The sequence below is a fragment of the Panthera onca genome, chromosome A1, assembly GCF_046562875.1.
Source record: "Panthera onca isolate mPanOnc1 chromosome A1, mPanOnc1 haplotype 2, whole genome shotgun sequence".
In the NCBI taxonomy this organism is placed as follows: Eukaryota; Metazoa; Chordata; class Mammalia; order Carnivora; family Felidae; genus Panthera; species Panthera onca.
The window spans coordinates 117591592-117723451 of NC_138339.1; the positions used below are offsets into that span (position 1 = coordinate 117591592).

At 39.1% G+C, this 131860-nt stretch overlaps 1 protein-coding gene across 4 annotated transcripts; it reads right to left on the bottom strand.

Moving 5' to 3' along the window:
- Nucleotides 1–43394: 43394 nt before the first annotated feature.
- On the bottom strand, nt 43395–118116 carry RBM27 (RNA binding motif protein 27). Of its 4 annotated transcripts, none has more exons than XM_060635827.3 (21): nt 117887–118116; nt 103623–103741; nt 99183–99307; nt 94246–94337; nt 93384–93577; nt 92385–92645; nt 89934–90221; nt 87228–87362; nt 78645–78809; nt 76657–76806; nt 73076–73220; nt 72339–72492; nt 68744–69040; nt 67270–67410; nt 62207–62326; nt 61204–61278; nt 60899–61063; nt 59009–59113; nt 58734–58925; nt 48111–48221; nt 43395–46689 (listed from the first exon to the last, which is right to left on the bottom strand). In XM_060635827.3, the coding sequence occupies exons 1-21, from the start codon at nt 117943–117945 to the stop codon at nt 46606–46608; spliced, it is 3177 nt and encodes a 1058-aa protein (XP_060491810.1). In that variant the 5' UTR covers nt 117946–118116; the 3' UTR covers nt 43395–46605. The 4 variants fall into 4 exon arrangements, with proteins under 4 accessions (XP_060491810.1, XP_060491809.1, XP_060491812.1 ...); XM_060635826.3 differs by having other exon boundaries at nt 92385–92648; nt 117887–118115; XM_060635829.3 differs by lacking the exon at nt 78645–78809.
- Between the last annotated feature and the right edge of the window lie 13744 nt (nt 118117–131860).

Sequence of the window (131860 nt, forward strand, 5' to 3'; positions counted from 1 at the left end):
CCACATGGGCATTTATGTGAGTGACACTAATGGGGACACTTTCTTCATTCCACGGTCATTTCAGGATACCTACTGATGGCTGGATCTTGTGATACGTTCTGTAGGCATAGAGCACACTGCTTGGTGAGCTCAGACTCTAGTGGGGACATAAAATTGCCACATGTAACTCTAAATCAGAACACAAAGCACTCTGTCCCTCCGGAAGGACTAGCCCTGTAGGGAAGCTAGGGCAGAGGGGCAGGGGCATTTTCCTATGGGCCAGTGGTTTTCAACTTTAGCATCAGCAGGAATCATGCAGGAATCTGCAGCCTCTTAAAACAAAACATCCTAGGGGCGCCTGGGTGGCGCAGTCGGTTAAGCGTCCGACTTCATCCAGGTCACGATCTCTCGGTCCGTGAGTTCGAGCCCCGCGTCAGGCTCTGGGCTGATGGCTCGGAGCCTGGAGCCTGTTTCCGATTCTGTGTCTCCCTCTCTCTCTGCCCCTCTCCCGTTCATGCTCTGTCTCTCTCTGTCCCAAAAATAAAAAAAAACAAAACATCCTAAGATGACGACATGCAGAGATGCTACCCATGGGAGTGAAGTGCCTCTTTTTTTTGGGGGGGGGAGGGGCAGAGGAAGAAAGAGAGAAGGAAAATCCCAAGCAGGTTCCCTGTACTATCAGTGCAGAGTCCCTCGGTGGGGGGGGGGGGGGGGAGGGGGGGCGAGGGAGGGGGGCAGGAGACTGCAGGGGAGCGGGGAGAGCAGGGCGCGGTTTTGAACCCACAAAACATAATATCATGAAAAAATCAAGTCAGACACTTAGCTGACTGAGCCACCCAGGCACCCCTGAGGTGCTTCTTAATAGACATTTATGATTTGCCAGCGGGTGACCTGGGACTCTCAACTTGAAAACCTTGATGTGAAAACTTGTTACTTGACATTATTTTTTTCAGACCCTAAAATAATTATTTAAGTTTAAGTTTCACTAAGACTCCAAGAGATAAATTTTTCTTCTTTGAGTCTTTTGTGTCCTCCTCTATTATGTCTTGGTAAGAACACAATGTTTCATTGCCTCAGCTCCTTGAAGGACCCTGGGACTTCTTTGAGGATGGGTCTTATTGTCCCTGTGTCTCCACTGCCTATGTCTACAGGGCAGGTACCATATAGGAGCTTAATATAACAATGTGCATTGAATGAATGAATGCCTGAATAATATCTCCCCTACGATTTTGGCAGTAGGATGATGGTAATAACAAGAAAAACCAGTTATGGACTGCCAGGCTCTGGGTTATGTGCTTTAGAAAAGAATTATAACTGAATCTCCACATCAAGACTTTGACATTATATTATTATCTCCATTTCCCAGATGAGAAAACTGAGGCACAGCGAGACTGATTTTTTTCCCCCAAGCCACACATTGAAGCATGGTAAGGTGGGCATTAGAGCCCAGGTTTTTCTAACTTCTGAACCTGCTTTTAATGAAGGTCTTGGGCTGGCACCAGAATCTCCACCCCACCCCATCCCCCAAGCCCAGAGGCTGAGACTGGGAGGAAGAGCAGGCTTTACTTCTCTCCCAGAAGGCGAGGTGGCCTCTATTCCAGAGGCTCAGAGGCTGGCCCCGCTCCAGGCTTGCTTCCGGCAGAGGCCGCTTCCAGAAGCCAGTGGCTACCAGTTCCCACCTCCATCCCTGGCCAAGCTCCACTTCGGAGAGAAGGGGAGGACAGGGAGGAGGGGTGGAATGGGAGATAGCCCGATAGGACTGCCCGAACTCGAGATGCCATCGCGGGCAGGCAGCTGGCGGGGCTGCCCGGCCAGGTGTTCGCAGCCGCCCGCCTTCCTCTCCCTTTCTCTCAGCTCTTCTCACAAACTTCTCACATGTACCTGCCGCCTGCACAGCTGCTGCGGCCACTCGCCTCACATTGTCTGAGTGGGGCTCTGAAGATCTGAGATGCCCAGAGGGACTCAGGAGCCCCAGGCCCACAACCCCTGAGGAGTTGTCGCCACGCGCCAGCCCTCCCCTGCCCTGGCGTCCCCTGCCGACTGAGTTCTGACTCTCCGGCAGGCAGTACGGCTGGCAGGTCTCTGACTCCTTATGGCCTCAGTTTCCTCATCTGAAAAATGAGGGGACCAAGCGAGGGATGTCCTAGAGCCCTTGTCCATCATGCATTCTTTCACCGAATACATTTATTGAGCATCTACTCTGTGGCCCTCATGATGTTAGCAGATAGGAATTCAGCTACAAACAAGGCAGACCCCACCCTCCCCAGGGCCCCTCCCCCCATGGAGCTGATACTTCAGCAGCAAGTGAGCATCAAACAAGACAGCCTGGAGTCCGGATAACTGCTGCAGAGAAGATAAACCAGAGAAAATACAGGAATAGAGACTGCCTGGACAGAAAGCAAAAGAGTCACCTTTGAGTGAAGGCTTGAAGCATAAAACGGAAGACAAGAGAAACAGCAAGTGTGAACACCTGATGTGGGAGTAAGAATGGCGTTTTCAGGAACAAGCAGACCTCGAGGGTAGTTGGAGTGTAGTAAGGAGATCGCAAAAGTGGGAAAGGACAGAGTCAAAGGCAGGCACCAGATGGTGCAGGGGAATTGGGTTTTGAACCATGGGGGGGGCACTGGAGCTTTTAAGCAGGGTGGTGATAGGATTGGAGGTCTACTTCCTGCAGCCGTATAGGAATGGGGTTGCAGTGGTCCAGAATGGATGAGAGAGACCCCACATTTTCTGGGTTTAGTCTACTGCTTCAAGGAAAATCAGTCAGTAGTTTGGATTTGACACGCCATTCCCCAGGAGACTCTTCCTAACAACTTCCTACGTCAGTGCCAGTGCGTGACTTTTTCATACTCTACCCCCCCTCCAACCACTGCCACCAAATAGGTCCTGCTGTGTCATCATCTTTGAGCTCAAGACTTTAGAATATCTATGCCATCAGTAGCATGGCCATCTCTCTGCTTGTTCTCAAGAATCTGGACTCAATCATCACGTGGTCCTATTCCTGGCCCACAAAGACTGGTTTTGACTTTCTCTTCCCCAGTTCATAGGCATCCTAGAGTTCAAAGTCATAAAGTCAATCCCCATGTCACTCAGTTCGTTGTTAGCTCTTCTGTGGCCAAAGGATTAGGCCATTTCTCTTACCCAGTCAGCTTGATTGTGAAGAAGCAGCAAGGGGAAAGGTCTGGATTCAAACATGGATACATAGCTAACTTGCTGTGTCACCCCGGACAAGTTACTCATGGGCTCTGGGCCTCTGGTTACTCAAGACTAGATCCACAGGCCCTTTCAATGTGGATAAGTCAAGGTTCTAAGCAGGAATCTTGGAAAGAGGGTAGAGGTCAAATCCATCACCATAAATGGAAACCAAGTTCAAAGCAGAAAACACTGTTGTTTTGTGTAGCCATCACATGCTTGCCAAGCGCTTCTTCTGAGCTGGACACTTGCTAGGTCTAGGGATGCAATGATAAACAAGGTTTATGTGGTCACTGGCTCAAGAAACTTAGAATCTGGCTGTTGTCTTTTTCATTCCTTATAATAACTCCCTCAAAGTGAATTATCTTTCCACCTTTTCTTTATAGATGAGGAAACTGAGGTTCAGAAAGGTGAAGTAACTTGTCTGCCAATGTACAGCTCATTGTCTTCCTGAGCTCCTACTCTGTCCGCCTGGCTGTGTGCATCATGTCAGTTCATCTTAACATCTACCCTGTCTATGATGTAGGTGCTATTGTTACCTATGTTTTGCCTACAGGACTGCTGAGGCTCAGAGAAGTTGTGTTCCTGGTAGCACCACCGGGAGCAAGTGGCAGGGATAGGATCTGAACTCAGGTCTGCTGAGCTTTCCCACAGACACCAGGCAGCCTCCATCCAGGAAAGGGGGTGAAACTTCCCGCAACTTGTTCCCTCCCCCCACCCCCCACCCCACACAGCAAAGAGAAGCAGAGCCACTAACCAACCTCTGTAAATTAAAAGGAAGAAGAAGGGGAAGGAGGAGGAGGAGAAGGAGAAGAAAAGTAGCAAAGAAAAAGAAAAAGGGAAAACAAGCAAAGGCTCTGCTCCCATCAGGGGGGAAATCGGCGTCTTGTCGCCTAGCTCCATGCCCTGATTTATGATAAAAAATTTAGAGGAAATCATTTATATTTTAAAGGATCTAAATAGCTGCATGAAAGTTTTATCTAAAGTGCCACTGTATTTATAGGCAGTTCTTCCAGGCTGGAGGTAATTAATAGATGTATAAATCGCAGGGCTCCGGGCTCCCCTGCCCGCCAGGCTGGATGGCGGCGCGGGCCTGGGCACGTGGGGCAGGCACGGGGAAGTGGGCCGCAGAGAGACTGCTCCAGACCCTCCCCACCCTCGCCCCCCACTGTCTGTGAAGCTTCTGCTGGGTCCCGAGCTCATTCATTTTGGACTAGGGTACGCAGCCCTGAAGTCTGCAGACTGCACTTCCCTACTGCCCCACTTCCAGTCCCCTACAAGAGTTGTCAAAGGGAGCTCAAGAGGCGACCCTCTTTCCCTTTTCCGGTCCCAGGTCCCAAGGCCAGCACCAGGGAATTTACTCCAGTGTCCTGGCGGGTTTATAACTCCGGGAAGTCTTGGTCTGTGAAATCCCGGGCTCCCTCCCTCCCTCACCCAGCTCTAGCCAAAGTCCCCTTTCTGTCTGCGGCCCCTGTTCAAGATGCCAGGCGGTTGTTTTGTTTTGGAAAAGGAAGCCAGTTGCAAGAGGCTGACAGCTCTCGGCTTACTTTAATTAAGGCTGTGAAATATTGATGGTTTTGGCACTCTCTGTGGCCGCCACACCTTACAAGCTGGGAGAGAAGCCCAGGGATGAACAAGCTAAGGTAGGCCAGATGGTTTCCCTTCAGAAACGCCATTCAGACCTACAGAGGTGTCACTGCCTGAGATCATCACGGAGCCCTACATAATTGATGGGTCTCCTGAATTCGAAAAAGAAAAAATCCACCAAACTGGAAATAACAGTGATGACTCGTTCAGAGCTGAGGAGAGGGTGTGTCTACCTCCTGGGCTGAGGGTGGACAGGCTGAAGGACAAAGGGCAACCACCTTGGCCCTTTTCTTTCATTGGGTTCCTTCCTGCAGGGCCATATTTCTGTCGGGATGTGGGACAGACAGAACCTTCCCTACCTGAACACCCTCCTTTTTCTTCCTTGGAGGACTGAGAGCAGGCACTCCTCGGTGAGGAGAAACTATCCATCTCCCTTTTTAAAATCCTGTAGTTCCCTGTGCTGTGATAAAGTACCACCAAAAGTGGGTTTAAAAGAAAAGTACACAAGTCACCTATTTACTCTACCATTAAGTTTGAGCTGGATGATAAATGTGTGTCTCTGGTTTTTTGCTGGCCAGTGATTCCAAACGGCTCTACAAGAGAGCTGCCATCTTGAGACATCAAGATGTTTTGACCCAGTAGATTCTTTCATTTATGGGTTTTGAAAGGGGAGTGTATTGGTGTTGTTTGTGGTGTGGAGATACCATCTTCCAAGACCCACGTCATCTGTGTGAACAGGGGTAAAACATTATTTTTGACATGAGATGACCTTGTCACTGACATATTTCTTTTTAATGTTTATTTATTTATTTTTGAGAGAAAGAGAACAGGAGAGGGGCAGAGACAGACAGAGAGAGAGAGACAGAGGATCTGAAGCAGGCTGTGAAATGCCAGCACAGAGCCCAATGCGGGGCTCGAACTCACCAACCGTGAGATCATGATCTGAGCCAAAGTCGGACGCTTAACCGACTGATCCACCCAGGCGCCCCAGCCATTGACATATTTTAATACGTCAGTCCAGAAAGGTTTTATAGACAGTTGCCTTCTCTTTACTAAAATTCATCACTTTGTAAACAAAACACTATAAATATATGCTATCCCATTCCATTTCTTCCCATGAATATCCATAATTTATTATCTTTCTCAAACAATTTTTTTAGTATAACAAAAAAGACAATGAAAGCCTGGCTCCATCACTGGGTTCAGCATCCAAGTTCTAGTGGGTTAGAAATATAGAGAAGCTGGAAGCTCTTGTCTCCTGTATCCCCAGACATTTTACTTTCTGTGAAAATGGCAGTTCATCCATTTCTTTTGCTCTTGCATTCTCTTTCCTGAACAGGGGAGAAATTTTTGCATGCATTTGTAACTGAACCTTTCAGAATTCGAAGGAAATCCGGTCTGGCGGTAAATAGAAGGTTGTGGAAGTGAATGTCATATTCCCAAGGGCTGTAAGCATCACAGTATGGTCGCTGGTACTCTGTTACATTTCACTTCACATTTATAACCTCCTTTTTCTCCAAAGAGCATATTACACATGAAGGGCCAGTTTTGGGGCAGTAGGAAATGACCACATCCTTTGTGAATAAGTGGTAAGCCTTTGATAAATTCTATCATTGTGAGGAGTGGCTGGTCAGAGGATTAGGACAGTCAGGGAAGCTTTCTCTAAGTTGCTAAGACCTGAATGAGGAGAAGGAACCAGTCATATGACAATCTCTGAGAAGAGGTTGTAGGCAAAGGACAAGGACGTCCCGAATTCCAAACTGGGAAAGTGTTTGCATGTTTATAGACCAGGAAGAAGGATGCTCTGCTGGGGCCAATGAACAAGGGAGAAGAAAGAGAGATGAGTTTGGAGGGGTGAAGGATTAAATAGGACCTTATAAGCCATGGTAAGAAACTCGTGCTTTGTTCCAAGGGCAGTGGAAAGTTTTAAGCAGGAGAGTGATAAGCATTTTGATAGAAGTCTCCTAAGAGGGAACACAGCCCAGGCCAGAGGCAGGCATGTGGAAGGGAGGTCTTCTGGAAAAAAGTGGTAGTCTTGCTGTTCCCTCTGTCTGGAAGGCTCTTCCTGCAGACAGTCACACGGCGCACTTTCACACCACCTTCAAGCATCAGCTCAAATGTCATCTTCTCAGTGAAGCCTTCCCAGATGACTCCATTTCCAATTTCAACTATCTCATCCCTCCTACTTTTATGCCCTTCTCTGCTTTGTCTCCATAGCACTCAGCATCTTATACACTTTATAGCTGTATTTGACTTTTTTTTATTAGTTTATTGCCTATTTTGCTAATACAGTGTAAGTTTGACAAAGGCAGGGACTTGGCTTTAGTCACTTCTATATTCCTAGTGTCACAAACACTGCCTAGAGCTCAATACATTTGTGTGGAATCAATAAATTAACCTGAGCTGAGTTTTGACAACATCTGGTTTTTTTTTATTTTTATACAAAGAATGACACTACCTGTGCCATTGGTGAGGCCTATATTTGGGCCCCTTCCTTCAGGCCCCCATGGCTAAGGGGAGGCTACACAGTTTTTTTGTCATCTTGGATGGTATGCAAGGTGAGCTGCCTATGTGGGCATCCACCTTCCCTCATACTGTGCTGCCCGTCAATCTGCTCATCATGCTAAGCCCATTCCCATCTCAGAACTTTTGTCTTCATGTGCCTCTATCTTATCCCCACATTTCTTCACCTGGCCAGCTCCTCCACGTCTGTCATTCAGTTCACATGTCACCTCATCAAAGACAACTTCCCTGGCCTTCCCAGACCACCCAATCAAAATTATCTCCATATACCTCCTCCCCCCTTGGTCACTCTCTGCCCCATTATTCTGTTTTTGTTTTTCAACCTGGCACTTAGCACGATCTGAAAATTACTTGTCCTTTTCCTTGTTTATGTGCTTATCACCCGTGTGTTTTCACTAGAACATAAGCTCCATGAAAGCAGACAAGGCCAACCTTGTTTTTCACAGAATCTCCATTGCCTGGCATGCAGGAGGGGCTCCCAACGTGTGTTGAAGGAATGCATAAATGAATACATAAGTCAGACGAGCTAAGGTTGGCCTGGAGCTGCAGAGTGACTGATTGGCATTGCCCAGGAAACCCAATTCTCAGTTCCCTCCTCCCCTTCAGACCACATTGCCTTCCCGATGTATGTGGGAAAAGATAGCTGCAAAGATACACAAGCAGAGCTGAAAACTTTTCTAAGCCCAGACTGAAGGGGAAATGCTGAGCTCTTGTGGAGGAAAGAGGAAGCATGTCCCAGCTTTGGGAGGATCATTGCTTCCATTGTTCATTTGAGCCTTTGGGTCAATAAAGCAGATTTCTGACATCATAAAACCAATTAAGACGAAAAAAAAAAACAAAAACAAAAACGCACACACAAAACTCGACACTGGCTATGACATGACTGTTCCATTGTACAATCTGATCGAGGAAATGTATCTAGGATTACCCAGACAGTCAATTATTCATGAGCTAAACGTCCAGGCATCAATTACCTGGCTTGATGCTCTTATTCATTAAGGAGATTGAACAGCCCAACTTAACAAAGCAGGAGAAGGTTGCTAAGTAACAGAAGTTACCTGACCAGCCCGCAACATGGCAACTTCCACAATATGAGGCTTTTCATGGCAAGAGAGGCCCAAGGATCACCAGCACCAAAGATCAAGTTGTAAACCCCCATGGGGCTACTTTCAGCCTCGACAAAGGGATGGGGGCTAAGAGGAGATGGGTTTGATTTAGACCTCGGAAGGAATGTACAAGATACAAGCTAAGTTCCCTTTATCAAACGAAGTGGATATTTACCAGGAGAATAAGAATATTTCACAACACATTACTTAACATTTTAGAGGAAAGCCAAAGATGCCTATCTCGCATATAATCGAACAAAAGTAGAGTACAAGTATAACAAAAATTCCCCCGGGTGCTACAGATTCTTAGAATATCTCTCCAGGCATCCATCTGAGAGTCTAAAAAAATCATCCTAAGGATAAAAATATTTATATATAAGATACAAAAGTTTATATAGAGGACACAGAGCTTTATATACTCAACATAATTAACCTTCTTCTTATAAAAAGTTATTCCACTACAGATAAAACTGTAGTTCCCTTGACTACTACTTCTAGTATTTGTCTGTATTACTTTTATAACCAGAAAGAAACACTCACGTATTTTCAGATTTGAACATACAGATCTTGAGGGAAGAAGCCTCCGTTTGGGGCTTCAGTGCATATAGAAGTCTCTGTTTAGGGCTTCAGGGACAAAGAGGTTTCCAAAAACTGGGGTGCATATCACATCTAATGTATTGTTATGAGAGATAGTGTGGTGTCAGCAAGACAAATTACATAGTTTGCAGGGCCCAGTGCAAAAGGAAAATGTGGATCCCCTTGTTCAAAAACGTATTAAGAATTTCAAGGTGGCAACAACACACCATTAAACCAAGCACGGGGCCCTTCTAAGCGTGGATCCCTGTGCCACTGAACCGGTTCCACACCCATGAAACTGGCCCTGGGTTGCAGAGTTAAGAGCCCAGGTTTCCAAGTGAGACAGACTCCAGCATGAACCCTGACTTCACCTTTACTAGCTGTAAGGTCTTTTATTTTTTTTTTAAGTTTATTTATTTTGAGAGAGAAACCACAAGTGGGGAAGGGGCAGAGAGAGAGAGGGAGAGGGAGAGAGAGAGAGAGAGAGAGAGAGAGAGAGAGAGAATCCCAAGCAGGCTCCACACCACCAGTACAGAGCCTGAGGCGGAGCGGGGCTCGAACTCACAAACTGTGAGATCACAACCTGAGCCAAAGTCAGACGCTTAACCAACTGAGCCACCCAGGTGCGCCTACCAGCTACAAGGTCTTGATGAGTCTCCATCCTCTGAGAGATAATAATAGGAGCAAAATGAAGACGACGTGAGACCATGCCTGGTGCATGCTGACCTCCCCGTAGGGAATAATTATCTTTAATGCCGTAGAAATATTAATGACAAGTTAGTGACAATGAGTAGGGCTGCTCCTGGCCCTGGTGGTATGTGTCTGCATGGGCTGACTTTACTCAAGCATGCAAACTCTAAAACAGGGCAAACCCTGACTGACTGACATTCTGTCTGCACTTGGGTATCACCAGCTCGGGTTCGGTGGAATTCTTTTCTTCCCACAGCTATTAGCACCTGAGGAGGGCCTGATTTGGGTTGACGTGAATATTTCATGTGAGGTGAGGCTGTTGCAAGTTTGATAACTGAGGTTCATTCTGAGCCAACATAATCTAGCTCATTCATTCATTCATGAAATACTTTGATGGTTATTTGTTGGCACTGGGGAATCAGTTCCTATTCTGGAAAATACTGCCACAGCCTTTTGTGTGACTGACTTGCTTTCCTCTTTTTAAGCCTCAGCTCAAACATCAGCTCCTCAGACAGGCCTTCCTCCCTACCCTCCCTAAAGAAGACTGCCAGTGACTGTCTTGTCACTCCATTTAGTGCCTTCATAGATCCTGTTGACCTAGTTGTAAACAACAGAGACCCTATCTTGTCTATTCTGTATTTCTAGAACACAGAGAAATCCTGGTTTGTAGTAGGAACACAGTAAATATTTTTCTTTTTTTAAGCTTTGTTTATTTATTCTGAGACAGAGAGAGGCAAAGAAAGAGAGGGAGAGAGAGAGGGATCTTGACAGTGCAGAGCCCGATGTGGGGCTCGATCCCATGAACCGTGAGATCATGACCCGAGCTGAAATCAAGAGTCAGACGCCTAACTGACTGAGCCCCCAGGTGCCCCAGTAAATATTTTTCAATAAATTAACGAATAAAGGAGTAGAGAAATTTGATGGTGCTGTGGAAACACAGAGGAGAAGCCCTGCATTCTGCCTGAAATTGTTGCTGACAGCTTCCCAGAGGAGGTGCCGTTTCAGATGAGTCTTAAGGGATGAAAAGGAGTTTGACAGGCAAACAAAGGTGGGTAGATGTTCTAGACTGACAGGACAGCAAGTGCAAAAGCAAGCAGCCCAAGAGAACTCAGGACTGCAAAGGTTTTAGGGGAGAAAAAGTAGGGTGTAGGTCATACAAGGGCAGTAATGAGGCTCAGAAGTTGAGGTGGAAACCAGATCACTAAAAATATCACACAGAATTCTAAGGAAGTTGGGTTTTATACTGGAGGCAGTCAAGCAAACTCCATTTATCTGCCTGCTCAGTGGCTGGCCCCAAGCTGAGTGTAACGGGCACAGCAGTGAATAAGATATACATAGTCCCTGACCTTAGGGAGCTTACCTTCTGGCAGGGAAGACAGACATGACATAAATATGTAGTATTTATCATTTCATCATTAAACAAAACTACGAGAAGCACTATGATTAAATATTACAGAGAAGAGCAGGGTGTGATGAGAGTCCATAACAAGGATATCTAACCTCGGTTAGGGATTGGAGAAGCCTCTCCTTTTTGGCTCTCAAACCAGTCCCGGAAAAATCCATTGCTTGATGTTAAAAGTTAACTTAAACTACATGTACTAATAGAAAAAAAAAAAAAAAAACTTCACATACATACTGAGGAATTCAGTAAGTACATTCCCAGAAATAGACATTTGGTTTGATGCCATTTCCATAATATTTCTTAAAAGTTTATTTATTTTGGGGAGGGAGAGAAAAGGGGGAGGGGGAGGGGAAGGCGGGGGGCAGGGTGGGGACAGAGGATCCAAAGCACGCCCTGTGCTGACAGCAGCAACCCCAGTGCTCGAACTCATGAACCACAAGATCATGACCTGAGCCAAAGTCAGACACTCAACTGACTGAGCCACCCAGGTGACCCTATATAATATTCTGAAGCATGTGAAATATTATTATCTATCACTACAAACAAACAGCATGAAGACAGGCCTAGGAATGAGAGACACCAGAAGCAGTGTAATGGCTCCCTTGGGAGTAGGGGTAAAGGTTGGAGTAAAATATGTCGCTGGAGAGGTTGAAATGCATTTTTAATGGTGTATATCTCAGCTGGGTTTATTTTATTCTCTTTTCATATTTTTGAATTATTCCACTTAGAAAAAATAAAGTCAGGGGTGCTTAGTTGGCTCAGTCACTTTTGTCCGATTCTTGATTTTGGCTTAGGTCATGATCTCACAGTCTGGTTCGTGAGATCGAGCTCCAGGTCAGGCTCGGTGCTGACTGTGGAGAGACTGCTTGGGATTCTCTGTCTCTCTCCTTCTCTCTCTGCCCCTTCACCCTCAAAACAAATAAATCAACTTAAAAAAATAAGGTCAACTGAAATCTATACTATTTTTTATTAGTCATCATTGCCATAAAAAGGATTGTAACATCCATTCTCTAAGACAGTACAGGAAATGGAAGTGCATAAGGCAGTACCAATTCTACCCCATATTGCAAAGTAAATAAACAAAGACCACAAAAGTTTTTATTAGGTCAAAAACCTTCCTCAGTCCTGTAATTTCTTCCCAGATATTCTGTACATAAAACAAGAAGTAAGTAAAGGAAAGAACTGCCTTTTTTCTTTTTACACCTGTCCTTGTAAAAGCAGCTTTTCTTACAAGCTAAGACTCTTTAGTGACTGGCTGGACTTCTTGCAAATTCAGTTGATCTTTATTTGGGAAAGAGGCAACTAAAATGAAAAGCAATCCAGAGAAGGCAGAAGGATCTGGAACCTCAAATTCTCACCAACGGTGCCAAAGTCCAGGCGCCAGTGGAACAGCATCCTGATCGATGGCTAAGTGCACGGGAATGGCTGGTCACCTGTCCCACCGCAGATGGTTTTCTGTGATACCCTCTGAAAGGTCTCCTGGACTTGCATGCATCTCTGGGCTCTGTGACCAAGGTCAAAGTTGGTATAGGGAGGAAGAGTGGGCTTCCTTGTTTCAGAATATTTTTTCATGAGTCCATGGTGGGTCTCTGCTGGCAGTTCTTAAAATAGCCAGTGAGGAGTAACGGGACTGGCAGCCAGTTATTGATCATTCAGCAGAGTGCTAGCAGCTGTCATCAGGCCAGAGTAATAGAGAGACCATGTACCTTCCCTCCCCTGGCAGAACACATTTCCCCAAATCCTTATCACCGACGCAGAACAAAAAGCTCTACCTAATGTGCTACCTCAGCAGCACAGTGTCTGATAATATCCTCTGATAAATGGAGATAGATAGTGTTTGGAAGCTGGACAGTGCTTTCTAGATTGATGGCCCACTGCTAGGAGACACGAAGGCGTGAAGTCATCATCCAAAGTGAAAAGTCTATAAAACCATCGGTAGCGGAGGCTCTTTTCTACCCTAGACATGTTTCTATGGGCCTATTCAATCGCTAAGTCCATTCATCCATCCATCAAAACGTGGTTCAATGTCTCTCTCTGTCAGGCTCCATTTCAGGTTATGGGATATGAAAATGACCAAGGATCTAGACTGGAGGAGCACGCAATCAATGTTGACCACATACCTGCTCAAAATAGGGCCTGGAAACAGATTTCTAAGGAAAAAATTCTCCCTCCAGCTTTGATATGCCAAGTGAATTAGTTGATGAGATCAGTGGTGAAGGCCACTGTCCAGGAATGGCCAATATGTTTGTTATATTCTCGTGTCATTTATACTCAACTGGTGATGGCTATCTGGAACACCGTGGTAAGAATGGCTCTGAGTCTAAGTTCAGGTGGTGGGAAAGAATACTGTGGTTGATTAGCAATGTCTGTTGCAAGTGATGAATGGGGGAGTGGCTGCACATATTTGCTTTCTCTGGAGCAGTGGAAAGATAATGGGCTAGAAGCCTATACACAGACACCCGGATTTTATTTCTACCAACAGCTGTGTAGCTCAGGCAAGTTCGCTGCTTTCTCTCTGTTCCCTTATCTATAGAGCAAGGATGATAATGTATTCTTTGCTCTATTTTCCTCCCAAGTTGTCAAGTAATAAGTGAATGCAATAAAATATGAGAAGGTCTCATCACCATGTAATTATATTATAAGTTAATATTGTACTGAAAGAATTGGGCTTTAATCTGGGTGGGGTGGGTATAGGGTAGAATCAACAGTTTGTTTCCCTTCTTTGTGAATTTGATTTTGTTTTTCTATGTGCTCCATACTTGGGTAAGGTTGGTCTTTTTGATGTTAAAGAACATTCAAGATAGGAGAAAGGTAACATAAGAATTCCATTAAAATGAGGAAAAGAGTTTTCACAAGAACTCAGGATAGTGGGAGCTCACTGGTTCCCAGTTCAAGATAAGGAGGATGGCTTATGGCCAAAAGTAGCCCTATGGACTTATCACTGTCCCAGCACCTGCAGTCTGATGCCTCACATCATGCTTACTCCTCTATGTGATGTTGGTGATGATAATCATAATGAAAAAGATAGTCATTAAGGATGCTGTGTCAGGCATTCAACCCAAGGCTTTGCTAAGGTATCCTCATTTAATCCTTCCAACAATCTCATGAGGTATTCTTATTTTAGAGATGAGATGGATGACCTCTTAAGAGGTTAAGCAACATCAAGGTCACAGAGCTCACGAAGACCATCTGAAAGCAAAATCTGGGAAGAGTTAAGATGGCAGAGTAGTAGGGGGACCCTAATCTTGCCTTGTCTCCCAGACACAGCTTGATAAATATGAAAGCAAAAACTGTTGATGTCTTACCCACTGCACTCCACTACCACCCATCCCACAAGTCTCTGACTGAGATGATTTGACCAGCCAACAAAGAGTAATTCATGCCCCACGCTGGGAGTTGGATTAGAATCCTGAGTTCCTCAACAGCTTGGAGTTCTGGGATTCTAGCCCCATGAACAGCGGTGGAAAGGACTATTGTTTTAAGTACAAGGGTTATTTTTCAGCAACAGGCAGCCTGATAGAGTCAAAGTGAGCATAATTAACCCAGGGATGTTGTAGTTCTACTATTCATTTTTTTTCAGTACTTTAGATTAAGTTCTAGCAAAGCAGCAAAAATTAGAATTTTCTCCCATTTCACTCCCATCAACTGTCTCTGTTCCCAGAACTCGTAAAATTTCCATTTTCTAATATCACATTTTACAAAGCCCTTGTCCATAATGTAGACCACATCCTTTTAGCATTTACATCCTAGCAGGTAAATAACATTAATTTTAAGAAGTTCCCATCACATGCTTCTTAAGAACTAGCTAAAGTCTATATATAGTGCAAGTACTTGGGCCTGTCTAGACCACCAAAAGGAACTATTCCTCCATAGAACATCGGCTAACGTTTGTTCAGTCAACAGCCTCCTTATACTCACTGGTTTCACAATATCTTGCTGAAACCTCACATCTTACATTGGGTCCATTTTGCCCACGAAATGATTCCAGGAACTTATGGATGGACAGTGTAGCCAGACGGAGCTTGGCTGTTTAGTCCCAAATTCAGTTCAAGCTTATGGGCCAGAAAGTCCCACGCTTAGGCAGAAAATGTACAAAGAGCAATTTATCTGCATTCAGAGTGTAATATTTGGTATCTAATCATAAGGTTGTTTTAAGAGGAAAAAATAAATTAATGTGTCCAAAGCGTTGAGTGCCTGAAACATTTACACTCTCATTCATGGTAGCTCTAGCCATTGTTGTGGTGATGGCTGTGGTTATGACACTCATCTTGCCACATCCAAGCATAAAGCTCTAGCCTTTTCATGATCACACAGCATTCCATTACGAGGACATTTCATTATTTACTAATTCGTCTGTATTTTCTGAATTTCTTAGAATGATTAAAATGTATCACATAATTAATACAAAATTTTAAAGACTGGTACTTGTAGTCACTTGTTCTTGCCACTAGGTAGATGATCATCAGGTATTGAAAGAGCTCATTAAAGACACACATTTGTGGGTGCCTGAGTGGCTCAGTAAGTTAAGTGTCTGACTCTTGGTTTCAGTTCAAGTCATGATCTCACAGTTCATGATTTTTAGCCCCACATCGGGTTCTGCACTGACAGTGTGGAGCCTGCTTGGGATTCTCTTTCTTTCTGCCCCTCCTGTGTACATTCTCTCCCTCTTTCTCTTTCTCTCTCTGTCTCTCTCAAAATAAATAAATAAACTTTAAAAAAAGACACACATTTGGGTGCCTGGGTGGCTCAGTCAGTTGAGTGTCTGACTCTTGATTTTGGCTCAGGTCATGATTCCAGGGTCATGGGATCCAGCCCCATGTCAGGCTCTGCACTAAGTGTGCAGCCTCCTTAAGTTTCTTTTTCTCTCACTCTCCCTTTGCCTCTCTCCCCCACTCATGCTCTCTGGCTCTCTTTAAAATAAAATTTAAACATTTAAAGACACACTTGTGGGACGGTTAGAAAGTCTCCCCTGGCTGATCTTTAAATAACAGAGAGTTTCCCTGTATTATTACTAATGAAGCATCCCGCAGAGACCTAGCACAAGTAACAAATCTCTAAACTGAGAAAATTACATCTCTTCCGCTTATTCTTTTCAATGTTAAGTCGTATTCAGACTGCAGACTGTTATGTTTGGCTATTAACCAATGTCATTAAGAGCTTGAGTATGAATATTAGTTCCAACCCTTGTATAAGAGTGATGTCGTCAACAGTCCTTTTACAGTGGAGTGTGCATGTGGGCTGTGTTAAAATCCACACATAGGAAGGATAACTGTGTGCCATCTTGATTTTGGGAGTTGTGGGGCACTGAAGGGAAGTTCCTTATGAAAAGGCAAACTTTTTAAAAATTTTTTTCAAGTTTATTTATTTTTGAGAGACAGAGTGTGAGTGGGGGAGGGGCAGAGAGAGAGAGGGAGACACAGAATCCAAAGTAGGCTCCAGGCTCTGAGCTGTCAGCACAGAGCCCAACGCAGGGCTCGAACTCACAACCTGTGAGACCATGACCTGAACCAAAGTCAGATGTTTAACTGACTGAGCCACCCAGGCGCCCCTGAAAATACAAACATTTAAAATACCACATAAACTTTTTTAAGGTGTATAAGAATTTCAAACCTATTATAATAGGTCTCTTCTCTCTCTCAATCATTTATACGTAATAGATAGATTGTCTTGCATAGCTGGTTCTGAAATGAAGCAGAAACCTTTATTTTTCCCTGGAGCATTTAAGGCTTTCTCCAAAATCACTGCAATGGGAGCAAGGATGCCTGTGTTTCCCTTCCAACCATGTGAATAAGTTACAGCTTTGCCCTACATTTTCTCCTGTCTTCCCCATACTTACGGTGTGATGTTTGTGTTGTTCTAATGACGTGGTTACCTCGTGGTTACCCCAAGGCTTCTGGAAGGCAGGAGTGTGGGAGAAAGGAGATTTTTCAGGAAGCCTAAGCAACTCTTTGAAAAACAGCGTTTCAGTCCGCTGAAGAGACCACGGGGCCAGGGGAAGTGCTTGTGCACGCCATTCCCCAGGGATCCCTCCCACTCTTGCGGATGAAAACCTAAGTGTTGTCCACTTCACCTGTGGCATTCTGACTTGCGAACGTGTGAGCGTGTCACGAAGCAGCAGTTACGGGTACGCGCAGTACAACGATGGCCTCCAGTGTGTTCCTTGAAGCAGAGCGGCATGAGAGAGGACTGATGTCTCCAACTTCCGGAAAAGGACTTGTAATATGATAACAACCTCCAAAAAGGCTTTAAATTCTCAGGTTTGGAACACAGAATGTTTGGATGAAACCCTCTCAGCAGTTACAGAGCTGGTCCCCCAGGGCCCCACCCCTGCTTAGCCCACAGTAGTGGCTGGTGCTGAAAACTGGAGGCACATAGGAGACGGTGAACCTTCCGTCACACTGGCTAACAGTCTCGCGGCTGGGTGTGTTTGCAACGATCCGAGTGGCAGGTGGGTAACAGGGAACATGCTGTCCTAAACAGGGGCCCGTGGGTATACAGAACCGCACAGAGTGAAGACGAGGCACTGCACCAGCTCCCTGGAGAGAATAACTGAAGAGTGTCCGTTGTAGTATTGGACACATAAGAGTTGGAATCCAAGCTTCGCCTCTTCCCAGCTGTGTGACTTGGGGCAAATTAATTAACCACTCTGAGCTTCAGTTTCCATGTTAAAAAGTTTTATTCGCACCTACCTCCCAGGGTTAGGTGTGGGCATTCATTACGATTGGTGCAGGCAAAAAAGTGAGTCCTTACACGTGGAGGATCTTCTCTCACTAGTCGTGCTCCCCCAAATCACAGATGATAAAGCCAACAATCGCACTACTAGTAACCAGCATCTACGAAGCATGCACTCTGGACAGGTATCGAACTGAGCGTTTATGGGCACTGCCGACTTTGGTCCCCACGACGGCGGATCCCTCTGTACCAGCATGACAACAAAGTCGTAGATTGTCAAGTAATTATGGTAACGGAGACCAGGAGTGTCACAATGTGGACTTCCACCCGTGTCTGAGTGAGTGACTTCAGAGACATAACGTTGTTGTAACAGGAAGAAAAAAAATATGCATAGTTGGTAGGCTCAAATATGCGCTATGCTTAAGCAATGTGTACTTAAAAGTTCACCTTTGCCCTCCCCCTCAAAAACTATTCCTGTACCTAACATTTTCTCCCTTCCATTTCTTCTTTATTAAGCCATAGTGATCACTCCCTAGGGCTACCTCAGAGAGAATGTGTGCATTTTCAAAGGTTGCCGCACTGGTGAGGGCTGCCGGAGAACTTTGCTGGGCTTCCACAATCCCCAAGTTATAAATGGAAAACACAACTCATCTCTGTAAAAAAAAAAAATATTATTGTGTGCTTAGTATAAAAACATTAGATAGTATAAAGAAGCACAAAGAAGGCAATAAAATCTCCAACATTTTAGTATATTATCCTCCTACTCTTTCTTTCCCCCAGAGCGCTCAGAGGCATTCATACAACTGTTGATTTCTCCCACATTCACCCCAGGTCTCAGTCATCTCATATCACAAAGAATAGCTCCTCTTTCACAATACTTTCCATCTTACATCAGTGGGGACGGGAGGTGGTCCCTGCCCCGGTCGCCCTCACTCGGCAAAGACGACGGACTGAATCTCTACCCCCCGGACAGTTGCAAGACCAATGCAGGGAGGAAAGATTAGAGCATATTGGACTGTTCCATGCAGGCTTCTACAGGGAATTGATACATGTCGTTTCTGTGTCCTTTTCATGAACCAAAGCTAGTCAGGTGGCTACACTTAACTCCATGGAGACAAGGGAAGCATGACCAATGATGTGCCCAGACAGACGGGGACCACAGTACAGGGCGTCCACAAAGTCTGAAAACATAAGAGAATACATAGTGAATAGTTTGTTGGTATGATAATTCATGAAGGAATTATATTTTGTCTCCAGACTTTTGGATACTCTGTATTTGGTCAACAGCACTGATGACTCCCACAGTGCTATGCAGAAAATGTCTTTCTCATTTCTGGGGATCCTGAGAACTTATACTGGGGATCTGACCCCTATTTGTGGAAACCAATGTTTGCTGAAGGATGAGTTGCTCCCAGGGAGAAGGAAGATCTTGCAGGGAAAGCGAACTTCTTGGGCGATGTGTGTGGTAGGGGGGTAGTCACTGAAAGACTCAAGGGGGAGAATAGCTCGCGATGGACAAAGAGAGGCTGGCAGGACCAGGACTCTGTGTGCGTTTGTATGAGGGTAAGGGTATGTATGTATGTAGTGTTTTTACAAAATGGGCATCAAACTCATTGTTTCATCGCCTGTTGTTTGTAACTTAACATTATATCATAAACAACTTCCCTTGTCATTTATAAGCATTAATACAGCTTATTTTTAATGACAGCACAGAGCCATTATATAACCAAATCATCATTCATCTAACCAATCTCCTATTCAGTTTTAAAATGGCTTCAATTTTTTCACCACTGTAAACGATGCTACAGAGAAGATCCTTGTAATTTAGACTTTGTCTCTTCCACTATTATTCACTTTGGATGAATTACGCAAAGCACAATTGCTGGGTAAATGAGCACACGCATTTTTTAAGTTTTTCTTAAAAAAATTGTTTAAATGTTTTTATTTTAGTTTTTGAGAGACAAAGGGAGACAAAGCATGAGCAGGAGAGGGGCAGAGAGAGAGGGAGACACAGAACCTGAAGCCGGCTCCAGGCTCCAAGCCATCAGCACAGAGCCCAACATGGGGCTCGAGCCCACAGACGCAGGATCATGACCTGATTCAAGTTGGATGCTCAACCGACTGAGCCACCCAGGCACCGCTAAGCTTTTCTTAATAAACTGAAAAATTCATCCTCTGGACAGCTTCTGCCCCTCTCTACTCACACAAGTGCGACTTTCCTTTAAATGTTAAGACATTTGTAAATTATCTTATTTCACTTTTTTCTAGCCCCACAGGTTACACCAGAGCTGAAGGAAGGAGTAGTGAGGAGGGAGATCTCCAAGTGTGCAGGGATACTTCATTGAGACAAAACAGCAAAACTCATACATCAGGCAATAGTTTCCAGTAAGTACCATCATCTCATCCACGGTATAGATCTCTCCGGCAGCAAACATTTAGGGGCCCTATTATTCAGGAGTCGTTGTTGAAACAGATCAATGGGTCCTGCACACGATAACAAGCTTTCACCCGCAATTGAGAGCTGGGGAGTTTGCATCTCTCCTGACAGAGCAACCTGGCCTGTGAATGGCAAATCACCATTCAGCCCTCCCAGGGAGACAGCCCTTTCCTTTCCAAGCCCAGCCCTGAAGCAGCGGAAAGGGAAGCAGTGTGGCTTTGTGGTTTGATTACAGGGCTGGGCCATTAGAACTTCTCTTTTGGGCTCTGCCACTGACTTCTCCCGTGGCCTCAAAACTGTCTCCTTTTTCCTAGTGGTAAAATAGACAGCAGTGCTCGCCAGCTTCTTCCACATGAAGACTATATCCAAGCGCTTAAGGACTTTTAACACCTCTGCACGTCCATAAGGAAACTTGGTCGCCCAGGGCAATTAATTTTTTTTTTTAACCACCATGGTGTCAACAGATTGTGTTGTAGCACTTCAGAAAAATCTAGGTTTCAGGGCACCTGGGTGGCTCAGTGGGTTGAGCGTCCAACTTCAGCTCAGGTCATGATTTCACACTCTGTGAGTTCGAACCCCATGCTGGGCCCTGTGCTGGCAGCTCAGAGCCTGGAGCCTGCTTTGGATTCCCTCTCTCTGCCCACCCCCACACCCCGCTTGCACTCTGTTTCTCTCTCTCTCTCTCAAAAATAAATAAACATAAAAAAAAAGAAAAATCTAGGTTTCATAGTCTCATAAAGAGGGCAAATCAAAATGAAGGCACCAATGAGAAGTAAGAAACGTGGCAAATTGTCTTGTCCTTGTCTCTGCAATGAACCAGTAAAATAACATGATACTAATATATGAAGCTTGTTGGAAATATGAAAACAATGTAGAGGAAATACTTTTATAATTATGAAAAGGTAGTAACTTATTATTGAATGAAAAAGATCATGAAAGCAATGTAATCAACATGATTCCATGTTTTGAAAATTGTGAGCCTTGAGTGAAAGAAGTCAGTGAGAGGAAGACAGGTATCATGTGTTTTCACTCATATGTGGATCTTGAGAAACTTAACAGAAGACCATGGGGGAAGGGAAGGGGAAAAAAATAGTTACAAACACAGAGGGAGGGAGGCAAACCATAAGAGACTTTAAACACAGAGAAAAAACTGAGAGTTGACGTGGGGTTGGGGAGAGGGGAAAATGGGTGATGGGCATTGAGGAGGGCACTTGTTTGGATGAGCACTGGGTGTTGTATGGAAGCAATGAATCATGGGAAGCTACTCCCCAAACCAAGAGCACACTGTATACACTGTATGTTAGCCAATTTGACAATAAATTATATTAAAAAATAATAATAAAATAAAAGCTTTATAAATTTTTTGTGAGCATAAATATATGTAAATACATCATCACAGACAAAAAAGTCTAGGGGTATACACACAAAAATGTATCTAGTGGTTGTCTGTGGGTTTTCATTTTTCTTCCTTTGGCCAGTCTCTATTTTCTGATTTTTCTACAATGAACATAAATTACTTGAGCTCTAAAAATTACTTTAAAGTAAGTAATGAATATTTTAGAGGACAATGATCTTTGTGAATCTAAATAGAGAATAAACCGGGAAGCTTTCATATCATATATATGGACATGATCCAAAACTGAGTAATATGAAATATTTGTTTTCAGTGGAAAGAAGTAAGTAAATCAAGGGGAGAGAGCATTTTCTGAATTGAAGTAAACATATTTGGGGACCTGATTAGGAATACTTATTGACTTTTGTGTCACCATTTAGAAAATTCTGTCTCTGAATGTTGTTACAGATCAGATTCTTCTTCTCTGCACATGATGTAGATTTTAGTTCCATAGAACCTATTATCTCTTCAAATTACACTAACAGTCACCAGCCTAACACCCAGCACCGTGCAGTCTCATGTAAGTCTGGAGGGATCTCATGGCACATCACCCGTGTCCAGATGTACCAAGTAACAGAGCTAAGTGGGGTCTATCCATGACTATGATGATAACAAGCCTATCTATATATGGCAGCTCTTCTTAGAGACTCCTTGCTCATATCACCCCACCCTTGGGGAGGGATCAGATGAAATGTTGAAAGTATATAGTGTTACTCTGACCATCATCCCTTCCCCCTTCTACTAGTATACACTCCAATTTTGCCTTGGGGAACGAGCCCTTCTTGAATGGATACCATCTTGGTGGGACTGGCAATCAACAGTCCTACCCTCCTGTGGCTGATGGTTTGGTATATGACTCAGGGTTGGCCAGGCAAGTGTTCTCATCAGGGACACTGAATGCTGAGTGGGCTGACAAGGGTTGTGGGAGCTCATGCAACACCTGAAAGTTGGGTCCTTTCAGTTCTACTGCCTCAGAACTGCCTGGCTCCAGCCATTCCCTGAGCTCTTCAGTCTTTTCTTCAATTCTGTGTGTTACTCTATATTTTCAGTAAATTTCTTTTTTACATGAGCTAGATTATTTTTTGTTGCTCACAACCAAGGAACTCAAAAAGAGACAAAGACCCTTTATCATGGAAGAGCCCTCCGCAAAGTCACAGGATGATGCTGGATAATTATACATGTGTGCCTGGAGTCTGGTGACAAGAGGTCAGAAAATTTCTATTATTCCCTGGAAATGAAATGAAATGAAATTAGACACACACACACACACACACACACACACACATATACATATATACATATATGTGTATGTATATGACATAAATATATCATAGAATGTATAATATTCATATATATAAATATATAAAAATATATATATTTAGTAATACGAGACTCTGAAAATAGCACACTTTTGAGATTAAATGAATCCCCACCACCACTGCCATAAGAAGAAAAATATTCTGAAGTATAACTAGTGCAAAATAAACTAAACTTCTGGAAAACATAACCCAAAGTGGTGATGATGTAGCGGCAGAAGTTTTAACAGTCTCTGTGTACAGAGTTCTGAGAAGGGAGAGCAGAATAAAAGAAGCAATGTTGGGACAACATAACACAGACTGCTCTAGGCTGGGACTCAAAAAGGCTGGTCTTTAGGATGTAATTAGGAAGCTGATGACTCCAGGCATTTCTTTCTTTTTTTTTTTTTTTAATGTGTATTCATTTTTGAGAAAGAAATACAGAGACAGAGCGTGAGAGGAGGAGGGGCAGAGAGAGGGAGACACAGAATCCGAAGCAGGCTCCAGGCTCTGAGCTGTCAGCACAGAACCGAATGTGGGGCTCGACCTCAGGAACCACGAGATCATGACCGGAGCCGAAGTCAGATGCTTAACCCACTGAGCCACCCAGGCACCCCGACTCCAGGCATTTCTAAACAACATCACTCAGATCTAGGAAGGAGACAGCATTATTTCTCAACCCTCTCTTTCTTTGCCCAAATTCCCAGGGGACAGTCTGGCTGATTCTGTCCACCAATGACTGCATTCCCCTAGGTCAGGTGTCCATCTAAACTCAGGAGAGTTTAATCTCCTGAGGTCACAGAAGGGCAAGGTCATGTCATAGAAAAAAAGAATGCGGGAGCCCAGCCCTGGGGGAGTTCAGGACAGTTATAAAAGTCAGGGGCAAGAGCTGGCAAAGGCGTGTCTGCTAGAGCAGGACAATTTTAGAATAAGATGGGGGATTAGAAAACAGGTCCCCAGTGCCCAGACTGATGTTCCAGCTACCAGACCACATTATTACCTGGAATACAAGCTTTCTGAGAGAGAGGGTCACATTAGATAATTTCCAAAGCCCTGCCAGCAACAGAGCCCTGTGGTAAAGTTTCAGTAGTTTGAGGATGGCTCTGTGAGTAAATAAAGAACATTTCTTTGCATATTTGTGTCAGTAGGGGTAGGTATACTGCATGGCGATCCAGTGGAAGTTTTGGAGTCAGACTCCCTGGGCTCAGTCCTGGCTCTCCAGTGTACCTCCCACTTCACACAAGCTCTCCAAGCCACCTCGTGTGTTTTTTTATGACAGACACACACAACAGCTGACGCAGACAACTCATTGCGATTCCTGGCCTTTTCCTTTTATGAGATATACAAATACCACTGTTGTTATAGCAGAAAAGGATGGATGAAGAAAAGCTTTTCTCTTTCCAAGCCTGATGCCAGTTTTTTGTCCATAACACATTTATAATCTGGTATCAACGTTTTGTGATATCCACCTGATCTCAGAAATAATTCTTTATCAGGATGACCTTTTAGGATACAGTCAGACGAATAAAACACAAATCACTATTTCATCATATGAGCATTGATAATTGATTTTTTTAAGTGGTGAGGGAAAAGGCACTTCTCAGTAAACCCCAGTTCACGCAGCGAATATTAACATAGCCTCCCCCCTCCCCCCTCCCCCCAGCCTTCCCCCACCCCAACTTTCTCCCTTCATCCTTCCTGTGAGCATCTCCCTCACATTGTCCTAGCTCCTGTGATGTACCCTCCCAGGACTATCTTCAATAGCAGGAAAAAATACACTTTTTATTGATTTCATTTCATATACATTTATGCTGTTGGTTGCCTGCTTTTATGTTACATCCAACCTTCAGAATTCAGGTTGAATATGTCATGCCATGATGTGCAGGAAACCTGCAGAGAGAGCGCCCCTGGACTTTAATGGGAGCCGAGTACATTCAAAGGAAGAATTTTGCTTTCAGTGTATTTAACACTGTTTGCCTAGAGTTCTATCTCCACAGGGGCTAACATCTGTGTAAAACAGCAGGGAGGAGAGCTCCTGGCCTAGGCCCTGCTGAGAACAAAGCCAGGACACCTGAGAATTAAAAGGCTCCCATCCTTCAAAGCTTTCCAGAGACTTCTCATCCCCCTGCACATCTTGACACTTTCACTACCTACGTGTGCACCGCGAAACAATGAGTACACAGCATCTCTGTGCAAGTTAATAAACTTGAGGTAAATGGCATCCCATCGTATTCATCCTATTGCCACTCGCTCTTGTGGACCAGAATTATGTTTCTGAGATTTAACCACCTCGCTCTAGTTCATTCATTTTAATAGCTGTATTGCATTTTATTGTTCAGAATGTTTTATCTCTTAAGCTGAGCGGTGGGTACTCTTGGTGTTTGTCATATTCTTTTCTAAACTTTGCAGGAAGGCTGAAATATTTCATGATTTAAAAAATGAAGTGAGCGCTGCCTTTCAGGTCTCCCCTGACACAGAATGCTTCTTGTGGCAACGTGTGGCTGTCCTGCTAGGTTGCAGACTGCAGCTCCCCATTCATCTGCGTGCCTGGTTCTGTAGACTTGAGCCCAGCATCTAATAGTCTTACAGTGATGCTAGTTGTGTTTCCTGAACATCGATGCTGTGCCCGGCACTGTGCCACGTGCTTTGAGAGGGTGATCCCATCGAGTCCTCGTAACAATACTACAGGGTGGGGGTGTCATGATTATCCTGCATTTATAGCTGAGAGAGATGACGCTCAGAAGTTTGGTGTCATGGCCAAGGCCGGATGGCTAGGAAGGTGAGAGCCAGTGTTTGCAAGCAGGCCTCTCTGACTGCCAGATTCATGTTGATCCATAGTCTCGCCACCCTACCATATTTCTCCATAGTTGGGGAGGGAGGGATGCTTTTGGCTCCATCTGGATGCTATCAGTTTGCCTGTCCCCTCCTCAGAACACGTTCATCCAGATATCCATGGTAGGATGGAAAGACGAAAGCAGCATTAGGATTGGGACCTCCACTCAACTCCTTCTTCACACATTCAGATGGTTTCACCTGCAGGCTAAAATGGTTCAAAGGACTAGACACTACCCCACACCCACTGCCACACTCCACACAGGCATTTGCCCAGTGGTTGTCTTCCCACACTAAGGCTTGGATTTACCCCACGGGTTGGCCAAGGGGCTCTTTTGGGAAAGGCCTTATTCAGACCTTTGAAATTTTTCTCCAAACGAGGGTATGCTTGAAGTCTGTAATTTTTCTTCTCTATTTTTTTATCCTTTCTGCCCTTTCCTTCTTCCTCTTCCTTGAATACGAAAAGCATTTACATTATTTAATGTGGAGGATTTTAAACATGCCAATTTCATATTCTCATTTAAGTACAACAGGAACCTTTAAAACATGGCAGTGGCTGGGCTGCCGAGAAGCTCTCTGGGGCTCTGTTGGGGGGGACCGGGGGGGTCAGGGTCTTGCAGATCAAACCCCCCACCCCACCCCGTGTGCCGGGAATGCCCTCTGCTACCCTGGAGAACTCTCGGAGTTGCAACAGCCGTGCAAAATGAAGCCTCTTATATGGATCTGCATTCACTCTCTGGAGAAGACCTAAAATAAAGTAACATGAAAGATATCAGGAGTTGTTTTTTGCTTGTTTTTACCATATTTTCAATCCAAATTGGCACCGGCTGTGGATGAATAACTTTTGAAGATGAGGGGTGGCAGGACCGTGCTGACAGGTGGTAGCTCTCGACCACAAACTTCCCCCCAAGCCTTCTCCAACAGCCCCCCAGCAGTGGTGAATTCTATTCTGCGGCTGTGCCACCAAAATCCAAACCAACAGGTGAAAAACAAGAAATCAACTGCGTGCCTCTGAAAGAATCAGCACTTTATTCATCAATGCTAGCCAGGAAGCTGCTCCACTGTTTTAATAATTCCAACAGCTTCCAAGGGGGACAGCTGCTCCCAGGAAAAGACTGCCATAACTTCAGGCACTTGTGACAAAACCTAGGTGAATTACTAGACAACTTCATGCTGGTTCGCAGAGTGATGAAAACAAGTGGCCTTGAATGATAGCACATGTTATAAAGAAATGGAGCCTTTCAGTTATAAAAGATGTATCAATCGGGGGAAAGCAAATACAAATTAAAGTTTGATGAGCAATTGGATATTAATTGGTACTAACTCTGCTTTTTATGTCACTTTGATGTGGAGTGGATCATAAACATGGTGAGCGATACTAATAATGTACATTCACTTCAATACAACTTTATGGCGCCATTTATTAAAGAAACCAATATTGAGATTGAGTGGTTCGTTCACTGGCGTGCACTTTTCCTACTGTGTACTTTCACCTCACTTTTGTCACGCAGGCTCTCAGCCCCAGCCTGCGGGGGGCACCGTGCAGTTGCTTAGACACGGAAGAACCATTGCCTGGTTTTTGCTTTATGCACCGATTCTAAATTATAGTGGAAACAGATTTAACAGCAACCTAGGGCCTTATCCTTTTTTCCTGCTCTTTTCTGAATTTAGACAGCAAGTTCAAGAAAAGGAATGTCATCTTATGTTTATTAAGTAAACACTAAATAGACATCGTAGCGTACTTCTGTAAATAGCCATCATGTTTTACGTCAAGTATAATTCAACATACTTTATTTCAAATATAAAAGAAATTTTTCCAAGTCACAAAATGCAAAAGTGATGCATGATTACTAAGAAAAGAAGAAAATAAAAATTGTCTTCTTAAAAATTAAAATGGGAGAATAGTGGATAAGTTTCATCATGTCCTTTGTCCCTTTAATAATCAATTTGCACAATGTTTCAATTTTATTTTACCTGGATTCATAGCCCAGTTCTGCCATGTCTTCACTGTATGACCCAGGGCAAGTAACTTAATCTCTCTGTGCTTTCTCATCTGAAAAATGGAAATAATCATATACACCTTAAGCAGTATTGTAAAGGTGCAGGGCACCTGGGTGGTTCAGTCAGTGAAGCATCCGACTTCAGCTCAGGTCATGATCTCGCAGTTTGTGAGTTTGAGTCCCGTGTCAGGCTCTGTGCTGACAGCTCGGAGCCTGGAGCCTGCCTCAGATTCTGTGTCTCCCTCTCTCTCTAAAAAATAAAGATTTTTTAAAAAATAAAAAAAAAGTAAAGGTGAATGAGACATTTTTAAACACATCCTTTAAAACTATTATTTAGCACTTAGCACTATGCCTAGCATGTTTCAAAAGTTAGCTATTTTGGGGGCACCTGGGTGGCTTGGCTGAGCTTCTGACTTCAGCTCAGGTCATGATCTCGCGGTTTGTGAGTTCGAGCCCCTCGTAGGGCTGTCTGCTGTCAGCACAGAGCCTGCTTCGGATCCTCTATCCTCCACTCCCTCCCCCACTCCCCTGCTCACACTCTCCGTCTCAAAAATAAATAAAACATTTTTTAAAAAGTTAGCTATTTTTATTATGGCAATATTGCTTATAACGGATGGGGTCTAATCAGCAGCATTGCCAAATGCAATCAACGAATAATGCTGGTCTTCAGGCTGACACCAACATTTCATTAATGCCTGGAATTATTACCTTGGAATAAATATTCAGGAGCCCACATGGCTAAGAAAACAGCTAAGAAATATGTCCTCCCTTTGCTGCAGTGGTTGCCATTACTTAGAATTTTAGCACAGCATATAGGCACAGCATGATATTTTATGATTACTTTTGAGGCACTTCTGTATTACAAAGTTACTCTACTAATTCTGTTGGGTTTTTTTTTTTTTTTTAGTTTATTTATTTATTTTGAGAGGGGTGAGGGGTAGAGAGGCTCCACGTCAGTTTAGAGCCCCATGCGGGGCTTGAACCCATGAACCCTGGAATCATGACCTGAGCCGAAATCAAGAGTCTGACACTGGGGGCGCCTGGGTGGCTCAGTTGGTTGAGCGTTGACTTCAGCTCAGGTCATGATCTCACGGTTTGTGAGTTCAAGCCCTGCATTGGGCTCTGTGCTGACAGCTCCGAGCCTGAAGCCTGCTTCAAATTCTGTGTCTCCCTCTCTCTCTGCTCCTCCCCCTCTCACACTCTGTCTCACAAAAAAATGAGTAAATGTTAAAAAAAAAAAAACTGACACTGAACCAACTGAGCGATCCAGGGACCCCTGTTGTTTTGTTTTTAAATCAACCACAATTTCCCTTTGGTTGGGTGAAGGGCAGGCCAGCTTAGAACTAGGCTGAATAATTGTTTGAGATCCTTAGGAAGTCTAGGAAGTTATTTTGTTGATACTTGGGGTGATAAGCTTTGCCTACTCTGGGGGTCAGAAGCAGGCAAACACTGATGTGCATTTGATTTTTTCATAGGAGGAAATCTAACTTTTAATTAGGCTAACGCTCTGAGGGAAGTGTTTTACTGAGCTATATTTTTATTTTCTGCCTATTAATTTGAACAGATTATTCAAAGGCTGTGTATTAATAGATAGCAAGGGAGGGAATTAAAGCTAATGTGGGGCAAGGCTTCCACCGTGTGTACATGAACTTAGAGAAATCCCCAGCAAGTAGTGAAATGGGCTGTTGTACAAAGAAAAAGAGTAAGGGAGGCAAGGGCAGACATAGAAGGGATCCTTCTGTTTTACATTTGCTTGATTAAAAGGCAGGTTGACTGTCATATTTTGTAAATATGTCAATACAATAATTACCACTTGCACTAAATGGGGAGAAAAGGCAGCTTTGTGTGAAAACTAGAGAAACAGATCACAGAACGGGCACCTTGTAATAGAAGGCTCTCAGCAAACAAAAGACATGTGTTACACCTCATTAAAAGAGGATTTCCTTTCGTTGCCATTGAGAGACTCAGATGCCATATTTTCCCTCAAAAGTAAATGGTCTATTTTCGAAATAGAGAGTCCCTACTCCTTGTATGTGCTCTTAATTCAAGAAATATATCTAACAGTCGTCTAACAAGAGTCAGTTTCAGAAGAAATTAATGAGGAACATCCATTAATTATTTATGCTCTGAAACAGTAGGTCTGCTAATGTTTCTGCTAATCACCAAAGCTAAACAGATGTATCTTCATAAAGACAACCTTGAAGAATAGAATGAGTATAAAGAGGTGCAAATAGGAAAAATATGTCTATGTATAGCGATGACAGGAAACAATAATAGTGATGCATCAGTGCCCCCGAGACAGTATTTGTTTAAACAGCAAGGCACAGTGAAATCATCAGAACACGTTGTTGTCACATTGCCCAATGTGTAAGTATTGTATTAAGCAGGAATAATAGAAGTTGAAGGTATGGGTAGAGGACAAAAAGAATGAGACCACTACTCTTTGAAACAGCCTCGAAAGCTGCCCCCTTTGCATAAGGATTCCAGAAGCAGCTTCTTCCACGGCTGCTAAGGAGTGGTAAGGCTGTGAATTTTGAAATCATCGCATAAATCTCAATGATTCAAACCTTCATTCTTGCTTTCACACGGACCAGGTCAGAATATACCCAGTCGGTTCCTTTCCTGGGTTGTAAAAGTCGTGTCAGAAGAGCCCCCCTGCAGAATGGAGAAGCAGTTACAGTAGGGCCGTATCTGAGGGCTGGGCCATCTGGATGTAAACCCTGGCTTTCCCACTTACCAACTTCATAATTTGGGCAAATTAACCTCTCAGTACTTCACTGAGTTTCCTCAGTTTCCTCACTGGCAACATCCACCTCAAAAAGCTGTAAAATGAGGGGAACCTGGGTGGTTCCATTGGTTTGAGCATTTGACTCTTGGCTTAGACTCAGGTCATGATCTCACATTTTGAGTTCGAACTCTGTCAAGCTCTGTGCTGACAGCAGGGAGCCTGCTTGGGATTCTCTCTCCCTCTCTCCCTGCTCATGTGCTCTCTTTCTCTCTCTCTCAGAATAAATAAACATTTTTAAAAAATTGTTGTAAAGTGAGTTCTTAGGACACCCAAATATATGTACTCAGTTTTTGTGAGTTATTATTATTATATATTATTGAATATTATTATCATTATCATTATTTTCAACACAGCTTTCTTGAGATCAGTTTATGAGTATGACAATGGTGGGGATCTCACAGACACCTGACATTCTGTAGAGCTACCGCTTTCAAGATGGAATGATAGTGACAGGTTCCACCTCGCCTCCTAACTCACATTCTCTGTCGTGATGATTTCTCAGGATCCTTTGAGGAGAGCCCAGTTCCCTCCATGTTCCAAGAAAGATGTGCAGGATAGTTGGTATCAACTAAGGGACAAAAATGGCGGCCACAGGAGACTGGTGTTCTAAGCCCATGCTTTCTCCAGCACTCCTCTTACCACCTCCGCTGGAGACTGAGGAGGAAGGAGTTCCCTTCAAAGGCACTGGTAGTCCTCAGAACTTGTATCCAAAGGGTCACAGGGAATGACCCCTCTTTGGGAAGGTCATCTCTGTCCTGCCTGTTGAATCATGTGTCATCAACGTATGGAGTGAGACTAGGAAGCATTTCTCACACCGCACACAGAATCACTCGGGAAAGTTTAAAAAACATATATGTAGATTTATGTATGTATTTATTCATATTGAGTGTGTGGTGTGTGACTGTGTGTGTGTACGTTGTGTGAGTGCACATGTGTGTGTGTGGTGTGTGCATGTGGGGCGGTGTGAGGTGAGTGTGTGTGTGTGTCTGTCTACTATAAAGCCTTTCTCTAGAACTACAGACTTAGAATCTTCCCTGCTGGGGCCTAATAACCTGTACTTTCTAAACTATTTTTAAAATTTATTTATTTTGAGAGTGGGGGAGGGGCAGAGAGAGAGAGAGAGAGAGAGAGGGAGAATCCCTAGCAGGCCCCATGCCAAAGGAGGCTCTATCTCACAAACCATGAGACCATGATATGAGCTGAAATCAAGAGCTGGAGGCCAACTGACTGAGCCACCCAAGCGCCCCAATAATATGTACTTTCTAAAGTTCACTAGGAACTGTCTGGTGTGCTGTCGGATTTTGGAGTTACTATTCAAAGGCAGGGATACTCTATGTCCAGTGTTACAGTGCATTTGCGTGCCTTATATACCTTGCTATGATGTAAAGAGTATCAACATTTGGTGCAGTCGCTTCAGCTCATGTCATGATCTCGTGGTTTGTGAGTTCAAGCCCTGCGTCGAGCTCTGTGCTGATAGCTTAGAACCTGGAGCCTGCTTCAGATTCTGTGTCTCCCTCTCTCTCTGCCCCTCCTCCGCTCTCACTTTGTCTCTCTTTCTCTCTCTGTCTCTCTGTCAACATTAAAAAAGAATTTTTTTTAAAGCGTATCAACCTTTATGAAAGACCCACTGTCATAAATCAGGGTGGATTTGAGCTTAACGCGGTCACTATTCCTCCCTTCTGTGCTCACTTTCTGCACAGAAAGAAGAGGAAGTTAAGCCATGAGTGCAGAAACCAGCTTCCTGTTTCCTCTCTGCAGGAGTCTGTAGTGAGCGAGGGCCACTGATGGGCCGTTAGTACATGCGGTTGAAATAATGCTTTACTTATCAGGAAAAGCTGGGGGGTGAGGGAAGAACTATTTTCAGTAGCTAGCACAATACAGTCCTGGGAGTGCATTGCTCAGGGGATTATGTATTGCCCACCATACTGCTCTACAACAGACTAACAGTGTGCTCTCGCCTGGCAGAAGGACTCTCACCTCTCCAACAAGAACCTGCCCGTGGCATGGGTCCACTCTCCTTCCACAGGCAACCTCTTGTATTGCCTGTGAACATTTTCTGCTCTGTCCCTACTCAGCTGGGATGGCTTCGGCCAAGGACCCACAAGAGACTCTCTAGATGAGAGAGTCATGAACCAAGACAAAAACAATAGATTCCTTTAGTATCCATCCTCCCCCTGCTTCCCACCATCCCCTGTGCATATTCCCTTAGCATCAAGGATCCCTGGACCAGTCATTAGGTTGTGAAATTAAAACAGAAAAGCCACAAAGAGAGGAGAGCCTATTACCTAAAACCAAGCTCTCCGGAAGTGGCACATTAGCTCATTTCCCCAAATGTGGGGGACGTGTGCAGGGGCTGGGCAAAGTGTGCGCGTCATTAGCCGCTCTAACAAAATCAGACCCAACGTGCAGCCAAAGCTTTCCATGTCACTTCTGTGTTTTATTAAACAACACAACCTGTCTGGTCATGTAAATGGCACTGCTTCCTATACACAGACCAAATGAATTAGAAGAGGCATTCAGGTGTATGGCAATATTATATTCCACACTGGTCACATTTCTTCTTCTCTTTCTCTGTTTTTAATGTTTATTTAATTTTTTTTTTTTTTTTTTTTTTTTTTTTTTTTTTTTTTTTTTTTTACATATGGCAAGTGAGGGAGGGGCAGAGAGAAAGGGAGAATCCCAAGCAGGCTCCACACTGTCAGTGCAAAGCCCGACGCGGGGCTTGAACTCACGAATCATGAGATCATGACCTGAGGCGAAATCAAGGAGTCAAGACATTTAACCGACTGAGCCACCCAGGCACCCCCACCACTCACATTTCTATTTCCTCTCCACATATTTCTAACCCGAAGGACATGCTTATTTGCTACATGACCTGTAAAAACACATAAACTCTCACAGAGCAGAATGGAATTAATCTGAAGTAGAATCACAAACACCTTATAAACCATAAAATGAAAAAAGGTGTGTGTGGCGCGGGGTGGGGAGCGAGGAGGAGTGAAGAGATGAATAGGTTGATTACCAGACTGACAATTCTCACGTGTTTTGTGCCACATTTCAACAAACAAATTTAATTTGCCTACGAAGGTATCGACAATTACAATTTCCAGACCAATCTTTTGTTTAGCTGCCCTACACACACTTCTGCTCAGATATTTTTACTTTAGGACAGGTGCCACTACCTTTAAAAAGAAACACCTGGAATAGTACCCAGTACTAAAATACCTGCAGAGTGCATTGTAATCACAATTAAACCAAAGGAAAGGAAAGGAAGATAATTGGTCATTCCAGAATTTCTCTTCTTCCCAGTGTCACCAGCCTCTTACTGCTCAGGAGGAAATAATCCTTAGAAAGATCTGAGCTAATAAGGCTATACAAAACCAACTTGTATGGGGGGAAAGGGCAAGAATGTTTCCTCTGTGTTTATTATATAATTTAATATACTTCTGAGACAAAAGGGGGGTGACACTCATTTGTTTCCAATGCAATGCAGTAAATGAGTTCTTCAAAAACTCCCCCGGTCGCTTTTCCACATTACTACCAATGCAGAGAGTGACAATAGCAAATGATCTTTTCCTACAGGAAAGCTCAAAACTCTCCTGTAATCTGTGATTCCCACGGTGTAACGTACTATAACATTGTAAAGGTTTGAATAATTACATAATCCTTAAGTTTGCTGCCTGAAGAAAGCGCCTTGTTGGTTATAAGACAGGTTCATTTTTTTCCCTGCAGGTGCTTATTCTTTTGGATTACAGCCTAGCGTTGGGACGGAATCCACAGGTTATATTCATTACTAGTGGAAAAGCCCCCTGCACCTATAATGTTCCAGATCTAGTCCACATAAAGCCGTTATCAAAAATTTTGCACCTGCTGTCTATCCTCTGTTTTGGTTTTAAATTTGAAGTGCAGCTTTGCCTCTGGCTTCTGGGTAGTCACATTAAGTTAATAATCCCAACAATAAGAAAGAATAAGGCAGAAAAGAATGAAGGCCAAGGCAAGCATACTACCCCTCGCGATACCTGAGGGAATTCGGTTGTCAAGACCTCCTTTCTTCCTAAAGTAAAATCCTTTGCTACAGGAAACGGGTTTAAAAAAAAAATCTTGCCATTTTATGAATAAAGAGATGATGTCCTGAGGAAGTATAAAATAGAGATATAAAAGTCTCAAAGAAGACAAAGTCTCCCACTGGTTAATAGTGTGGTTAAGTTAGACATGAGGAGGGGACGCCAGCAAGGGGAAGATTCCATCCTTTCCAGACAAAACGTGTCTGTGTATTTTCAACTTGAGTGTTTAAAACATTTTTTATCTTCCAGAATGTTCAATAAATCAATACATTTGCTTAAATGGTTACAAGAGAACCCACTAAAAACAGAAATGTTCCATAGTTTTAATAACATGATTCCTTTCAGTGTGTACCATCGCAATGATCATTTTATGAAGAGATGAAGAAACTGACAGCTGCTTTTAAATATCTTTCTGCCTTTCATCAAGAAACACAAAGGGAACAACCGGGAAGTTACCATGAGGTACCTCTTCAAAAGCTGATTCTTGTGTCCCCAAAGGATTCCATATGCAACATAATGTAAACAATTTTCTATTTTAATTGTTTTTCTTTGGTCACACCCTGAAGCATAATTCACTCACCACCTTGTCACACGCGGGTATGTGCAGTATACACACATGGGAAAGCAAAGAAAAGTCTCATTTTCCACAACTAAGAAATTCACGCGAAAGGATTTACTGGGGCCCGAGCAAAGTCACGCGGCAAATACCACAGCAGCCAGGGAGCACCCTCGCTGGAGTACGCCTGTTAAATCAATTCCCAGGTCAAAGGACTTGAGACTTTGGGGTGATACGTGTGCTCTTCTGTGACAGATTCTGTAAGCATACAAAAAATACCTAATTTCTGCAGGGGAGGCTGCTAGGGGGTCCTCGTCCGGAAAGTGAGCCCCTTCAATCTGAAGTAAGTGACTTGCACAAAGCCGAAACCTACCGTATCTGACGCACCTCACAGCTACATGTAATGTGCATTTACAACTGCTCAGACATCAGGAAACATCCTGACCTCGAGTCTAGTTGTCGCTATCGAGGTGATGAGCGTGGCCTATTAAATACACAAGTGCCAACTCGGGTATGAAGTTTTCCCTTGTCTCCAACGTGGCAGGACACATTTACTTAGGTGATGCCAGAAGATTTAATGTCCAAAGTAGGAAATTCCGTTGTAGTTGAAAATAACTCTGTTCAGACAATGTGATGAAGCTCGGAAGATGTGTTAATAATAGCGGCTTACATTATAATAATAGCGAAAGCAGAGGCTTTCGGAAATTTTATCCAGTTAATACTTATTGCAAGCGTGTGAACACTAAATCGGTGCTGATAGTGAAAGGCCCATTCTATAGGAATGAGTTGAGCATTTAAGACTAATTAATCTTAGCCTGCACAGGTAGCAGGCATTGGGACATGAATACCGCATCAAGCGATGTTTGAAAGTCTTACTGTGAAGTCAGTTATAACGTGACTTTAAATCTTAACTTTGCTTTGAGACTCTGGGTGACACAGCCCGTCTGTGGCTCACTTTTCCCTTGCACACACAGAGAAAAATCATAGTATATTTTCCCGTGTTATTGAAAGGACTAAATGAGAATGTTTGAAAACATGCCGCATAGCAAGTCACGTTAGGAGCCTTGAAACGACAGCCAGTATTATTTTGACCTAAGGCTGGGGCTCTCTTGCCCACCCTATGGCAAGGAATGCTCCAGTTGTGGGAGAGGACCTGTGGGTCCTCAGAGCTCTGCTTGTCGTGTCTCTTCACACAGGGAACACTGACATTAAAAGCACTATATGAGGGGCAAATCGCTGGCTCAGTTTATGGGGCGTGCAACTCCTGATCTTGGGGCTGTACGTTTGAGCCCCATACTGGGTGTAGATATAACTTAAAAATGAAATCTTTAAAAATTTAAAAATCTTTTTAAAAATGGTACCATGCTTAAAGAAACCAGTATTTAAATTAAAAAAAAAATAATTCACAGGAAATATGCTGGGAGGTAACAATAGTCTTCACAATTCCTTTTCCAAGTTTATAATCAGTTCTTAACACCATTAAAATTGTGGTGAAGCGAAATGAAAATGAACCAAATAAAGAGCACAGATAGATCGTTATTATCTCTTCTAGTTCTCCTAATCATTTACTCAACAGTTACTATAGGGCTTCTGTGTGCAGAATATTCACCCTGTCTGATCAAACATGTTTTCTGAATTCCTTATTTATGGCACACACACAAAACTGCATCATGTTTCTGGGCCAGAGTGATCAAGGAGCCCCAATTGACATGTTGAAGAGAATCAGGGTGCCAGGGTGGCTGTCTGTAAAGTGCCCAACTGTTGATTTCAGCTCAGGTCATGATATCACTGCTCCTGAGCCCAAGCCCCGTGTCGGGCTCTGCACCGACAGTGCAGAGGCTGCTTGGGATTCTGTCTCTCCCTCCCTCTCTCAAAATAAATAAATAAATAAAACTAAATGTCAACGAGAATCGAACTTTTACATCTCTCCTTTTATTTTAGAGAGAGGGCGTGAGCAGGGTAGGGAGAGAGAGAGAGAGAGAGAGAGAGAGAGAGAGTCTTAAGCAGACTCCACACTCAGTGTGGAGCCCGACTCAGGGCTCAATCCCATGACCCTGGAATCATGACCTAAGCTGAAATTAAGAATTGGACACTCAAGTGGCTGAGCCACCCAGGCACCCCACTCTTCTCCTACTTTAAGTGTGCAAATTTTCTTGGGAGTCTGACTCATGAAGTCCACAAAGAAAGAAGAAAACAAATGAAACCATCTACTGTAACCAGTTCTGCCACCCAAAGTCTATGAAGTAGAAAACCCCTGCCAGTGACGATCACTGAAACCAAAATGAATGAAAACACAATCCTCCTGGGCTGCAAGACAGGAGATGCAAAATATGCTCTGTGCTTTGTTTGCAGACAACGTTCAGAGTCTTCTGAATGTGTCATAATGTACCTGTTAGGGTTTTTTTCTAGATACGGCCATTTCTGAAAAATTGATAGGTGTCCACAACTCAGGTAGCTTTGAAAAATATTAAGAGCTCAGCACAGAATCTTGCCATAAAGAGTCCTTACATACGGGAATGCAAGCTGGTGCAGCCACTCTGGGAAACAGTATGGAGGTTCCTCAAAAAAACTAAAAATAGAACTACCCTACGACCCAGCAATTGCACTACTAGACATTTATCCATGGGATACAGGTGTGCTGTTTCGAAGGGACACATTCACACCCATGTTTAAAGCAGCACTATCCACAATAGCCAAAGTATGGAAAGAGCCCAAATGTCCATTGACGAATGAATGGATAAAGAAGATGTGGTATATGTATATATACAACGGAGTATGACTCGGCAATGAAAAAGAATGAAATCTTGCCATTTGCAACTACATGGATGGACCTGGAGGGTATTATGCTAAGTGAAATTAGTCAGAGAAAGACAAAAATCATATGACTTCACTCATATGAGGACTTTAAGAGACAAAACAGATGAACATAAGGGAAGGGAAACAAAAATAATATAAAAACAGGGAGGGGAACAAAACAGAAGAGACTCATAAATATGGAGAACAAACTGAGGGTTTACTGGAGGGGTTGTGGGAGAGGGGATGGGCTAAATGGGTAAGGGGCACTAAGGAATCTAATTAAAAAGAGTCCTTGCATAAGCAAGTCCTTGCTTCTAGTAGATTTTAATCATATACTTCAATCTTTAAAGCCTTCTCTTTAGCTTTATCTCATTTATCAATGATAGTCACCAAAAATATAAAACTAAGAGTGGATCAAACTTCTCTGACATATTTGGGGCCTCAGGAGACCACACAGCACCATTCTATTAAGAGTACTCCAAATAATTCTCACATGAGTGGCTAAAGTGCAGAAATGTATAATTTATTGGGATTTAAATAAATCACAGGGAAAGAAGTGCTTTAAAGTTATTGGTAGAAATTTTCAATAGGTAAAAAAATCATAGTTCTAAGAAATTAGGTTCTGTGTATAAAATTTTTGCCCATCTTTATATATTTCAAAGCAAAATATGCTGATGAAAACAGCACATATGCATTGTGTGACCATGGAATATTTGTCAAGAATGAAAAACTTTTTCTGTTATATCTATGAGAACGTGCCTAGTTTTCTCATGGGCTGCCAAAGGGAAAAAAAATTCCCTTTTCTCCCAACGGTGCTTACATCTGGGGTGTGTGTGTGTGTGCGCGCGCGTATTTGTGTTTTCCTGCAGGTGACAATTAATCACCATGCCATTAGTAGTCAATAAACATTTCATAGTTGCCAAAAGAGCTAAAATCAGAAATTCCCCAAGGATCTAGAAAGACATTACTAAAATAAGAAATCCAAACATGTAAAAAATCAAATAATTCTATGAACAATAGAACAAAGACATGAACATCAGTTTTATTCACTGAGAATATATTCTTTAAAAAAAAAACTATGGCATAAACATAACTGTAAACGAACACTGCTATTCTCAGCACTTTTTGCCTAGAAAATTCAGTATACTATATGAAAACATCATTAAATTAAAGCATGTAAACTTATTTATGTACAACATGATTTTTTTAATGCCAAGGTTAAAAGGAAGAAGGCACCAGAAATATTGAAAAACACAAAGAGGCAAGGTAGAAATACTGCAAGATTATCATAATTCAGTTTGCCATGGGGAAAATATTTAAGATAAAATTGAAAATAAAATAAACATAGGTTATGAAATAGCCAAATTAGTGTGAAATGTATCAAATTGGCTGGCTGTACATCATGGAGGTCACAGAAAATTACTTTAAAATGTTTCCCCACAAATTAGCATATATAAACACTGTTCTCCATGGTTTCCAATATGCTACCTAAAAACACAGTGTTGCTCCCCAAGGGAGCTTGGTTCCAATCCAAGGCAGATGAGCTAGATGGAGCCAGAATGGCAGTGTTTGACAGACACTGATAAAAAAGGCCAGTGACATTCTACAGACTTGCAATATTCCATTTTATTAGAAGCAGCAGAGCACAGAGGTTAAGGATGTCAGCTCTGGAGGCCGACCCGTGTTCAAATCCTGATCCCACCACTAAAGGCTGTGTGACCTCCAGGAAGCCACTTGACCACTCCAAAACTCAGTTCTCACAGGTGAAGAGAGGAGGTTAGAGCACTCTCTTCAAAGGGCAGCCACAAGCACAGAATGCAGGCAAACTTCCCGTTACCCGGTACAGAGCCTGCATTCAATATTTGCCGGATATTATGTTTAAAAAGTGAACAGTTTGAAATGATCAACCAGTTTAACTGAAAATATTTACTTGGGACTATTGGTATCACAGGAAGCCACACTTTATTGCTTAAGGACTCCCACAAGGAATGTACAGAGAGACGAGAGAATAAGAATACTGAAATGTACCAATAGCTTATACTTGCATGATTAGTACCCTTTTACTTTGCAGACTTAATGGGTTTTCTTCTGGGGCTTTCTGAAAATATGGCAAGTCTCATCCACATGCTTCCAGTCTTTCTCTTTACATTTTAGGAAATGAAAAAGCTCAGGCATGTAAAGATACAAATGACACACTTGCCCAGAATTAAGAAAAGTGGCAAGGATTCGGTAGTAACTTTTTTTACAGGGGTTTATCAACATCTGTTACAAACCTGGAGGGCAATGTGTTTGAAAGGGTAAAATTCAATGGCGCAATGTCAGACTTCATACAGTGTTCTCACAGAGATAGCATACTTGATTGTTTTGAATGCTTAATAGCTAAGGCAAACTCTAAATGCAAAACAAAATTCAAAGTCAAATAATTTTTATTGATTCACAGACACTAAGTAGTTGCAGTTGTATGGACTTCACAGGCAGGGCCTACCCCACCCCACTTTTTAAAAAATAAATGTCTGCAAAGTGACTTGAATTTTGTAAAAAGTAGCACCAATATAACAGTATTCCACTCCCTTCCCAGGAGAAATAATAACAAAAATATAAAACACTGCAGGTATGTTTAAAAAGTTGCTCACAGTTGTCTATTTTAAAAAATTGAAAATTATAAAACACCTTCATGTTCAAGAGCATTCACTCATCAATAAAGATGTTGATGCATACATTCCTTCCACCTTTATTTTTAGGCTAATGGTCAACTTCACATTCCAGACTACTTACTTTTCCAAGCAAAACACAGAAAATTGATACCATTTAATACTCAAAATAGTAGTGATGATGTGATAGCAAGGGAGAGAGTGGTTTAAAAATGCAATTCTCCCTGCAATTCAAAAGGCTTGTTTTCCAAACTGCAGTTCTGAAAGCAAATACTGGGTCCTGACAAGAATTTGTAATAAAAAGTATCAGGTCATACTGGGTAGTAAAGGTACATATTGTTGGTAACCTTTTTTCTAATATGTGCGTGTGTGTGTGTGTGTGTGTGTGTGTGTGTGCGCGCGCGCGTTCTGGGTCACAATGCAAAATGTGTTTTTCACTGTGAGTTGCTGTGAAAGATTTAGTCACTGCTCTAAGGCCAACTAAATTTTGCCTTCTGGAGCCCCCTACAGGCTCTACATGTTTAAAACTTCAACCCTACAGTAAATAAATCATCTTTCTGTTGCAGGGTGGTTCAGAAACTACAACTCAATAGCTTGCACAGGAACACATAGATAGGCAGTGTTTGATCCAAAAGACGTAAAAACTGAACATGTGCACAGCCTCATCCTTTAAGCCAAATCCTCAAGAAACCAAATGAATTTAGCAAGGTCTGTATTAGCTCTTAGCATCTAATTTAAAATTGGAAGGGCACCTAAAGTGGCTCAGTCAGTTAGGCGTCTGGCTCTTGATTTCAGCTCAGGTCATGATCTCACGGTTTATGAGATTGAGTCCGGCATAGGGTTACACGCTGAGAGGGCAGAGCCTGCTTGGGATTCTCTCCCCCACTTCCCCTGTTTACAGTCTCTCAAAATAAATTTTAAAAAATGAACTTTAAAAAAATATTTAAAATTAGAGGAGACATTATCCATATTTCACAATAACAGCTGTCTGAGGGCAAACTAAGAGATGAAATCACAAGGAATGTTCACCATTCACTTTTACGAAGGTTTTCCAAAGCAATGTTAAGAAAATCAACAGGAAGATGGCTAGGGTCCCTGAAAGGCTTTTCACAACTCCATTCCCCAACAAAGGATTGAGTAAAGAACAATTCTGAAATATCAAGTACTAGTAACTCTTAAGAATAGATCTGTATACCAAAGTAGAACTTTATTGAAGGGGTTAGAAACCTGAGGTGATGTGGGAAACCCAGGCTGATTTTCATTGGAAATTAGCTAATAGGCTATTAGATTAGGGCCTTCTTCCCTTGCTCCTCTATCATAAAAGGAAAGATAACAAAAGTTACAGCAATGTTTTCTCATGCTTAATCACCACCACTACCAAAAAACAAAACAAAACAAAACAAAACAAAACAAAACAAAAAAACAAGTTTGCAGAAGCCCAAGGAAAGAGTAGACTCAATCTACAAATACCTTGGCAAACAATCATCCAACACTATTCTGACCTTAATTTCAACTGTTATCAAGTTGCCTGTATCAGAATGCTGGGATGGTTTAGTTAACCTAAGGTCGAATGCAGAACCAGGTTAAGAGGCCAAATGGTAGATGATCTGGTAGAAATGAGATCACTTGGCAATAAGATCAATTTATAAAGCATAAAGGGTGATTTGAGATACAAGCAATAGCAGTGTAGTCTTTTTTTTTTTTTTTTTTAACTCTTTGTTAGTCCCTCAAATAGATCTTTGAGACCACAATTGAAAAAAAGTGCCCTGCCCAAGGTTGGCTCACGTGTCTATGGCAATCCTGACTCATCTAAAGTGATCCCACACGCTGACATACGCACTCACAACTTGTGTTTACAGTAACACTATTAGATCCAGACTAGATAGTACACTGGACTCATGATTCAAAAATGTATCCTTGGCTTTAGGAAATTTACATCAAAATCAGTAAAAACATCACATGAAACCAGTAATTTCTGTTGAGAGTTCCACTTGAGCACAATATTTGATTTGCCACCATTAAGCAGAACTATGTTTAGAAGTATGCTGGCTATTCCAAACGTCCCAGAACTAATGTTTAATATAAACATAATGTAGGTTAAATGAAACAAATGGTCACACAGACCTCACTTTACCTAATTCATAAAATACAGACAAAGTATATTTGAAGAGAATGAAAACAAAATGTTCCCATTCTTTAGTATTTTCCTGTACAAGTTGAGAACTAAAGAATGACTCTTCTTAGACAATGCCTAATCACTTGAAGGGGAATTTAGAAGAAAAGCGATTTTTAAAATGAGAAAATAAGCCCAAGTGATACACCTCTCTTTCTCGTCACCATCCAGGACGTGGTGTGTAATGTCACTTCCTTCTCCTGTTATTCCTTACAAGCATTCATCACAGTTAGAGCTGACCGATCTTTAGGTCACCTCTTCAAGGTGTTCTTTCCCTTCTCTGTACTCCACTTAAAGAAAATGTCCTTCCTCATCACTGGCAGGCATACTCAATCATCTCAAGCTAACATTAAAATAATTGTTTTCATAACATTGTTTGTGCTTTGTTATCTGAAATACCAAGACCCATCCATGAACAAAGGAATAGGGCTTTCCAAGGTTATTCACGACTAACACTTCAATACCCTTCTCATTCATTTTTAAGACCACCCTGTTCATGAAACATTCTCCTGAATATTTAATACCCAGTGACTTCAGTACCCAAATTCATATTGAGTGCATTCTCTCATGTACATGAACCCAACATGAAACACATGCATATCCACTGCCCACTCATTCTCACATACAAGCAAGCATACACACACATTTTCTTTCTTTCCAGAACAAGCCAGAATTACAGCTCTTTTGGTGATTGTTAGAATTTTTGGAATGGTTCATGAATTTTCCAAATTATTTTGAATTTGTAATACTTTTATCTTTTTTTTTTTCCAATTGTGAACCATTCCATATTGCATCTTTATTGCAAAAGTCAACATGCTTCTTAGAAATTCAGATTGTAATTGATAAAACAAACATTACATATATGAATTTAAATGTATAAACAGTTAGAAATTCAACAATATCTCCTATTATACTATTACACAAGTTCACAATTTTGTAAAAACTATAATACAGGCATACTATACATCAAGAGGAACCACTATTCCTTTTCACATGATTTTTTTCTTTTTCAAATAATGATCCATCACCATGGACCTACCTATAGCAAGAATGTTGCCCAATTTATCATCTTAGCTGCTGACAGTGTTTTCCCAATGTTACAACATGAAGAAATTGAGGGAAATTCTGCCTTCCCTAGGGTCACCTTTTTAAGCCTGGGCAGCAATCCACTAGTAAACCAGGCTAACCCAGCCAGACTGGTGGCTGTTACCGCTCTTCGGCTACTTAGATGGCATCCACATTAAACAGGACAAAATTCGCCTCAGATGCTGTATGTTGTTTCTGTAAGTGAAGATGCCAAGAAAACAACTCATGGTAGTAACTTACTTTTTAGGGCAATTCTAATGCTTGGGGATTTGAAGGTGGAGGTAAAAACTCCTAAAGGAAAAAAATACACTCAACTATTTTATGCTGACCTTAACTAAATTTCCGAATATTATATTTTACCCATATTTTGAATTCATTTTGGAGAGTCAGACATGTTTTAGAATTCGTAGGACATTTAAAAAGTATATCAGTCCTATTTTAAGGTGTATCTGAAAACTACCTTTTATAGAAGGGCCTCCAATCTCCCTGGGACAAGGGTCTGCCTATTCTTTACTTGAATGCCCTTCTCTTCCATCCCCTCTCCCCCAGTAACTAAAAAAAGTCAAATCAATCTCCAACTCTCTCTACACCGAGAGTATAATACGATGTCAATTCTGAAGTTTAAAAATCATATGAAAAGGAATCTCATTCTGAACTGTCAGTCTACTGAAAATTTTCTTACAGCTCCATTAATTTACTGTAATTTTCAGTTTCCAAATACAAAAATACAACAATTCTTATTGAAATCTATACGCTGGTAGTTTTAGTACACAAAAAAACCAAACAAATTATTTACAAAATTATACAGTTTAAGAAAAAACTTTGTACAAAAAATATATAAATCCTTTGTTCCCTCTATCACGTTTAAACTGTCAGGACTCAAAATATTCACCACAATGAATCTTCCAAAATATATACCGACTGAGCCACAGACATCAAAATTTCATTAGAGATGATGGAGGAGGAAGGAGCAAGATTGCTTATTCTAAGTACCCCATTGTAAGGTTTTCCTTCTTTTATAAGCTTATTTTTTAGCTTCAGTGTTATCAGAAAATATAATAATAACCTAGAAAAAAGAGGTCCTTATTATAGTGAAGGGAAAATTACATGAACTTAAAAATGATCCTGGTTTGATACATCATTCCAGGAAAATACGGAGAAGAGAAAAGGTAATCAGAACATGGGATTTAACTTCTTAGAGCTAAGTAAATCTAGAATCCTGATGGTTTTAGGTTTCTTAGTGAATAGTTTCTATTTTGAGAAACAGCCTTTACCTCAGGATACAATATCCTTGATATAGTGATCACCAAGAACCTTCTGAAGCCAACAGGAAGTTTCAAATTTTCACACCACACATATATAAAAACATAGATGTGCATATCCTTGAAAAAGTGACATCCTATGTACATTAATCACTTTATTTTCCCAGGGGTCAATACAGTGTAGTGTTGCTCCTCTGCTTTTCCATCTAACATTCAGAACACAAGGACATAAATTTACATATATATTTTACTTAACAGATACTCTACTCTATACAGTGTACAGTAAAAATGCACACAGTGAAGGAAACTGTCTATTGAAGGATGCATATGTTCATGGATAGCAACAAGCTACAAAATTATGAAAATATAAAGTCATCTGATCAAAGTCAAGTTATGACTCCCATTTATTACTAGCATACCCATCACCCTACCCCACCCCACCCCCACCCTATCCCCAGTCACCTCACCATCATAGTTTAAATTTAGGAAAAGAATTTCAGACACTTTGTAACCCTCTTTTGTAACTACTAACTAAACTGAAGCTTCAAAAAAGAAAAAGGAAAAGCTGGTGACTCTCCCCCCACCCCCCCACCCCCCACCAATCCTTCCATTATTCTCATCAAAACATCACTTATTTATCAAGGTGCTGGTTTAAACTTTTTATTGGGGACTGACTTTTTGGTGGCCCAAAAGAATCACTTATCTCAACAGTGGGTAAGTCAGGCCTATTAATAAGAAGGCAAGAAAAAGAAAATGGGGACAAGACATGGGCAACAGATTAAAGACTTTTACACTCTGGGAATATTTTTAAAAAGGACCAACTGAACCCATTCTCACTAATTTCAAAGCAAACTAAGGATCAGTAGCACGAGTCCAGGAGAATTAATGATGACAGAATGAAAATACCATGAAACTAGCTAACGTTGCCTTACAGCATTTAAGAATACAGAGTTTGTTATGATTTACGCTAAAATAGTACTTGTACTGCACATCAACACCCCCCACCCCCAAAATTTAGAATGAATACAAACTGGGCTCCTCCATAGTAAAAAAATTAAAATAAATCTACTTTTCTTCCAAGACAACTCTTGAAAGCAAAAGGGTATTTTCATTACAAATATCTCCTTCTGTCTGACGACCCATCCATAATAGCTGAGAGTTAAGAGATTCCAGGCGATTTTGACATTTAATGAAATTTTATCAGCAGATTATAATCCAAAATAAAATTTCTGAACACCCTGTCATTTACATCATAATCCAACACCAATAGCAACAAAACAGGTGGTGTGGAAAATAAGGCTCTAGAGATTATCCGTATCATCCCTGTGGATCTTCACAACTGTGTAAAAGTCACTAGGCCTTTGGTGCTTTAATATCATGAACAGTTATGAGATGTGTTTAAATAGCAAACTTGCTGTCCTTAAACCTACTGTGTTGAAAAGAAAAATAAAAAAAATTTTTGGCTCATTGACTTCTTTAAATAATTTTAAAAAGTTGTTCTTTTCTAAACAATATTCCTAAAAATTATACAGCTCGAATCAGATTTCATCTTCGCCACGAACGAGACTCATATTCATCTTCATCCTCATCATCATCATCATGCAAAAACAAATCTGAGGTTTCCGTTTCCTGAGGAGAGAGAGAGTAAAATCTGCTTAGTGGTATAAGAAAGTTAAGTAAAATACTTAAAAAAATTTTTTTTCAATGTTTTATTTATTTTTAAGACACAGAGACAGAGCACGAGTGAGGAGGGGCAGAGAGCGAGGGAGACACAGAATCTGAAGCAGGCTCCAGGCTCTGAGCTGTCAGCACAGAGCCCGACATGGGGCTCGAACTCACAAGCCATGAGATCAGGACTTGAGCCGAAGTTGGACCCTTAACCAACTGAGCCACCCAGGCGCCCCTAAGTAAAGTACTTTTTAGGCCAAAGGACACAAAGACTAGTATACAAAACCTAGGACAGATTTACAAGTGACACACTCAGAGAGTAGCCGGCAGGGCAAAAACACCCACAACGGTCTTTCAATGTATACATATTTTCCTCCCCTGCTAATTTTGCGTTTTAACAGACTTCCATTCTAATATCATCAGGAAAATAAAATGTGACTGCTAAGTAGGAGGAGTAGAAGAAAAAATATCTATAAAATGTTTCTGATAAAATTAATCTATTCATAAAAATAAATAAGTTTTATTTTATGCCATTAACTTAAAATGAAAATATATGACCAAACTCCTAAACCTTTCTTTTAATATCAAATAATCTGTGATGGAGAGTATACTAACTTCCCCATGACACCAACATTCCCAAGCTTATACAAAAATCTAAAATCTTACATAAAATACAGATTTCTACAAACATTCCCAAAATATCAAGATTTTTTTTTTTAACATGGGAAATGTTTCTGCTTTTGTTTTATAAAATTATCCACATGATCACAAAACTGTTGATCAATCATGAATGCTAACATCTATAAAACCAAAATTATGGTGAATCAGGAATAACTTGCAATGTTGGCTAAAGGTCCCTTTTAATAAACAAATTAGAAATAGGAGTTAAAGAGTGAAATTATTTTTCATATACTTTAAGAGTTTCCTTGGTTTAAATCCTTGGTTTCCTATTTCTTCCCTTTTACGTCCCACTTCCGTAACTCTCATTTTAACCAACTGTACACAGAAGGAAAATAAGAAACTTAAATCTATTACCTATGGAACGTGAATAAATGAAAAGCTACAACAACCAGCTAAAATGTATTTTGTCCATGTAATCCATGTCCTCACTTATCAGAATAAAAATTTCTAGAGCCCAAAGAAAGCCAAAATAAATGCAAAGAAAAAAAAAGTGTCTCCTCTACCAGAAAATACCCCCCAAAGAGCTTTTTTTTATGTGTCTGCACCTGTTCTCATTCTTTAATAAACTTCTAGTCTTTGATTACTGTGTGCATGAAAGAACCATATTTATTTTAAAATTTATTTTATTTACTTTAATGTCAAGAAAAATACTACTTGAGAAACAATCTAATTCAGTGCTTATTTTCAATCGTTAAATTTACCTCCTCCTTGACATCTTCTTCCTCAGTCTCAGTGGATACAGAAGGCACCTTGGCCTTGTGCCATGATATTTGTAGCCGACGGTCTTTGAATTTTGACCCTTGGTTTGCAGTCTAAAATAGATTTCAGAAAAACAGAAAAGTTTATATTCAAATTGTATGCTATTTAAAAGTGTAATGACTTGGGGGGGGTGATGTTAAAATGGATCTAAACACAATCTCTATTAAGAGCTAGAAAAAGTGAAGTCCCTTTTAATTAAAGAACCATATGTACTGTTTTGCCCAGATAGTCCATGACTTGTATCTATGTCATGTTAACTTTAGGATATGTTTTGGTTTAGATGATAAATTAATTATATAGTCACCCTACTTACAAAAGTCATGATGAAAACAACAAATGCTATCTTAATACAATTACTGGCCTTCAGGGACACCTGGGATGGCTCAGTCAGTTAAGCATCCAACTCTTGATTTTGGCTCCAGTCATGATCTCATAGTTCATGAGATCGAGCCCTGTTTAGGACTCTGTGCTGACTCGGCAGAGTCTACTTGCGATTCTCTCTCCCCCTCTCTCGCTCCCCCACCCTCAAAATAAATAAAGATTAAAAAAAAACAATTATTAACCTTTAGCTTTCATAATCTACATACTTAGACTGAAAACTTAAGAGTGATTTTTTAATGCCTAATGATCTCACAGCATCTCTCACAGCCCCAGTGATAAAGCTCTTCCCACTTCATCTTCTGAAATGCCAAACGACAAGTACCCACCCATTCTATATATTCAATAAATGTTAATCAAACACCTCCTATCCTAACTCAACATAAAACTGTTCAGTTTCAAATGTATTTCTTGGTACTACCATCCAATTTCTTCCTCCCCAACAAATTTCATTAAGAGAAAACAAAAATTTTAAAGACAAAGCAACAGAGACAAAAGAATATAGACCCAAAGTTTCATTAAAGTGAAGTTCAGTCTTTCCTATTAATGGTGCCAGATTGTAGAACATCCCCAATTCCGGGTTCAATCCTGAAAAATGTAATAGAAGGCATTCTTTTAAATATGGGGCTTCACTCTAGTTTTTCTAGGAAAAATGTTGATAAATGTCAGTAAGCATTTGCCAAATGTTTCCACAGAACACTCAGATGACTGCATGTTAAGACTGTACCAGATCCAGAACCAGTATGACCAGAAATCAGCATGTGATCTAAGGAAAAATTCTTATTATCCTTGTGGAGGCTGAATGTTTATAACGTGATACCAAACATTTTAACTCATGGGACATATTACACTATGTATCAAAATGGCCCCATCTTGTAAAACTCAGGTAGTTGCTAATAGAACAGATCTCATCACAAGGAAAAAAAGAATTCTAACTATGTGAGGTGTTGGGGGTTAACTAAATTTATATTAGTAATCATTTCACTATATGTATATGTATTCAACCATTATGTTGTATATCTTAAACTAATAGGATGTTGTATGTCAAGTAGATCTCAATAAACCTGGGGGAAAAATCTGGTAATGTGTGTAGGAGACCTCCTGTGCCCTTACTCTTTTAACATACACAGCCCAATTAAAGAGTGCCTTTTTCAGTATTTTGTTCACCTCTGTATTACTTGAATTCTTCTTTCTACCATTACTGAGATGTAACTGACAAACCGTTAAGACATTTATAAGTGTAAAACATGATGATCTAATATACATATGCACTGTGAAAAGACTCATTAACCCATTCATCGCCTCACATATTTACCCTTTTCTTGGGGTAGAAATATTTAAGTTCTACTCTGTTGGCAAATTTCAATTATACAATACAGTGCTATCAACTATAGTCACCATGTAACACATTGGATCCTTAGGCTTTATTTGTTATTCGAATTTGTAAAAAAAGATGTTACTTTTATAATCACAGAAGGCAATATAGATTTTTTTAGTCTATATTTACTGGGTTGCCCTCCAAAGAGGATAGCAGTTCTGTCCTCCAAAGGGAATTTTAGGCCATTAAATGTAGTGCATATAAAATACTGAAAGAAAATGAGAAATAGAATTTGTATGCACTCAGGAACTAACAATATGTAATTCTCACAGTCTAACCTACAACAATAAGTAAGATTAGTGATTAGAATAAAGATGTATTTTAATAATACCAAGTCAAGAATTCCCACACACTACTGGTATCTAAACTAGTAAAACTGATGTAGTCTGCTCAACAATTCCATGTATATCAAACATATATGTGTATACACATATACTGAAAGATCTATGAGAATGCTATCAGTGGTGTTCATAAAAATCATGTGAAAATAACCCAAATACCTATCAACAAGAGAACAGAAAAATAAACTGTGGTATATTTATACAACTGAAAATCATATAGCAATAAAAATGGTGAATTACTGTTACATGTAACAACATGAATGAATCTTACAAACATAACGTTAAGGGAAAAAAACAGACACATAAGAATATAGACTGTGTGGTTCCATTTATATAAATTTTTTAAATAGGCAGACTAATACTGTAATATTAAGGAACGCACATTTAGGTGATAAAACTACAGATGATTCTCATTATTTGCACTAGTTGTATGAAGTTCACTGCAAGTACTGAATTAGCAAATACTGAACCACTGCTCCTAGGGCAAACAGAGTAAGGCCAGGTTCCTATGAGCTTCTGGTCAAAACATTTTCTTCAACTAATCAATACATAACCTTGTTTTATGCTTTAAAGACTCTTTATTTAAAATATACTGTTGGGGCGCCTGGGTGGCTCAGTCGGTTAAGCGTCTGACTTCGGCTCAGGTCATGATCTCACAGCTCATGAGTTCGAAACCCGCGTCGGGCTCTGTGCTGACAGCTCAGAGCCTGGAGCCTGCTTCACATTCTGTGTCTCCCTCTCTCTCTGCCCCTTCCCTGCTCATGCTGTGTCTCTCTCTGTCTCAAAAATAAATAAACATTAAAAAATTTAAACATAAAATATACTGTTGGGGTGCCTGGGTGGCTCAGTCAATTAAGTGTCCAGCTTCGGCTCAGGTCATGATCTTGCAGTCCTTGAGTTCGAGCCCCATGTAGGGCTCTGGTAACAGCTCAGAGCCTGGAGTCTGTTTTGGATTGTGTCTCCCTCTCGCTCTGCCCCTCCCCTGCTCACATTCTGTCTCTGTCTCTCAAAATAATAAATAAACGTTAAAAAATATTTTTAAAAATATATATTGTTGAAATCACTGACACTGAACTCATGGCCAAAAGCACTCATGCCTGAACAAAGCTTACCTAACATATGTGTCTTCACCATAAGGTATATCACAGCCTCCCTGAACGTTCGACATAGCACTTGAGAACTATACTTGACGGGGGGCATTTCAAATAGGAAAATTAACAATGAAAACCACAAAAATGAGAAAAACGTGGTACTAAATCAACTGCAAAAAGGACACTTGTTTACAGTTTGAGATCTGAAACAGTAAGACAGAGTGTCACCTTATTTGAACTTAGCTGGGAATGTGTGCATCAGGTAACTGCCAATGTCTGCAAATGACCACAAGAGCACCTTGAGTACTGATTTTTGATCTTACAAATAATTTTACTAGGCAGGTTAATGTGCAAGTCCAAAATCCATGCATAATGAGGATTAACTATAGAACAAAAGCAAGGAGGTGATTATCAGAAAGTGAGGGTATAGGGTCACTTTTCTGAGGAGGAGAGAAAACAGTGACTGGAAGGGGGCAAGGAGGAGGCTGGGAATATACTTTTTCCTTACCTGAGGAGTAGGTATATGGAAGTTTACCTTCTGATAAATCACTGAACTATATACGTTTCTAGTTGGTATAGTTTGTTTCAGAGTAAGTATTTTAAGTTGAATATTATCCTTATAATTAAAAAAATATATCAAACAGCTAAGATATTTATGTTTAAAAAGCAAGGTGTGAAATACAGCTCTATATTTATACTCTGGTAAATTTTTTCAAGTGAGAGACTGTGTATGTATTCTTATATTCAGAATTTTTTTCTATAAAGATATCTAAGAATAGTGACTACCTTTTAAGAGTAGGCAGAGATGAAGGAAAAGTGAAGATTTTTTACTTTTTATTAACCATATTTTTAACCATTTGTGTGTATTCTTTTTTTATTAAAGAATACTTTAATAACTTTAAGACTGGCCTCTAAAATGTGACGTATCTATTAAAATACGTAATTTTTCAATATGCACATATATTTTACCTAACACATATATCCATAATATAGCTTGAAACAATGAAATACTAGGGAAAAGTTAGATGTCCATCACTACAGGATTCTTTAAAGTTTACTTATTAATTTGGAGAGAGACGGAGAAAAAGAATCCCAAGCAGGCTCCACGCCCAGTGCGAAGCCCAACTCGGGCTTATCTCATGACAGTGAGATCACGACTTGAGCTGATATCAAAAGTCAGATGCTTAACCAGCTGAGTCACCCAGGAGGCCCACTAGAGGACTGTTTAAATCCAGTGTGGTACATCTATGCAATGATATACCATGCAGCCATTAAAAAGAAGACAGCAACACATGCACTAGTACAGAATAATCTCCAATAACAATTTAATACATACCAAATACAAAGTGTATATGCAAAAGAGTATTGTATAGCACACCACCATTTTTGTTAAAGAGATAAAATAATGCATAAATACAGAAAAATATCTTCAAGAAGATATGTGAGAAACAGATAACAGTAATTGCCTACAGAGAGTGAAACAGTGACTGGATATAGAAGGAAACCTTCTGTACACTGCATATACTTTTGTTTCTTTATATTTTTTTAAGTTAATTTATTTAGAGAGAAAGAGAGAGAGAGAGAAACATAGGGGAGGGTCAGAAAGAGAAAGAAAGAGAGAGAGAGAGAGAGAGAGAGAGAGAGAGATCCCAAGCAGGCTTTGCACTGTCAGCACAGAGGCCAATGCAGGGTTTGAAATATGAGATCATGACCTGAGCTGAAATCAAGAGTTGCATACTCAACCGACTAAGCCATCCAGGCACCCCTACACTTTTATTTCTTTTATACTTTGTACATGTGTGCTGCCCCTCAAAATATAAGGTAATTCAAATAAAGTAACATTCTTATATATGAATATAAGAAAATCAATTCTATACCATCAATGAAAAGTTATATGCAGTAACTTAGAGGTACTTGGAACCTTAGAGGCAGAAGTTACTAGAAATTCATCTAACTTGACCATTTTCCAAGATCAGAAACTGATGCCAATTCTGTCAGTCATCACTTATCAATTACCTGACCAGCAAATATGATCAAACAAAACTGAAGTGCTACTGAGGACATAGGCAAATAGGTACTCTTATCCAATGTCACTATAAGTAAAACTTATTACAACATTCCTGGAGGGTTATTTGGCAAGCTGTCCTAAAATTTTAAATATGCATGCCTTTTGGGGCGCCTGGGTGGCTCAGTCAGTTGGGCCTCTGACTTCGGCTCAGGTCATGATCTTGCACCCTATGAGTTCGAGCCCCACATCGGGCTCTGTGCTGACAGCTCAGAGCCTGGAGCCTGCTTTGGATTCTGTGTCTCCCTCTCTCTGCCCCTCCCCTGCTCACTCTCCCTCTCTCTCTCTCTCTCTCTCAAAAATAAATAAACATTAAAAAACTTAAAAAAAAATATGCATGCCTTTCATCTAGTCCTCTCACTCCTACGAACAAATGTAAAACAGGGTTCGCAACTGAGACAACATTACTCTGGGGGGCATTTTGGGTGTCACACTGACTGAAGAGCACTTACTGGCATTTAGTAGGCGGGAGCCAGGAGTGCTAAAGGTCTTAACATGTACAGGACTGTCCTATATAACAAACTGTTCCACTCACAAACGCAAAATCCAGTAAGATGTCTGTAACATTGTTCACAGCAAAATGGGAAATACTCTAGCCATCAAAGGCAGTATCAGTAGTTCATGAAAAATCTACCATTACTAAGAGATTTTTTACAAGGTCTGAAGAATGGCAATACTGAAGTGCTATTCAGAAAACTTTCCCTGAATACTAAATCCAGAGAAAGGGGAACTTTTGTTCTAGTAAACACAAAGGAAAATTATCTTTCAAATGATAAGGTATCAATCACTTCCATATACAATAAAACTCTCAAATATATTTCCACACACTTGAAACATGGGAAAGGGTAAAATCCCTACCTAGAGAGGCTACAGGGAAAAGTTAACCATACATGATAAGTCTTTAGTAATTACAGCAGAAGTATTCCATTGTCTTACTTGAAGGTCCAGGAATGAAGGAGTGATCAATTAGAGGCTCTTGCCAATAAGAACACAAAAAGTTGAATGAATTACACAAATATTTTGGAGGGGTACAGAAACTTAGACTTCTAAACCTGTTACTTTCTTAAGATTTAAAATACTCTCTGGCTACAGATGGAAGATGAACACGATAGTATGCAATGATACTAAAATGATTTATTTTTAGAGGCATAAATCCATTTAGAAAAAAACAGAGAATACAACAAAGCTAAAAAAAAACATGGGGCGCTTAGAAGCAGAAGGATTAAATATATAATGCCTACAATTTTAAAATCAGGAAATAGTAGCAAAAATGTTTCAGGAATGAAAAAAATACCCAAAAAATCAGCTAAAAGATTTAAAAGTAGACATCCTTTAAGAATAGAAATTGGGGAGAAATAGAGTAATAAAATGATTAACAACCTTGTGGCTGTTAAGTTCATCTGACTCTTCAAATGATGTACACATATAACTTTTAAGAAAATAAAAACTAAAAAATTCCTATCAAACGCACCTAAGGTTTTTGAAGTTGTTTTCTTTCCCCTCTCTCTCTCTTTTTTTATGCTTATTTTGTTTTTGAGAGAAAGAGACACAGAATCCGAAGCAGGCTCCAGGCTTTGAGCTGTCAGCACAGAGCCTGACGCAGGACTCAAACCCACGAACCGTGAGATCATGACCGAAGTTGGATATTTAACTAACTGAGCCACCCAGGAGCCCGTTTTCTTTTTTCTATAACCGAGTGCTTTCCAAGTTTTCTTCAATGAACATCATGGAAGACACTGTCTTGCAAAAGAGTGAAACTGGACCATTCTCTTTCACCATACACAAAAATACACTCAAAATGAACTAAAGACCTAAATGTGAGACCAGAAACCATAAAAGTCCTTGAAGAAAACACAGGCAGTAATTTCTCTGTTATTGCTTATACCAACATTTTTCTAAATGGGTCTCCTGAAGCAAGGGAAACAAAAACAAAAATAAACTATTGGGACAACATCAAAATAAAAAGCTTCTGCACAGCAAATGAAACAATCAACAAAACCAAAAAGCCACCTACGGAAAAGGAGAAGATATTTGTAAAGGACATATCTGATAAAGGGTTAGCATCCAAAATATATAAAGTACTTATAAAACTCACCCCACCAACCAAACAATCCAATTAAAATGGGCATAAAACACGAATAGACATTTTTCCAAAGACATCCAGATGGCAAACAGACACACTGAAACGATGCTCAACATCACTCAGCAGCAGGGAAATATAAATCAAAACTACAATGAGATGTGTTACCTCACACCTGTGAGAATGGCTAAAATCAACAAAAGAAGAAAGAACAAGTCTTGGCAAGGATGTGATAAAGGGGGAACATCTTGCACTGCTGGTGGGAATGCAAACTGGAGCAGTCACTGTGGAAAACAGTATGCAGGTTCCTCAAAAAGTTAAAAATAAAACTACCACCCCTCCCCCCAAAATACAACTAACCTACGATCCAGCAATCACACCACTGGGTATTTACACAAAGAATACAAAAATACTAATTCAAAGGGATACATGTACTCCAAAATTTATAGCAGTATTACAATAGCCAAATTATGGAAACAGCCCAAGTGTCCATCGGCTGATGAATGGATAAAGAATATTCCAATGGAATATTAATGGATTATTCAGTTATAATAAAGAATGAAATCTTGCCATCTGCAACAACATGGAGAGACCCAGAGTTGGGCGGCTCAGCTGTGCTGAGCAAAGGAAGGCAGCAAAAAGACAAATGCCGTATGACTTCACTCATAAGTGGAATTTAAGAAACAAGAGAGCAAAGAAAGAAAAAGAGAGAGAGAGAGAGAGAGAGAGAGAGAGGCAGGCAAACTGAGAGACAGACTCTTAACTGCAGAGAACGGATGGTTACCAGAGGGGAATGGTTTAACTCGGTGATGTGGATTAAGGAGCGCACTTGGTGTGACAAGCACTCGGTGATACACGGCAAGTGCTGAATCCCTATACTATACACCAGAAACTAATACTACACTGTATGTTAACTAACTGAAATTTAAATAAAAACTTTAAAAAAGACATTGTCTTAGTTGTTTAAACCAACAACTACTTGATCTCCTTCCATTCTACTGGACCCTGATTTTCATCACTGGTCAAGTGGCATATGGAACCATGACAGGTTTAATTCAATCATGGTAACCGTTTTCCTCAACGAGGATTAGTTTACAAACAGGTAAGGGACAATTCTGGCTAAGACACATGAGGGCACATCTGCTAAGTAAGAGTGGTATATGTCAGGGGTGGGGTGAGGGTGGAGGAGGGTGAGGGTTGAAACAGGGACACTTTCTGGGAAGGTTACCTCTCATGATTTTTTAAAATGTCATGAGAAAGGTACTGTTACCTTAAGCCTTTGGACGTTCTTTTTAGAGGCCATGATGTTTGTGGTTGCTATCACACCATGAAGAAAAATGCCTAAGAACAAAGCCAACATACTAGGCAGAGGAGACCTATGAAAAGAACCTGTGTGGCTGAGTTTCTGAATTAATTAAACCTAAAACCTCCCTAACTCTGAATTTCATGAAAGGAAAGAAAATAAATCTTCCTATTTCCCAAGTTATCTTTTACTTCAAGCCAAACACATCCTGAGATGTGTGTATTACCTCCATAATCAGAAAGAAAAAAAAAAAAAAATCAAGTTCCACCCTGTATCATGGAGTACAACGGCTAAACCATACACCACAGTTCAAAAATCTTACAGTTAACTGATGCATGCTACTTGAAAATGTCTAAGCGCAGCTCAAGTATTCTAAACATTTAGTATAAGTTCCTGTTTTGGATCCTGTCTCCCTTTCTCTCCATCCCTCCCCCACTCACGTGGATGCGTTTTCCTCTCTCTCAAAAATATTTAAAATAAGTAAATACATAAAGCTGGTTTCCCACTTTACAAAAAGTGTGTGTGTGTGTAGGTCAAACTGGTGAATGAAACTGCCTCAAGTGAACAGAGTACTGCCAGCACAGTTCTCAAATCTTGACACTATATAACAACCCACCATTCTCTAAAGTCAGGGAGAAAAAGGACTAAGGGGTGTCAAACTCAGAGTGAAGTCTTGCTCTTTAAGATTTCCTTCACCATCAGGGCTCCTGGGTGGCTCAGTTGGTTAAGCATCCGACTTTGGCTCAGGTCATGATATTGGTGGCTCATGAGTTTGAGCCCCATGTCGGTCTCTATGCTGATAGCTCAGAGCCTAGAGCCTGCTTTAGATTCTGTCTCCCTCTCTCTGCCCCTCCCTCGCTCACACACAGTCTCTCTCTCAAATATAAACAAACAGTAAAAAACAAGTAAAAATATTTCCTTCATCATCTTTAATACTTAATAGGGCTAAAAGTGTTTTCTCTCAAAGAAGTTGTTTGAGTCGGGGCGCCTGGGTGGCTCAGTCAGTTTAGTGTCCGACTTCAGCTCAGGCCATGATCTCACGGTTCACGGGTTCAAGCCCAGCGTTGGGCTCTGAGCCTAGAGCCTGCTTCAAATTCTGTGTCTCTCTCTCTCTGCCCCTTCTCCACTCGCACTCTGTCTCTTTCTCTCTCTCCAAAATAAAATAAAAACATTAAAATAAAAATTCAAATAAATAAAATAAGTAAAATAAAAATTTAAAACAAAAGTTGTTTGAGGAATAGGGATCCCAGATATTAAGAGTCAACTGTATTTTTATCTTGGTTCTGACACTTACTTAACGATCTTTTTATATGTATGACTCACTTTTAAGTTTTAAACGTGAGTTTTCCCTGTCTGTACACATGGGATTTCACATGCACTTTATACAGTTATTTAAGATTAAATGAGATCATGTATGAAAACGCTCTAGCACAAGTAACACTCAATATTTAATTGGATGAATGAGTGACTGGAGAGAAGATATACTCTGTTTATGAAGCAAATTAAAGACAGTTACCTGTAGCAAATCTCTACTTGCATGTTTATCTAAAAGTGGTTGCCCTTGTATACAGAACATAACTATACATGTCTCTTATCCTAATAAATTCTTCCTTTGAATTCTGCCTTCGTCCCAGATCATTTCACTTATTGACTATGAACACCTGCTAAACCATGTAATAACCCTAAAACAAAAATCAAATATTTGCTTTGGAACAACTTGTCACTACAAATGCATTTATGTGGGCTATTATGGAATTATAAAGCATGACCTGCTTCTTGACCTTCAAATATATTAATAAGAGTTTGCTAATACCCATTTTTTACAACTTGATTTTCTAATCTATAAAACATTTGACACTTACACAGAATGCAAGAAAATGCTGAATACAGTGCTTTTAGAGTTGATATCTGCCAACTTTAAAAACTTACTGAGAAATGTTGAAGCAATTCATCTTTTTCCTCCTCAATGAATCCCCCTACTGTTAGTGCTTTGGGGCGGTGGTCCACCACCATGTGATTCAGCGAGCCCCTTCCTCTTCCTCCACGGCCTCGGCCTCTTCCTCGACCTTGAGAGGACATAGTCTTTCCTCGACCCACAGGTAAAATGCCTAATCGTGCAGCCTGAATAACAACAAAAGGCAGAATATAATATACATTCTAGGAAGAACCGTGGAAGAACCTCTTAAGAACCTCTTAAATCTCACCTCAACCTGTAACTGACTGAGTTTTTTCCGTAACTCTGTTGTGTCTTCTCCTGAGGATAGCCTCTTATGAAGGTCCAGTTCAGTATCTAATAGTTCTTTCTGAGCCTTTGGAAAATTAAGAGTAAAAATGTATTTGTTAGATAACTTCCAAGATCTTATTCAGAATATCATACTTAAAGAATGACATAACATCTCTTTTGGCAAAAGGAGAATGAGAGGATGCAATAAACTGGAGTGTTTAAAGGAAGGTTCACTGTATGAAAACATACAGAGAATATACTGAACTCAGTAAAAATAAGAAGCAGTATTACTGCTTAAGATGGCTTAAAAATCAGACTCTGGAAACAAATGAAAAAAGGGAGCTGAGAATAATTTTCTAATAATAAAGAGCCATAAATCAAACTCAATGGAAGCAAAATATATACATAGGAAAAATTAATAATAAAAACATAAATAACATCTACATAACTGCTTTCAGATTTGAATTCTACAATATTGCACTCTTTTTGTGTGTGTGAGGGACAAACTATCTGTCTTTAGATGGTGTGACTGTGAGACTAATTTTTACTCCCATATTGTCTTAAAATTTTTTTAATTTATTTATTTTGTGAGTGGGGGGGGGGGGGGTGGGGGGAGAGAATATCCCAAGCAAGCCCCATGCTGCCAGTGCAGACCCCAACAAAGGGCTCCGTCTCACTAAGTGAGCCATGAGATCATGACCTGAGCCAAAATTGACAGTCAGACATCCAGCCAACTGGGCGACCCAGGCGTCCCTCTCTTCAATTTTTAAAATGTTCATTATGTCCCTTCTATAATTGGGGGAAATTTCACTAAAAATATTTTTTATTAAACTTTTTCAATGCAATCTTGAAGAAATACTTTATATCCCTCTAGTAATACAGAACCACAACTTCAAAAGTATTATAATATTGGATATAAAAATTTGCACTCTATATATCTGACAAATTTATTATTTTGAGTTCTTGAAGGACTAGAAATTAAAATTCCACTACAGAGGGGTGCTTGGCTGACTCAGTCAAGAAGGGCATGTGACTCTTGATCTCGGGGTGTGAGTTTGAGCCCCATGTTGGATGTCAAGATTACTTAAAAGTAAAATCTTTTAAAAAAAAATTTTTAAATTCCATGACAGAGCTGTGGTATAATGTAATCACTGTGTAAAGTAACTATTCTCCTAGGTAAGGAAACAAATGACAATTAATAAAACGAGACGTAGGGCGCCTGGGTGGCTCAGTCGGTTGAGTGTCCAACTTTGGCTCGGGTAGTGATCTCGCAGTTCGTGGGTTTGAGCCCCGCACTGGGCTCCATGCTGACATCTCAGAGACTGGAGCCTCCTGGAGATTCTGAGTCTCCCTCTCTCTACCCCTTGCCCGCTCACATTCTGTCTTTCTCTCTCTCTCTCTCTCTCAAAAATAAACATTAAAAAAAGTATTTTTAAAAAAAGAGACTTAAGTGGATTTGGAACTTTAAGTGGATTATCCTTTTCAATAGAGTATCACATTTTTACCCGTATTAAAGCCAATGATACCTTTTGAATATTAAAAGGAATGGTTTCACTGTATTATAGATTAGAAAAACAACTGCTGAAATAGGAAATATCACTTTTTTTGCCATCACTCTAGCAATTTCATATTTAGGAAAGGAAACCATAAATTCAGTTAATAAACATAATAATAATAAACATATCTTTGTTCAAACAAGGTATTAGCACCTCTTTCAAAGACAAGACACAGCATCTATAGGAACATTTAAAATTTTTACTGTCTCCCTGTTATACTATTAGTTACCTAGGGGTTCCACTGTATTTCAAAGCACCAAACATATAACAGATGTTCAACAACCCTATGCTGAATGGAAAATGAAAATACATACCTCTGTTTTTGTCTTAACTTTAGATGGTGTGGAGACTGCAGAAGATGTTTTTAATTCATCTTTCAATTGCGAGATCTTTTCTCCAAGCTCTTTCAAAGTCTTCATTATATTTGCTCTTTCTTCTGGTTTCATGTTTTTGTTCTTTTCTAGCTTAGATATTAGCATCTACAAAATAAACAGAAAAAAGTAAAAACTATGCCTAGTAACTTTTACTATAACTAACCCTTATCAACTTTACTAAGAGGAATAGCTATAAAATCCGTTGTAGAAAACAATTCCAGCAGGCAAATGAGCTCTTGTCTTACCTTTTGGCATTCTATTTGTTTTTCTAGCATTTCTTGCCTCTTTTTCCTCATATCTTGCTGTAGTTTCATTGCTTCCTATATGAATACATTTAAAAAATTAGTAAGAGATAAAAATATTTGCCAATGATATACTTGCAAACATTTGATACATGAACAACTCATTTTCTTCTGGATCATCCCTATGCTATACAAGACAAATTTCACTCCCAATCAAAAAACAGATGAAACCAGAAATGAAACCTTTAATTACATTTTCTATGGAAGAGTTAAAATTTCTAAGTGTACTTTTAAAAATATTTAAAAGGCTAACTCCTAATTAGCTGTATCTATGACATTTATTCTTGAGTGACCTGAATGTACGTATGAGGAAAAACAAGGGCTGTTTCCACTTGCCAATGTAGTAAGCCATCCCTGATTTTTCAAGCTTAAAGTTTAATAAATGTGAGATGCAGGCTAGAAGACAGAAATGATGGCAAATTCTATGGATTTTTGCCAGGAAAATATTGCCTCCCACCCCTCTGCTAATCAAATCTCCAATTATATGGAAATAATACCTATAAATATCTATTTGATTTAAAATCGTCTATATGAGTTTATATCTAAGATAACAATGAAACTCAGAAGTCATATGAATACCAATTACATAAACATTATACTTTATACAAAACACTAACTTACAAAAGCAAGAGAGGAATTAAAAGAAGAAATAATGAAATAAAACTGGTTCTTCACCTTGGAGAAAAAAAACAGGACAACTCAGTGCTATTTATTTTTACATGGAAAAAAATCCTTCCTTGTTCTTGATGTAGCCTCTGCAAGGCAACTGCAAAATACTTTTTTGTCTGTTCACCTTTTTTTTTTTTCAAATGTACACTCCATCAAGAAGCAGCTAAATAAACATAATGTAGTTCTAGAACATGAACTATTCAAATGTGTTAATAAAATTGCTTAAGAATTCAATGGGTCCTTCCCTCTTTAAGGAAATTAGAATCAAGGCTGTTACCTGTTTCTTTTTAAGAACTTCTTGAACATCATGAGATTTAGACCCTGAACAAAGTTTTGAAGGCGTCTTTAAGTTTGAGGAGCTGTAAATCATTTTTGGATGGCCTGGAGTTGAAAATATCTATGAAACACAAGTATAATTAAATATTAGAAACGCTTTAAGGTAATTTTTTAGAAAGACTGCATGTATTTCTTTTTGTTCAGGAGTTAAAGTTTACTTTAAAAACTTCATTTATATAACTGGTTTTTATATATACATAAATTCAACTGTAATTCAAATACAAAAACAAAATTTTAGCAATAATGTTTCTGAACGCAATCACATCCTTCTTCTTCTATTTTCTTAATTGAGAAAAAGGAACCACAGCCACTTTTATCTAGGAGCAGGCCTGTACTCATAGCGAAGCCTTACTGTCCTCTCGTTCAACAATTTCACAGATTAAGAACCTCCAACAAACCAACTCTTGTGACCGCGATGAATCAAGACAAAAACAAAAACAAATCCACAATTCAGAATCATGACTGAACACAGAAAAAAACAGGAATACTATTCAAACAGTTAAAATGACAAGTCCCTTTCTAACCTGGCTAACAGCAATGACTGCAGCCTCTTTACCAATTATACCTTTAGTCTCATTCTAGTTTTCCCTCCTTCTTAGTTAAGACTAATTAAGACATCTGGTCATAGAATTATTCCTATTTCTTTAAACCCTGATCCAAGTCACCTAACACAGGATTAAAGTACTTCCTCATCAGAATCTATTTAAATCAAATGCTATATGAGTTTATAATCAAACATAAAACAAGTAGTTAGTTCACAGGTCTGACTTTGCAAGCAAAGTGGTGGCCATTTTTACTGTGGTTGTTTTGGTATTTAGATTCCTTTCCCGTTCTGAACAGACCACTCTCCAGTTAATCTTCCCTTTTTTAAGGCATAGCAGAGCTACATGGCACAGTATAATCTCTCTGGTTCAAGTCTTTCCTAACACAAATGGCAACACCTACAATTTACTGAGCACTTAGTATGTACTTAACACTCCCCTTCCATGCTTTACTAACATGAAATTTTTTTAATCCCCAGAGCAACTTATTGAAAAGGAAACCAATGCTCCCAAGTTATCTAATACAGCTAGTAAGAGGCAGGTCAAGTCAAATAGGGCTGTCTGACTTCCAAATCTGTAACTATCTTTGTTTTGCTACCTTTTCATAATAGAATTTTTGAAACAACAGAGTTATACTACAAAGGTGATGTACCCATCACTAAGCACCAACAATTATCAGGACATAAAATAGAGTAGTTCCCCCTTATCCAGTTTGGCTTTCCACGGTTTGTTACCCAAGGTCAACTGTGGTCCAGAAACAGATGACCCTCCTTCTGACTCATCAGGAGGTCATTAGAAGCCTAACAATACATCACAATGCCTATATTATTCACCTCACTTCACCTCATCTGGAGGCATTTATTTTATCATCTCACATCATCACAAGAAGGATGAATATGGTACAGTATTTTCAGTGACTTCTCCTTTATTAAAGTATATTGTTATAACTACTCCATTTTAGTATTATCATTGTGCATCTCTTATTGTGCCTAATTTATAAATTAAACTTTATTATGGGTATGTACCCATATTATGGGTATGTACAAGAAAAAACATAATATATACGGGATTTGGTACTATCTATGGTGTCGCACATCTAATGGGAGTCTTAGAAAGTATCCTCACAGATAAGGGGAGACTACTATACTTTTGTTTTACCTAAATCCCTAACTCCACATTCATATCAAACACTGTTTCTATGTTTTACATGTAAATATTCAGTTGTATCTCTAAAAAATAAGGACTCCATTCTTTTTAAAACATAACCACAATACCATCATCACACTTATAACAACTCCTTACTATCATTAGACAATCACATCTCATGATTGTGTTATAATTTTTTTTTTTTTAATTTTTTTTAGTGTTTATTTTTGAGACAGAGAGACAGAGGGTGAGTGGGGGAGGGGCAGAGAGAGAGGGGGACACAGAATTCGAAGCAGGCTCCAGGCTCCGAGCTGTCAGCACAGAGCCAGGTGCGGGGCTCAAACCCATGAACTGTGAGATCATGACCTGAGCTGAAGTCAGACACTTAACGACTGAGCCACCCAGGGTGCCCCAAGATTGTATTATAATTTTCTAAACATTTTCTGCCATTTGAATTGGGCTCTATGAAGGTTCTTCTACAGGAACTGGTTATATCTCTTTAAAGTCTATTTTGATACCATTTCCTTTCTCATCTCTTTTCCTTGCAAACTGCTTTTTGAAGAAATCAGGTCATTTATCCTGTGAATTTGTATTCACCACAAAATTCTATGATACCCCATAACATGTTTCTGTGTCCTCTGAATTTCCTTCAAATTAGTAGATCTAGAGCCTTTATGACATCTTCTCAATCTTTTGACAGGATTCCAGAAATTGTTGACGACTTTGTTTTCTGGTTGAACAAAGTAATTCTAGGGTCATCTGGAATACTGCCAGCCCCAGATCTGCAGACAGCCATTTCTTCAAAAAACCCTTGGTTCCTCTGAGTGCCTGGGAGGGGGCACGGGGTAATTACCCTTGGACTGATTATTATTTCTCAACCTTTTCAGTAAATAGAATTAAGAAATGTTTTGGAGCTTTTTACTGCTTATTATTTTTTATGATAAAACAGTATGTGAATGTGTATCAATACAGCTGATCCTTGAATAACTCAGGGGTTAAGGGGCACGGACCCCAAGAATCAAAAATCCACATATTTAACTTCTGACTTCCCCAAAACTTAATTGCCTACTGCTAACCAAAAGCCTTACCGATAACATAAACAGTCAATTAACACGTCCTTTTTATGTTACATGTTTTATATACTGTATTCTTCTAAGATGCTACAGAAAAGAAAATGTTAAGCAAATCCTGAGAGAAAATACATTTACAGTCCTGTGCTGTATTTATTTTAAAAATCCATGTTTAGGTGATCTGCACAATTCAAACCCATGTCGTTCAAGGATCTACCATACTTTCAATTCAAACATAGGACTACAGTGTTTTCACTTAATCTACCATACACATCTTTTCAACCACATTGAAAATCGCCACTTGTCAGTGACACCAATATAATTTTTCATTTGATTTATCCTACAATGCTCACAAACTGTTTCAGAATAACATTATTGCTGAAAAATATTTCTTAAAATTGTTTTTTTGAACTCAGGGTTCATCTCATTAGGAATATATATTCAAATAGCTGTATTTTAAAGTACTCTCTAGGGGCACCTGGGTGGCACAGTCGGTTAAGTATCTGACTCTTCATTTTGGCTCAGGTCATGATCTCGTGGTTCATGAGGTCAAGTCAGGGTCTGCGCAATCAGTGTGGGATTCATTCTCTCCCTCTCTGCCTCTCCCCTGCTCACAATGTCTCTCTCAAATAAATAAACTGTAAAAAATGAAAAAGGTACTCTCTATGCAAACATATTACTTCATTTGTTTCATTTTTCAATTCTTAAACATTACTTTTTTCATTTTATGACTGAACGCAGCATTTACATGGTTCCAAGACAAATCTACAAAATAAGACATAGTCAAAGTTGTCTAGTTTTTTCCATCCTTGCCGTAACCACCAAGATTTAAATTTTAGGAACTAAAAGAAATTTTTTTTAATTAATTTTAGGATTTTTTGTTTCTGCTATTAATCAAATACTTAGGTGTTCAATGGCCCTACTTGCTTACATTAACAGTGGCTGCCTATATATGTTTTGTACCCTTGTACTTTTTTTTTTTTTTACCTAATACAGCCTCATGATCACCTCATAGTACATATGAAGATATTCCTCATTCTGTTGTAAAGTTGCACTTTTGCTACTGTACTGCATTTTAAGTTAACTAGTTCCCTACTGATGGACATCTGGATTGTTTCCAGTCTTTTGCTATTATAGTCTACACTTACTAGCCTGGTACGTATATTTTTTCGTAGTTTGACAAATGTACTTTTGGAATACATTCTGAAAAGGAGGGTTACTGATTTAGAATAAATGCATACATAATTTTGCCAGACACTGCCAAATTTGCTTTCATGGGGGTTGTAACATTTAGCATTTCCATCAGCATCTAAATTCTCAGATCTTTTTGGAAATTATCCTAGTTTATTATGTAATTTGAAAAATGGATCTAGTTTTATCTTTTCTACACGGCTATTCAGTTATCCAAATGCATTTATCAAAAAGTCCATATTCTCCCCACTGACCTGAGATACTCTTTGACATCTAATAAATTCCTATTTGCAAATGAGTCTATTTCTCGTCTTTTACTCTATTTCACTGGTCTATCTCTTCACGTGCCAGTACTAACTGACTTAGTTACATAGACTTCACAATATTCTTATTATGGCTAGTAGGGTTAAGCACTCCCCCCACCGGCCTTGATCGTTTTCAGAATTTTCCAAGCCCTCTTTGAAATAATCACCATTGTGCAAAGTCACTGTACAGATATATTCCTAAAAGCAAAAGAAACTACTTAAGATACATTTCAAAGTTTTGATTAGGATAGAATCTTCTTCACTATATTCTTCTAAAATTCTCAAACTCCTACTTAGCTTTGAATAGAAAAAAAAATTTAGCCAATTTCTGGCTGTATCATGGAAATTAGGCAAGTATACCTTCCACATTAAGGTTAGCTGTCACGTTTACCTCAAGTGAAGAAACAAGACATTACAAATCTGGATGAAAGTTAAGTTGTTAATTTCTCTGTGTCACTAAACAATTTTAAATATATTTGAGGATCGGGGCACCTGGGTGGCTCAGCTGGTTAAGCATCCAGCTTTGGCTCAGGTCATGATCTCACTGTTCGTGAGTTGGAGCCCTGTGTTGGGCTCTGCGCTGACAGCTCAGAGCCTAGAGCCTACTTCAGATTCAGGGTCTCCCTCTCTCTCTCTGCCCCTCCCCTGCTCACTTCGTCTCTCTCTGTTTCTCGAAAATAAACATTAAAAATTATAAATAGGTAGACATATTGAGAAATTAATGAATCAGAGGGTCACAGAAATACATACCTGGCAATCCTCTCCAGCACCACCTGACTGATTCAACACGTGTGATGCATCACTCTGGTTACCACTTGCGTGTCCAAGGCGATGTTTAACAGGAACTTTGTTAAGAACATATGCGCCGGATGTCTGTGGTTTACTCATCATCTGCATACACAAAATAAACACATAAGTGGTAAAAGTTTTAAAAATGGCCAGAAATGATACAAATTCAGGCTAGTGATTACCCTGGAGAAGAAAATAAAGAAATGAGAAGGGAGAGTGCTTCTATCATCTCTAAGTTTTTAAGTGGTAGATATTCAAATGATTGCTATTATCTATTCTATGGATGTCTGAAATATGTCATAACAAAATGCATGCATATGGATATAAACTCATACAGAAAACAAGTTCTACTAATTTTTAAAATGTTCCCTTTAATATGTAATGCTTTGAAGGATCTGGGGCTTCTAAATGATAGTGGCTTAATATCAATAACAGTGTGATATGGACACCCCAAGAACACAGTGCAATCTTGGGCTGCATTAACAGAACATAGTCTAATGGATCACAAACATGACCATATCACTCTTGTACACCATTCAGCCTACATCCAGGGGAAGCACCTGCCTCTGAGCTCTAACATGAAGTGGGACCTAGACAAAAGAAATGGAGGCTGAGGTGCACATAAAAAGGATAATGACTGGACTTAAGATTACATATGGTAATACTTTAAAAAAAAAACCTGAATGCATTTAATTCGAACAAGAGAACACCTAGGAAAAGATCAGCATTACCATCAATATTGGAATGGCACTAATGCATAGTGGTTTCTTCTTTACTTCCTTCATCTGTTCATTCAAGTATAGTTTGAGCAACATGTGCCAAGCCTTGTTTTAGACACAAGAGACAGAAGGAATAAAACAGGCAAAATCCTATTTTCTTGGAGCTTACATTTCAATTTTTAAAGCTTTTAAAGAGTTTTCTACATGGAAAAAAGTCAGACAAAAGAGTGGGTACAAGGATGACTGAGTCTAACACAAAACAAAGAAGAAGTTCTAGATTCAGAGTTGTCTGGTAGTGGACAGTTATTATACTTTAGTGTTGAGAAGAATCACTAAGAGTATTCCTTTAAACATGTAGATTTATGGGCCCCATTTCTACAGACTGACTGTAACTTCTGGGTGCTAAGATCCAAGAATTTGTATTCAGGCAAGTAATTCTGGTAGAAGCAGAATTGCACTTGTCAAACTTTACGGTTTGTAAGAATCAAGTGGAGAGCTTGTTAAAACACAGATGCTTAAGCCCCAACCCTAGTGATTCTAAGTTGAGGTGAGGTCCAAAACACTGCATGTCTAATAAGTTCTCAGGAGATAAGATGCTGCTGGTCTGCAGATCAAACTGAGAAGTTTTAAAGTAGAAGACCTAACGACCGCAAATTGACAATGATCTAGAGGGTGGGACCAGAGGACTTTTCCTTGTCTATGAACCAGTAGATTACCTTCTGGATACCCCCATGTACCGTTGAGGGAGGGGACTGGGCCACCAGCACTTGTTGCTGATGAAGGTGCTGTGGCAAATGGTGGTGCTGCTGTGACAGGTGGCTAAGTGTTTGCTGTTGCTGCAGGAGTAGCTGTGTTGGAGACTGCAATGCAGGCTGCTCATTATTTTCCCTATGCCACAGAACTCGAATGAACCGGTTATTTAGAACTGCTTCAGTGCTGGAAATGGCTTTCCTGGCCTCCTCATTGGTAAGATATTGGATGAGGGCTGCTTCTGGATCTCCCTTAAAAGCAACCTGTAAGAAAAAAACAAAAGCAACAAAAAAAAGCAAACAAATTAATAAGCAGTTAAATGCAGATAAATTATTGATAAAGACTTCAGAATAGAAAAGAACCTGCTGAAATCCATTCCGAAAGCTTTGTAAGTACAGTTCTCCATCACCCTAAAAGATAATATGCGTATTTTTCAAATTATATACAAAAAAGACTATTCAATAAAGAATCCTAGTAATGTTACGTAACCAGTTAGGGAAAAGTTGTTAGATCCCTCCCTGATATCCTACATCCAAATAAACTCCAGAGAAAGAAAATATTTTACCATAACAACAACAAAAAAAAAAACAATAAAAACACAGAAGAAAAAAAGGTGAATATCTGTACAATCTGAGTGTTTGGAAAATCTTTTTATGCATACCTATAAAAACAGGATCCATAAAGACAAACAGTAGCAAATTCTACCACATAAAAATTTAAAATCTGTCAGTCCAAATATACCCTAAACTAAATGATGAATAGAAGAACTATTTTTAATATACATGACAAGCAATGGCTTGGAAAAGCACTATTATAAATGGCTTCATAAAAAATGGGCGAAGACAATCAATAGGCATATCCAAAAAAACCTGCAAATGATCTATATAAATCAGAATCTACCTAGTAATTTAAAAAAGCAAATGGGGCGCCTGGGTGGCTCAGCGGGTTAAGTGTCTGACTCTTGATTTTGACTCATGTCATAATCTCATAGTTTGGGAGTACGAGCCCAATGTCCGGCTCTGTGCTGACTGCAAAGCCTGCTTGGGATTTCCCCCACCCCACCCCCTCTGCCCCTCCCAGCTCACACTCTAAATAAATAAACAAATAAATAAATAAAAAATTTATTTTAAAAAAAGAAAAGCAAAGTAAAACAAGTATAATTTTTCACTTACGAAACTGGTTCAAAACATTTTGATGGATCCACATTACAACGTTGACAGGCTTTAACACAGTGCATGTGGGAGTACCAACTGGCACAACCCTTTTGGCAAACAATTTGGCAGAGCACAAATAAAAAGTCTTAAAATTCCCTTTAATTCAGCAACGCATCATAAAAAGAGAACGAAAGGTTTAGCAACAAGGAGGCTCACCACAGCATTGTTTTTATAGAAGATAAGAGAAACAATAGAAATCCTCAACCACAAGGAACAGTAAGTAAATTATGGCCTATTGCTACAGACTGATTTATGCCCCCACTCCCAAATTCTTATGTTGAAACTCTAACTCACTGTGTGACTACATTTGGAGACAGGGCTTTTAGGAGGTAATTAAAGTTAAATGAGGTCATAAGCGTGGGGCCCTAATCAGATGGTACTGGAGGTCTTATAGGAAAAGGAAGAGATCTTTCTCCCCTTCCAAAATTTGAGGACACAGCAAGAAAGTGGCCATCATAAAGAGAATCCTCACCAGGAACCAAAATGGCCATCACCTTGATTTCGGACTTCCCCCAAAATAAATGTTGTTTAAGCCACCTAGTCTCTGATACGTATTTGTTATGGCAATCCAACAAGACTAATATACCAAATTACATTAAGCCATCTAATTTTCCTAAATGCCATAAACCATAATGACCTAGAAAACATGTAAGAGAAAAAAGGCAGAGACATCTGATACGATTTTGTATTCTTGAAGTGTGTAAAGTAAGTATTTTTAAAAAGAAAACATGTCTATGTGTGTGCATATATGTGTTCTTCCATATAAATACAGTATGTTCATCAAAAGATTAATAATTATTGTTGCAATGTGGTGAGATTCAGGTGATTTGTTTTTTCACTTTTGTTTAATGGATTTCCAATTATCTATAAAATTAAACATGTACTATACTCAGGAAAACACAGTGCTTAAAAATCTTTCAAAAAGAGTACCTTGGTTCAATTCTTTGAAATATAAAATTTCCTCATACTACTTTTTTTTAAAGTTTATTTTTTTGAGAGAGAGAGAGAGAGAGAGAGAGAGAGAGAGAGAACGGATGAGCACAAGTGGGAGAAGGGCGGAGAGGGAGAGACAGAGAATCCCAAGCAGGCTCTGCAAAGTCAGTATGGAGCCTGATGCCGGGTTCAAACTCAGGAACTGTGAGATCACCCAGGCACCCCCTCATACTACTTTCTTCAGGTCTCAGCTTAAATGTCACCTCTCAGAGTGCTTTTTCTTGAGTTCCCTTCCCCCTCTATCACTTAATTACCTTACTATATCTATCTTTATAGCACTTAACCTGTTTTACTTGTTTATTCTCTCTCTGCTCTCTGAGAAGGTCAGCTGCATGAAGGCCAGGACCCTGATCATCATGCTCATTTTTAGCCAGTGTTTTCAACAGTGCTGGTCCAGTATAGCACACCTCCACATTTTGGATGAGTACAGAGATTGGAGGGTGAAGGGAACAGGGATTTATTGCAGTGACCTAAGGGTGGTGCCTTTTTCATATAATTTTTAAAAAATTTTTAATGTTATATTTATTTTTGAGAGAAAGAGACAGAGTGTGAGTGGGGGAAGGACAGAGAGAGGGAGACAGAATCTGAAGTAGGCTCCAGGCTCTGAGCTGTCAGCACAGAGCCCAGCGCAGGGCTCAAACCCACGAACCGTGAGATTATGACCTGAGCCTAAGTCAGACACTTAACCGACTATGCCACCCAGGCACCCCCTCATAATACTTTCTTAAATTGTTACATAAATCATATTTTGGTTTCATGACCAACATTAACCATCAGGGGTAACTGAGTGAAATGGCAAATTAATAAGGACTTCAAGTACTCTCAATTACACTGGAACACCCAACCACAAATGCATAAATTGGAATATGTGTCAAGTAGACAGCAAAATACAGAAACTACAAATCACATGATGTTAGATAACATGTTACGCTGCCTAAATTGTCAAGATTACAACCATCCTTAACCAATCACTTTTTCACTACAATATAAAAGTCACTCAGTAGACAAAATTACCTTAGAAATTACCAAAAATCTTACCTATCTAGTTAGAATACTAAAGCAGATTAAAAAGTCTTTTGTCCAGAGATAGCACCATGAATAAAAATATACTAACCATCCTCAATGTCTTTCAGGAAGAGGTTACAGATAAGAAACAAATTAAAAAAAAAAAAAAAAGCAAAAAACAAATTCAGCTTAATTTCATCATAAAGTTGGGTATAGAGCTATACAGTGGAGCTTAAAACACTTAGCAGAGATTATAAGATTAATTACTGGCTCATTTAAGCAAAGTGAACTGCTATGTTCAAAGATGCATAAAAGCACATTCATTTGTCAGCAACCTAGTCACATTTACCTGGATGTTCACAATAGTTCCAAACTTGCTGAAGTGTTCATTGAGTTTAGTAATGTTGTTTAATTCCTGAGGGATCTTCTTGACTTCTAATTTGGTGTTTGTATACTGATTCTTTCTCAAAAATCCTGGTTTACTCTGACTGTTATTCCCTTGCCTGAAAGGAATATTAATAGATCTTGATTAATTCCCCCACCTTATGCCTAGCCATCAGACAGGTCCACAAAAACTTTAAGTTTATATGTATTAAAGTGTCATTTGTAAGACATTCTTACATTCTTCAGAAATTACTAAGTAATTTTCACATCGACCTTGTTACATGGGAACAGAACAGGTATAGAAAAAGAAGACTGAAGAGCAAAAGATCACAAAAAGGCCCAAATGAGATTAAAACTAATAGGCTAAAAAGATCCACCACAATTACCAAGGAGTCTAACTTTAAAGCAAGGAAAGAACATCATTTTTTTCAATGGTGGGTTTTTCAACTTCTGTAAAAGTACAGAATACAAGTTACTAATACCTATTTTATTAGTTACTAATACAAGTTACTAATATCTATTATATTCTGCTCGCTCTTCCCATTTTTAAGATGTTCTAATGATGCCTTGGGGAACCCTAATTTTGAGACACAAAGTTTTAAAATCACTGATTAATGACAACTGTGAATTTTACAAATTTACTAACGCAAACAAAAACAACAAACACACCAATTAGAACTACTAAGTAGCAAATTGTCTTACTTTCCCAGCCAAGGTTTCTTTGTGAGCGGCCCTTCCAAACCACTTATAGCTCTTTTTCGGCTATCTGGTTCAAGAACTACTCTGGTTATGTTGCTATTAATTGAAACAGGAACTGGTGGTTCAGTCTGGATGACAATGTTAGCAGCTGTTGGAAACAAAAATTAACATTACTAACAATGCATGGTATCTGAGGAATTTCAAATGATTACAATATATAGCCTAAAAGCTAAAAAGCAGAGTGAATAGCACCCAGCTACCATTTCCTTTTCAGAAATGCTTATTTACTAACTGCCTCCTTTTTCTCCTTTGTTAAAAATACAATATTGAAGTTTAAAAAGTCATAGGCAGCTCCAATGTAAAAATTGATTCAGACAAGGATCATCAATGGTTGGAAAACAATATTCATCAGTAAACGTTGTTAGAGAACAAGATATTTATCTGGTGCCAAAGTACACCCCACAAATGATGACTTTACAATGGAGAGATCTACCAATTATCATCTCAGACAAGCAATCAAACTTAGCACCATAAACAGAGTGAAATTATTTGTACTGTTTGATGTGATTTAAAAAAAGTTCACCTGGACAGGATATTAAGGAATTATGATTTTCTTATGTGTAGCAATGATATTGTGCTTATGAAGGACGTCATATTCTTGGAAGTAAAATAAAGTATCTACAGGGCATAATCTCTGCAATATACTTTCAAGTAACTCAGGGAAAAAAAACCTGAAGGGAGAAGGAAAGAAGGGATAAAGAAGAATGTGCATTGCGCATACATAAGCAAGCACTTAGGCCCACAGGTGACAAAACTTTAATAAAGGTGAATCTAAGTAAAGGTATTCAAATGTTTATTGTATTTCTTTTGATTTCCTGTGCGTTTAAAATTTTTCAAACTCAAAAGTTGGGAGGAAAACCCAAAGCCCGTATTATAAATTGCTATATTTCATTCATAACAATTAAAACTAAAATACTTAAAGAAACTGACATTACAATGGCTTATCTGTGAGTGGGAAGAGGTGTGAATAAAAAAATAAATAACAACACAAAACTATGCCTGATACACTGTGAATATTCCCCTTAACTTCAAGTGACTGTACCAAAAGTAAAATCAGCAGCCAAAAATGACATGTAGGGCTAGATGCTGGGGTAGGGATGAGAGTGGGGGGTAATATGTGTGACAATCGGGGAAATAATGATGCAGATTTAACATGTATTTCTTTAGCAGCTGCTAGAGCTCAACAATCATATTAGACATACGTGTAAATCAGTGAATAAAATAACTTTGATCTCTGCTCTATTAGGGCCTTTATTTTCAGAAGGCAAATGGAGGAGATAGCAATTGTGATGGTATAATGCATTCTAGAATCTGAGATGCCATTAGATCTTCCCTAAAATAGCTTGATTACCTCCTAACATTGCCTACTGCTTTCCTTTACTGAAGTGCTTTATAAAAAAAGAAAGAGATACAGAGCTAGAGGCTGGATGACTTTGCCAAGGTGACAAACCACGTCTGCTGTACAAAAACCATATTTCTTTTTTTTTTAATTTTTAAAATAATTTTTTTAAATGTTTATTTCAGAGACAGAGACAATGTGAGTGGAGAAGGGACAGAAAGAGAGAGGGAGACAGAGAATCATAGCAGGCTCAAGGCTCTAAGCCATTAGCACAGAGCCCGACACGGGGCTCGAACCCATGAACTTTGAGATCATGACCTGGGCTGAAGTCAGACACTTAACCAACTGTGCCACCCAGGGTCCCCCAAAGACCTCATTTCTATCTGAGTGAGATTATCCACGAATTACTGTATATGAATGCAGAGAAAGACCAGACTAGCGACAAAGGAAAAACTTGAATTTTTAAGACTCTGATCTTTCCACTAATTTCAAGTAATTTGGTAATAATATATGCATTATAGCATAGAAGGTAATAGTATACTCTTCAGAATTGGAATGACCTGGGTTCAAATTCTAGTTCAGCCACTAAAAGCTGTGTGACTTTGGGCAAATTTCTTTAACCTCTCTAATCCTCAGTGTCTTTATCTGTAAAAAGAGAATTAAAATAGTACCTCTTTTAAGGAGTTGTAGGAAAGGAAAATAAGAGATAATAATACATATACAAAAGCATTTGGTTTCATCTGGACACAAAACTGTTAGCTTGCAGTAGTAACAATGATATTAATGGCAATAAATAAAAGTTAATAAAATCAAGACAGGAAAGAAGGTAAGAACACGAAAATAGTCACCATATAACTAAATCAGAAAAACATTGTCGGGGGGGTGCCCGGGTGGCTCAGTTAAGCATCCAACTATTGATCAGCTCATGACCTTGCTGTTTGTGGGATCAAGCTATGAGCCCAGCTCCATGCAGAGCCTGCTTGGGAATCTCTTTCTCTGCCCCTCCCTGATGGGTGCACATGCACACACTCCCTCAAAATAAATAAATAACCTTTTAAAAAATGTTTAAAAAAAAGATAAATACTGTCAGGATGTCCCATGGACATTCAAATTAAAATTAAATATCAGAAAACCAACTATAGTAAGAAAAACTGGAACCTCATCAAACTTTTTAACCCAACTTGTTTTCAGATGTTTTTATATTTATTTTTGAGAGAGAGAGAGAGAGAGAGAGAGAGAGCACGAGCGACCAGAGTACACGGGGAAGGGACAGAGAAAGAGGGAGACACAGGCTCCAGGCTCTGAGCTGTCAGCACAAACCCCAATGTGGGGCTCAAACCCACAAACCATGAGATCACAACCTGGGCCAAAGTCGAATGCTCAACCGACTGAGCCACCTGGTGCCCCTAAACCAACTTTTTTAAGGGAGGAGAAAGGAGGACATCAACCCATATTAAAGGTAAATGCTTGCATTTAATTTTTAAAGGTTTATGACTATGCTCTGTAAAGATCCTGACATATGGTTGTAATCATAAATATTTAAAAAGGTCAAATAATCATCTTATTGCAGTATTTTAGATTCTCAGTTATTAGTGTGCAACATAGCTCTTACGATACAAAGTAGGCCCTGAAGTGATCAAATTCTTTGAAGGCAAGGGACCATGTCATTTCATCTTTCTTTACCTAATATCTAGTGCAGTGCCCAGTAAACAGCTAAAACAGGCTAAAGGTATACAAAAAAAAGCAATTAAAAAAAAGTATTTTTATTTTAAAATAAATATATTACAATTATAGCTTTATTAATTTTTTTTTTTTTTTTTTTTTTTTTTTTTTGAGAGAGACAGCCCAAGTTGGGGAAAGGCAGACAGAGGGGGAGAGAGAGAATCCTAAGCAGACTCCACACTGCCAGTGCAGAGCTTGACTCAGGGCTCAAATTCATGAAACCATGAGATCATGACCTAACCAAGGGTTGGACGCTTAACCGACTGAGCCACCCAGGTGCCCCTCTAATTATAGTTTTAAAATAAAATGTGGAGACAAAGTTATTCAAAAACATTTATTTGAAATGATTATAGAGCACTCTTCAAAAGGACAGTGTGTAAATAATTTTGGACCCTAGTGAGGTCTGAAATGCTGTACTGAACTCCTGTATAACAGCAACAAACAAAGGCTGAGGCATTCTCACCTCTTGGATTTGCATCCATATCTCCAGATGTTAGGCCAATCAGGTTTGGGCGCTGTGTCTGTGTTCTGGAAAAGAATTGTCTGTACTGAGATCTACCAGAACTGGTAATACTAGGAGCTTCTGGATTATAACCATCTGGTTCATATGTATCTGGGGGAAAACAAAACAACAAAACACATAACAAATAAGAGAGTAGTTAAGTAATTTTTCATTACTATAAACAACTGCAAAAAATGAATTTTTCTTTGACAAATATATCAACCTATACATACATACAAATACACACACACACACACACACACACAATCTGAATTACAATATATATTAATACACCTGTTAGAAGTGAAAGAAATAAAAACGCTCCTGTCTCAAAACACAGATACACGTATCTGTTCTTGATTACAGAGATATTTCCAAATTCATTTACCTTAGCTAGCCATTTTTATCCTATATATTAATCACTTAATCCAAACATCTCTTAAATATTTTAAGAGAAATATGCACATATATGAATACTATATATAAAGGACTGGTTGAGTTTCCTCTGTTATCATGTTTCACCAATTTCTAGGTACTCTTTTTTTTTTTAATTTACATCCAAGTTAGTATATAGTGCAATAATGACTTTACGAGTAGATTCATCCCCTGGGTAGAACACCCAGTGCTCATCCCAACAAGTGTCTTCCTTAATGCCCCTTGCCCATTTAGCCATCCCCCCCACCCTAGGTACTCTTTTAAGTAGGGAAAAAAATAGAGAAAAAAATCAATCTACTAATTTGCTTACCTACATTTTAAAATGGAGATATAATAGCTGCTTTCATACATAAAACATTTCAAATGTTTTATTTCAAACGGCTAAAAAAATTTTACATTTACAAATATAATCATTATGTTACTACCAACCACCCCATCAATGCCACTTTTATCACATTCCCTTTGTTTTCTCTACAACTAAATATTTAATTCTTAAAATTATAATGCTAAATGGCTATTTTGTTAGTATTACAAAAATTCTGAATATGTTCATCTCTAAGTGGTATATATCCTCTTCATCCTACATAAAATGAAACAAGGGTTAAGATTAAGTGAAGACACTGGTTTTCACAACTGTGATTTAGAAGTCCTTGCGTCTCTTTTTCTTCCTTGGTGGAAAAATGCTCTATGGCGTTCATATTAAGTTTCAGCTACAAAGTAAGAGACATTCAGATCCTTACTAAATGGCCAATCAATATGATTCAAAGTATAAGATCAGCAAATTATGATAAAAAAGTTTTCAGTTACCACTTGGTAGTCTTGAAAGAAAATCTCCTATAGCTGTAGGTTTTAAAGCAGTTACATAATCAAATGACCTTGTTCTATAATTCCTGAGAATACACAGAACCCCTAGAAACTCAAAAGTCCTTTAGACAGTTATGATGGACTCAGATCTAAAGGGAAAGCAAGAAATGTTAAAAACCTCATGAAACACCCACAAAGCACTCCACAGGTCTTCCAAAGGTACACATAAGTAGGAGGGAAGAGTTTTCCAGAAATTACTACATTATACACAGCCAGGTCATACATGGATCAGAGAGGGAAAAAAAGATATGCTCATCCATGATCAGCAAGAAAAACAGATGTTTCTGGTTTGCTTTTTAAAAAATTATCCTAGTTTTTCTTGTAATGTGTAACTGATTAGAAAATATCCAAGTAGATATTCTCTTCCTATTTACTGTATTAGAAATCAGTTCAAGGAACTACCATGACTTTGTTACTGAGGCAGTAAAAGTCAACATAGAGGACACCAGAGATGACAGACACACAGGAGGCCTAATCTAGCAACCACTAGGGACAAATCAAAGAGGCAGAGGAACAGAAGAGAAAACTACCTAAGAGGTTCGGTGGGAATTTGTGATGGCAGATCAGGATGCCAGTCACCACGCAGGCTGGCAAGCTATGGTACAAAAAGATCAGAGGGTGGATGGCCGGCCATCTGTAGCAAAGCTTACCTGGGACCAGAGGGGTGGGGCTGGAGACTGAGGTATGGTACCCAATGGAGGATCCCATGAGGTTTCGAGGTGGCACCAAACGAGCTGCCAACAGAGGAGGCGGTGTCCCCAACTGAAGTCGCTCAGATGCAGCAGCACCATGTTCACGAGAGTACATGGGCTGTCCTACAGAGGAAAGAATAGGAGGGCAGCTGGGAATGAGAGTCACAAGCTTCTCAGGGAATGATGTACTTCCTGAGACTTTAGCCAAGAACAGAGAGAGTACACCAAAATGCCAGTCGAGAAAGGTATTACTGATATTCTTCCTAACTCAAGAAACAGGCACATAACCAGTTAGGATGCACTGAGGTATAAAGAAAGAGTGAGAATTAGGCAGTATGATTGCATAATCTCCATTTTTCACAATCTTAAGTGGAACAACGATATGCTAATTGTACCCAAAACTGAACAGTCAACCATATCACACTATCAGGTAAAGGTGCCCTGAGCTATTACTTGTGTACAGTTTTGTATCCAGCAAGACATGTAGTTTTTTGAAGACTATCACATCCATTAAAAACAAAAACTCTTCTCTCCTCAAAACCACATAGTTTAAGGTTGACACAAAACATATTCCCATATCTGGGAGCAGAAAAAACAATAAAAAAATTAAAAACAAAAAACACCACAAGCATATCCTCACAGAAAATGAGAAACGTTCAAAAGGAAAACACTAAACAAGACAGTGAAAACTTGTTATCCCATGAACAGGTAGATAACAAGTACAAAGAAAAAAAGGACAAAACCCGAGATAAACAGACCAACTACTGTACGTATGAAATTACCTCAGATACTAAGAATGACTTTTGAAAAAAAGCACATTTAGAGCTTACATATATTAACACAAGAATCTCTGACACAATGAAGTCAAATTTGGTAGAAAAAGATTTAAAAAGAAGTACCAAGGAGTAGGCTTTTTTCTTTCATTGGACGCTTAATAGTATCTGTTTTACTGACTACCCCATGAGACCTATTTATAATGTTTACTCAACACTTTATATTTTTTTTTTTTTTTTTTTTTTTTTTTTTATTTTTGGGACAGAGAGAGACAGAGCATGAACAGAGCAGAGAGAGAGGGAGACACAGAATCGGAAACAGGCTCCAGGCTCCGAGCCATCAGCCCAGAGCCTGACGCGGGGCTCGAACTCACGGACCGCGAGATCGTGACCTGGCTGAAGTCGGACGCTTAACCGACTGCGCCACCCAGGCGCCCCAACACTTTATATTTAAAGTCAGATGTTCACTATGTGGCACAAGATAAGTGAATTTAGAATTTCTTTTACACCTGATAAATTTCCTTAACAGTTATAAAATTCCAAAGATTTTTTTTTAACTTTTTTTTTTAACGTTTATTATTGAGAGACAGAGAGACACAGAGCATGAGCATGGGAGGGGCAAAGAGAGGAGACACAGAATCCGAAGCAGGCTCCAGGCTCTGAGCTGCCGGCACAGAGCGCGACGCAGGGCTCGAACTCACAGACCGCAAGATCATGACCTGAGCCGAAGTCAAGCGCTTAACTGACTGAGCCACCCATGTGCCCCTCCAAAAGATTTTTAATACACTTTTAACAGAACAAACCACAATACAGCCACTTGATTTTATAGTAAACGTACAAGAGAAACAGATGTACTAAATTTTACTACCCTTCTCTTCCTACGTATGAAGCTAAGGAGGTGACAAATCATACTGTACAGCAGACCACAAAACTGTGTGCTTAGCACCAATTCTTTCAAAATTTGCATTAAAAAAGAATCTTTTGATCACTACATTGCAAAAACAACCTAACATATCATCAACGATCTGAAAATAGTTGTAAGAACGACCTACTGGGCAGAATTTCCTGCAGAATGAAGGGGTGTGCTAAAGAGAAAAATCGGGAAGTACATTCTCAGTCCATACAACTAGTTTAAATTTTTGACACAGCACTCAATGTACCAAGTATACTTAACTAATAACTGTCTTAAAGTGAAATGAAAAGTTAAAGGCTAATCTGCACAATGTCTTCTTGTCAACATGAATGACAAAGAACATGCATTTAATTTTAGAAAGATGGTTGTTTATTCAAATGCAGTCTGATGTTCTTCAACAACCCTTAATGAAACAACAGGTCTAAGCAGTGATTACAAATGGCTGCTGAAACCATGAACTACTTTCAAAATGGATCAATCAGGATGAAAATACCTGTACACATTGATCAGCATTTACAATACAGAAAGGAAATATTATGTATATCATAAAATACTGTAGTAGGAAGTACATCAATAAAATATTCATGACAAAAACAAAAAACAAACAAATGTGAATCCAATGCCTCAAAATTTAGCCCCCAATTTATAGAAAACCCAGAAGATAGAAGAATGTGTTAAATGACACAAGGGGATGTAATGTGCCAAGTCCAGAATGTGAAAACATTCTTCAGGACAAATGATCAGTTTCTTTAACAAATAAAGGTCAAGAAAAAACAAAACAGAGGTACGAGAAACTGTTATAGGTGTAAAGACTTAAGAAATACATCTTCTAAATATAATATGTAACCTTGTTTGGATCCAGCTTCAAATGTACCAGCTGTAAAAGGACACCTACGATACAATTTGGAAATATGAACACTGATGGCATATTTGACAACAGTAAACTTACAAATATTTTGGGAGTGTAATCAAGTACTGTGATTGTGTGTTCAATCCTTATCTTTCAAAGATATACAATGAAGTTTTTACAGATGAAATGTTATGTTTGGGGCTTGTTCTAAAATAATCAAGTCAGGGATGAGCTATACATGAAGCAAGATTAACTCCATATGTTGAGAAGCATTGAAGGCCATGAGTACCTGAAGATTCCTGCAGTATTTGCTTTCCTTCTTTGTATATTTGAAATTTTCCATAAGTTTTCTTTTTTTTTTTTTAATTTTTTTTTTCAACGTTTATTTATTTTTGAGACAGAGAGAGACAGAGCATGAACAGGGGAGGGGCAGAGACAGAGGGAGACACAGAATCTGAAACAGGCTCCAGGCTTTGAGCTGTCAGCACAGAGCCCGACGTGGGGCTCGAACTCATGGGCCGTGAGATCACGACCTGAGCCGAAGTCGGACGCTTAACCGACCAAGCCACCCAGGCGACCCTCCATAAGTTTTCTTACATGAAGTATGTTACAATAACTGTGAAGGTGAGCTGATCACAACTTATATTCATTAATTTTAGTTCTGATCAGCACAGAGTGAATGGAGAATTTCAAAGTGCAAACACTCCCAAGTTCATGCTCCTAAGTTTTTCATATATCTTACATGCCTGACAGAAAAATTTTCAGTTTTTAAAAATAAAGTTTAGTTATTTATTTTTAGAGAGAAAGAGTGAACAGGGGAGGAGCAGAGAGAAAGAAAAAGAATCCCAAGTAGGTTCTGTGCTATCAGTGCAGAGCCCAAAACAGGGCTTGAACCCACGAACCATGAGATCATGATCTGAGCCGAAATCAAGAATCAGACACAACCAACTGAACTCCCCAGGCACCCCCCAAATTTTCACCTTCTTAATGTTAACTCTAGTCAGCTGAAGATAGTCTTTATTCAAATAGAATTTTTAGCTTTGTAATTTCCTGATTTTGTCTTTAAAAGTTTTCCAAGGGAAAAAAAATCTTAAGCTTTAAACTAAAAGCTCAATTAGAAAACAAAAAAGCTACACCTTCCAATTATTGGCCATATTGATCATGTATCTTCAGTATTAGAATCCAAGGTCCCTGGCACACCATCTAAAGTTCCAGGGTCTAAATGATGTCTGGTACATAGTAGGAACTCAATAAAGAGTGACTTAAAGAAGCGATGAAAGTTTATTTATTAAAAGTATCCCAATGACAAGTATTTTGGATGAAAATCTGTATGCTGAAATGGACAGTAAGATAATGAATGCAAGACAAAACAAAGTAAAACACAAGGGGAGAGATGCCCCAGACAACATTCAATGACTCTATCGGATACGAATAAATTTTCTAGACCTCAAAACCCAAGATTCTGCACAAAGAAACATTATTTATGCATTCCACAGAATTAAGTGCAGAATCTCAAGTTTAAGTGTACAGGGCTTTAAATAATTTTACACAGTCGGTAACAGGAAATGTATTTTAAGAGATAATTTACATAAATTCATTTGGAGACTGACAACTACCTTCAACCCAAAACATCAGTCTGTAGAATACAGGATGTTATATTCTACTATTACTCTTGCACACACTCGTTACACTGAGCTTAGCGATGATAAAATAGATCTACCACATCTTCTTCAGAGAAACATAAAAAAGAGACCAAATTTAAAGGAGAAAGGGGAATATACTTAAAACTGGTCCTGAAAACCAAAAAATTATACACTGAATTGGTTATTTCAAATTTGGATAAAATGTCTTGAGTACCGCAGAGGACAGAGGTGATTTTAATGTGTGTTATGATATTGTTCTCTTTCCATGCAATTCCATCTATATTCCTTAAGTCATTTTCAGAGTATCTGTGACATTTTTAATGCAACAAAACAACATTTCAGAATTTCTTCTAAACTGTATCTATTTGACAACACCTTTTAAATAGCATTACCAGAGGCCATATATACCCTACCCAGTTATACAGTGAAGATAATTCCTTTTCTTTTAATATTCAATTGTCCTATTCCAAAACAAGTAATAACCACAGGCTGGATGTTTTATTTTTGACAGAATTAGTTTCTTTGTCACCTGTATTTCTGAGCCACTCTGTTCATCTAGTTACAATGGCAAAATATGCTATATTTTAAAAAACACATTTCTTTTCCACTATTAGATTTTTAACTTGTTACAAGAATCATTTCTTACTCATCTGTATATTCCCAGTACCTAGCATTAGGGAAACTCCTCTATTTTTCCTTCCCAAACCCCAGATTTCATTTTTCTCTGTATATCCTGGGTTTCTACAGACATAATTTTCAAAAGTAAATACCATTTGATATGCTGTATTCCACTTATAAACATCTTCTGTGTTGTGAATTTTAACGACAACAAAATATCCATAATTTATACCTTCCCAACTTGTTAAACTTTGAGAGCTCAAGTTCTCTAATACATTTTTTTACTTTGTTTGAAGTGAAGTTCTAATTTTTTGGGAAATTACTCATTACACTATTAAGAAAAATATACCTGAACAATTTGAAGGATTCAACTTATATCTAAAAGGAAATTAAAAAAAAAAAAAAAGCTATTTTTAAAACAACTAAATACAAAGATATAAAAAATTTATGCCTAACAAACTACACCAAAAAAATGTTTAACTGTTTACATTGTAATCAGAAACTTTCTCCTATGTTTTCAAATTTCCCTATGAATTTTAGAATCAAATTTTAACTTTTAAAAAAGGAAGAGAGTAGTTTGCATAGCACAAAGAGTTTTAAATTGTCTGATACGAATAATTCTGTAACTTTCAAGACATTTGTCTGCCAACCAAATCTCTTCAAGACACTGGCGCTTATATGGGACTATCCTCTAAAGCAGTAATTCACAAACGCCAAAAGGAAGCTATCACCTTTTACTGGTCTGAGACAAAATGAACGGAAAAATTAGTATTTCATAAAATGAAATATAAAAGGATTGTCCTTTATTCTGGTACTGTCTTTTTTTTATAAATAAAAATGTAGTTTTTAAACAGAAATATTAAATTTTTTCACATATAGTTTCTTAATGGGGGCAAACAAGAAGTTGCTAACTATACTGCTTCTCCAAATTTTCTTAAAAATGTTACCAGCTTCTGAAAAGCAGTTACTAATATATTAACAAAATATTCTTGCTTTTAAAAACAGAAAAATGGGGGCATCTGGGTGGCTCAATTGGTTAAGCATCCAACCTCAGCTCAGGTCATGATCTCACAGTTCGTGGGTTCGAGCCCCACATCGGGCTCTGTGCTAACAGCTCGGAACCTGGAACCTGGAACCTGGAGCCTGCTTCAGATTCTGTGTCTCCTCTCTCTCTCTGCCCCTCCCCTGCTCACTCTGTCTCTCAAAAATAAATCAATATTAAAAAAAATTTTTTTAATAGAAAAATGGGGGTGCCTGGGTGGCTTAGTTGGTTAAGTATCCAACTCTTGATTTTGGCTCTGGTCATAATCTCATGGTTACGAGATCAAGCCCTGCATCAGGCTCTGTGCTGACCCTGAAGCCTGCTAAAGATTATCTCCTTCTCTCTGTCCTTCTCTCCCCTTCACACTGTCTCTCAAAAAAACAAACAAAAAAAACCCACACAAAAACTTAAAAATAAAAAATGGTGTTCAAGTAAAATGAGGTTAGATACCTTGTTCAACTTTGCTCTCAAGCATGTAGCACAATACCTGGCACATAGCAGGCATTCACCAAATACTTGCTCAATTAACAAACATCTAAGTCACTAAAATAAATGGTAACAGTCAGATTTTTATAAATTAAAATCAAAGTGGAATTTTTACAGTCACTATGTTAAATTTAACAATATTAAATGGTAATTGCCAGACTTAGAAAAAAAATCAAAAACAAAGAATTTTTATTGTGAGTCACAACACTAAATTTAACACTAAGAAAACGTGCCATCTGCAATACACTCTCAGATAAATAATCTGGTTTTTGTACTTGTAAGTCCAAAAGCATTAACTAATAATGTTAAGAACTCAATTGGGGGAAATAAATGATACAGGACTGATAAATGCTGAAGCCAGGTAACAGATGTATATGGCAGTACATTATACTATCTTCTTTATTTTTACATTTAAAATTTGTCTAATTGAAAAATAAAAGAAGCAGTAGAACAAAGATGCACTAATTAGAAGACTATGAGAGGCTAAGATGTTGTTCTGAAAAAGCTCAGCTGAACATAAACTTAATATACATGAAAAGAAATCTAACAGGAGGCCTATGGACAATTATACGTCATTATGTAAGAAATGCTTTTTGGTCTTGTCGGAGTTTACAACAGACCAATAATGTTCCCCATGTACTTAGAAGATGTGGGGTTTGAAAGAAGAGAAGAGAGAGAGCACATTACTAGGAATGAAGACAGGAAAAGAAAGTTGATTCAAGACAGGGACACAAGACAAGATATTAATTGCCTAACCAGAAGATGTATGTGAGAGCACAGTGAGATTACCTATTATATAAAAGAGAAGCTACAGGGAAGGGTTCATCTATACTTTAGGAGAAAACTGTGGCCACTACAGAGTTCTCATGTCGTGAATGGCTTTCTTAGGAAAACTAGCAGCACTATGCAGTGTGACTTAGGGGGAGTGAAACATAATGGGAGTCAAAAGGAGTACAGCAATAATCCAAATGTGAGGTGATTCAAGTGTGGATGAGGGCAAAAGCCACAGGAGGAATAGAGAGAAACGGATACTTCAAAGAAAAAGAGAAAGGATTTTTTTAATAACTAGATATAAAAAAGCAAAGCAATGAGTCAATCATGTCAAGGTTTCAATTCTGGGTGACTAAATGGCTGTTATTTCAATTTATAAAGACAGGGATAGTGGAGGTAGAGACTTAAAGAGAAGATAATTATGTTTGATTTCAGAAAAGTTAAAATGTAAGCAGACAATAATAACTACAGTATAAAAACTAACCACTACATCTAGCTTACTAGATGCCAGGTACTATTTTAGATACTTTACATACATATATTCCTTTATTCCTCAAACACTCTTAATGAGGTGAGTAATGTTATTATTCCCATTTTACAGAAGAGAAAATTAAGATACAAAGAAGTTAAGTAACTTGTCCAAGGTCACAATGACAGAAAGTAACGAAACCAGGATTTAAACCTGGGTTTATTAATTACTTTAAATTGTCTCACCATGGTATGATAAAGACAAAAAAATGCCTGACAAACAGAACTGCATAAAAGATGAATTTATCGATAAAGTGACATAGCTCTGTAAAAATTAAAAACTCACAACCTGACATTTTTAACAACTAATTACGTCACTTTTATGCTATTAGGGAAATTTTTTAAAAAACTTTAAATCAACTATAAACAACAAAGCCACCTAAGAAAAAAGAAAGAATTAGGACTGAAGAACAACATATTATAAACATAAATGTTATAAATATCCTAGCCATTAAATATTACAGTTTAAATGATGTTCACTATCTTCACTCCAGCATACAAGTTAAATAATTAACAGGCATATTTTATCTGACCTTTTGTATATTCTTAGAAGATAAGCCTTGTGCTTTGGAAATTCAATCAGAGGTACAATTTTTTAACAGAAGCTTCAAATAAATTTCCTTTAGACGAGAATAAAGCTTCAAAAGAAATGTCCTTTAAGAGATATAAATGTTGCTACCTCCTCTACAGGAAACTTCTCCAGTACAGAAGGCCTTGCCCTTCTCCTCCATGAACACGCAAGTTAATACACAACTAAAGAGCATAACCACATAGTAAACTTCCTTGTGAATACAAATATAATTTTTATATGGCACAGTCCATAAGAAGAGAAACAAATTGTATTTTTTAAAAGGATAACACTGAAACTTAAGCTTTTCTAGACCCTAGCAGTTTTAAGTCAAGCAGTATTTACTTACGTTCTGATACTGTATAAAGGAGGTTCTGGGGTAAAGGAGGAGGTAGTCTTGCTCCCACTGGCGCAAGATTGGGCACTGCACTTGTCCCAGGCTGGTCACGGTTGTTTATCAAGCTTGACTGTGTTATGGGTGGTCCTAAGAATTAGAAGAGAAGAGAAGAGAAGAGAGGAGAAGAGAAGAGAAAAGAAAAGGGAAAGAAAAGGAAAGAAAAAGTTAGAACACTAATGTTTCCTAACTAATAAAAATACTATGCTAGTACTAATTTGGGTAGTCATTATTAAACTACCTACTTTAGCTTAGAACAGAATAAAGGAATTCGATAAACACATGCTTCAACACACTGAGTTGCAGTATTAATTAAGATGACATTTCAGTTCTAAAACAGACAAAACAACTCCAGGGTACAAAAAAAACAGAATAGTTAGCTCTGGAGAATGGGAGTGAAAAATGGCTGAGAAGTAACTTGAACAAAGTTTCTGGGATGATGATAAAGTTCTACAGAACTCAAGTTCTACAACATCATGAAGATGTTTAAATATACTGATTGTCTGCAACACAACAGGAAATGCATCAAAAATAATAATGGGCTGGGGCGCCTGGGTGGCTCACTCAGGCGTCCCGACTCTTGATTTCAGCTCAGGTAATGATCCCATGGTTTGTGAGATCAAGCCATGCTTGGGATTCTCTCTCCTTTTCTTTCTGCCCCTTCCCCAAGTGTGCACATGCATGCTCTAAGGAACATATAAAAATAATGGAAAAGATAGAAAGATACATGACGAGAGAAATATAGTAAAATATTCATCAGGAACCTAGATGGTGAGTATATAGGTATTCAGTGTATACTTCTTTCAACTTTTCAGTTTGCTTGAAATTTTTCATAGCAACATGGAAAAAATGACATTCTTGGATTTCACTATTAAACAGAAATGTTCCCACATATCACATCTTTTATTGTGAGAATTTCTATGTATGAAGATGTCTTTATATCTGGGGAATAAAATCTCAACTTGAGCTTCACAATTATGCCATATAATTGACAATACTAAATCTGTGTATTAAATGTCTCCAAATCTTTATCAACATTAATGAAATGTGTTCTTTTTTAATTCCTTTTTTTTTTTAATGTTTATTTTTGAAAGAGAGAGTGCAAGTGGGTGAGAGGCAGAGAGAGAGGGAGACAAAGGATCCAAAGCAGGCTCTGCATTAACAGCAGTGAGCCCAATGTCAGGTCAAACTCACAAACTGTGAGATTGTGACCTGAGTTGAAGTTGGACACTCAACTTACGGAGCCACCCAGGTGCCCCATGAAATGTGTTCTATAAAGAATACTACTGCAGGAAAGCTAGGTGATTGGTACATGGGTTCATGCTAAACTATTTTTGTCACTTCCTTGTGAGTCTACAATATTTTCAAAAATAAAGAGTTTAAAAAAAGAAAGCTGAAAAAGTACTGCTTAATAAATTGAATGGCAATCATTTTTTAAAATAACAATTTGCGGGGCGCCTGGGTGGCTCAGTCGGGCGTCTGACTTCGGTTCAGGTCATGATCTCGCGGTTTGTGGGTTCAAGCCCCGCACTGGGCTCTGTGCTGTCAGTTCAGAGCCTGGAGCTTGCTTTGGATTGTGTCTCCCTCTCTCTCTGCCCCTCCCCCACTTACTCTCTGTCTCTCAAAAAATGAATAAACATTAAAAAAAAAATTTTTAAATAACAATTTGCCATCTCTTAACAATTGTTAATGTCTCCACATAGATATTTTGTTCTATCTTTGCACACATGTAAACTATTCACCAGTTTTTTCTAATTACAAAAAAAAAAAAAAAAGGGACTTTAGTCTTGCTTCTCTTTTTGCTAAACTATCAACTGTTACGAATTTTTAAATCATTTAAAAAAATTTTGTACTTGGGGTGCCTGGGTGGCTCAGTCAGTTAAGTATCCCACTTCAGCTCATTTCATGATCTCACAGTTCTCAGGTTCGAGCCCCACATTGGCCTCTGCGCTGACAGCTCAGAGCCCAGAGCCTGCTTCGTATTCTGTGTCTCCCTCTCTCTACCCCTCCCCACTTGTGCTTGCTCTCTCTTTCTCAAATAAACATTAACATAAATAAAAACATTTCGTACTCCATTTTGGTGGATGTGATAAGAGCATACAGTTCACTAAAAAATAAAGTAAAATAAACAATAAACAATCCTTATCAGTAAAGAGACTCATACTAAAGTACATGCTAGTGAAATGATAAGACTTTTGGAATTTTACTCCAGCAAAAATGAGCCAAAAAGCGCACACACTAGGGTGGGGCAGCGGCGGGGGAGTGGGAGCAAGGTGGAGGAAATAAGACAAAAACAGGTGAATACTGATAATCACTGAAGTTGGATGATCGTGCATGTGGTACACATATTATTATTCTACCATATTTGAAAATTTCCATAAAAGACTTTAAAAATTATTTTAATATACTAGAACAGATTTTAAGACTAGGAAATTTCATTAACCAAGTGGCATGTTCTTTTTTCTGACATCTTCAAAACACTGGGATTTCTCAAGATGTTGTCAACTAAGCAAGATTTTGACTCCTAAGATTTTTTGAAGGTATCTATTCTTAATCTATCTTTCAAAAACTTTAAATCTAGTGTCAAGTTAGCTAAGAGATGGGTTCTTCTAAATACAATTCTTTGCTAAAGAAAGAAATATTCAACGAACATATACTTACTTGGTATGGGAAGCACAACAGATGGTGGAGGCTGGCCATGTCCCTGGGGAACAGGAAGTCTCATGCTATGTCCAGGACCTGGACCTGGACCCGGGCCGGGGCCGGGGCCTGGTCCTGGGCCTGGTCCTGGCATCGGAGGCATTAACATTCCAGGAGGTGGTGGAGGAGGAAGCCCAGGGGGAGGTGGAGGGAAAGGAATCATGCTTGGCAGAGCGACTTCATCAACAACCAGGGGATCATTTCCATGATCAAACTGACAAAGGTCACCAAGTACACAAAATCCTCTTTCTGTAAGAACAGAAGAACAATCTTATTACAATCTATTTAGAGTTCAGAAAACAAATAAAACAAGACCCTGAAAAGCCTACCTATCTGATTTACAAAGTATTTTTTCTCCAAGGAATTTAAAGCCTTCTTAGTGTTACTCTGTTAATCATCACATATCACTGAGGTAGGGCCAGATGTACTCTCTACTTTCTGAGACTACACTTTGTTGAGATAGCAAGTAACAGGGTCCAAAACAGGCTACTAGCCACTATCAGATTAACCTATTCGCCATTAAGTTTTTGTAATAAAAATTCAGACTCGGGGTGCCTGGCTGGCTCAGTCCATAGAGCATGCTACTCTTGATCTTGGGGTCATGAGTTTGAGTCTCACACTGGTTGTAGAGATTACTTTAAGGAAATAAAAAAAAATTCAGATTCAAAATAGCAAAGGCAGGGTACAGCAGGTAAAGGACCTAACTAGACAATCTAATTTCAACTATCTATTTTCATGGTATTATTCTAAATTCTACATTCTTGCTATATGTACAGTTTGAAACTTTAGCTTAAAATATTAAAGTGGAAGGGGTGCCTGGCTGACTCAGTTGGTGGAGCATGTGACTCTTGATCTCAGGGTTGTAAGTACAATCCCCATGTTGGGTGGAGAAATTACTTTAAAATAAATGTAAAAAGAAAAAAAAAAAAAAAAGGAAGAAAAAAAACATTCAATTTACTAGGTTATTCACTGCAGCATTGTTCATAATGACAAAACGTTAGAAACACCCCAAAAGCACATTAACATCAAATTAAGTTAAACATGTTTTTCTACATATAGAATACTAAAACACCTCAAAAAAGCATTAAGGAAGCTCTAATATAGGACAACTGCCAGCAAATACTACTCTGTGCAAAAAAATACATGCAGAAGAGTGTGAATAGTATACTAGCATTTATGTAAAATAGAAAATGGGAGAACGTACATATTTATGTACACATATTCAGACTATGTTTGGAAAGATATATAAGAAATTAATAGCACTGGGATGCCTGGGTGGCTTGGTCAGTTAAACACCTGACTCTGGATTTCGGCTCAGGTCATGATCTCACAGTTCATGCATTCAAGCCCTTCATCGGGCTCTGCACCAACTGCTTGGGATTCTCTCTCTTCTTCTATCTCTGTCCTCCCCTGCCTACTCTCTCTCTCTCTCTCTCAAAATAAACAAACTTGAAAAATAAATATATAAGTAAATAAATAAATAAATAAATAACATTAAATTGGCCTTAAGAGAACTCTGTGGCTGGGAGACCAGGGTGAGAATGAGATAATGCCTGAATTATTATTTGATTCTATTTCCCACTTAAAAATAAATAAAATGTTGGGGCGCCTGGGTGGCTCAGTTGGTTGAGCCTCCGACTTTGGCTCAGGTCATGATCTCATAGTTCGTGAGTTCGAGCCCTGTCTTGGGCTCTGTGCTGACAGCTCAGAGACTGGAGCCTGCTTCGGATTCTGTATCTCGCTCTCTCTCTGACCCTCCCCCGTTTGTGCTCTGTCTCTGTCTCAAAAACAAATAAACATTAAAAACAATAATAAAAAAAACAAAATGTAAAAATATATATTCTATATTTAAAGGAAACATGTTAATAATGCCTGTGATTTGCTTCAAATAATACAGGTCCAGAAGAAGCAGTAGAAAAGCACAGATGAAAACAAAATTGCCCAGGAGCTACTAACCGCTGATGCGAGATCACGGATACACTAGGGTTAATTACATTGTTCTGTCAACATTAATATTTAAATATTTCCATAATAAAAAATTAAAATACATACACACCTAAATACATACATTCAAATGGAAAGTCAGCATATTAAAATTTTAACTAAGTTATAATGCTTAACAAATTCCCACCACCAAACACTACACAAATAAATTACAATTCCTAGTGCCTACCAAATTTTGTGGTATACTGTCTGAAGAAACAACAACAAACAAATGAATGGATGACATGTGAACACCCTCTTAACCAGAACCAAACTATTAAATCAAAAAAGCAAATAAGCATATACCAAAAGAGATTTTCCTCCTCATCCATCCCTTTTAACAAAAATCTGGATTAAAATGAAAAGGTCTGCAATATTCACATTTGCTTTACTAGCACTCTGGGGTACAATCGAAAGGACAATTTTTACCATCATAATCTCTGCATCGCCTCTTTGGTGGTGGGTTTCGACCAAAAGAATTGGAAGAGCTATGATTGTTATAGTAATTAGACCAACTCTCCGTTGTGTTTTCAGAGTGGTGCGCAGGTGCAATCACAGTAACAGTGCTGGGAATAGACTGTGCCCCAGAGGAGTACTGCTCAGAAGAGCTCGGAGGTGGTGCAGACACAGGCACATAGGAACTCTCCAAGTCGTTCCTTTCACTCTTGAACTTTGATCTTTCCCTGTGCTCTGCTTTAGAGACAAAGTAAAAACAAGAAACAACCGAGATTAGACATTTATGTTCTCAACCTACGATTCCTTTTTTCACAGAACAGGGAAAAAGAGAACATTGCAGTAAACTTACTGAGCTATCCGTATTTCAAAGTGTTCTCATTATTAATGTATCCTAAAAGCAGGAGCATCAACAACGTGATGTATCTTAACAAGAGCTTATGTAAAATCATCTTTTATAACATCAACATCAGTACATAATGAAGAAAGACCAGCTTCACCACTGAGAGTTAATAAGAAAGCTACCTAAGAAGTGACTTCCAAGAACTGACTTCATCCTGGTAATGAGTGATTGGGATCCCAGTTAGTTATCTACCTACATTTTTTATTTTTAATTTTAGAAACTCTAGGCAATCTTAAAGCAAATCAATTATTTTTAGTCAGAGGGTGGGGGAAGGAGCAGGTAATCCTCTTCCTCCAATGATAGCCTTGTTGATGAAATGACATTAGTTTCAATTATACAAAATGACTTTAAGCCTAGACATGTACCATGATATACTTATCAACAGCTTCTTTTTAGTCAAACTCAGCCCTGTCTCTGTAACAAAATCAGTATTAGATTTTTTGAGACATTTCTAGATTTTATATCGCTCAGACACGTTAAAGGTAATGTGCCTTGAAGGGAAGTTCTGATACAGTTATGATAAAGGAAAATAAGCAATATAGAGTTTTTAGGGGGAAGCCTCATCTACTCACCAACATTCCTACTTGGATCCCGGTCTTTGCTGCGCCCTCTACTTCGGCTTCGGCTTCGACTCAGGCCTCGGCTCTTACTCCGGCTCTTACTCCTGCCTCTTCTCCAGTCATATTTCTCACGGTACAATTCATTCCGCTCGTAGTACCGGTCATAGTCTCTCCACTTGCCATCTTCCCTTTTTTTCTCACGTGTCCTATAATGCACAGATATAAAAGCCATATATACACTAGAGAAACCAAGTAAGCAAACGAATCAGGAGTATGAAATACCCTCCCTGATTCATCAAAACTCGTAACGTCTTGCTTTTTTAGAAAGCCATAAAGCCACAGCACAACTCCTCTGATCCATTATATAAAAAGAAAAAACATTCCCTCAAGTATACTGGGTGGGGAGAAACGAAAGAGGTGAATCCAAAGTATGGGGAGGGGGAGGGGAAAAAAAAGAAATTTACAAGTAGGAAAGAAAAAAAGGCTGAAATAAAGTTTTCCTAAACAAAAGACTAATTTCTGGATGGCAGGCTGATGATTCAACATATAAACTGAACTATTTGTAATATAAAATACTATGGATGATTTTAATAGTGAGCACCCCTAACCAAATGGAACATTTCATTAATATCCTCCAAGGAGACTACTCCCACCCCTGTGCTCTTGGGGAAAGCACATAATGATGACTGTTTATAAAAGGAAGAGAAAGTATGACAAAGACAAAAAACAGAATGGAAGGAAGGGAACATTCACTTTCTTTAATCAGCTTAGAGAGAGAGGGATCAGTACATATGTTAAAAATCCCGTTAATGCCCCTACAAGGTAACTGAAAAGTGAATTATGAGTGTCTTCCTAATTAAATACAAACACAAACCTTCGTTCACTAGATTCTGAACGAGTCTTCTGGGGACTAGGATACTTCTTTTTTCTGCCATCTCGTTCTTCCTCTGCCGGCTCCTGAAATACCTACATGAAAGCATTCATTAGAAAGATCAGTCCTTCTACTAATTACGAAATACATCCACCTGATAATCTTTCTAACGAAAGAGAGGGCACAAATACACTGAAATACTGAAGTCAAGAGGCTCCTGGGCAGCTCAGTCAGTTGAGTGTCCAACTCTTGATTTCAGCTCAGGTCATGGTCTCAAGGTTTGTGGGTTCAAGCCATGCATCAGCGTGGAGACTTGTTGGGATTCTCTCCCTCTCTCCCTCTTCCCCTCCCCTGCTCGCTGTCTCAAGCTCTCTCTCAAAATAAATAAACTTTTTAAAAAAAGATGAAAGAAATAAATATTGGAGGCAAATCACATCTAAAAAAGTTAGGCAACGGGGGGAGTAAAAAAGATGCTGAAATTATTTTAACAGTAATACACTAATTTTTAAATGTTAGTTTAAGGTAGAGAATGGAAGTGCAGGAGGAAAACAGCAATTAGTCCCTCACAATTAAACCACAGAAACAGCAATTCTGCATTTCTAAGTATCATATGCAAAATGGTTCCTGTTTTCCTAATTATAAAATATACTCATAATTTGAGGGCTGTAGATTTCATAGAAAATGTTTCAAGAAAAAATGGTAAAGTAAATAAGTGCCATAAACGACACATTTCACGAGATTTACAGGAAAATGATATTGGAATTAATGGAAATATGGTCTTCTTTTATTTTTTAATGTTTATTTTTGAGACAGAGACAGAGACAGAGAGAGAGAGAGTGAGTGAGCAGGGGAGGGGCAGAGAGAGAGGGAGACAAAGAATGTGAAGGAGGGTCTAGGATGTGAGCTGTCAGCACAGAGTCCAGTGTGGGGCTCAAACCCATGAGCTGTGAGATCATGACCTGAGCCAATGTCAGGCATTTAAATGACTGAGCCACCAGGGGCCCCAAGAAATACTGTCTTCTTTTTAAAGCCTAACAGTTAAGACTGACCAGAAGTAACTTGTGATTTTATTTTATTTTTTAAGATTAATCTCAAAACAAATATATAGCCTTTACTAGAGAAAGGTGAAATAAAGTCATTTGCCTTAGAGCTAAAACAAAGGTCCATCTAATAGAGAAGCTCACTTAACAAATAGGAGGTCAGTGAATGGAACAGATGAGAACAATTTAGTAAAACTCAGGCAACATAAAATGGTAGCCACAATATGGCAACCATATGGCACTGGCTAAAATACCACACATTTGTTAAGACTATATTTAAAAATCATTCTCTTTACCTATTTACAGGAAATACAGACTATATATATATTACTCCCCTGGGATGCAATCAGCAAATCCAGATGGCAAAAACTCTACAGAGCAAAAGACTGAGTTCCTTCAACAAAATAAAATTTAGGGAGAAAAAAGTGGGGAGGAAAAGAAGAATGAGAGAGACATACAGGTAGGTATAAAGGGGGGATTTAAAGATTAAAATAAACTTAAAAGACATCAACTTGGAAGATCTTTTTCCTTTTCTGTATTTTGCAATAATTTTCTTGATGAACATGTATTAATTCCTAATGGAAAAAACTATTATTAAAGAGTTGAAAGATCCAAGAGAAATAAAAACATAAGGCCACCCAAAAACTTGGGACATGAATGTTCAGCGCAACATTATTCAGAACAACAAAAAAGCATTAACAACTTGTCTATCAACCCAAATATCCATCAACTCGTAAGTGGATAAAGAAAATGTGGTACATTCCAAAAATGGAATATTATTCAGCCATAAAAAATGAATACATGATAAAACCTACATGAACCCTGAAAGCATCATGCTAAATGAATGTTAGTCACAGAAGACTACAAATTACATAATTCTATTTATATGAAATATTCAGAACAGCCAAATCCATAGAGAAATAAGTAGATTAGTGGCTGCCTAAAAGAGGGGTGGGGATTGGGAAAGAAGGGCTGGCGGGTGATAGATTAATGAGTACAGGGTTTCATTTTTGGATAATGAAAATGATTTAAAATGGAGCATACTAGTGATGGCTGCACAATTCTGAATACGATAAAAACCATCACATTTGTACACTGTGAGTAGGGGAATTGTATGGTAGGGGAGTTGTATTTCAATAAAGCTATTTTAAAAAAGTCAGAGGGTGGGGTGCCTAGGTGGCTCAGTCGGTTAAGCGTCCAACTTCGGCTCAGGTCATGATCTCACGGTCCGTGAGTTCGACCCCCGCATCAGGCTCTGTGCTGACAGTTCAGAGCCTGGAGCCTGCTTCAGATTCTGTGTATCCCTCTCTCTCTGCCCCTCCCCTGCTCATGCTCTGTCTCTGTCTCAAAAATAAATAAAACATTAAAAAAAAAATTTTTAATAAATAAATAAGTCAGAGGGCATACACAATGCCCTTTTCCTTTAAAGAAAAAAGTTAAAATGGCCAGTCCTTAGATGGATTTGCAACTCTCTACACTGCTCAGAGAAAGTGCATCAACCTAGCACAGATCAGAAGTATGTGCTATCTCAAACCCCTTCCTTTCCACATCGTGTAGAAGAGTTAGGATAAACTACTTTACTTATACACTAGCTCAATAAGCTGTTATTTATGTCAGTGATGACAATTAAGTTGTGTATAAAATCTTAGAATACAAGAGAAATACCACATGATGTTATCTGTGAGGTTAACAGTTATCTGTTGTTAACTGTTATCTGTTGTATAACAGATACAACAGTTATCTGTTGTATAACAACTGGTAAGTTGTTACATGCAGAAGCTGATACCCATTTTTCACAATTTTCGAAATTAGAACTTAGTATGATACAAAATGAAACCGTGCAACAATTTGTTTTTTTTTAAACTGTTCTTTAATAACTCAAAATAATGCAATTTTTCACTTATGTTCAAACCTGCTATCTTTCAAACAGATACTTCTAGTCCACTGAACTTCAAAGACTGTAGAAAAGGACAAATGGTGCAAAAATTGTAACTTATTTTAAAAGATTTAACCTGTACACATAGACCAAAATTTATACACAATCAAGTACAGCAGAAAAGTTTCTTCCTATTTCCATTACTTGAAGTAACATACTGAGAGTGTCTCCTATTTTAAAAAGATTTTATGAAACAATTATAGTGCATGAGCCAAAAACGAAAATGGGACAGTGGTTTCAACTGATTGTAAGTATAGCCACGTTTTGTTGTTGTTGTTGTTTTTTAAGTTTGTTTATTTATTTATTTTGAAAGAGAGAGAGAGAGAGAGCGCGCACGTGCACACGAGCAGGGGAGGGGGAGAGACAAGGGGAGAGAGAGAGAATCCAACCAGGCTCCGCACTGTCAGCACAGAGCCTGATGAGGGGCTCAAACCCACAAACCATGAGATCATGACCTGAGCCAGTCAAGAGCTGGATGGACGTTCAACCAACTAAGCCACCCAGGAGCCCCTTGTTTTCTTTTAATGATGGATTGATTCAATCAGCCTAGCATTTAAAAATGGAGCGGAGAGGACAACTAAATGCAATACTTGCTTCTTAGATTGAATCATGTACTGAAAGAGAAAAAAACTGTTAAAAAAAGGCAGGGGAGGACATTGAAAAAAAAGAGGGGTGGTGGTACAGTGTTGGGACAATGCATAAAATTGAAATACAAACAGGATTAAAGTATTTTGTCAAAATTAAATTTACTGAAAATGAGAATAACGAACATCGTTATTCTTATGAAGTACACAGACTGCCATGAGATCATGAGGTATCTAACTTACTCCTAGATTCAGAGCATGATAGTTCTGGGTGTGGATATATAAAGAGAGCATATGGGACAAATCTTCAATAGGTGAATAAAGATAGATGGTATACAGATGTTTTAGGTACTATTCTTATAATTTTTATGTAAACTTAAAATTATTCCCAAATAAAAAGTTTATTAAACAATTATAATAAAAACAAAAGTTGATAAATATTTCTGGATCATAACCAACGTTCATGTGCCAGGTAGCTAAGATGTGTGTATATATAAAAATCTCATTTAATCCTCAATGAGATAAGTATTACTATGATCATTCTCCTGATGTGAAAATGAAGCAAGTAATTTATTTTAGAGCTATCATTTTAACTCATGCAGCCTGATTCTAGAACCCATAATCTTATAATACTGTGTTATCTGTACATAAAAAGAATCACAAATGGGGGCGCCTGACAGGTTCATTCGATAGAAGACATGACTCTTAATCTCAGGGTTGTGAGTTCAAGCCCCACACTGGGTTTTTGAAAGAAAAGAAAAGAAAAGAAAAGAAAAGAAAAGAAAAGAAAAGAAAAAGAAAGAAAGGAAGGAAGGAAGGAAGGAAGGAAGAAAATGGAAAAGAAAGGAGGAATTACAAATCAACTCTGTAAAAAGTTTCCCCTTAGTTCAAACAAGAACATTACCTTATATAATCATGCTTTTAAACTCCAACCGTTGTAAAAACGTTTTTTTCTTTCATATATTAACATTATAACTATTTATTTGTAACTACCTTAACCATAAAAAATATTCTGTGGTTAAAAAAGAGAAAATGGTTGGTCTATAATATGAAAATGTGTCACTTAATCATTTTTCTTGAGCTTTCATCTCACTTTTAGTCAAACCTCTATATGTAACCAAGTTTTGTCTTTCTAAAATCACTAAGATTTCTCTGAATTTCTCAATATTCCTAAAATATTTCTTGGAACACTAAATAACATTTCCAGTCCAAAAAACTAAGAAGTTAACTAAGAAGCCCTGATAAAGAATCTGTAACATGCCAAACACAGAAAAGTCAATCAAGAGATAATTATTTTTAAAGAGGTCAACTTCCAACTAAGAATGATACTAGGAATAAGATCTAAAAAGCCCCCAAAAGCAAAAGAAAACTTTACATTACCTCTTCTTTAATTTCTTCTTTTTCTTGGACTGGTGGTTTTGGCTCAGGCTTAACTGGTTCCAAAGGTGGAAGGTAGTTCTTGGTATAGAGACTTTCAAACAGTTTATCCACAAAACCTGAAGTTTCTAAGGAGAAGAAACAGTATTTAAATATTGCACAAACAATAATTGAAGACTGACAACACGCTCCTCGGCAAAGCTGAGGAAAACAGAACACCTTCCACACTGGCAGTGGAATCAAAACTAAGTCTGTCTATACTTTATGAGGGAGATTCCCATGTCTGGGTTTTTAAATCCTTTGTACGTTCTTGCTTATGTACAAAATGATGTATATGCAACACTGAGTACAAAATAGTAAAATGCTGGAAAAAGAACAATTTTCATGAATAAGAGACTAGTTAAAGTATGTCACAACCATACAACAGAATACACAGAGCTCTAAAGAGAATGAATATGGATAACATCACATCTCAAAGACACAAACTAAATATTTGTATCTGTTTATATGTGCATAAAAAAACTCTGAAAGGACACAGACAAAAAATGACAAGGTTGTCAACTGGAAATGGGAAGGGAACAAACAAAAAACAAGTGAGACAGACTTTTCATGATATTTTTCAAGATACGTACCTTTAATTGTTGGATTAAATGTACTGTCTATTCAAAAATTTCATTATAAACATTTTAAAATCACTTGGAAAAATAAAGTTTGGTACGAGAATGATATAAAAATATCTTTTTGTGTTTTACTTAAAAGCTACTGTATTTTGTAACTTTTTCAGATTAAATGAATGGGGGAAACAGATGAATGTATTAAAAACTACAGGGTGTATTAAAAATATAGCACAGAATCTACTTACACTGTAATTATACATTTTATATAAATAGCTATTTCTAAAATGTAACATGAGTTTTTCTTCAGAAAAGTATGTTTTCAAAAAACTTTATGGTATTAATTTGTGTAGTAAGCATTTTCTGTGATTATAGAACTGTTAGGCCTTGTTAACTGTTACACCTAACTTTAAAACAATAAATTGATCAGACCCTCCAAAACCCTTTATGATCAAGACTCTCTTCATATGCTTCTGTACTTCTAAAACATTTTTTAAAACATGTATCACTTTTGTAATTTAAAAGACCTATAATACAAGGTGCATAGGTGGCTCAGTCAGTTAAGTGTCCAACTCTTGATTTTGGTTCAGGTCATGATCCCATGGTCCTGGGATCAAGACCCGTGTCAAGCTCTGCAATGAGCGTGGAGTCTGCTTGAGTGTGTGTGTGTGTGTCTGTCTGTCTGTCTCTCTCTCTCTCCCCCACCCCCCCCCCCCCGCTCCTACCCCATTTGCATCTTCTCTCTCACTCTCTCTCTCTCTCTCTCAAAAAATTGAAAAAATAAAAGACCTATAACCCAATGAAGAACTGTGGGGTGCCTGACTGGCTGTGTCAGAAGAATATGTAGCTCTTGATCTCAAGGTCATGAGTTCCAGCCCCACATTGGGTACAGAGATTTCTTAAATAAACAAACTTACAAAGAAAAAGAGGGTCACCTGGGTGGCTCAGTCAGTTAAGTGCCAACTCTTGAATTCGGCTCAAGTCATGAACTCACAGTTTGTGAGACAGAGATATAGAACCCCGCATCAGGCTCTGTGTCAAGTGCGCAGGGTCTGCTTGTGATTCTCTCTCTACCACACTCTCTGCCCCTACCCCGCCCATGCATACACACATGCCTCGCTCTCTGTCTCAAAAAACAAACATCTAAAACATAATTATAGGGGTGCCTGGGTGGCTCAGTTGGTTGGGCGTCCAACTTCAGCTCAGGTCATGATCTTGCAGTCCATGAGTTCGAGCCCCATGTCAGGCTCTATGCTGACAGCTCTGAGCCTGGAGCCTGCTTTGGATTCTGTGTCTCACTCTCTCTGCCCCTCTCCCACTAGCACTGTCTCTCTCTCTAAAATAAACTTTAAAAAAAATTCTTTTTAATATTTATAAAAAAGAAACAAAAGCATAGCTAAATACCTAACATAATATTCAAGATAAACTATTAAGTTTTTTTTTTTTTAAGATTACAAGGGCATATATTCATTTAAAACTACTTTGACATGTAATACAAATATATATATATATAAGTTCAGAGCCATGCAGTCCAATACAGAAGCCACGAAACACATGTAGGTGTTTAAATTAATTTAAATCTAAAAATCAGTTCCTAGGGCGCAGAGGTACCTCGGTACGTTAAGCAGCTGACTTGGACTCAGATCATGTTCTCCCAGTTCGTGGGTTCGAGCCCTGCATCAGGCTCTGTGCTGACAGCTCAGAGCCTAGAGCCTGCTTTAGATTCTGTGTCTCCCTCCCTCTGCCCCTTACCTGCTCACACTCTGTCTCTCTGTCTCAAAAGTAAATAAACATACATACATAAATAAAAATTAAAAACATAAAAATCAGTTCCTAAGTCACATTAGCCCCATTTCAAGCGCTCAAAAGCTGCTAGGAGCTACTGAATTAGAAAAGGAAGATACAGACTATACTCATCAGTGTACAAAGTTCTACTAGACCATGCTAGTCTACAAAGACATATACGAAGGTAACTGATTTTATCTCTGGTGGCAAATTTATGGCTATTAATTTTCTTCTCTTTTAAAGAATGTTTTATAAGGGCTCCTGGGTGGCTCAGCTGGTTGGGCATCTAACTCCTGATTTCAGCCCAGGTCATTATCTGACAGTTTGTGGCCTCGAGCCTCTCCTCAGCTCTGCACTGATAGAATGGAGCTTGCTTAAGATTCTCTCTCTCTCTCTCTCTCTCTCTCTCTCTCTCTCTCCCTGTCCCTCTCCAGCTCACATGCATGTTCTCTGTCTCTCTCTCTCCCTCTTTCAAGATAAATAAACTTAAAAAAAAAAAGTTTTTAGGGGCACCTGAGTGGCTCAGGTGGTTAAGGGTCTGACTTCAGCTGAGGTCATGATCTCACAGTTCGTGGGTTCAAGCCTGTTTCCGATTCTGTCTCCCTCTCTCTGCTCTTTCCCCATTTGTGCACATGCACTCGCACTCTCTCAAAAATAAATATTAAAAAAAAAGTTTTTATGATTCTTCTTGTGTACTGTCTTTTTTAAAAAGTTACTAAAAATCTTTAAAGCTTTTACAACAAATTCTTAAATGTATATTTAAATATACATTTGCCTCTTACCCCAATGTCTTCACTACATTTATTTTTTTACTATTCTCATGGCTCTGTGTTTCACGACTCTTCTAGTTTCATCACATGTAAACTAAGTAAAACAAATGAATACATTTAGAAAATACTCCTTTACAAAAAAAGAAAACAAATACTCACCTGTACTGGGGAGGAATTCTAGAAGTATTATGTTTTTTGTGTATTAAAAAAAAAAAAGCCTTAAAATCCACCAAAAAAATATGTAATCCTGTTTTCCAAGTGAGAAGCCATATTTACTATCTTTTATTTCTCTGTAGACATTTCAGTTGAAGGTTATCTTCTCACAGCAATAGCTAGATCAACCAATGTGTGCATTATCCACATTCCTTTCATCCATTCAACAACATTTACTGAATGCCTTCTATGTGCCAAGCATTATAGGTTCCAAGTCACCACTCTCAACAAAGGGAAAGACAAAAAGTAGGGGGAGGGGAAAAGACACACACACATATAAACATGCAAATAAACATATAACATGACAAAAAGTGACAAGTACCAGGATAAACAAAATGAAGCAAGGCTGGGAAAAGGAAAGGGTGATTAGGGGCGTGAGGTAGAATATACTATACATAGAATACTCAGGGGAAACATTTGAGGAGAAACCAGAAACCATAGAGAAGAAACCATTTCAAGCAAGGGTAAAACAAGTTCAAAATCCCTGATGTGGGAACATGTTTGCCATACTGAAAAAAAAAGGCAAGGGGGTCAAGGTGGCTAGACTGGAACAAGTGAGAGGGAGTGGTAGGAGATGAGGTCAGAGAATAAGCAGGGGAGCACTCCAGGACGCTATGCAGGTCATGGAAAGGACTTTGGTAAGATAGGAAGCTGGAGGCACAAAGTAAAGAGGATCATGCCCATCTCTTCCTGGACAGCAAAAAGCTCCAGCCAAGAGGGAAAAAAACATAGCTTCATAGTCCTAATAAACAGTAAGCATAAATAGTTTCATCTTCCTTAAACTGTTATCCCCAACCATCAACTAGATTCTGTCACAAGCCAAAGAGGATCCATTCACCGAAAAAGCAAATGCTCCAATATAGGAAAGAAGCAGAGAAAGAAAATGGGGTAAAAACAGTTCTTCCAAAATACATGATAAATAATTAACAGGAATCGGTATATTCAAATGTTTAAAGGGCAATGACTGATGTCTTTCCTTCCAAGCTTTTATCTCCAAGATTTTATCAGAAAGTTTTAAATTTAAATTCTTAAATATGTGGCTGAAAGGCCATAATAATTACCTTTTTGTAAAAACACGTCAAGTTGATCAGCACAAAAGGCTTTCAATTCTTTCTCAGGTTTGTCCTTCTTGACCAGTGCTACAACATAGTTGGCTAAGGCTGAAGGGTCAGCATCACATCTAGTTAGACAAAGAGAAAACAAAAATGTTTTAACTTTTTTTTTTAAACAGCAATGTCATTAATGAAGTCACCCCTATTTTGGAAAGCTAAAGGTCAACAACTTTATTTCAAATAAAGTGCGAATAAGTTAAATAAATAAATAAATAAATAGTGACTGCAAAGACAATTTTTATAACAAACAGCATACACACAGTGCAAGCAAGATTTTCCTTTTATGCTTATTTTTATAAAATTGTCTATTTTCAATGTTCTAATTATACCCAGAATTTTGGACCAAATCTACATTGATTTGCATCTCTCAATGGAAACAAGGAAAGGATGGGAACCAACCCGAGTTGCAGTGCTGTAGAAGCACTGTTCATATCTTCAGGAACTATCTGTTCCATGTGACCGTGAGGAAGAACCAGGGGAAGTGATGGGACACCTTTCCTCATTCCCTATAACCCCAGGCACCAGCATCCAAAAATAGCAATCAATTCCACTGATAATCTTCTTGGTCTCTTGAAGATCTATTTTTTTTTTAATGTTTTCTAACATTTATTCATTTCTGAGATACAGAGAGAACAGAGCGTGAGCTGGGGAGGTGCAGAGAGAGAGGGAGACAGAATCCAAAGCAGGCTCCAGGCTCCCAGCTGTCAGCACAGAGCCCGACATGGGGCTGGAACCCACTGACTGCGAGATCATGACCTCAGCGGAGGTCAGATGCCGAACCGACTGAGCCACCCAGGCACCCCAAAAGATCTCTTTAAAAAACGAGAACACAAGAAGGTTGACACCATAAATATTACTGGCAAACACTCTAGCAGCTCTAAGCAAGAAAGAAAAGATGTGGGAGCTAAAACAGAAAGGATGAGAGAAGTAGTAGAAGGGCAGCAGAAAGGATCTTTAGCTACTTCCCTTTTTTGTTTTGTCCTCCCAACCCCAACCCCCAACCTCCAACCACCGCCCCCCCCCACCCCAGTCAGTAGTAACTTGTCTTTTGACATTCAAAATCATCTCGTCTGCCAGGGCAGTACATGTTCCCTGAGTTTCCAACATGTAGTACTCTCCAGACCTAACATTTTATCTACACTATAGGAAATGAAAGTTTTTGTGTTATAAATATATACATATATGGGAAAAATGTATTTTTTAAGTAAATAAAAAAAATTTTACAAAAAGAAAAGCCAAGCACTTCCTTCTATTCTATATTTTTAAAGTTCATAATTCAATAAAATAGAATTTTTTTCACTGCCAATACTGCTGTGGGAAAGGCTGTTTCTTTAAACACCCGCACATTTATGCACCAAATCTAAGAGAGCGAGTTTCAATGTCAATTTTACGAAACTCAGAGCTAATAAAAAAATAATTATGGATAAGGGTCAAAGTGCACTGGGAAAGAATATAAGTGTCCACGATGATGAGCTATATATTAATAAAAATATGCAACTTAAAAGAAAGCCAGGATTTTTCTTAAGTAAAAAATGTAAATTACATTTTAGAGAATTATTAATAGACTACCTGGATAAACCCAATTGCTAAATTCTAAAATGGATATACAGATCAAAATCAGAAAAAAAAAGCCTGGGGGCACCTGGGTGTCTCAGTCGGTTAAGCGCCCAACTTCAGTTCAGGTCATGATCTAACAGTCTGTGGGTTTGAGCCCCGCGTTGGGCTCTGTGCTGACAGCTGGGAGCCTGGAGCCTGCTTCATATTCTATGTCTCCCGCTCTCTCTGCCCCTCCCCTGCTCATGCTCTGTCTTTCTCTCAAAAATAAATAAACATTAAAAAAATTAATTAAAAAAAAGAAAATTAAAACACTAATTTGGAAAGTCATATGCACCCCTATGTTCATCATGGCATAATTTACAACAGCTAAGAAGATATAGAAGCAACCTAAATGTCCATTGTCAGAAGAATGGATAAAGAAGATAAAGATGACGTCGTATACATACAATGTATTATCACTCAGCCATAAAAAAAGAAGAATGAAATCTTGCCATTTGCCAACAACATGGATGGGCCTAGAAAGTGTATGTTGAGGGCAGTAAGTCAGAGGAAGACAAACACAGTAAGATTTCACTCACATGTGGAATCTAAAACATAAAACAAAGCAGAAACAGACTCACAGATACAGGAAACAAACTAATGGTTGTCAGAGAGAAGGGCAGTTGGAGGGGACAGGTGAAATAGGTGAAGGGGATTAAGAGTTGTAATCTTTCAGTTTTAAATAAATAAGACATAGGGGATATAATGTATAGCATAGGGAATATAGTCAATAATATTTTAATAACTTTGTATGGTGACAGATTGTAACTCGACTGATTGTGGTGAGCACTTCATAATGTATAAATCAAATCACTATATTGTATACCTAGAAGTAATATAACATTGTATGTCAATTACCCAACCTAAAAAACAGCAATAATAAATAAATAATAAAATGAATATATAGCATTTGCACCTTCAAAAATGTTACACAGACCATGCTCACCTTGGCTAATCCATAAATACTTCACTCCTGAGAATAGTAAGGTAAGGTATTTGATCAATCAGTTCTAAACAACATTCAAATGGAGGGGAGAGGATTAAAAAAAATATCACATCTCTACCTTGACTTACAAAGTTCAGATCGTGGATAAGGAAGATATTCTAAACATAGAAAAGACAAGAATTTTTAAAAATACGTACAAATGGTAGAAAGAGGCAATGTTGTTTTTTCTCCTGTTATAAGAAGCTTTAAAGGAGTCTCATGACCTAACAGGTAGAAAGTTGGTAAGGATATGCCATTTCTAGTGAGAAGCAGGCAAAACATTCACATTACTGAATAGGAGTTAAACGAACCCGTATTTCTTTTTAGGTTTACTTATTTTGAGAGAGAGTGAGATGGGAGGAGGGGTGGAAAGAGAGGGAGAGAGAATCAACCCCAAGCAAGCTCTGCACCGTCAGCGCCGAGCCCCATTCAGGGCTCCAACTCGCAAATGGTTGAGATCATGACATGAGCCAAAATCAAGAGGTGGACACTTAACCAACTAAGCCACCCAGGTTCCCCAATCCCACATATCTTATACATGTATTTAGTATACAGACTCTGAAAAAACAACTGCGGAGTTAGGTTGCTTCTGATAAAACACATGATGAGAGGACAATGTGAAAACACAAGATGAATAATTACAAGAAGGTAAAAGATCAGGAAAAAAACTAGACACCAAGAGAGCGATCACAAATTTTAAGTATTTGTGCAACATGAGTAAACAACTGATTGTTAAGAACTGAGAGTTAGAATTCTGTACCCAATTCAAAAGCATGTTTACAACCAAACGAATGGGACCATTTAAATTGAACAGCTCCTAATATGTACCCATCAAGTACTATGACGGAAATTACCAATCTGAAATAATCAAGTCACACCAAGTGAATGGTGAAACTTAAATACACCGGAGAGTTTTATGCTGTAATTTTCTGTACCTTTATGACTGTTCTTATATATTCTTTTATCACTTCTTACTATATAATCTTTAAAAGTTAACAATTACAATACTGTAGTAGCTTTGACACCAACAAGACTTCCAAAAGCGTGTCCCAAAAATCGGGGCATGACTAAGATTCTTGGTAATTTATGAGACAAATGCAGGACAACTTCTTATTCTCTTATTCCAGAGTATTTTAAATCTTTTAGCTATTTATTTGTAACCAAAGCTTATGGAAACTAATTTCTCCTTAACTATAGGGACAAGGATGTTTGAGAATAAAAAAGATTTTAAAATCTTGGATCCATGGATGTGTTAAGTACACACATTTCTAGACAGAAAGAGGCTTCTATTGTAAGAAAGATTAGAAAACATAATGATACCCATCTGAATTACTATTCTACTATAGTCTTTAAAAGGCCTTAATAGCACAATGAATTAAGTATTCATTTTATAGATATCTAAATTTGTAAATATGTAAAGACAAATTAAGGAATCCACCTAAGATCATGTAGAAAGCATACTTGTGGAAGTAAAACTCAGTTGGAATTCCAGGGAGTAAAATTATTTTATAGCATATTTTATGGCATATGCTTTCCTACTGTAAATCTGCATGACAAATTAATGTATCTGAAGTCTCGACCAATAGTTACCTTCCAGTTAAAATCAAGAACAAAATAAATTTCCTTAAGTTTAATGGAAATTAGAAACATGAGGACTCCTTAAAATTTACATCTTGCATAATAATATTCTAAGAACATGTTTCAATTATCTTTTATTTTAAAAAATCAACTATAATGAATTTTCATCAGGGGAAGTTAACAGAAATACTGCCCTAAAAATATCTGTAAAATCCTCAAATTTGTCCTTTCCTCCTTAATGAAATCTCCACTACAGGTTTATGACCCATCTGCTTTGGTGGCATATCAGCTTTACAGATCTCAGACATATGTCCAATCCCAAGACCAAAGAATAAAGGTCTTTGCTTGCCTTAGGCCCTAGCCAAGAAACACTACTTAAAAGTTAGAGAAGTCTAATTTTTTTTAAGGAAAAAACCAACACTATTTAAACCTCTTCCACTTTCAGAAAAATCTACATGTTCCTGAATAAGAAGGGCCCAAGTTTAAGTTATACCTTAGTGTGATATTTGTTTCAGAAGTGAGACAATGAATACGTTACTGAGCCATAGGGGAAAGAACCTCCTGATCTTAATGTGTATCAACAGCCATTAAAAATATTCATATTCTCTGACTAGTAGTTGTAGTTATGAGAAATTAGCCTCAGGAAATAAAGCCAAACATAGAGAACACTATACCTAATTAGTGCTAAATATATATATATATCTAAATATATACATGATATAAAAACAGCATTATTTTTAACAAAAAGTCAAGATACCCATTCTTATTGTTGTTTATTTTTATTATTTATGTTTATATAAATAATATACATTTATTATTGTTTATTTTTCAGAGAAAGAGAGCGAGTGCGCTTGCAAGAGCACAGGAGGGGCAGAGAGGGGTACAGAGAATCCAAAGCGGCCTCCTTGCTGACAGCAGAAAGTCTGATGAAGGACTCAAAATCAAGAACGGTGAGATCATGACCTGAGCCAAAGTTGGATGTTCAATGGACTGAGCCACCCAGGTACCCACCCATTCTTATTGTAAATGTTTATGAAACATAAGGGATCCAAAGTGATAGTTATAAAAATACACAGATATGAAAAACATTTCTGATGTAAGGTAAAATGGAGAAATCAAGATAAGAAATTTTACATTTGGGGGCACCTGGGTGGCCCAGTTGGTTCAGCACACAACTCTTGGTTTTGGCTCAGGTCACAGAGCCTGCTCGAGATTCCGTCTCCCTCTCTCTCACTGCCCTCCCCCTGCTCGCTCTCTATCTCAAAAATAAATAAGTAAACATTGATGTTTATGTTTACTTTTGAGAGAGAGAGCACAAACGGGGGAGGGCAGAGACTGAAGGAGACAGAAGCGGGCTCCAGGCTCTGAGTTGTCAGCACAGAGCCCAATGTGGGGCTCAAATCCATGAACTGTGAGATCATGACCTGAGCTGAAGTTGCACCCTTAACCAAATGAGCCACCCAGGTCCTCCAATAAGTAAACATTAGGTTTTTTTTTTAATTTTACATTTGATTCTTATTATAGCTACATGAAGTTCAAACACACAAGAGAAACTAGAAATTAATACACACAATTTTATTATTTTTTCTTTCTATATTTTCTATAATAATGCTTTTATTTTTACTTTGTAAGAAAAAAAAAACCTAAATAAAACACCAAAATGTCTGATCCTGAGATCTGTGTTCAGATTATTCCGTTGATAAAACAACACTGGAAAAACAAGTAAACGGGGCACCTGGCTGGCTCAGTTGGTGAAGCGTGCGACTCTCGATCTCAGGGTTGTTAAGTTCGAGCCTCATGTTGGGTGTAGAGATTACTTAAAAATATAATGTTAGGGGTGCCTGGGTGGCTCCATCAGTTGAGTGTCCCAACTCTTGTTTTTGGCTCAGGTCATAATCTCACACTATGGTCGAGCCCAGGTGGGGCTCTGCACTGGTCATGGAGCCTACTTGGGATTCCCTCTCACTCTCCCTCTGCCTCTGCCCCTCCCCAGCTTGTACACACACTCTTCTCTCTCAAAATAAATGAATATTTAAAAATAAAATAAAATAAAATCTGAGGCACCTGGCTGGCTCAGTTAGTTAAGCATCCAACTCTTGATTTCAGGTCAGGTCATAATCTCTCAGTCATGAGTTCAGGCCCTGCCTCCGAGTCCAGGCTAGGCAAGGAGCCTGAGCTTGCTTGGGATTCTCTCTCTCTCTCTGCCCCCTCCCTTATCTCTTTTTATTAAAAAAAATAAATAAGAAGAAGAAGAAAAGGAAGTAAAACTTGAACTGACTTTATTAAAAGAGTTAATGTGGGGCGCCTGGGTGGCTCAGGTGGTTAAGCGTCCAACTTCAGCTCAGGTCATGATCTCATGGTTTGTGAGTTTGAGTCCCACGTCGGGCTCTGTGCTGACAGCTCAGAGCCTACAGCCTGCTCCGAAATCCACATGTTGCTCCCTCTCTCTCTGCCCTTCCCCTGCTCCTGCTCTGTCTCTCTCTCTCTCAAAAATAAACATTTAAAAAAAATTTTTTTTAAAAGTTAATATGAATAACATTAAGTTGTAAGAACCTGTTAACACATATTAAAAAGATAGAAATAATGGCACTTCTACTTCTTTTCGAATGAAAGCTTTCATCTTCCCCTTAATTAATTAGAGGCTTTCATGAATGGAAGAAAATACCTAGATTTACCTTGGAGAAAAAAAATACATATATATACCTGTCAGCTGCAAACACTGTTTTGATATTCAGACTATGGCTTACAAATCAATAGTCACCAGCTAAGTATACCCTAAAAATTAGGCTATTAAAAAAATATGGGGCACCTGGGTGGCTCAGTCAGTCAAGCGTCTGACTTTGGCTGAGGTCATGATCTTGCAGTCCCTGAGTTCCAGTCCCGCATCGGGCTCTGTGCTGACAGATTGGAGCCTGAAGCCTGCTTCAGATTCTGTCTCTCTCTCTCCTTGCCCCTCCCCTCCACACGCACATTCTCTCTCTCTCTCTCAAAAAATAATCAACATTTAAAAAAAATTTTTTAAATAGTACTTTTCAAAATTGTCAACCAATGTGTACATACACATATAAGGACACTGATTCATTTAAACATTTACTGAATGTTTAGTAAGTACCAAGCATCTTGCTTGGTAATGGAATTAGTCTAATCTAAGTAAGACAGACCTTGCCTTGCAGTCTAGTGGCCAAGGGCTGAAAATGAAAACAAATAATTACAGTACAAAATAACAGATGGTTAAAAAACAGATTCACAAGAAAGTAAGTAATAACCCTATCAGAGGATGAGACAAGACAGTGATAGGAAACAGGGGGCTATAAAAGCAACTTCTGGCTTCTAGCCTATAGCAATTAGGCCAAGAAAAAAGTCAGACATATTTAGGAGGCAAACCAAAGGACATAAGAACAAGTATGTCCTTACACTTAGTGTATTTGCCAAGGGGTGCCTGGGTGGCTCAGTTGGTTAAGCGTCTGGCTTCAGCTCAGGTCATGATCTTGTGGGTTGTAGATTCGAGCCCCATGTCGGGCTCTGTACTGACAGCTGAGAGCCTGGAGCCTGCTTCGGAGTCTGTGTCTTTCCCTCTATCTCTGTCCCTCCCCTACTTGTGCCCTCGTTCTCTCTCAAAAATAAATAAACACTAAAAAATTTTTTGTAGGGTGCCTGGGTGGCTCAGTTGGTTAAGTGTCCAGCTTTGTTCAGGTCATGGTCTCATGGTCCATGAGTTCAAGCCTCGCGTCAGGTTCTGTGATGACAGCTTGGAGCCTAGAGCCTGTTTCAGAATCTGTATCACCCTCTCTCTCTCTCTGCCCTTCCCCTGCTCAAGCTCTGTCTCTCTCTCAAAAATAAATAAAAACATTAAAAAAAATTGGGGGGGGGGGGAACTTGCCAAGAAGTCTTCTGGTCAAAATAAGTCCTTTTCTGTGAAATAGTTAAGGGTCAGTCTCCTTAAACGAGTCCAATGACAGCACTTTAGAGGCAGAATAATTCCTTGAGGCCACTAAGCACATTATCAGAACTTCTCAATCTTTTAAGAACATACCTTCAAAATACTCATTTCACCCTCGTAGTTTATTTATGTAAGAGGTCAGGTGTCATAGCTACTAGGTGATGATTTTTCCTCCTATTTGAGCAGCTGAAGACATTACTAATCAGAACTTAATGTGATAAGGATTGCAAATCTATGGTGGCATGTAAAACTCTATAGAGTTCAAAGTATACTCCCTCCTTGAACACTGAACCAATACAGTGATCTGTCTATGAAGCTTACTGCTGCCTTTTCCATCATACTCCAAGATGACAACATATTCAATCTCCTAGTGTACTAAAAAAGATGTTGCTATGGGCTGAAGTCACAGAAACTACACATCAAAGTCACGGCTTTCACCAATTCCCAGTCCTACCTACAGGCCCGCAGTGAGACTCTAGCTGCTCTCTAGTAAGTGGCAGTAATGCTTAACAATATTAAGTAAAATATTTTTGCAAAAAGAGTTTAACATATTTTCACATTTCAAAAACCACAAAATTACATTTATATTTAATGATTCTAAGGTACACAGGCACTTTTTATAGTCTACACATTAATATTCATACCATATTTGAAAGATAGGTAGATGGCTAATATTATTAACTGTTTAGAGAAAATTTAAAGAATTTCTCCAAAGTCACACAGTAAATCAGACATAGATACAGAACTAGAAACTAAATGCCCTGATTCACATAATGGTGTTTACTACAATAGATAGATGCAACTGTACAAAAAAGTATTACAAACCCCATCACTCATTTTAAAACATATACCAAGGAGGGCGCCTGGATGGCTCAGTCAGTTAAGTGTCCAACTTCGGCTCAGGTCATGATCTCACAGTTCATGAGTTGGAGCACCATTGTTAGGCTCTGTGCTACCAGCTCAAAGCCTGGAGGCTGCTTCAGATTCTGTCTCTCCCTCTCTCTCTGCCCCTCCCCCGCTCTGTCTCTCTTTCTCAAAACAGACAATGGGAAAAAAAGTTTTAAACATATACCAAGGGGACTCCTGGGTGGCTCAGATGGTTAAGCCTCCGACTCTTGGTTTTGGCTCAGGTGATGATCTCACAGGTTCCTGAGTTTGAGCCCCACATCAGGCTCCACACTGAGCCTGCTTGGGATATTCTCTCTCACAATAAGTAAGTAAACTTTAAAAAATAAAAATAAAGAAAAAAATAAAACACATACCAAGACAGATTTTTATAGTAAGCTAAACAGCTTTGAATTATGTTTATATATATATATATATATATATATATATATATATATTATATATAATGTAAATAACTTAAAACACTTAAAGACTTTTGGGGGAGGTGTCTGGGTGGCTAAGTCAGTTGAGTGTCCAACTCTTGATTTCCGCTCAGGTCTTGATCCCAGGGTTGTGGGATGGAGCCCCACATTTGGCTCCCTACTGAGCATGGAGCCTGCTTAATATTCTCTCTCTCCCTGGCTTGTACTCTTTCTCTCAAATAAAAAATAAATACATAAAGACATTTTCAGGTAGAAATGCATGTTTGTTACTAAAAAATGCTTGCCTGGGGGTACCCAGATGGCTCGGTGGATTGAGTGTCTGACTCTTGATTTGAGTTCATGAGTTCAAGCCCTGGTGGGGGCTCTGCGCTGGCAACGTGGAGATTGCTTGGGATTTTCTCTCTTCCCCTCCCCCACTTGCTCTCTACCTATCTCTCAAAATAAATAAATATATTTTTTAATTTTTTTAATGTTTATTTATTCTTTAGAGACACAGAGACAGAGTACTAGCAGGACAGAGACAGAGACAAAGGGAGACACAATCTGAAGCAGGCTCCAGGCTCTGAGCACAGAACTTGAACACACAAGATCATGACCTGAGCCCAAGTGGAACACTTAACTGACTGAAACACCCAGGCACCCCAAAAAATAAATATTTTCTTAAAAAGAAAAATGCTTGCCTGAACTTTTTTTTTACATATTTATTTTTGAGAGAGCACTAGCACAAACGGGAAAGGCAGAGACAGAGAGAGAGAGAGAGAGAGAGAGAGAGAGAATCCCAAGCAAAGCTCTACTGCCTGAACTTTTTCTAAACTTGTAACTTCATCAGTTTTTAATTTATCCCTTGGATTTTAGTTAGACTTTACTCTTAAAGGGCCCACCTACTGAAAATGAGACGTTATTTCTAATAGATACCATGACATCTCCCAATTGTACATAATCCCTACATAGTCTCTCTGACTGACATCTAGGATATTTTGAAAGTGAGCAAAGATAAAGACCTTAAACAAGGGGCGCCTGGGTGGCTCAATCAGTTGAATGTTCAACTCTTGATTTCAGCTCAGTTAAGGGAGTTTCTGCTATTGAGCCCCGCGTCCAGCTCTGTGCTGACAGCAAGGAGCCTGCTTGAGATTCTCTCTCTCCCCACCCCCACCTCCAGATCGTGCTCTCTCTCAAAATAAATAAATAAACTTAGGAAAAAAAAAAAAAGACCTCAAACAAGACTTGTGAATTCAGTCTGTTCATGTAGCAGTAGGAAAAGAGATATAAATTTCTTGACTGAGATGGTTTCACTCCCTTGACTGCACTGCCAATGAAAATGGTACTAGGTTTTCCAAGCCAGTTAAGGAGTCATTTCTTCCAGGCACTGTCCTTTTGTCTTTCCTCTAGTAAAAGTAATTGACATGGGGCACCCGGGTGGCTCAGTCGGTTAAGCGTCCAACTTCGGCTCACGTCATGATCTGGGCTAACAGCTCAGAGCCCGGAGCCTGGTTCAGATTCTGTGTCTCCCCCTCTCTCTGCCCCTCCCATGCTCATGCTCTGTCTCTGTCTCTGAATAATAAGTAAACGTTAAAAAATAATTTTTTAAAGTAAAAGATAGGTCCCCAATCTACAAAAGAAGTGGAAGGTAACAGATAAGCTCTAGTATATGATATTTCTAATTTGTCTATAAGAAATAATTAAATGTAAAATGCCTTGGTTTAGAAACACCCCATTACGTGCAACACAACATACTTAAAAACCCCTAAAAATTAAAATCTTTTATAAATTTACTTAACCATAAACTAAGCTAAGAAAACACAATAGAAGATCATGTGCATGGACATAGTATGATTCCAACATATCCACTTCAACTCCATTATCTGAAACCCTAACAACTGCTCTGAAACGCTAAGTCATAACAACATGCCAATCTGCCATGAAAATTTTCTACAATCTGTAATACGCAAAAAGTAAATTACAAATACAACCCATTTTAGCATATCATTTATTATATTTTAGGATGTCTAAAAAAAAAAATCCCGTGACAACTAATGAAAATACATATATCTGCATTTATTTCTTTCCTTTTTGCATTTGCTGTCTCTTATTAATGCTTCCATCTGAAACCATACTTCTATGAGTTAAAAATTAGTATTTTTTTATTTGTACTTCTAGGAAAGCCTGAGTAGTGATTTTGGCTCTTTTTAGCCCCAAAAAAGTAACAATTTTTTAATAATTAAAAAAGCATTTTGGGTGTTTTCAGTTGAACAAGTAAAAACAAATGGGGAAACTAAAATAATCACTTTCAAAAATAATTTTTACCCATAAAAATTACAGAATACTTATAAACTTATTAGTATAAAAAGCCAAGGGAAAAAACACGATTAGGTTTAAGTTTGTACCCAAACTAAATTTTCACATTAAAGAAAAAACAAAAACAAAAACAAAAACAGGGGCGCCTGGGTGCCTCAGTCGGTTAAGCAACCGACTTCAGCCCAAGTCATGATCTCACAGTCTGTGAGTTCGAGCCCAGCGTCGGCTCTGTGCTGTCAGTTCACAGCCTAGAGCCTGCTTCAGATTCTGTGTCTCCCTCTCTCTCTGCCCCTCCCCCGCTTACTCTCTGTCTCTCAAAAAATGAATAAACGTTAAAAAAAAAATTGTTTAAAACAGAAACAAAAACCACTACCCAGAATAAAACATTTTAGGGAGGACTAAAAAAAAAAAAAAAAAAAAAAAAGGCAATTAACATTAAAGTAACATTAAAACTAGTCACCTTCTACCAAAGACATATACATATAATTCTTATAGAATCTCTACCTACAAACAAAATCAGAGCCTATATGCAAAACTGTCACACACGCACACAAGGTTTGTTTTTTGATGTCAACATGAAGGTAAACAATTTTTTAAACATGACCTTTTTTTCAGCCTTTTCCATATATGGTCAATTTCACTAAATCTATTTCATTTATGTTCTACCTTCATCACAATCCATCTCCATCTCTGTGCTCCCAAACTTTACTGCAGAAAAAGACAGCAGACTCAAGACACCCATACTCTTCTACAAAACTTTCAAGTAGACCAACACTAATATAAAACCCAGAAGCCCTTAGTGTACTTTCATTCACACCTGTACTCTCACATACTCCTCATCCTCAGAATGTAAATAGCATGTCAGACATCAAAATTCTAATGCTGCCTCCTTCAACCATCCTACCTTTATAAGACTGACACATTGGACTAAAGATGACTCTCTTCTTAGGTGTTCACGTCCAAGAAATCAAAGTAGCAAAACAACAACAAAGTTATTTAACAAGATTTCTCAGGAGGACCAGGACATAAACTGGGAAGTAGCTGTCTCCCAACAGCCCCAGCTTTACCACACCTCCACGCCTCTCAAACTACCCCTTATTTACACTTCTGAAAAACTCAATGTTTCCACTAAAATGGTCTAATCTAATGAATCCTATAGCCTGCCCATCTCTTCCTCTACCCTTTTTCTTTCACCAGCAAGTCCTCACCTCTAACAGGAGGATAAGCACTAGAAATGAAGAGGGGGCAGGAAATGATCCCTTCCCTTCTCTTTCCAAGCCTTCTTTCCCAAGAGAGTTCGATATCATCTCTCTCCAACTCTCCCTTCAGCATTCCTTCTCTTCCCTCTTTGGGATGTTTCAGAAACTGCCTATATCCCCATATCTCAAATAAACTCACCACAATCCTAAGCTCTTAAAATGGTTACAAAACAAAACAAAAAGCTGATACCTCTGCTCTCTCTCTCAAGTGTCCCAGTAATTCCATAACTAATACTACCCAAATATTTTTCAAAAACAAGCCCTTCTGATTCTTCAGCCCGTCAACAATAATCCTACACCCCAATATCCTCAGTTGCCCTCACAATCCTTCAACAATATTTACAAAACTCGTAGTCTTTCTTCTACCCCTTTTATTGCTCCTATGGCTGTACCTAAAAATCCCTACATGTTGCAGGTATACCCCCTTTCAACTACTCCTCCAATAATATTAAATACCAGGGTAGCCCTTTCAACCCTCAAACTTTAAAATCTCAGTTATTTTCTAACCCTTAATGGTATTTAAAAGTTATTAGTTCTCCTAGTACTAACAACTCCCAGATAATATTTTAAAATCCCTTCATATCCTTGTTATCCTATTTAACAGCTTTCCAGTAATTCCCAAAAACACTTGAATGCTCACATATCCCTTTCAACTACCTCATGTTTCTCAAATCCTTCAAAATTCTTGAACCCTTAGAGCTCATCAATAATCGCTATAAAACCCTCAGTATCCCTACTATTCCTTTCTGTCTTCATGTTTTTAAAAGGCCCTCGATACTCTGCTTCTGGATCTTTTAGCCCCGTACTAATATTGTTAATAAAGCCCTCGACAGGCTGCTACACCCTTAATATTCACATTCAAAAATCCCTCGATAGCCTTGCGATCTACCGCTGTTCTCAAAGAGTAAAATTTTAAATTCCCTCACTATTCCTGCTACCCCTTCCAACACCCCAATATTTATATTTAAAAAGCCCTCGCTGTCCTTGCCGCCCCCCACCCCCACCCTCCGGTCCCACAGCCACACCGCCTCTACGCCCCTGCCTCTCGTCGCCCCCCCCCCCGCCACCGCCCCCCCCACAATGGTGATAGTACTACAGAGAAGACGTCGCCGGGACCTCCGGACCGCGGCCCCTCCGCTCCGCCCTCCCCCACGCCGCCTCCCCTCCCCCCACGCCCCCGCGGGCCCCCAACGCCCACGTTCGCCGGCCCTGGCCCAGCCTGGCTCACTCACATCGGCTCCAGTAACTTGGCCAGCCAGGACTTGAGGGCATCCACATCCTCTATAAGCATGGTGCAGGGAAGGCGGGCTTGGCCGCCGGTCTTGTTCAGGCCTGCCGCGGGTCTCCCCTCGCCGCTTCCTCACCCTCTCTTCACAGCTCCCGGTGCCCCAGCCCACCGGGCATCTTAGGAGACTTCAACCTACTCCCCCGGCCGGGGCCTAACAGGAACTAACCCAAGAGCCCTCACTCAACCTAGCTTGACGGCTCAGGAGGGCAGGAGATAGCGTCAAGTGGCGGGCGCAAGAACCAATAGAAATAAGAGGGCCGTGCGCGCAGAGCCAATGAAAAAGCTCGCTCGCCCCGCCGGCAGGCCGTACCCAGTTAAGGAGGAGGGATATAGCAAGGTAGGTGGAGAGCTTACGTGAACTCCTGGTGCAAGATGGTATCTTGGAGAAGGTGCTGTGAGTCTTAAAGGGGCCGCGGCGCCTTTTTGACCACGCCGTCGCCCGCCGCGCAATACCGGTGTCTGCTACTGGGAGTGCCTGGGGGAACCCGGCAAGCCCCTCAGCCTGGTTCCTTCCTCTCGTTTTTTCCTGGAAACACACTTGTGTCCCGAAATGACTCAGCTGTAGTAAATCTGCAACACAACGTGCAATACATTCACGTTCGACACATTGCACAGAATGCAAAATTTTACTTTTTTTTTTCCTTGCACAATCATTTTGCTCAGCACACATGCTTGTATTTTTCGCCGCTATGCTTAAGTTACGCAGAATGTTTCTGACAACCATTCCTTGGACTCCAGTAATCGTCATTTTTAAAACGTGGCGCACAGTTGTAAAAGGCTGAGGCCATTTCAGTTTTACCAGTATTTTTAATACATGCTTTATTTAGGAAAAAAAAGATTCTAATCTTTTTTTAAATTCTCTGTTCACTGGATATCTAAAATTCAGTAGGGTGTTTTTTTTTTTATTTTTTTGCAGGGAGAATTTTGGTCAGCAAAAAAGTTTTTAAAAATATTTTTTTTAAAACCGAAATTACCAAAATAGGCAACTTAGTTTGTATTGGATAAAAAAATTCCTTTTGAAGTTTTGAAATTACTAGCTTGGCACTGGTCTTAGAATGCTTACTCAACAACAAATACTGAGCACCTGCTCTATGCTAGCACTGTGTAAGGCACCAGGATTCCAATGGTTAGCAAAACAGTCTCTCAGAAAGCTGAACGGTTTGTGGGATTGTGCAATATAATAATATTTTGAAAAATACCTGATGAGCACAAACCTCATATAAAAGAGATGGGTCAGCCCAAAATAAGCAAGTATACTTATCCACATAGAGCAGAAAAAAGCCAACTTTTTCTTAAAAGGAATAGTTACTAAATATCCCTTGTTTTGTGGGCCATATGGTTTCTGGCAACTACTCAATTCTGCCCTCTTGGCATGAAACTGGCCATAGGTAATACATAAACAAATGATTCTGACTATGTCCAAATAAAACGTACTCAATTTTAGATAATTTTCAAATGTCACAACATATTTTCTTGATTTTCTAAAAAAACATTTAAAAGTGGAAAAGCCATTGTTACCTTACAGATATACAGAAGAGCCAAGAGCCAACAGGGTTTGGCTTACTGGCCCTTACATAGAGTAATAAAAGCAAAATGCACTTAGAAATCATCTAACGAACCCCCTTCACTGACACCTTCTCCTTAACTTTGCAAATAAGGATAAAAGGCCAGAGACTGAGTGGTTTATTGAGAATCACACATCTGTAGATGGATCAGAATTTGCATCTGGATCTTCTTACAGCAAGTCCAGAGTTTTCTCATATCCAACTGTTGCCTCTTCTTCCCTCTCTCCTCCTCTTCTTTATGCTTATCCACAGGTTTCCTTCACTTTTCTTCCTAGTACATAGATGAAGTATTATCCAAAAATGACAGAAAAAAAATTTTTAAGTGTAAAAGTGATATGATTAGGCCTAAGGCTAGGAAAGAACCTGATAGTGTGATAGAAATGTAACAGGAATTGCTTTCATCACAAAACTTTGAAAAGTTATATCCATTTATATGGATCCAGACTTTTGGGAGCTCACATTCTGGTAGGCTAACAGTCAGGTATTGTAAATAATCATCTGTAGCCACGGTTGTTGAATACATACTCTATGCTGGCTCTGTGCTAAATATTTCCATGTGTTACTGCTTCCCATCTTCACAGTATCCCTGTATAGTAAACACTATTCACAGATGAGAAAATTGCATCCCAGAAAGATCATGAAACTAATGAATGGAAAGACCCCGTCTTGACCATGTGTATTTGACCACAAAGCCCACACCTATAACCTTCACTTAAATATCTCACTAGCAAACACTGAAATATTCACCATGTGGTTCATTCAAAATTCATTCAACAAATATGTATTGAGCCTTTTACCACCATTAGGCACTGTTCTTGGGATAATAGAGAGTAAGACTAATATTAAATAAACGTTTTTTCCTTAGTTAAGGTGGATGCTAAAATGGATACTTAACAAAGATTGACTTTTCTCTCAGTTTTATCTTCACAGGAGGAGAAAGAGATGCCAATTTATCTAAGAAATATTATTGATATAAGACATTGAAAAGAAAGTGACTACAGGAAGAATACACATGTAAACCATCCTTATTCAAATCAAGTTTGCTTTCTTCGCTTGAGGGTAACTGGGCCTCAACCAGGAAGAACTGTTAACTATGCAGTTTCACATAAGTGTTGACAGAGGGAGATGGGCCTTCCATAATCAGAGTAGATTTGTCCACAATTTTTTTTTTGTCTTATTCCCTACCCTGTGGTTAAGTGCTGTCCCAGATGTATGATAACAGAGGTTGAGAGTAATTTTTCAGATTTAAATTTCTGTGAAATTTACAATCATGATGTTTCCCTTAAATGCAATCAGACAAAGCTTTGGTAGAATTTCAAACAAGGAAGTTCATAGTTACAGACAGACTCTCTCATTTCTATACATTTATGGTGATCATCTGATTAAACAACACACCCATCAAAATATCAGCGCCTCCTGAGTCTGGATCCCCATTTGCAGTCCATCTGGCTCAGAGAAAAGTCCCTTCAATAAAAGTCACTTGGGGGCACCTGGCTGGCTCAGTAGGTGGAGCATGCAACTCTTGATCTTGGGGTCATGAGTTTGAGCCCCACGTTGTTCAGGTTGTAGAACCTACCTAAAAGTAAGTAAATAAGTAAGTAAGTAAGTAAATAAATAAATAAATAAATAAATAAATAAATATCATTTGAATCTTGGTTATGCAAAGGCAAAGGTGAGTTAGCAGAAAAATAGCAAGTCAATTGGAATTGTCTCTCTTCATTATGGAAATGTAGATTTGTTTTCTTAGGAAAACTATGTTATAAGGGTTTTTTTAAAAAAGTTCTGTCACACTGCATAGCTATAAGAATGGCTAATATAAATGGCAAAATGGTACAACCACTCTGAGAAACAGTTTGGTATTTTCTCTAAACACAAATGCAGCTACCATATGACCCAACAATTATACTCCTGAGACTTGATCCCAGAGAAATCAAAACATGTTCATGGACGAAAACCTGCATACAAGTACTTATAGCAGTTTTGTTTATAGTAGCCCAAAACTGGAATTAGCATCAGATAGCCTTAAATATGTGAATGGTTAAACACACTGTAATACATACGTACCATCATGGAATGCTACTCAGCCACAGAAAGGAAGGAACTATAGATATGGGCAACAATTTGGATGAATTAGGCTGAGTGAAGAAAAAGAGCCAATCCTCAAAGGTTATATATTGGATGGTTCCATTTACATAACATTTTGAAAATAACATAATTTTAGGAGCAGAGGACAGAGATGAGGGTGTGGAGGGAAAGTTGGTGTGGTTCTTAAACATGAGGGATCCCTGTGGTGTTGGAAGTATTCTGTATCTTGACTATGGGGGTAGACACAGAGGTGATAACATTGTATAGAATCAAGTTTATATGTGGGGCGCCTGGGTGGCTCAGTTAGTTGAGCATCTGACTCTTGATTTCGACTCAGGTCATGATTTCATGGTTCATGAATTTAAGCCCCACATCAGGTTCTGCACTGTCAGAGCCTCCCTCCCTCCCTTCCTCTCTCTCTCTCTCCCTCAAAAGTAAATAAATAAACATTAAAAAAAAGAAGAAGAATCTAATTTATATGTGTATACCCATGTAGACATGTATAATGAATAAGCATAAAACTTGTATTGATGTCAATATTCTGATTGTGATATTATACTATGGTTTTGCAAATATTACCACTGGGGAAAATTCGGAAGTGTGCAAAAGTTCTCTCTATTATTTCCTACAGCTGCATATCACTCTACAAGTATCACAATTTAAAAAACAGTTGCTTTTAAGGGTGGCTGAGTGGCTTAGTCAGTTAAGTGACCGAATCTTGACTTTGGCTCAGGTCAGGATCTCACGGTTCGTGGATTCAAGCCCCATGTTGGGCTCTGTGCTGACAGTGCATAGCCTGCTTGGGATTCTCTCTCTCTCCCTCTCTCTCTCTGTCTCTCCTCAGCTTGTGCTTTCTCTCCCTCCCTTCCTCCCTCTCCTTCTCTATCTCTCTCTCTCAAAAGAAATAAACTTAAAAAAAAAAAGATTCTCTCTCTGCCTCTCTCCCAGCTCATGTGCACACTCACTCTCTGTCACTCTTTCTCCCTAAAATTAAAAAAAAAAAAAAAGTTTAAAAGAGGTTTGCTAGAAAAAAATAAAATAAAAATAAAACCATGGGCCTGGATAAGATCATCTAAGAAGTAACTATATCTCGAAAGGCCACTAGGGCATTCCCCTATTTAGAAGGAAAGTGAGTTATTCAGTAAAATAAATGGAGAAGGGATGGCCGTGAGGCAGCAAAACAGAGAAGAAATTTGTCTCAGGAAAGACGGAGTTTTCAACTGTGTCATATGTATAGTTCTTGGGTCAAGTAAGATGAGGATACAGAATTGACCACTGAATTTTGGCAGCGTGGAAATCATTGATGACCTACACGGTTCCATGGAGGGGAGAGAATAAACACCTGACTGGAGCAGGTTCAGGAGAGGAATTAGAGACAGGAAGACAGTTCTCTTGAGACTTTTACTCTAAAGGGGAGTAGAGCAATGAAGGTACTGGAAGGCATTGTGGAATAGAGAAAAGAGAGTCAGCTTGCACGGTGTTCTGTTTTTCTTTCTCTTGTTTGTCTGCTTTGCATTAGGTGAGATGGTATGTATGAATTCAGAGGAGCATGATGTAATGGAGAAAGAAAATCTGAGGATGTGAGAGGTGAGGTGAACAACTGTAACAAAAAAATCTCTTAGGAAAAAAAATGGGATTTAGTGTACAAATATTGTGTAGGTCTTTTTTTTAAATTCAGCTTATTTATTTATTTTGAGAGAAAGAGAGAGAGAGCACAATCAGGGGAGGAACAGAAAGAGAGGGAGAGAGAGAGAATCCAAAACAGGGTTCGCACTGTCAGTGCAGAGCCAGAAGTGGGGCTGGAACTCACAAAACTGTGAGGTCATGACCTGAGTCAAAATCAAGAGTTGGACAGTTAACCTGACTGAGCACCCAGGCGCTCCCATTGTATAGGTCTTTTTTTTTTTTTTTTATGTTTATTTAGAAAGAGAGAGAACTTGAGCAGGGTAGGAGCAGAGACAAGGAGACACAGAATCTGAAGCAGGTCCCAGGCTCTGAGCTGTCAGCACAGAACTCAATGCAGGGCTCGAACCCATGAACCATGAGATAATGACCTGAGCCCAAGTTGGACACTCAACCATCTGAGCAACCCAGGCGCCCTGTGTAGGTCTTAATAGGAGCTCTGATTGTGCTACATGGAGAAAAAAGCACATGTTGATAGAGGTATGGTGGTAGATGTAGTAAATGTAACTCATGGATGTTCTTTACTGATTGCTTCTATGTTTTTAGTGAATTAAGAACTCAGAATTCAATTCAGAAGAATATGGGGGGGGGGCATGCTGACTGAGAAGAGAGGAGTGAGGACAAAGCATCTTTGGCTTCTCAACCATTTCTTTCTTTTTTTTTTTTTAAATGTTTATTTTTGAGAGAGAGAGAGACAGAGACAGAAACAGAGAGCAAGTGAGGTGGGGGAGGGGGGACAGAGAGATAGGGAGACACAGAATCTGAAGCAGGCTCCAGGCTCTGAGCTGTCAGCACAGAGCCCAACATGGGGCTTGAACACAGGAACCGTGAGATCATAACCGAGCCGAAGTTGGACACTTAACTGAATGAACCACCCAGGCGCCCTAGGTTTCTCAACCGTTTCAAGCTCCTTTTCACCTCAGGGCTTTTCTGGTCCTTTTGCCCAGAAATCTTTTCCATACATATTTGTATCGTTGACCTTTTCTTGTCAGCTCAAATAGCCCCTCCTTAGGAAGGCCTCCCCTGACCATCCCATCTAAATTAACACCTTACTTCCCTCCTCTAGTTATTTTCTAGCATATAATTCTGTTTTATCTACTTCATAGCATTTTTCACGGTCTGACATTTTTTTATTTATTCGTTTTTTCTACCTTGTCCTAACTAGAATATAATTTTTCATGAAGTCAAAGATTTTGTCCTCTTTGTTCCTTGGCACTGAAAACAAAACCTGACAGGTAATAGATGCTCTGTAAATACTAATAAATGACTACTACAACATCAAAACAATATTACTACCTGAGTACTATTATCACCAAGTTCCTGACCCATACAAGCCAAGTGATTTGGAACACAACAAATTTGGAATAGAGGAAAGGGGGGGGTGTGTCCATGATTCATGATTCAAAGCCAGGCTAACACTAGAGCTCACATTCTCAGACACTATATGGAAGAGCATATAAGGAAAGATACTGCCTTCTGGCTACCGAGATGTTGAGAGCCTGACCAATGTTTTAGAAAAAAGAAGAAGAAGAAAAGAAGAAGAAGAAGAAGAAGAAGAAGAAGAAGAAGAAGAAGAAGAAGAAAAAGAAAAGAAAAGGAAGTGAGAACCTGGGTGGCTTAGTCGGTTGGGCATCCAACTTTAGCTCAGGTCATGATCTCACGGTTCATGAGTTCAAGCCCCACGTCCGGCTCTGTGCTGACAGCTGAGAGCCTGGAACCTGCTTCAGATTCTGTGTCTTCCTCTCTCTGCCCCTCCCCCACTCATGCTCTTTCCCTCTCTCTCTCAAAAATAAACCTTAAAAAAATCAAAAAAGAAAAAGAAGAGTAGGACTATGATTGTGCCATTAATTTATATAGTTTACAGCAGTCTAATTTCATTGATAGTGTAAAAATAGGGATCTTAAACATCGTAAATGCACAAAATAAATTTTAAAAATATAGTCCTTAACACTGGAATCTCAGTAATATGTAATTACTTGTCTTTAGCTCTTTCTTTGCTTTTTATCCTCCCTTTCTTTCTTCTTTTCCTCCTCCCTCCCTCCCTCCCTTCCTTCTTTCCTTCCTTCAGTTCCTTAAGGAACCCTAGGACTGCTTCACGATGGTGATGGTAATGGTGGTGATAACAAGGATAAGTAGGCTATTTTGGAACTACAAGCAGTGTTTTGATGACTCAAGTGTCACGTTTCCCATATGAGCCTATGACATGGTTGGCAATGCTCTATGGAATGTTGACAAGATAGCAGGCTGAAGCTTGTGGGTCCTAAGTCTGGAGTGGTGTAGCATGAGTGAACTGTTACTAATTCCTGAAAATCACAAGTATCACTGCTTAAAAAGAAATCTAATTTTTTGAGGCACCTCCACACTGTTTTCCACAGCGGCTGCACCAGTTTGCATTCCCACCAACAGTGCAAGAGGGTTCCCATTTCTCCATATCCTCACCAGCATCTATAGTCTCCTGATTTGTTCATTTTAGCCACTCTGACTAGCGTGAGGTGGTATCTGAGTGTGGTTTTGATTTGTATTTCCTTGATGAGGAGTGACGTTGAGCATCTTTTCATGTGCCTGTTGGCCATCCGGATGTCTTCTTTAGAGAAGTGTCTATTCATGTTTTCTGCCCATTTCTTCACTGGATTATTTATTTTTTGGGTGTGGAGTTTGGTGAGCTCTTTATAGATTTTGGATACTAGCCCTTTGTCCGATATGTCATTTGCAAATATCTTTTCCCATTCCGTTGGTTGCCTTTTAGTTTTGTTGATTGTTTCCTTGGCAGTGCAGAAGGTTTTTATCTTCATGGGGTCCCAATAGTTCATTTTTGCTTTTAATTCCCTTGCCTTTGGGGATGTGTCAAAGAAGAAATTGCTGCGGCTGAGGTCAGGGAGGTTTTTTCCTGCTTTCTCTAGGATTTTGATGGTTTCCTGTCTCACATTCAGGTCCTTTATCCATTTTGAGTTTATTTTTGTGAATGGTGTAAGAAAGTGGTCTAGTTTCATTCTTCTGCATGTTGCTGTCCAGTTCTCACAGCACCATTTGTTAAAGACACTGTCTTTTTTCCATTGGATGTTCTTTCCTGCTTTGTCAAGGATTAGTTGACCATACTTTTGTTGGTCTAATTCTGGAGTTTCTATTCTATTGCATTGATTTATGTGTCTGTTTTGTGCCAATACCATGCTGTCTTGATGATTACAGCTTTGTAGTAGAGGCTCAAGTTTTGGTCTTCTTCTTCAAAATTACTTTTGCTAGATCTACCCAATGACCCAGCAATAGCACTGCTAGGAACTTACCCAAGGGATACAGGAGTGCTGATGCATAGGGGCACTTGTACCCCAATGTTTATAGCAGCACTTTAAACAATAGCCAAATTATGGAAAGAGCCTAAATGTCCATCAACTGATGAATGGATAAAGAAATTGTGGTTTATATACACAATGGAATACTATGTGGCAATGAGAAAGAATGAAATATGGCCTTTTGTAGCAACGTGAATGGAACTGGAGAGTGTTATGCTAAGTGAAATAAGTCACACAGAGAAAGACAGATACCATATGTTTTCACTCTTATGTGGATCCTGAGAAACTTAACAGAAGACTATGGGGGAGGGGAAGGAAAAAAAAAAAAGGTTAGAGAGGGAAGGAGCCAAAACATAAGAGGCTCTTAAAAACTGAGAACAAACTGAGGGTTGATGGGGGGTGAGTGATGGGTATTGAGGAGGACACCTGTTGGTATGAGCACTGGGTATTGTTTGGAAACCAATTTGACAATAAATTTCATATTTAAAAAAAAGAAAAGAAAAGAAATCTAGGCAACAGAAATTTTAACAGAAAGCTTCTGTTTAGAAACAGAAAGTTTCTTAAAAATGTTAGTGTCCGAGAAGTGCAACTTCTCTGATTTGGTTACATTTGTCTAAACATCAAAGTGCCCCTAATCAACATGGCTACTTGTTCCTAGCTCATGTCAGTCTGATTTAGAATTTCCATTTATTAAATGACTATCTTAGTCCATTTGAGCTGCTCTAGCAAAATACCACAGATTGGGTGGCCTGTAAACAACAAGTTTATTTCTCATAGTTTTGGAGACTAGAAGTAGGAGATTGGGGTGCCAGCATGGCTGGGTGAGGGACCTCTTCGGGGTCCCACATTTCTCTTTGTTTACTTATAAGGAGGAAGGGTTTCTCTTTTTTGTTTGTTTTGTTTCATTTGGGTTCTCTTTTACGAAAACACTAATCTCATTCAGAAGGGCTCCATCCTGCTGACCTAAGCACTCCCCAAAAGCCCCACCTCTTAATACCATCAGATTGGGCATTGGGATTTCAACCTATGAATTTTAGGGGGGAAACAAACATTCAGACCATGACATTGATCAAACTGGCTTCCAGTATTCTCTTCCTTTCTTCCTTCCTTCCTTCTTCCCTTCCTTCTTCCCTTCCTTCCATTTAGCTTAATATTTCTTGACATTCACTTAGTATGAACCAGGTATTGGGCTAATCACCTTGCTTGGTGTAGCTCATTTTATTCTCACAGCAAGCTCAACAAGTAGGTGATCCCAGTCCACATTTTACATACAGTGATCTAGAGTCCCAAGGTTGAAGGAACAGAGCTAGCATGGGACAGTCTCAATTTAGACCCAGGCACCGTACTTCAAAGCCTTTAAGCACAACCACCACACACACTCTTCCTTTCCTGCCCATTCAATGTCAAAGGCTGCATACAGAGCAATCCCAGGATCAACTAAGCCCATAAGTCCTGGAAGGAGTCTTCCTTTCTCTCTTTATACTCACTGCTTGCATCATTACAAGCAAACAAACAAAACTGTTCACCATTCAGAAAGCATGAAAGTAAAGATACAACATTAATGTTGAAGGGGCGCCTGAGTGGCTCAGTTGCTTAAGTGTCCAACAAGGCTCAGGTGGACCTGATCTCATGGTTTGTGGGTTCAAGTCCTGCGTCATGCTCTGTGCTGACAGCTCAGAGCCTAGAACCTGCTTCAGATTCTATGTCTCCCTCTCTCTCTGCCTCTCCCCTGCTCATGCTCTGTCTCTCTCTCAAAAATAAATAAACATTGGGGCGCCTGGGTGGCTCAGTTGGTTAAGCAGCTGACTTCGGCTCAGCCCGCGTCGGGCTCTGTGCTGACAGCTCAGAGCCTGGAGTCTGTTTCAGATTCTGTGTCTCCCTCTCTCTGACCCTCCCCTGTTCATGCTCTGTCTCTCCCTGTCTCAAAAATAAATAAAACATTTAAAAAAATAAAAAAATAAATCAATAAACATTAAAAAAAAAAAGAAAAAAGAACATTTATGTAGGAAAAAGCCAATTTAAGTGCAAAAGATGTTTAATAGGGTAGAGAACTGACAACCATGTTCTTTGAGAGCTGCAAGCCCATGAAACAGAAGTATCAAAAGAAGTGCCCTGGGGTGCCTTGGATGGCTCCATCGGTTGGGCTCTTGATTTTGGACACGTTGATGTTTAGACAAATGGCCTGGCACCATGGAACCTGCTTGGGATTCTCTCTCTCCCTCTCTCTCTGCCCGTTCCCTGTTCACTCTCTCTCTCTCTCTCAAAAATAAATAAACTTTAAAAAAAAGTGCCCTTAATTCCTTCCTCTGACTCTGCCATCTCAAGATAGGGTAAATATGCATGAAAAACAAATACAAAGGGACTCAGAGACAAGCCAAGGCTAATTATAGCTTTATGGATCTAAATTGAGAAGTGGTGATTCAGTTGAGTTTAGTAGAGTGACTGATGGCGTGAGTTTAGGTGGGAAAAAAAACACAGGAAATGAGTTCTGTTGTGGAGTTTTAAAGAATGACCAGTATGGTCCGACAGTCGGAGAAGGTATAGCACACAATTATATGGTGATAAGTAGCTCAGTGACGTTAGGGAAGAAATTAAAATGGGGCACAGGTAAGCTTTTCTATTTTAATCAGACTAATGCTTATAGACCAATTTTCCTAAAATAATAATAAAAATAGCTGACATCTTAAAGTTCTTACCCTTTGCCAGGCATATACATATATATGTACATGTGGTTTATACGTGTATTATTATATGTATACATATTATTTCTTTAATCCTCATAGCAATCCTATGAGGTACTTACTTTTATGACCCTTTTATAACCACAAAGTGGTTAATTGAATTGCCTGAGGTCACCCAGCTAGTAAGTGATGAATTTGGTCAGTCTGATTCAGAGCCTGAGCTCTTATCCACTACGCTACCTTTCCAATTTCATCTGTCTAGAAAGGGTATTCCATATGGCATAGCAAAGAATCAACAATTCTCAATTAAAAAGCGATATTACTACGGTGTAACAAATTTCATTCTCCTAATATCTCTTGAATCTGCTTCTCTTTCTCTCCCTTGACTGCCACTGCCATAGTCCAAACCATCCTCACCTCTTACCTGGACAATCGCAGTAGCCTCCTGCTTTTGCCTTAGCTTTCTTCCAATCCTTCTTCAGAATGATCTTACAATACATAAATAGGACCATGTCCCATGTCCTCACTTAAAACCCTTCCATGGTCTCCCATATCTCCACTTGTTTCAATGTTTTCCTCTTCCACTGGACTGCAAGCTCTGTGGTAGAGGTGACTGCTCCTGTCTTGTCCAAGTGTTGTTATCTCCAGCATCTAGAATAGTGCCTTATACATAGTAAAAGCTAAATAAATTTTTGTTAAATGAATGGAATCTAAATGACCCTCTAAAAAATAGATTAGTCACTTGAAGAGGAAACAGGCTAATAGGGGATAAGGGATGGGGCATTTAATTAGGGGGTAGGTTTTCCATAATTCTCTTAAGTTGTAATCACATAACAACTTGTTTATTCTCTTCTTCTCTGTCTTGTTCCCTGCTATATCTTAGCTCTATGTCAGGTTCACAGGAGGTAACCAATGAATATGTATTGTATGAATAATTTCAGTTACCAATGTGAATTGGAAGCTGATGAATCAAAGATGACAAATAGTACTGATAAGGGCAGAATTGGAATTGGAACAGGAGACTATAACCATAGTTATGGGAGCTGTGGAGGATTAGGATTCTTTTTTCGTTTTAATTAAAATTCTTTTTGGACGTTTATTTATTTTTGAGACAGAGACAGAGTGTGAGTGGGGGAGGGGCAGCGAGAGAGGGAGACACAGAATCTGAAGCAGATTCTAGCCTCTGAGCTGTCAGCACAGAGCCCGACGGGGTGGGGCTGGAACCCATGAAACGCACGATCATGACCTGAGTGGAAGTTGGACGCTTAACGGACTGAGCCACCCAGGAACTCAGGATAAGGATTCTTTTATTCATTCAATGAATATTTATAAGTCATCTATTATGTGCCAGATTCTGCTAGGCAGCCTCTGCTGTAAAGAGCTTACAGTCTAGTGATAAATAAATAGGCAATTAAATTCAAGGAGAGAACTTTCCTAAGGGAAGACAGGAAGAGTGTGCTTCAGGGAACATTTAGGAGGGGACATATCACCCAGACTTGGGCTGTCAGAAAGTAAATGTCTAAATTGTTAGTAGCTAAAGTAGGAGGGTGTGGAAAGTGATGGAGACTATTTGTATGGGAAAGCCCTGAGGTAGGAGAGCCCTGGTAGTTTCTCCTTAGCCTAAGGTTTCTGGTTAACTTTCTTCCATCCAACAGATTTTATTGAGTTCATACCATGTGCCAGGCATTGTTAGGCCATCATTGAATTTTTATTTCAAAAGTAGTTGTTGTGCTTTATTTTAAATGCACACACACATATAATTTTAAATTCATTAATTTATTAAACTTCTTATTTAAAACATTTTTCTTTCCCTTAGTCTTTTAGGAAGACACAATATTTAGCTGGGCACCCCTCTGACAAAAAGTGCTTTGCAGATGCTTTATGAATATTTACTGAATTAATAAATAAATGCATGTAAGAGTATCTAATCTGACTCCAGAAAGTAAAAGCCTTGCATGGTTGCTTGTCAGTACATCTTTCTTCCTATGATGGAAATGCTCCAAATCTCCACTGTCAGATGATATGGTAACCACTGGCCACACAGACTACCAAGCACTCAAAAAGTGGCTAGTGCAATTGAAGAACTAAATTTTAAACCTTTTTTTTTTTTTTTTTAATGTTTGTTTATTTTTGAGAGAGAGGGAGCAAGCATGAGCGGGGGAGGGGCAGAGAGTCCAGGCTCTGAGCTGTCAGCACAGAGCCCGTTCCTGGGGGCTCGGGGCTCCAACCTGACTCGAATCCACAAATGGCCAGATCATGACCTGAGCCGGTCAGAACCTGACCTGAACTGGGAACCTTAACCCTCAGCCACCCAGGCGCCCCTGAAGAACTGAATTTTAAATTTTACTGAATTTTATTTTAAACTTAAATAGCCACATGTGATGTGGCAGCCTTAGATGGTAGTACAGTTGAAATAATGCGCTTGGCACTGGAACCCGGTAGGTTACCGGCCTCACGCTTAAAAATTAGAGATTGTTAATAAATGGCAATAAAACGTCTGAATTCTGGGCTGTTAAATGCCACAGACAGCACTAAATATCTGTGCACAATGCAAGCCATAATTAGCACGTCAGTCACTGACGACTAATAAACCTTGCAACCTGGCATCCTGACAAGA

Excerpts from the sequence above, each read along its gene's own strand:
- RBM27 (XM_060635826.3), bottom strand. The coding sequence starts at position 117,945 with ATGCTTATAGAGGATGTGGATGCCCTCAAGTCCTGGCTGGCCAAGTTA. Across the intron at positions 72,493-73,075 it reads AAGAAACCTTGGCTGGGAAA|GCAAGGGAATAACAGTCAGA; the intron begins GTAAGACAATTT and ends TATTCCTTTCAG. Across the intron at positions 61,279-62,206 it reads AAGTTCTTAAAAAGAAACAG|GAAGCAATGAAACTACAGCA; the intron begins GTAACAGCCTTG and ends GTATTCATATAG.